Source organism: Strongylocentrotus purpuratus, unplaced genomic scaffold, assembly GCF_000002235.5.
Source record: "Strongylocentrotus purpuratus isolate Spur 01 unplaced genomic scaffold, Spur_5.0 spur5_scaffold_12, whole genome shotgun sequence".
Lineage (NCBI taxonomy): Eukaryota > Metazoa > Echinodermata > Echinoidea > Camarodonta > Strongylocentrotidae > Strongylocentrotus > Strongylocentrotus purpuratus.
In genome coordinates this window covers 28,650,810-28,776,893 of record NW_022145597.1, presented here as the reverse complement: position 1 = coordinate 28,776,893, position 126,084 = coordinate 28,650,810, and the positions used below count along the sequence as shown (strand labels likewise).

General features: G+C 37.7%; 6 protein-coding genes and 1 long non-coding RNA gene across 9 annotated transcripts; 4 read left to right on the top strand and 3 right to left on the bottom strand.

Moving 5' to 3' along the window:
* Positions 1-10,211: 10,211 nt before the first annotated feature.
* Positions 10,212-19,065, top strand: LOC100890253. Its single transcript, XM_003729322.3, has 2 exons — positions 10,212-10,607; positions 17,211-19,065. The coding sequence occupies exons 1-2, from the start codon at positions 10,321-10,323 to the stop codon at positions 17,866-17,868; spliced, it is 945 nt and encodes a 314-aa protein (XP_003729370.2). The 5' UTR covers positions 10,212-10,320; the 3' UTR covers positions 17,869-19,065.
* Positions 19,066-26,791: 7,726 nt separating this feature from the next.
* Positions 26,792-38,710, top strand: LOC582492 (bifunctional D-cysteine desulfhydrase/1-aminocyclopropane-1-carboxylate deaminase, mitochondrial). 2 transcript variants are annotated; one of them, XM_782441.5, is made up of 10 exons: positions 26,792-27,063; positions 29,531-29,811; positions 30,208-30,321; positions 31,272-31,430; positions 32,045-32,172; positions 33,014-33,113; positions 33,808-33,908; positions 34,824-35,002; positions 36,559-36,699; positions 37,625-38,710. In XM_782441.5, the coding sequence occupies exons 2-10, from the start codon at positions 29,710-29,712 to the stop codon at positions 37,753-37,755; spliced, it is 1,155 nt and encodes a 384-aa protein (XP_787534.1). In that variant the 5' UTR covers positions 26,792-27,063; positions 29,531-29,709; the 3' UTR covers positions 37,756-38,710. The 2 variants fall into 2 exon arrangements, with proteins under 2 accessions (XP_787534.1, XP_030838186.1); XM_030982326.1 differs by lacking the exon at positions 26,792-27,063 and adding an exon at positions 27,278-27,301.
* Positions 38,711-41,902: 3,192 nt separating this feature from the next.
* LOC591990 (cholesterol 24-hydroxylase) lies at positions 41,903-56,589 on the top strand. The gene is made up of 13 exons (XM_030982325.1): positions 41,903-42,327; positions 46,329-46,406; positions 47,127-47,208; positions 47,973-48,136; positions 48,812-48,950; positions 49,667-49,780; positions 50,914-51,148; positions 51,403-51,475; positions 51,831-51,915; positions 52,724-52,837; positions 53,521-53,600; positions 55,774-55,846; positions 56,402-56,589. Exons 1-13 carry the CDS (start codon positions 42,170-42,172, stop codon positions 56,540-56,542), a joined length of 1,536 nt encoding a protein of 511 aa, XP_030838185.1. The 5' UTR covers positions 41,903-42,169; the 3' UTR covers positions 56,543-56,589.
* A 3-nt stretch (positions 56,590-56,592) lies between these two features.
* On the top strand, positions 56,593-57,607 carry LOC115922756. The gene is made up of 2 exons (XR_004063598.1): positions 56,593-56,675; positions 56,817-57,607. It is a non-coding gene; the product is annotated as an uncharacterized LOC115922756 (long non-coding RNA).
* A 1,063-nt stretch (positions 57,608-58,670) lies between these two features.
* On the bottom strand, positions 58,671-72,930 carry LOC105436985 (acetylcholinesterase). 2 transcript variants are annotated; one of them, XM_030982323.1, is made up of 5 exons: positions 72,489-72,930; positions 67,127-68,584; positions 66,718-66,905; positions 63,652-63,842; positions 58,671-61,693 (listed from the first exon to the last, which is right to left on the bottom strand). In XM_030982323.1, exons 2-5 carry the CDS (start codon positions 68,477-68,479, stop codon positions 61,539-61,541), a joined length of 1,887 nt encoding a protein of 628 aa, XP_030838183.1. In that variant the 5' UTR covers positions 68,480-68,584; positions 72,489-72,930; the 3' UTR covers positions 58,671-61,538. The 2 variants fall into 2 exon arrangements, with proteins under 2 accessions (XP_030838183.1, XP_030838184.1); XM_030982324.1 differs by lacking the exon at positions 72,489-72,930 and adding an exon at positions 72,351-72,446.
* A 9,404-nt stretch (positions 72,931-82,334) lies between these two features.
* LOC576682 (laccase-4-like) lies at positions 82,335-93,246 on the bottom strand. Its single transcript, XM_011683894.2, has 10 exons — positions 93,189-93,246; positions 91,590-91,822; positions 89,833-90,019; positions 88,052-88,288; positions 87,470-87,786; positions 86,751-86,898; positions 85,695-86,011; positions 84,462-84,603; positions 83,679-83,818; positions 82,335-83,065 (listed from the first exon to the last, which is right to left on the bottom strand). The coding sequence occupies exons 1-10, from the start codon at positions 93,244-93,246 to the stop codon at positions 82,985-82,987; spliced, it is 1,860 nt and encodes a 619-aa protein (XP_011682196.2). The 3' UTR covers positions 82,335-82,984.
* Positions 93,247-96,072: 2,826 nt separating this feature from the next.
* On the bottom strand, positions 96,073-107,391 carry LOC100889493 (galanin receptor type 2). The gene is made up of 3 exons (XM_003727673.3): positions 106,997-107,391; positions 98,887-99,628; positions 96,073-98,295 (listed from the first exon to the last, which is right to left on the bottom strand). Exons 2-3 carry the CDS (start codon positions 99,067-99,069, stop codon positions 97,291-97,293), a joined length of 1,188 nt encoding a protein of 395 aa, XP_003727721.1. The 5' UTR covers positions 99,070-99,628; positions 106,997-107,391; the 3' UTR covers positions 96,073-97,290.
* Between the last annotated feature and the right edge of the window lie 18,693 nt (positions 107,392-126,084).

Here is a 126,084-nt window from a genome sequence, read left to right as displayed (position 1 = left end):
AAAATCAGTTCTAAACATTTTTAAATACCAAAGAAAACTGATTATGTTTTGTGTTTATATATTGTATGTACAAGTAATATTTATGGCAATTTATCTACAAAATACCAATTTCGATAACAATAAAAACAATTTTGTGATTGGTCACAAGTAATCAAATTTCCGAATGTGTTTCTACGATTTAACTGGCCACAAAAATATCTCTGATACGTGGATGCCAGAACTTCCCGATTGCTATTTTTGGGAAGAAGGGCTATGGATCAAGTGACGTGAAATTGTAGTATTAGGAATAGTCTGAAAGATTTGGATATTTCAATTTCCACTTGTTTACAATGTGTATATTTCAGACGAGATAGTTGTAAGATTTTTTAGTCCATAGCTTCCTTCCAAAAAAAAAAACTTACGATGCTAAGTAAAGTATTTTGTAGTAATATCGGCCTTTTTCTCCAGTATCGAATGTGCGCGGCTCATTTGTTACAATCTTCACCCCTTCTTGACCGCCCGTCTCTGCGAGGGAGTTCTTACATAAAGTGTACAGTAGCCCGATTTGGACCTTTGTGAAAAGTTGAAAAGAAAAACAAACAAAGTGAAATCAGAAGAGATTTTGTGTAAACAATAACTTTGCTAACCGTAGTACGATTAACACTCCCTCACGCCCAGACATAATTCTTCCACTCGAAATATATGCCAGTCAGGCGACGGAAAGATGATGGGGATAAAAATAATCAATATAAAACTATTAACTGTCGTTTGTAATTTCAAGAACATGAAGGATTTTTAATAGCCATCTAGGCTTCTAAAGCTCACACCTTGGCTGAATATAGCTTGCCTTGTTTTGTTTTGTTCTTTTTTGTTTTAATTTTATAGAGTTTATATTATCTCAGTGTACTTCTACGAGTCTTCAGAAATCAGATTTTCTAAGTCTATGTATCAATTATCAGCACTTATCTGTTGAGGTGTAAAGTTGAAATAGAAAATAATATGAATGATCTTCCTTTATTTGGTTTTACCTTAAACAAAATATTCGATATTATACCTACCTCATCAAGAGATACATGAGGAAGAACTATACGGCTGTAAATAAAAAGAGAAATAATAGTCGTAGGAATAATTACATAACTAGATGTGTCGTTGAACAGATAGTCGAATTAATCATGGTTCAAAATCATGTACAAAGCACTAACTTTCTTTGCAGGGGCAGCTATCAGGGGGATATTATATAGGGGAAACGCCAAATTATTTCAAGAGGGCGACATCCCGGACATTTAAAAAAAAAGGGAAAAAAGAAGCGTAAAGTAAAAACTTAAAAAAGGATACGGCTTTGTGTGTTGGAAAATGCAAAGTTTCACGATTTACAGATGGACAGTCTGTAAATCTTTAAATTATTGTAGAAGATAAATGAGATACTAGATAGGCTGCATAGGCAAATATCTCAGTGTCCTTTACCAAAGATAGGTTATATAGTTTCACAACAAATGTTTGTGTGTGTGTATGTGTGTGAGCGTGTGTGTGTGTGTGTGTGTGTGAGTCGTAAGTGAGAAAAAAAAATGTGTGAGTGTCTTGTGAGCATTAAAAATGGAGAAATCCATGTAGACTGACTACTGACTGACTGGTTCGTCGTCAGGAGTATAACACGAGTATAAATATCGAAGTGCTTTTATGTTACGCCCTTCTTGGCCTTAAAGGCCCGGTCCCACTGCACTTACGGATGCAAAGAGGATGTAAAACGTAAAAAAATCTTGCCATCCGTTGGAAAACGCTATGCATCCGTTGTGTACTCATTGCATACGTGTTTCATACGCTCTATCCATCGGGCATCCGTCCACTGTGATTTCATCCGCGCAAAAAGTTTTGAGCTGCACAAAACTTTTAGAACGGATGAACTTCCGCCGTGTACGATGTAAATCCGCGACAAATACGAGCAACAAACGTTCTATGTCCGTTATCATCCGTTAAGCGTCCGCTGCATCCTCTCTGTATCCTCTGGGCATCCTCGCAACTCACATCCGCTGCAGTTGAAAACGGAAAGAGGGAGGAAAGATAAGGTACATGGAACGTCTATACATCGTTAGTAGCACGGAAATAGAAAGGATGTAAGCGTATACATCTCGTATATAAAGTATTCAAAGCTGTCATCCACTTCCATCCGCTTTTATCCGCTAGGCTTCCGATGAACATCCGTTTAACATCCCCGCTACATACTACCCACGTCCGTTATTTTCCGTTCTGTTTTCGCAAATTTTCGCAAATTTTGTCCATTTCTGGAGCGGATGAAAACGGATGGAACCACCCTCGAAATTTTGCTCGTCCGCTGTGTCCTTTATGCATACGTTTTGTGTCCGTCGGCCAGTGGGACCGGGCCATAAGGAACAAAAATCACATAAGCCTTCTTGCATCAATATAAGCTTAACAATGCTGAATCGATGTCCTCGTATGGAATTGAAATAAGGAAAGGGATTTCAACTTTTCGTCTTTCCCTCGTGGAATAGTGTAAAAACAACTGTACAGATCACGTCTGCATTAACGGAGACAGCTTGTCCTTGAGTGCGTCTGATTTAGATAATACAATAGTATTTAAAGATGAAGTTAAGTTCTGGTCATGCGATTGCATTGTGAAAGAAACGGTGTGGAGCCGACCAGAAAAGGTTGATCATCTAGCATATAAGAATTTGTGTGTATTGTAAGGTTCTGGAATCATCAAAATGATAAGAAATGTGGCCAAGTCTTGGTAAAGTTACAAACACTTGCACAGAAAGATGTATATGGGACTACACGAACACGTGGCGTAAAAAGCCGGCCCCCGATTTTTACGATGTTACATGCATATTTAGAATATGAAGGCATTTGAAGAGCCATGCTTTTCAGGGAACATGTCTTAACTGATGTTCTTCCACACTTGCATAATAAGAATGAGTAATGCTCACAAATTATTTTCACCTCTTCCCAGAACTCAACCTTAATTCTCTTTAATTACGCGAGTCGAATCTTCGGAAAAGAACGTTGAGTCTTTGGAGGTTACAAAGACCATCAATTAAAAATTATACGTTCACCTTGTTTTCAACACAGTTGATTTCAAATTTGATATGAAGAAGTTATCATGATATCGTTCTAAGACTTGCGTTGGACAATATCATAAATGATAAAACATTTGTGATGGTTAGTGCTATTTGACGTACAGTTTCCATTAAATACAAAGACAAAACTTACAGCTTTATTTGTGTTAATTAGCGTCCAGTTACACAAATCCCCATCATTCTGAAAAGTTAACCTGAAACTATTCATAATACCTGCATATGAAAGGGGTTCTTCGGCAATCAACAAACCATATCATCTGGGAAAAACACAGCTTGTTTCATATGAACACACATAAATAAACACGTACACGCACACACGCACGCGCATACATTAACGCTGTAGATCCTTTTTCATGTTTACTCTACTTTATAATGTTAAAAGAAACATTAGAACAGTATGTTTCATTGCAGTGAACAAAATAATGTGATATCAAAACATTGTTTACAAATCTTGCCCTATCTATCCACTTTTACATTTTATCTGTTACTTTCTTGATATATAACTATGGAAGAATCGCGAGATACAGAGTGGAACGAGATTAATTACCTATATATAACCTGGAAGTCTTTTTACAAATATAAAATACAATAACATAAAAAATTGTAAAATGGGAGGAATACAACAGTTTTACTCCTTCAAATATTTCAATTTAACTGATGATTATAGTAATTTGAGTTTTACCACTATAGATTGAACGAGACCAACATCAACGAAAATGGAAATGTTTTTGCCAACCAATTAAAATCGTTAATTATCCCATAGATACTTGTGGAACAACTGGACCAAAAATGGGACACAAAATGAGACTCAAAAGCCCGTATTCTCCTAATTCCTAACTTCCTTTGTAAAAACCTATTCTTTTTAAAATGAAAATGCCTATACGCAGCGAAGGGTTCAAATCTTTCTAGAATATTGGCCAATGACTACATGAATCAGGGAGGTGGAAAACACCTCCCTGCATGAATGTACCTCCGACTTGCCCACAACCAGTCAAGTTACTTGCTTGGATTGTTAAATGTAATACGTACTATTCTGTATAAAGTGGGCCTGATGCTGCCATCTTGGTCTCCTTTAGTACCTTTCTTTTAAATCAACGATGCTCGAGAACGAGATTATCCTAAACGGTATAAGTCCTGCACTGCTCCAGGTAAAGTTGTGATCTAGTTGTAGTACTTAAACTCTCTAAGTACTTCGTTCTCAAGAAAATCAGTCTATGGCTGAATGCCGTGACCACTCAGACGTGATAAATTTGAGGACGTATCCACAATCTGTCGAACGAGGCCGAACGACTGACCAGTATTTATCATTTTAATGTATACTGCATTGTGTTGCATTTCTTTTTTCTAAAAACTAACCCAAAAAATGTGTTTCAAGACTGTCACTACTTTGCTCAATGCACGACCTTCTATTTTTATTTAAAGGTATCCGTCTCTTAATGCTCATGTGTATTCATAATCCCCTATTTTACAATCTAATACAAAAACATAAATGGAAAGGACGAGGGTAAAAAACTGGCTTAAATAATAGATTTTGTCGGATTGGGGATCCGACTTCAACCGCTACAATAAGAAAGGGGAAGTTATGGCCGCGCCCTATCATTGTAAAGTTTGTGTCATATCTCTCCCGTCAAGGAGTGATTTCCCGAAACGATTTAATAAAACCTTGAAAGAGTCACGTCGCAAACTTTGCCTTCCCCCTGGAGCCTGGCGACGATGTCGCATGGTCTTAGGCTGCATTTTTTTTTATTTTCATAAAGGTTGGTCTTACTCGACGGTTTAAGAACTGAACAATCAAATTGCAAGGAATCCATTAATCGCATCCATCAAATATAAAGAGAAAGAGAGAGAGAGAGAGAAAGAGAAAGAGAGAGAGGAAAGAGTGGAGGGATAGAAGTAAGTGGAATAAGAGGGAGACGGAGAGAGATAGGTAGAGAGAGAGATGGAGAGAAGAGGAGAGGAGAGGAGAGATAGAGAGAGGTGGACAATGGGGAGGAGAGGAGAGAGTGAGAGAGACAGAGAGAGACAGAGCAAGCAAAACACAGAGGAGAAGAGAGGAGACCAGATATGTGCAGAAGGAGAAAGAAAAGGCGATGCAAGGCTTAAAGACAGAAACATAGATAATTATATGCAGTGTGAGTCAAACAAAAGTTTACACCTAGAAAATTGCTAATCATTTTTAAAATCATATATGAACAGTAAATTATTATACAATCCCAGAGTCCCAGATCATTTGTTGTGTGGTATGTGGTCACGCTTGGATGAACAGGAGACATTGTTGCTAAAATGATGCCTATGTCACGTTTTATCAAGACAATGGGGATTTGGGTATTAATGCACGCACGCACACACACACACACACAACCACACACCACTACCACACACACATATACACAATCATTCACACACACGCACCCACTCCCTCCCCCACACACCTTCCCGTTCAGATATGACACGACAATTGACAACTGTGTTATATATTCATTGAGCTTTGTGTTATAACATACAGAATGTAAAGTGTAAATACTTCACATTATCAGTTATCGGTTTTGCCCCTCTCATTTGAACGAGGCTCAGCAAGAAGCACGGAGTGTGGTTGCATGGCGTTGTTGTGGGAGTGGTTCGTTCAGTGGTGGGCCCCATCCCCCTGGGAAAAACAGGTAAAAACCCTTCTTAAAACTTAGCTGTTTCGTTTGTAATGTTTGACATTACATTTAATCTATGTGTTATAATTGAATATGTTACTCTAATTGATTTGTCATAAGTATTTGCTATCTAGCTGTATTAACTCGCGGCCCGCAATGATCTAATTCTCTTAGCTACATGTCTTTAATTTAAGGTTTTTATATTTCGTTCTTAATTTGTAACTATTTAAATATACTTGTACTTGCTTGTTTTTTTCTTTGTAAAGCGCTTAGAGAAACTTCGGTTCATTATGCGCTCAATAAATCTATCTTTATTATTATTAAAAACATGTTAATTTTCCTTTATTTTTTATTTTATTTTAAGAGACGGGGCCCCCTCCCCTGGTGCTCAAGGAAAGGGCGGCGCAAAAAAAGGTCCCCACTGCATTTGTCATCCTCCACACACTTGTAAATTTGAACCTGGCAATTGCTAGGTTAATGAAATTGCAGGTCCCGCAGTAAGAGCAGCATTAATACTCATGTTGCTACCCTGTTTAATTTAGACCCTTTTATTATTATCATTGTTATTATCATTGTTATCAACATTATCATTAGCAGCATTACTATCAATACCAGTGGTGTTAATGAGCAAAAACGTTTGGGGGGGCTGACAAAAAAAAAATCCGGATCACCCCACTCTAACATGCAGGCCCCGCTGAACGTTTCTCAAAGTGGGGTCTAGGGGCAAAGCCCCGGCGGGGGTCAAGGGGTGGAGCCCCTGAAGCTCAAGGGGTATGGGCATCAGCGGCGGATCCAGGATCTTCCCGGGGGGGGGGGCACAAAATGGCATGGGGGTGATTATGTAAAACGATGAAGCGACAGAACGAGGCTTTAGCGGCGAGGGAGCGGAGCGACCAAGCGGGGGTGGGTCTGGGAGGGGGTTGTGGCACCCCCCCTCCCCTGAGGAAGAAGCATTTGCAATTTTAGAACCAAATTAGACGCATTTATAGGCACTTCCTTTCTCCTATCCCCTCTTTTGCCATTTGAGAACCACATTTTGGCGCATTAATGTCCACCGGCAGGAGGCCTTCTGATTGGTTAGAAGGGAGGGGGGGGGGTGTAGAGGCCACCGATTACCGACAAATATATTAATGCCAATGTCCATGTCTACAAATTTAACCCTAAAAACTCGGGGCCAGGAACTAAGTTATTTTTCAGTTTTCCCCCTCCCGCGCGAAGCGCGGAAGCTTTGACACTTCATTCAATTGGAAGACGATCTGTTGTACCATTATCGACTCTTAATTCTTGTTTCGCCCCTCCCGCACAAGGCGCGGAAGCTATGAAATTTCATTAAATTATTAGAGAAAGAAGACGATTCATTGTACCGGTCCCGACTTTTTCCCCACCCCCTCCCGCGCGGAAGCTTTGAGGTTTCAATAAATTATTACTCTTAATCCTTGTCTGAATTCATTTTCCCCCCTCCCGTGTAAGGCGCGGAAGCCTTGACACTTCATTAAATTATTAGAGAAAGAAAATGATCCGTTGTACCGTTCTCGACTCTTAATTATTGTTTCGCCCCTCCCTATTTCGTTTCATTAAATTATTACAGAAAGAAGACGATTCATTGTACCGGTCTCGACTTTTAATCCTTGTCTGAATTCAGTCCCCCTCCGCCTCCCTCGCGAAATGCGGAAGCTTTGACGTTTCATTAAATTTATAGAGAAAGAAGACGATTCATTGTACCGTTGAACCGTTTTCGACTCTTAATCCTTGTCTGAATTCAGCCCCCCCCCCCTTCCCACGAAAGCTTTGACGTTTAAATACATTATCACTATAAATCCTTGTCTGAATTCATATTCACCCATCCTGGGCGGAGCGCAGAAGCTGTTTTCGACTCTTAATCCTTGTCTGAATTCATTCCCCCCCCCCCCTCTCGCGCCGAAGTTTTGACGTTTCATTAAATTATTAATCTTAATCCTTGTCTCAATTCATTTTCGCCCCTTATTACTCCTTGTCTGAATTCAGTTTATACCCTTAATCCTTGTCTGAAATCATTTTTTTTTCGCGTTTCATTAAATTATTAGAGAAAAAAGATGATTCGTTGTATCGTTCTCGACTCTTAGTTCTAGTCTAAATTCAGTTGCCCACTCCCGCGCGAAGCGCGGAAGCTTTGCCGTTTTATTAAATTACGGTTCTCTACTCTTAATCTTGTCTGCATTCAATTTGCCCACTGGACCCATTAACGGTACATGTGCAGTGTTACATGATGTAAGTATGGAACGCTCGTTCGCAAATCTTTGCATGCTCAGCCCGAGTGGTGAGTAGCAGTACGCCAGTGATCATTATTATTATCAAATTCTATTTTGGATATTCTTGGAGTCAGGTAGCCCACATCGGACACATTATGAAGGACGTAGAATAAAAGAGTTTCAAATTAAGCTTCCCCTCACCTTCCACTAGTACAACATTCCATGTCTTGAGTAGACACTATCTATGTCAGTCTCTCGCTGGGGCAGCTATAGTCCAGATTCTGTCCGTTTTTATATATTTTGTTTTCTTCAATTACACGCATCCCACACACAGCACCGTGTCTCTACAATAGTCTCTACTCATCGCGCGACCCCCAATACAACCGTCGGAAAGAACGGGGTACAGAATAAGGCACACACGAAAAAAACATGTTTAGCGTCCTGCCTTTTTGAAAAATAGGAAGGAGGAGGCCCTTTCTTCAAAATGGCCGCTCGGTACATTTTTTCTCTGACAGCCGGGATTTTTTTGATTTTTACAAATTCTGAAATAGATCCATTTTAGCAGTGTTTTTCATGTTTAATTAAAAAAACTAAGAAAACAAAGGAGGCGGCCCCCAAAAGGAAGCGGGTGGGGACGCTAAACGTGTATAAGAAATGTATTAATGTTTTAATGCTACGTTTATCTATCTTGTTTCTTAATTTGCCTTTTAAAGATCTCTTCTCTCTCTCTCTCTCTCTCTCCCTCTCCATGTCTCTCTTTTTATCTCCTCTCTCTCTCTCTCTCTCTCTCTCTTCTATCCCCTTCTCTCTCCCTCTTTTCTCTCTCCTCTCTCCTCTCTCCTCTCTCTCGCTCTCTCTTTCTATACCTCACTCTCTCCCTGTCTCTCTTCTCTCTCTTTCTACCTTCCTCTCTCTTCCTCTCTCTTCCTTCTCTCTCCCTCACTTCCCATCCGTATCTCCCCTCCCCTCTCTTTCCCCCTACCTTCTCTCTTTTTCTTTCTACCCTCCCCTTTCTTGTCCCTCTCTTTCTCTCTCACCACTTCTTCTTCTTCTCTCTCTCTCTCTCTCTCTCTCTTTAGTCATTTATCTTCTTTTCGATTTCCTTGTCATATCTCGCCTTGGTCTAGCCACATCTAGCCAGTCGTTGTATATTGTATTGTAACCTATTTTCAAGTGTGTGAAACATTCTTCTTAAGTGTATATGTGTTGGTTCAATTTTGTTTACACTATTCAATTTCATTGTAAATCAACCATTATGAGTTCCTGAACTTTACGTGTTGATGTTTTTAAACCGAATAAATAAAATAAATAAATAAATAAATAAACATGTACATTTTTTGTAATAGCATTAGAGGCAAGGACTAATACTGTCACCGGTTCAGCGTTGAGGGTGTGTTATTTTCTCAGCTGATTGGGCGCGCGACCGACAGAGAAACGGTCCAGGCTTTAGACTAGTCTGCAAGCACAAACCCTGGTCAGTCGTAAAAGAGAGTCTGCACTATAAGACTACCATAGGCCATGTACTGTAGCTGCTCTTGACACAACCAGTAGGTAGCTGGGCTAGGCTTCTCTCAAGGCACAATGATTTTTTGATGAAGTGTCAAATTAGGGTCTGTGCTTGCAGACTAGCTTTGGACTAGGACAGCTAAAGTACAGAGCCCAAGTGGTGCACTGGACCGTAAAGTCAGAATAGTCTTTTAGTTCAGACACATTGTCACGCACTACGAGTGACAAGGGTCTGTTGTTCCAGCAAGCTACCCCCGCCACGTCCCGGCAGCTTATGATTACCTCCTATCTTGACGGCAATATTTATGGTTGGTATTATTGCCTGATTCTGTCCAAAGATCAAACTTCTCGATTCATCCAGATAACTGTGTTTTACTCATTTAAGTGCCGATTCTTCGTGGAGTGTTAGATTCCACCGGGTCGAAAGGAATCAAATAGTTCACTGTGATATAAGCAGTGTTTCGATTGGTTGAGAAAAATCACCGTACTTTTGAAGTTGAAAAAGTGACCAATGAACGGATTTTCTGTGATAATCTCATCGGTAAATCTTTGAAAAAAATGACCATATCTTATATCATAATCAATGACCATATTGTGAACTTTTTACGGGGAAGTTTGATCTTGAAGTGGTGTAAATTAGGAATCTAAACATGAAATTTAGGTGCACTGCCTCTCAGTGAACGCAAAGAATTATAGAGTTAACACGTAATACACTTTGGCCATATTATACTTGCAGTAACGCGGATCAAAATTCACAAAGTAAAGTTGTTATTTCATAACTTTCGAGCGCTGACTGCATAATTATATATACCATCTATCTAGGTGGAGGTGCCTTCTGCAAATTCGCTAGGGTCTATCAATTTTGGTTTTAAAATGGAGGGGCGTTCGGATGAGCTCGACGTTCAACCTGAAGTTCGCGTGATTGTATGGAGTTTACCGCGCACGATCTCGACCGTTCTTACGAAGTGTGTCAGCTTCGTTGACGGGATCAACGTCCATCTCGAACCGTACGGGTACGCACATGCCTCTTGGCTCGGTTTACAAGGCTTTTCCCACCAAGAGCTACCCGTGACCTATGAGGGCAACGAGGCCCTTTTCGAGCAGGCTGCTCAAATCATGGGAGAATTCACAAAGTCCAAAGTTGATCCCAAACGACTGCCGTAAGTATAATAAAATAGATTACATTTCGATAGCGCGTAATATAACACGTGTCTAAGCGCTTTACACACTGATCGGCTTAATGTACGTCATGTACGAGCATTTACAAGAAACGAATATACAGTGCGTACAAAAAAGTGTATGGAACTTGGGAACTTTGGAAGCTCCTAATTAAAAAGTGATAACCAATTTGATTTTGAAATTTATCTCATCATAAAGAGTCACTTATTTTCCGTCCAATGATACCCTATTCCTAATATTTCTGTCACGGGTGACTGAGCATAAGGTTCTTCAACAAGTTTAGTTAAAATCGCCTTTTACCAAATTGTGGCTGATGGAACAAGTGAGGGTCAGGCGAAATGCATGTGCTTCTTTGGTCTTAAAACATTTAAAAAGTTAATTTATGCCTCGTGCTTCCGTGCTTCATTAACTTGTTAATATTGTGATCAGCCTACTAAATTCTAGTATCATGGTTTCTAAGTTCTCTCTCTCTCTCTCTCTCTCTCTCTCTCTCTCTCTCACTTGTTCGCTACGCCATTTGACACGCGTGATCGAGGAGCATAAGATGTTTTAACGAATAGCATATGAAAATTCAAAAGTTACTTAACCCATGCAATTGCAGGAAAGAACATAATGATAACTATCAAAGAAATTGACTGTATACTTTCATAAAGAAGATTACGTCCCAAATGTATTTTATCCATTTTGTATCTTTCAATGAGAAGGTGACCTTAAACAAGGGATGCGAATGAAGTAAAGATTGTAAACGAGGATAATATTAGCAATGTTGTTTGTAATAAGGATTTCCTTGAACTTTGATTTTATATTAACACCATTTATCTTCAACTGCATAATAGTGAATAGTAATAAGTGAGCAATTATTTATGGAATGAGATAACCCACACATAATGGCTTTTGACCCACATTCCTTGCTTCAGCCCAAACTTGGTACGAGAGGATTTTTACAACACTTCTTTTTAAAGCCTGCTGCTCAGTTATCCGTGGTTCTCAGATTTGACTTTGAATCTTGCAGACGAGAACAGAAACTGGTCGTCACGTTTTGAAATTTGCCGGCAGAATATCCAAAGATTTTTCAAACAAGCACAACTATGTTATGAAAAGGCTACCAAGAATTGTGTTTTTCGACAGAAATTAAATCAATGTTTGGCCGACAATATCGAGAACTGGCTCAAATTTTCGGGCAAAATAAGGTATAAAATGGTTACATTATGAATCGACAGAAAATTATATATTATGTAAGAAATGGTTATATTCTGTTGTAATGCCTTACAGATGGAATTGTTTCATCGGAGCTTTCATGGTCAACCCTTTTCTGTTCTGGAACGATCTTAGGGCATAACAAATTAAGATGATTATTTTGTCTGGCTTGATTAATATAGTTTTGTTTGTTATCATAATAAAAATAATGAAGAAAAAAAACATGTGTAAATATTTCAATGATAGAAGCTCAAGAATATACAGAGCGTCTAAATTATTAATAGCACATAATGTACAGAAGATATGGCTGTAAACCCTTCTTTAAATAAAAGAAAAAGAGAAAACGACTGAGATGACAATTTTTTTACAAGAATGGACGTTGTATGCAGACCTGTATAGTTATAGTAGTGCGAATTTAGATGATTTATCAACTCTGTATTTCACCTGACATTGTGAAGCAGTGCCTTTGTTGAAGAAAATGCCATTTTTATGACACTATCATCTAATCTTTACAAAGGAGATATTCTTTCCTGTTGATCTATTATCTAAAACATGAAGAACTAGATTTGTAATACTTGTTTGGAACAAGTATAGGTGGGCTGGTCCAACTAAAATTTGAGACAAAATGAAGGGCACATTTGAGATAGCTAATTGTATCAGCTACAACATACTCAAAGTTCAGCGTAAACGAAGCTAAAACGACGGAGATATTGCTCGCGAAAGACGGGAATGTAGAATCCAGTTTTGAGAAAAAGTCATGTCCTATAGAGAATACACGCAAAAAGTGAAAATTTGACATGCCTCCCTTAATCGCAAAAATACGCATGATTGATTTGTCGGAATGAAAAATACTGTGCACCGCATTTGTAGTGAATCGTCTTAGCTAGAATATGTTGAAATTTGGAAGAAAATCGATCAATATTTATAGAGATACAATCAATTTTCCATAAATATGCTGATGTCATAATATGCAAATTAAAATTTTGAGTTCGGAGGCCATTATGATGACGTCATTAGTTAATTTAGGGTCAAATGAGACATTAAATCATATCTCCAATTCATACTCTATTTAAATATAAAACAAAAATTGGGGTCACCATGTATCCTAAAGAGCTACAATTGATTTTGTATAGGCATGTTTTTGCCCATATATGCTATGTATTACAAGAGCTCGCGCGCACGGAAATGTATGTTAAACGGTCGATCGTTCCGTTATTAATAGTAATAAAGAGAAAAACATGGTATCAATTTGTTTGTAAAAATACGTGGAATATTATGAAAGAAAAAAAATATTATTGGCGATTCTATGTTGTGTAATAGTTTGACGCACGAAAACGCGCGCGCATGCGCGTGTGCGCGATTTTTTTATAAAATGCTAAGAATAGCCTTAAACGTATGCAAAATTATTTTGAGACGATTTTGAGCATTTTAAAATTTTGCGCGCGCATTGACGCGCGGAAGTACGCGCACTCGCGCGTTATTTGACCTGCAATTGACCGGGCGAATATTTACCTTGATCATGATAAATATGAATGAGAAATAACCTTTGGTTATGAAGATATGATCATGTGTTAATTTTCGTAAAATTTTACAAAATGGCGCCTAGATGAGATCATCAGTGAAGGTCAATGTTGAAAACGTCATTGTGCTTTGTACATATGCCTATACATTATGTGTGCCAAATTTGAAGGCATTTGATTGAGCCATTTTCAAGTAATCGTGCTTACAAAAAAGTGGTTAGAAATAAGAAAAAAATATAATTAAATAAAGGCAATTCTAACGAAATTATAAGGTGGTCTGTACGATATACAGCCCACCTGATAATAAAGGCAATTTTAACAAAATTATATGGTGGTCTGTATTAGATACAGCCCACCTGATAAATAAATAAAGGCAATTCTAACAAAATTATAAGGTGGTCTGTACGATATACAGCCCACCTGATAAATAAATAAAGGTAATTCTAACGAAATTATAAGGTGGTCTGTACGATATACAGCCCACCTGATGAATAAAGAATAATAAAGTCGATTTTAACAAAATTATAAGGTGGTCTGTATAAGATACAGCCCACCTGATAATAAAGGCAAATCTAACGAAATTATAAGGTGGTCTGTACGATATACAGCCCACCTTATAATTACAAAAATAACATTAGTAACACCACCAACCATAAAAATAATTGATGTCATTATTATTGTGATACTGCTTCTAATACTACTCCTACTACATGTACTAGGAAGAAGGAGGGGAAGAGGAAGAATCTTATTGTTTATTTTCTGTATTATCGAGGCATACAAATGCACAGGGAGGTAAGAGAGGGAAAAGTAAGGCGACGAAGAGGGAGAGAGAGGGAGAGAGAACGAGAGGGGGTAGCCTATGGCCCGGGTTTAAATTCAGTTCTCTTTAATTTATTTGACCCAGTACTGATGATCATAATTTTACCTACCATGTGATTGCCGTGTACGCCACACCGAATAGCACTAGCTCACCTTTTGTTATTGTTGTCAAGAACTTATTGGCATGCAGCCAGTAGATTTTCTTCATGTCTTTGATCTTGTATTGAAAAAAAGATCAAACACATCATCATAATCTACAGAGTGCAACCAAAAAATTCTTAACAACAATTGAAATTTCTTTCAAGAAGCCTAACACTAAAAGCTGTTTTTGATTCAAAGAGCATCGTAGAAACGATGAACAAATAAGAATAATAATACATTCACTTCTATTTTCCACGCCAAATAATCCGAACAAAAGAATCAACCGAGGGTAATCAACTGTTAAACGAATTTATCATGAGTCCTTGAAAAATTAATTTATACTGCTTGTCAAATATTATTGAAGAACAGCAAAGGCGAACGCGATTGTCGCTACAATTCAGAAATCATTGCTTGCATTGCTTTTCTCTCAAAATTACCGTGAGATATTAAGCTACATAGAACTATGATCGACAAAAAAGATATTGTCTTGAAAACAGTCAGAGACATTAGAACTTGAATGAATAAAACATTATGCAAATGAATAATACTAGAATGAATAGGACACAAGTTAATTTTTACCATTTAAATCATCCAGTACCAAATACCTGAGCAAAATTCGAACCAGATGCATTTAATGGTAAGCTTAAAGACGATGATTCATGTCAATTGTCAATTGTCATGAGTTTATCGTCTAGACCTATCAACCTTTTCTGATCGATTCCACAACGTTTCTTTCACAATGCAATCGCATGACCATAACTGGTCTTTACCTTTGAGGTCTATCCATATGAAAAGTTTCAACTGTGTAGTATATTGACCATTATGGATCTATGGAAGATAGATTGAGACGATATATGACAATTGACCCCATACAATAAGCAGTTACACCTTTGACCCTAATTGACATAACGAAGAATGCATTTTCACAATTTCATCTTCTTCCATGAAATGCTCTACCCGTCATGTTTACCTAGATTGTGCTGCGCATAAATTTAATCGGATTATTTTGGGCCATTACAAGAAGTGGGTTATTGATGTGGACAAATGCTCATGTACCCTTTAAGCTCATATAATGTATTTTATTACCAGAGGAAAAAAAATGGTCAGTCACTCAATAGTGTCTGACAGTAAAGTATAGAAAGTAAAGGGGTTTCCTTGTTTAATTTGAATACTAGAAAACTGCTAACGTTTATATTTCACAAATAGGACAAACGTGACATATGCATAATTCCTACAATGTTCTACAAAATTTGCGAATTTAACTTTCAATTGAAAATTGTGACATGATCCAACCATCTGATCCAAAAACTAAAATCTCAAATTTTATAGCCCATAGTCTCAGCTATAACATACCAAAATTTAGGAAAACATAGAGCACAAATAAGCTAGATAGTGCTCAAATATTAATGTCATGTAGATCCATGATTTGAACTAAATTGCCACCTTCCACAGACTTAACACGCAAATTAAGAAAATCTGTCAAGTTACCTTTAATCGCAATTTTCACTATGATGATGTCATCAAAATGAAAAATAATGTGCAGTTATCAATCGATATTTGTAGAGATACAATCAATTTTCCATAAATATGCTGACGTCATAATATGCAAATTCGTATTTTGAGTTCCAAGGTCAATATGATGATGACACGATATACTTAATGGCCAAATGAGACATGAAATCACGCGTTTTTTGACGTGAAATTGACCGGACTGATATTGACCTTGATCCTGGTAAATATGAATGAGAAATGTCTTTTCGTTATGAAGATATGATCATATTTTGATTTTCACAAAATGGCGCCTGGATGACGTTATCAATCAAGGTCAAGGTTGAAAACCTTATTGTGCTCTTTCCTTATGCCTATACATATGTGTGCCAAATTTCAAGGCATTTGATTGAGCCATTTTCAAGTTATCGTGCTAACAAAAAAGTGGTTAGAAATAAGAAAAATATTCTAACGAAAACATAAGGTGATCTGTATTATAAACAGCCCACCTGATAATGAAACATGAAGTCTAATAAAATTCTAAATAGACGTAAAGAGGAGGTTAAATTCTGGCAAAGGTGAGAAGAAAAAAGATCAGTTGTGAGGGTTCTATTTCATTCTCTTTATGTTAAAAGCTCTCGTGATGATGCTTGGATATAGGAACCGGAAATCACCCTGCTTGAACTCTAGGTCACAGGCTTCCTCTCTGTTTCCTACACTCCGAAGTCCATTTCACTACTTCGGGTGATAAATACTTAAAACAGAAAGTATTCAAAGGTTCATGATAATGATATTGATAATATCGGGTATTATTATAGTGCTTGAATCCACCACACAAGGTGCTCAAGGCACAACAACAGTGTCCCGCCTCTAACTAGGCTATAACTTCTATAACTTCGGTGCTCACACAATCACAGAATTCCTTCCTGCCAGTACCTGTAAACACCTGGGTGGAGAATGGCAATGTAGGTTGATATCTCACCAAAGGACAAGTCCGTAGAGCCAGGGCTCAAAACCACAACTTTCACATCTCAAGTCCTTTTTTAAACAACTTGACCATGACACCTCTACATTTGTATTACATTTGAAAAGAATGTGGTATCGTGAATAAGTCACCAGACTGTGAAGGTTAAGGGTTCGAGTCCCTACCACTTCATCAAAGCCCTTTAGCAAGATATCGATCTAATTTTGGCACGCTCGTAGGATAAAGAGATATGTGGCAGGAATGAATTCCGGAAAATCCAAGAGCGCCGCAGTAGCAGCCAAGCTGTCAAGACAGTGTCACAGACATAAGCGCCACGCGAAAACGTATTACGATGATGATAATGATGATGAGAGTGATGACGAGTAGTAAGAAGAGGGTGGTGATGATGATAATGATTATTATTTTAATTTTTATTATTCCCTTCATTACTATAGGTTCACGACAGTCCAGTCTGAACTGGAGACTGCAACCGGAAAGTATGTCTTCGTGAAGGACCAATCACATGCCATGATACCACAGTTCAGGCAATTCCTTCCGAAAGGTTTCCGACACGTCTTTCTCATTCGGGAACCTTCGGCAATCTTCTCGTCTTATCGGAAGGCGATGTACAAGCAGGTCACCGGGTTGAAAATGCTGGAGAAGTCTGAAGAGGAGTACGACATTGTCGAAGATGACGTCGTAGGGATGCAGCCTTTGAACCTGTATAAGAATCATCATGACTTGTGGAAGTACGTGCAGGAGAATTTCGATCCGAATCCTCTAGTGATCGACGCTACTGACATCCTGTCGAATCCTTCAGACCACATCAAGTGGCTTCTTCAGGCTATTGGTCTACCTTATTCGGACTCCCTCCTTCAATGGCCATCTTCTGTAGAAGCCCTAAAATCCTGGAAGACACCCGGTGAAGGTATTTTGGAGAGCCACATCCACTTCTACGGCACGGCCATGCAAAGCACGTGTTTCATGCCTCCTCATCCTGTACCCTCGCGAGAACAGCTGACCAGTGACGTCATCAGATGCGCGGATGCTGCCACGCCATATTACCAAGAAATGTACAAAGCTAGGTTAACTAATGATAATAATAATATTTAATTTGTATATAGCGTTTAAATGTCTCAATTATTGACCATTAATGAAAAGGATAATATAACCTTAAACCTTTTATCAAAATAACATTTCCTAAAAAGAGAACTTAAAATTTCTTGGCATTTGATGGAAGTTCCTGATATTTTTTCAAAAAGCCTCTTACCTGAAATTATTTTGGGGCTGTTTATCTTCCATGAATTGCCAGGGAGGCTAACTAAGACGTCTCTTGTCGCACTGAAATAAATCGTAAACCCAAATTTTGCAAGAGAGCATAGAGGGCAAATGTTATACGTAATTCAGAGGTAATTGGTAAAATACACTAGCTAAACAAATTGTTAAAAAAAGGAGAGAATTATCACCTTTTAAGGTTCCTGAATGTCCTGAAAGTTCCTAAAATCAATTGATTACCCCCAAAATTACGCGAAGAATAATAGAATTCCTTAAATGTCGGGTAGTCTCCTTCTGTAGAAACACTGTCTTAACCAGTTGCTCCCGTAATTAAAGTACTTTGATACCGACCTATGCTAATGAGCATTCGGTTTCAACTTTCTCAATGCCATTTAATTTTCTCCAGAGACCAATGTTAACGTTATAGTTATAGCTAACGTGTTACTAGTCTTTTAATCGTAGTAATAGGTGTGACATTTATCTCAAATGGTATTTGATATGTTATCGACTCGAGAAATAATTGGTGCTAGCTTAATCGTCGTACCGATATGCTAACAAGCCTTCACAAAATAATATTGGAATCGCTAGCCAGTCAAAACCTTTAATTGAGGAGATAGATTCGGGAAACCGTTTTTAACGATTTATAATTTTAGTTAAAAGCACTTATAACATCTGTGTGCACATTTATTTGTAATACTTTCATGAATATACCTATGCAATTCCTGTGACCATAACATTTTCATACATATTTAACGTTTCTAATAAAGCACGCGTGTATGAAATCACAGGCTTATATTATTATCCCTGGGCAACTTTTAGTACGGCGGCATAGCACCGAAATTTTGAAGAAATCTGAACGTTTTTCTGAAGGCACCAATCTCGGTACAGTTGTGATACATACGGAACAATATTAAAGATAGAAGTACTTTCTAAAAAACGGCTTTATAGGGTGACCCGAGTTTAAGAGCAATTCTCTTGTTTGTATCGTATAATACAAATGGTATGTTTGAGGGTGCTATATATAGAGCTATAATGAGCTTTTAAACAATTCGTGCAAATAATTTATACATATTGATGGAAGTTATTTTCCCACTTTGTACTGTCCTGTGTATTCAGGCAGTAGCCTCGGCTTAAATGTTTCTTTTTATATATGATTTATGTTGTTATATTCAATAAATAAAATATTTGACAATTACAGAAAAAGCCATATGCCTAATATTATTGAATGTGAAGTTTTGTTTTTCTTTTTAAAAGTGTATTCTATCAGCATACAGATCTTCCAGACGGAGAAATAAAAAATGGGGCCCTAATAACTTGTTGTTGTTGCGAAACTTTTAAAAATGAAAAAGGAGAGCCATAGTAGCTATAGAAGAAGAAGAATTTTAAGAACTGGGATGGAGAAGGAATAATCTGATGAAGAAACGAAAAGATTTTACGAACAACGTTGGTGAGTTAGTTAACCCTGAATTAAAATATATCAAATTTTTAGGAAAATAAAAAATAAAAAAATGTAGTTCGGTTTTCGTTTTTATTTACATCAGAATACGAGGTTTCTGTTCCTATTGTGAGTGAGTTACTAGTTCTTGTAACCACTTTCATAACATAACTTTAATTTGATATTGATCAGTATCAGTTAGTTCACATAATGTTCCAACGTTTGTGATTTTAGACGAGAGTGTACTATTTTTTCAGCTATGCCGCTGTTCTATAGCCCTCCCCACAACACAATGTGATTACGACCAGAGTGGGATATAATTTGCAAATAGTATTTGAAGGGGGTCGACCGTCGATAGAGTCAAATAAAATCTTATCTTATCTTATTTGATATAAAGATTCAAATATGTGCAATATTAACGAGAACGAGATTTTACGAATTATTATGATTTGTACACTTCGGGATGTTGCAATCTCTCTTATTGGAGGAAAAGCCAAACCGGCTCTGAATGGCATGGCCAGGTGACATCACACTGGTGGTACGACGGTCTACGATTTGAAGCTGATTTGGCATTTATGCCGGCGACTAGCTAGCAGTCTCACAATCCAATTCTTAGTATCTATAACATTAGTCAGGACCTAAATCAAGAACGTATGTTTGTGGGAATTTTCCTATCTAATGTAAATGTGTATCATTGTCAAATCTAATCGCAGTCGAATCGTATAGTGTACACTGCAGTACATGCACTAAATCCTATCTTATCTAGCGGGTGTTCCATTGTGACGAAATGAGATATTCTCATCTTCCGAATTGGTTGTAAGAGAATTGATTTTCCTAATATTATGCCTTACACCGCACATAGCGCAGCAGGCAGTAAGGTCCTCAAACGACCGTGATACCAGTGAGCAGTTTCCATGGCAACCTGCATCATCCGTTTAGATCATCTTTCACCGTCATTTACTAGTCTACATGCGCAGATTCTAATTTGACACTGTATCACAACTCTTAAAGTCTTGAGCAGAGCCTACCTCTGTGAGTCAAACAGGGCGTTGTGGCGTGCGCCTGTAATCCGTCCCCCCCCCCCCCCCCCCCTCTCCCCCGCTTATTCAGCGGCTGGCTGAGTCGTTGCGAAATTTTTGGGACCAAATTTCAAAATGTTAACCCCCTCCCCTTGAAAAAATCCTGCGTACGCCACTGCTCTCAGCTATATGTATGTATCAAAGATACTAACTCTAGCTTTGCTTATATGATCACGTAGTACGTGGATAAATAAAGATTAAGAGAGGCAAAACTATGTACATTGAATTCTTATTACTACTTGTTTTTATACAAGCACAAAGGTCTTACATAAACCTTTTAGTAGGCCTTTATCATAGCACAAAGCTCTAGATCAAACGTTTCAATATACATGTACACAGGCGCGTACGCAGGGGGGTGGTTTTGGGGTTAAACCCCCCCCCCCTCGAGTTTTTTTTTGTATGTGTATGTTTTTTGTATGTTATTTTGGAAACCCTCCCCTTTTGATTTTTTTTTTTTTTTTTTTTTTTTAAATAAAAAAAAAAAAAAAAAAAAAAAAATTGCCAATAGGTGACCTTAAAAAGGTGACCTTACCCCCCCCCAACTGGACACAAAATGTCAAATTTTCAAATTTCGAGACCCCCCCCCCCCCCCCCCCCCCCCCCCCCCCCCAAAAAAAAAAAAAAAAAAAAAACGCACAAAATATACATAAATATTGGGACGAAGGTTCGTTGTCTTTTTATTAAAGATTTCAAAATGTTACAATCTGTCTATACAAAACTCTGCGAGAAAGCAAAGGCGAATCAAAAAAAATGTGTGTAATGATCGCATTATCTTAATAAACATCATAATTATTTCTGATTTTAATTGCTTAAAACTCTGCTAAATACAAGAATCTAGTATCCGCATATAGTTTCGTTCTGAAATAAGTTGCTACATCTAAAAATATTTTTAAAGGTACCTCACTCTGGTGCAAAAAATAAAGAAAAATAGAGATTCTATTTCTTTTATAAGTACAAGTAAATCCATTCACTGGAGATGGAACTGGGCACAACGCTTATCGGTCTGCCGCCCTCTATAGTTGTTGCTACAAAAGATAAATACATGTAGATGTGCTCTGTAGGTTCCATGATGCGTGAGTATTCACAATTCATTCAATTGGAGGCTAAGTTGTTTAGGTTTACTGAGAAGTCTGTTGATACATTCTTGTTATAACAGAAGTTTTTGTGGTCCAGTGGAAAAGTCTCCGGAACGTGAACACATCCACAATTGAAAGTAAAAATAATCATATAAAAAAAACAATGACTTATTAATGATAATAATAATAATGATAATAATAATGACATGATCATTATTGCTACTACCAGTACTAGGCCTACTTATCATTATTATTATTATTATTATTATAATTATAAATCTCTTAATTTATATTATCATTCTGTTTACAATGCTAACAATGATAACAATAATGATAACAATAATTTTTACACAGGTCAGTTCAACCCAGAATCAGATCCCAAAGCACTTTACAAACAAAAGATACATGATATAGAGCAGATCAATTACTATCTACAACTATAAGTATATGATTGATTGATTGACTGATTTTTATTCGACAAGCTTCCAACATACAACAATATACAATTATAATAACAGATCAAAAATAAGTCAGCTTGAACAGGATAACCCACGAAAGCTCGAGAGCTTATTTCCAGTGGGGTCCCTTACAGACATGTATAAAATTAATAAGTTAAAAAAGTAATATTTACTGACAGATAAGAAAAATAAAAGAATTACTTATTAAAGATAATAATAATAACAACATTAAGCTGATGATAGAAATGACAATAAGTACAAGAAGAAAAAGAAGAAGGAGAAGAAGAAAATGAGGAGGAGGAAGAAGAGGAAAATAATGATGAATTTGTAGAATTTCTATAACGTACGAAAACATATGAACGATGAAGGTAATATGATTATGTTCTACACAAAAATATATTTAAATGTATACATAACGGTATAGGCCCTCTGCATTGTACTCACATGCACACCATGTTGAAGTATTATATTGAAACCTCATACCAGATTAAAAACTAAACATAGCTTGCAGAATATTGTTTTCATATTTGCTGGTAATATATGATAACATCTGGTTTCCTAATGACAGAAACCCCTCATTGATCAAAATCCCGTGATCTTGTGCATAAATATGTTACTGGTATACCTATTATATATTATTTCATCATAGTACTATGGTGATGAAATTATTATAATACTTCCTGGTATGGCTATACGAGCATATTTTATTGTTCTTGTTTATGTATCTCTTGCCTTTTTTATATGATTTTTTTAAAAGGTATACTTCCTGTTTGGCCAGGTGGAATGTAATTGCAATTATCATGTCTAGCCGTTTATTGAAATTCATTGAAATTGAATCTAGAACTTGGGATTATCATGAATAAGTAAAAACAAAACGGGAATTAAAACAGGTTACAAATTAGTAGTTGAGCATGCAGTATATTATGTGTTCAATATGCAAATACAAAACGAGATTTAAATCCAAAATTTCGGTTTATCATCAATGTATCATACATCAGTAAAAAAAATTAGTAATTACAGCCTTCGATTACTTTTTACTGAATTAAATAATAATCGGAAAGCATACAGAAGTATGCAATATATGACAAATCTCTCCTACTTTTCCAAATAAATTGTTTATTTTGAGCCACGTTATGCCTAAATACAGTACAGTGTGTAATGTATATATAGTATATTCTCATCCTTCATTACTCAGCTAATGACTCACAGATTACATCAATAACAATCTTTATGGAAAAGCCTGCCAGACCGACCAAGCCAGCTTTTATTCGAATTGTATCTTTTTGAACAATCATGAACAATCTTTGTTATTATATTATTTTGAACATCAAAATAATTTCAATTTTTTAAACTCATTCTTGATTTTGAAAATATCAAGTGTAAATATTGTTAACATTGCATAATTTCAATCTCAATCGTCAACGTTCACACCTCAATATATACTGACATTGTATAGAATAAAATATTAATTTGATCCCTAACCTGCATGGGGCTTTGCCTTTTTTCCCCACGCCCGGACCGATTCCCTAGGTTGAAAAAACCAGAGATAAACTAAATAAGGCAAATGCTCTGGAAAAACCTAATGGCAAATCGTCCCAATAAAAATTTGAATCTCTAAACCTCCTACAAAAACAAACACCAAACTATTGTTCTGTATTAAAATTTCCACTTGAAATTTGTGTCGTGTATCTAGACAAAATGTCTGACAAAGCTAGAATGGCTACCACGCCCATTTCCCTCTCTTCTTATGCCTTTCTGAACATTCCTTTCCTTCTCAATACAATAACTTACATATTCAAACCATCCCGCTTCGCGGAATCGTGGCGTCTCGCCACTCCCATTACGTAATCATTAAACGGATCCGCATATACAACATTTTCCTGCTATACGTTGTACCGCAGGAAAATACAAGTATACTCGATAGTTGCATTACGCACCACGCTTCTATACAAATCAATTTGTATTCAGCCCTGATTCAAAGATAGAGTTTGTTACGTAACATTACAAAAGCCGACTGCACTTACAGAGTTGAATAGATGACTTCTCATGGACTCTAGCTGAAGGCCCAATTCCTAAATAATAAGCTTGCCCTAGCTATTCCCCCCATGAATGATGTACCAACTGCATGCTTGGACCAGGGAATAAAAATCATTGATAAAAATATTTTTCAAAAAGTTGTGTCAGCCCATGCACTGATCTTTTCCACAAAAAATGAAAAAGAAGAAGTACATGTATATCAGTGGGTTGATCAGCCTATAATAGTCACTATGAACATGACTGACAAAGAAAGCGGACAAAATATACAGTTCCTCAGGTAGACAAAGGAACATCCCTTCACTGCTATTATGTAAAAATGTGTAGAACAGGTGTCACATGCATATTCACCATTTTACATAATAGCAGTGAAGGGATGTTCCTTTGTCTACCTGAGGAACTGTATATTTTGTCCGCTTTCTTTGTCAGTCATGTTCATAGTGAGTATGTCTTGTTTACCCAGGGTAACCTCATCAGTATTCATCCTGTTCTTCCTGAGGGCCTTGCAATCATATCATTACCCCGGCATTAACCGAGCTATCATGAAAAGATGCTCAAGGAATTTCTTCTTACATAGTAGCCATTTACCTCACCTGGGTGGAGTGTGGCAAATTTAGATTAATGTCTTGCCAAAGGCAAAGGACATTAGTGCCGCGGTGGGACTTGAACCGGGAGCCATGCGATCCACAGTCCGGTGGCGTATCCACTAGACCACAACACCTCTATACAGCCTGACCCCCAAGTCGGGTCTTTTAATTTATGATTCCTTTATTGCAACCAAAACTTGGGTTTGGATTTCGAATACAAATACAAACATATTAGATAAACAAAGCTAGAACTAATGTACACAGTCAAGAAACTATCAACTTGATTAGTCTGATAAATAAATGTGTAACAATGTGCTATACAATCACATTGTTACACGTTATAAAATGAATTAAAGTAAGCTTATGAGTTTAATCATGATTGTATACAACATCAGGATTAATGAGGGGATTTCATCCCATCCTTAGCCCTTGCACCAAAATTTATATTCCATATGGACCTACTATACCATTATCCTAGCTGGTTGTATCATGGTCCCTACCACAAGATACCACGTTGCGCGCAGTTGCCAATCTTTTACACACGAAAAAAAAACAAAAAAAAAACGACGCATCTATGTTGTGCAGCTGTTTATCCAGGGTGCCCTCCCACCTCCCTGGTTTATCTGAACAAGTCTTTAGGCAGGTTGAATTTCGTATCATTCCCATAATAGTCCATTCTTGTAATGTAACCAAATTTAATACATAAGTCTTTGTGAAGTGCCTCAATATAACTTATTTCATTTCACCTGATAGGCTGTAATGTATTAATCGTGAAGAGAACCAGAATGATTTTTGCTTCAAATTGTAATAAAACTGATATTGATCATCATACAGACCCATCATGGACCCTACCAAAAGGGGGAGTAGATTGGACTACACAGATAAGGAGGCAAAGTACACTCGTCATGAAATATCATTTTAGAGAAAGTTAATTAGAAAGCTAACTCAACTACGCGCTGTTTTACTTATGACATAAAGTCGGACGAAATCAGACAGGAACATTGTGACGTATAATTTGTGTCATGACCTGCGCGCTCATCCCAACAAGTAAACACTGAGCACATGTCTTTACGTCGTATTGTGACCTATGACGTAGTGCCGTGCCCCCGACACACCTCCAAACGAACTGCCCACGCACTTTAGAATAGTCTTAGTTAGAAAACTTGTTATCATTAGTGTTATGCATTCATCTAAAATTCATCGTTAAGACGAATATTTATTTTGATCGTATTTCTATTTTTCACTACTATATATTATATTTTAAGTTGCATTATTTTATTTCGTCTTTGTACTAGTTATTCGATATATAACATTATTGAACTTTTAGAAAAGCGAAAGAAATGGAAGACTAAATAATTCTAGCCCCACTACGATCCACTCGTACAGGTGCCCGGATTCCAATCACCAAACCCAGAATTTGCTTGGCGAATCAGTAGAGAGTCTTTGCATATATTTCTCCATGACTTTTATCACAGAATAGGTAATAGCAAGCCGTGGACGTTTAAAAGATCAAATATAATATGGCAGACCCCGGGCAGACCCAATCATCTATATTTATTGAGAATTTAATTGATAAATCTATCGATAACAATATTCGTATGGTATAAATTCATTTAATTGTTAACTATAAAGGGAATTTTGGAAAACGTTAATGTCATCCTTTATTAAATACGTGCACAGAAATATAGGTCACTGATTGTCAATTTCTGCTAGACCAATTGACCCCGAGTCTCATTTTGACATTAATTGAAATTTGAAAAAAGGTAGTTATAATATCTAGGTCTACATTTATGTAGCCATAAAAGAACATGATAACTTATAAGGGCTAATATGGCCTAACTTTTTTTTTAGCAAATGATCTTTTCAGGCTATTTTAGGCATAGGCCTATAGGGTTTTCTTTTCAACCCAAAATACACGTTTTGGGGGTTAGAAGCCATTGAGCTGTCACGCTATATATATGTATGGTCAGTTGGTCACTGACGCCGTTTCTGGCATACGAGAACCGGTTCGTACTGGATCAAAGACCTGTTATACCAGTTTTCGCCAGATAGCGCGCGGTGTGTGAGAGAACGGATGAGAACCCAAACATTGCTTTGTTTACAATCACACCGCGTGTGCTGAGCTATCGTAGTAGAGTGTAAGGTTATGAATGAAAACACTGGACCGGTTTCCAATGGTAGACGCGACCAAACATAAAACGACGAAGTTCCTTACGTGGCCGTGGCTCTTCCTTAATTATCTTAAAACTGAAAAGCACTGAAGAAAATCTGCTGTAAACCCTGCATAACTCTTTAGAAGAATTTCGGTGCAATAAATACAAATGCCGGGATCGATACGACAGAGGGAAATGCTTTATTTGAAAGGTAAGTGCTAAGGAGTCGAGTCTTTACTCGCATTTGATATTTGTTTGGGCGTATAGGGCTAGGCTAAGGGGCAGTCGCGGTCCTAGGCAGCGTGGCAAGCTGAACTGAGCTCGAGGGTTTGCATGGTAGATTCTACTTGGAATGGAATATTGTGACCATATTTGGAGGACTAGACCCTCTAGATCTAGTAGTCATGCAAGTAGTGCACTACTACTACTACTACTAGGACGGGTGCCTGGTAGACCTATGTATATTCTTCTTGTGGTCGTGTGGATTTACATTCGTTAATTTTTAGACCAAGATTTTTAGATTGATCTGATTAAAAAAGTTGTACCAACTCTCTGTCTCTCTGTTGTTGTCCCTCCGCTTTTCGGAGATCAGCGAGTTTATCACATTCGAAGTAATAGGCTGCTGTAAATATCATGTTATAAAATCCTTAGTTGGAGGGTATGGAGTGCAGGCGATGGGCATGAATTTTGTAAAGATAGTGAAGTGTCATCTTTAAAATAGAATCATTGACAGTGGAGGGAAGGGATGGATCATATGGCAAGAGAATAGCGCAAGTCAGATGGGAAGGGTACTAGCAACAACAATAGACCCTAGTATTAAAGCCAAGGGATCGTTTAACAGTGTTAAATCTGAGATGCACTGCCCTACGCGTGTTATCAGTGTCTGTGATATGGTGTATATTGATGCCCTAAAAAATTGTTCTTCAAAATGATCAAGAAGTGCCTCAAAAAAGTATATAAACCTTTGACTTTAGTTTGAGCGACTGGTTTTACAATACTCGTTTACCCCAATGGCAAACGCAAAATTTGATTTCGATTTTCAATCATAAATATCTTGATAATCAGACAGGCGATCGGCTTCCGGGGTTCTTCTTCTTCTTCTTCTTCTTCCTGTATAGTACAGACCGCCGTTGGCGTATTATCGTACCTTGTGCTTGTCAAGTGCCGAGTGTACAGTGCAAGTAAAAAGGTTCCTGGCTGACCTAAGTTAAAGGTTTATAATTATTGCAGCATGAGCTAAATCAAGGATTTTTTTCAAGGATCTAAGACAAAGTTACTGGATCCCTTTAAGTATACAAATACATGGAAGGTCGAAGGCCTATTAGAGTCTAGACCTACCTCTACATCATCATGTGATAATTTGTCACTTTAAAAGCCTGAAAATGTTGTTAACTCAGCTTATGACCAGGAGGATTAGATAAGAAGTTAGAGCAAACTGCATTCTTGCTAAATTGTTGTTCCATTTCTGATTGGACCAATAACAATAATTCTTTTGAGTTTAAAGCATTTAATACAGTTGCTAAAGTAAATGGGATGAAATTCTCTGGGAACCCAAATTGGTAGGAAAATCCTTTAATTTATACAAATCATATGAAAGTCCAACTTGCGTTACCTAGTTTTCTTGCCCTTGTACTTTCTCAAACTTTACATTTCATTACAAACTTGACCTACATACATGTATTTTAAGGGTCTTATACTCTATACCGTAACTTATACTAGCTATATTCCCAGACTCTCAGTCATAACAAGGGAAACTGTATGGCTATTGATTTTCAAAACCCACGCCAACCCATGCCTCGATCAATATACATGTACCATACATACTGTAGCTTCCCAATTGTTATACTCTGCCGCTTTGTGTGTGTGTGTGTGTGTGTGTGTGAGAAAAAGAGGGGTGAAGTTGCTAAACATGTAGTTGTCACTTGTAGTTGTAAAGCAGTGCATTATAGGTATTGGCTAGAACTGGCTGCTTCTGATTCTATGTTTGTCACTTGGGAAAGATTTCCTTTTGCGACAGCCACTCAAATTGGAGAAAAAAAACTGTTAGGTTACTGATAGGGTTACAAGTATAATGTATAAAAAAATAATTACCATGTGCGCGCATGTACAGTAATGTATGTGTAATTTTAGGTGGCTGTCGCAAATCTTTCTGTCATTTGTATGGATGCTCAAAATATCGATGAGGGAAAGGGGGCAATTGTACTACATTACCGTCTCCAGTTTTGATATGATTTAAAGACAGTGTCGAAAGATGTGATGATATCATGATTTTGAGAGTTAATGTTTTCGTTAAATTTCAACGTTGCTTTTATTATTATAAAGAAAAAGAAAGACATTTTTGTGAGATATGATTATAATATGGCATTCAGAAAAATGTTCTTGAAATATTGCATAAAAACATAAATGGCACATAGATTCATGTCCGGTGTAAAGAAATAAAGATGTACATATAACTACATGTACATGAAGGAAGGAAGGGCTTGGATATCATGGGAATAGTGTATTTGAAATTAATAGAAAATACAAGATCTTTGTTTGTGTGTATTTTCCTGGTAGTTAGATACTGGCATATTATTGTACACATATGTTGGTTTGGGATTTGGTATGTAATAGTTACTGTACACAGTTTAATCATTGTCTTTGTTTTCTTCTCTTTCTTTATCTTCCAATAACTGTAGTGGTTATTTGACAGCCCTTCTCAGCGCATCTTAAAGCCCAGCCCGAAACTACCTCCATACAACTCTACCAATTAATTACAACAGCCAACAAAATACTGTTGCATCCTGCATTATAACTTTATAAGCGTCAGAAACATTCTCAACGTAGCTGCACCAATTGACCAAGAACGTCAGTCACAATGGGTCACGTGTTGGAGCCAAATAACGATTACCCCCTCTTGCCATACGATGCTCCCGAGTGGACATCCCGACTCGCCGTCATCCCCAAGTATCGAGTTCAGGTCAGTGAGCACTATATTTTTAGGGTTTTTTTCGTACAAATTCGAGCATGCTACTGTAGACAACAGATTTATCCAGACTCTATGGTGGTAGAAACAAACAGATCACCAAGCACACTTTTTTCAGAAGCAAGCCGAGAAGACACATGATGAAGTGAAGAAATCACAAATGTTTTTGGAATAAAAATTTGCAGTAATGATAAGAAAGGTGATGTTTGTTTGTTCTTATTTCCTACGCAAAGTAGGAGGAAGAGACACTATTCAACATACCATTTTTGTCTCAAGTTGTGTCTTAAACCTTAAGTAGCGAAATCTTTCGACTTGACCTACGATAAAAGCACGAGTCAAAATAACATTCAATTAACTTTTTTTTCTCCTTGTTTTTTTTTTGCTGTATAGTTGGGGTCTCTAGGCACCCCTATCCAGCGCTGGCGTCTCCCAGGCATGCCTGAGGACTTCCAAGTCCACATCAAACGAGACGATATGACAGGCAGCGTACTCTCTGGAAACAAGGTACATACCGGTACATTATGTGGGCCCCGTCTTACAAAGACCTATGATTGATCCAAATCATTCGCAAGTCCTCAAATCAATCCCAAGTTTGCAGTCTCCTATGTACATTGTTTTGATTAATATCAATCGCAAATAAGTTGTGATTGATATCAACTCTTTGTATTAAAGATGGCGCCCAAGATTGTAAATGTGTAGACTGTTAAAAACTTTCTACAATCACATTTATGAATTTGAAAAAAGTTTGGGTCACAAAAGAGAGGAAAAGAAAGGTTGGGAGTAGTTTTCAGGAGCCATAAGCCCATAAGTACTAAATCTGAATTATGTCAATTTTAACTTTCCATTTTTGTATTTTAAATGCCAGTGTTGCTATACTTTTATGGGATATTTACTTTCAATATTCTAACAAATGGAACAAGCAGAAGAAAAGATTTTATTCAAGAAAATGGCAAACTTGCCCTTGAAGAAGAGATCATTTTACTACTGTTCCAAACTCAGAAGGATCTTCAGTCATCCTTCTTGCCACACACTAATAATTACAGGCTTTCAATCCCCACTGCAGTACTTATAGCTACATGCACTTGCGCCCTCTATTCCCGTTGATCCCCCATGATGCCCTTTTTCTTATGTTAATTGAGAGCTGAGTTGATGGGATAACCACCTGCCAGTGACCTTGCAGGGAGGTCTAATCCCTCCATGCCAAACTAGTGCAGAGAGGCTTTAATTCATGTACAGGTACATGTACATATTGTATGTCCATTCTAGGATATAAAAACTGATCATTTCCGTTGCCCTTGAAGAAGAGATAATTTTTCTACTGTTCCAAACTCAGAAGGATCTCCAGTCATCCTTTTTGCCAGATACTTATAATCACAGGCTTTGATTCATGTACATTTTCTAGGATATCAAAAACTAATCATGATTTTCGACCTGACTTGTCTGTCCCAACCAAGGTGAGGAAGCTAGAGTTTTTGATGGCTGACTGCTTGGATCAGGGTTGTGAATCCATCATAACCTGTGGTGGTGTGTTCTCAAACTCCTGCCGGGCCGGAGCCATTGCTGCCCGCCAAATGGGACTGGACAGCCATCTCTTCCTCTGGTCAGAATCCACGGTAAGCCAAGGATAAATTCGTAATTTTATACATTTTTTCCTATTTCATACATTACCCATTTGCCCATTTAACATATTATCAAGTTGCCTAGTCCATCTGTACATTTAAAACCACGCATCAGCAAAATTATTGCCATTGTAATCATTTATAAGGAGTGTATTTTAATGTCATCAATCATCGCCATCAATTCTGTTGCAGACATGGTTTTGTTGCCAATTTTCCCATTCTAAATTAGATACATGTACCTGTATATTGAGCTCTTAAACTTTTATGTTAGCATTATTTTGTTAATTATTTCACCATTTTTCATGTTTTGAATATATTTATCGGAAACTTGCTTGTGGTTGCGATTAATCTAGATCTGGAATACTAAAGTGATCGTCCATTACATTGAAAATGGTAACATTTCATATGTCTTGTATTCTTCACACATGTAACTACATATCCATGCATTTATCTATTATTATAATAACCATGCAGTTTCTCCTCTACTGTTAATCTATTGCTCATAAACTTTCTGCAATATATATACCAGCTACATGTACATGCCATTTACCATCATACTTAGCAATCAATCCATCTGTATACCCCCCTCATTGCTTGTACATGGATAGGATCTGCCGTTCACGGGGAATGCTTTGCTGGACCGCCTGGTGGGCTGTAACTTCTACCTCATGCCGTTAGACTGCCCTCTGGAGACGCAAGTATACCCTCGCATGAAGCTACTTCAAGACCACATCCAGTAAGCAGCGCAAGTCATTCAGATTAAATCATGAATTCACAATCACTAAATGAATATACTGCTAATTCATTATATTCTAAGCTGTATGCATGGCTTCAGACATTTCGGTTTGCTCATACTTTTATTTGAAGCCCCACTGCACTACTTATTGCTACTTGCACCCTTTATATAGCAAAAAATGCCTAATCTGTGTAGTGTGACCATTGGTCCTCCATGATCCTCTTTTTTCTTATGTTAATTGAGAGCTGAGTTGTTGAGATAGCCACCTATCAGTGACCAGGCTGGATGGTCTAATCCCCCTGGCCAAACTAGTACAGATGGGCTTTAAGTCATTCAGATTAAATCATGAATTCACAATCACCAAAAGTCTTAGATGAACATATATGTGCTAATTCATAGCTGTATGCATGGCTTTAGACATATTGGTTTGCTCATACTTTCATCGGTAAGTTTTGTTCTTTCTGCAGTCCACCAACAAGGTTACCCCAAAATGATCCATCATTGTAAACGTCATTTAACCACTTTACTTAAATTTATATCTAATCATGGGTAAAATTTGAAGAAAAGAATTCTTACTTTTTATATTGATATTGCCAACTTCATGGTATTGGTAAATGGTAATTATGCTTATTATGATGTGCCTACAGCGAACGTATAAGTGCAAAAGCATTACAGCTAGTGCCTCTCGGTTTCTTTACATGAGTATGGTTTTAAAAAAAATTCTCTACAAGGCATGCATGTTTAGCGTTGGTTAGTTTGCCAACTTGCATCTTCTAATTTTAGTGCAACACATGTATAATTGATCTACATGTTCTGTTCTTTCCTTTTCATCATTGTTTAGGAAAACGACCAATAAGAAGGCTTACAGACTGCCTTTTGGAGGATCCAATGAGGTTGGAGTATGGGGCTACATCGAGTGCTTCCGTGAACTAATGGGCCAGGTAAGAATCATCTCCCTCTGTTTAATATCGCTTGCCTTGTATTGACACATAAAGCATAAAAACAACAACAAGTAATTATCTTCCTCAAATGCAGTCACATCTTTGTTCTATCGTTTGTGGAACGTTCTTCCCGGTTCCTCAACTAATAGGGATTTGGGGAACATTAACATAGTGACTTTGTACAGAATATCAAATATGGATTGGAGCAAAAGTATTCTCATACAGCTTGTTTCAAAATCAGAGTTTTCTTATGATTTTTCAGTTTAAGTCGCCGTTAAAAAGTTATTTTATATTTCCCAAACATGTCTTAAAAGCAACCCAACATTCTCATTTTGATAATTACCTCCTCTGTGCCCCTTTGCACAAAACTTAATATTGATGGTAACTTTGCCACCAATGGTAACTACCATGGAAACCTTGATTTTGATTGGCTGTTGAGCCCTGTTACGATGGTAGTTGCCATTGATGGCAAAGCTACCATCAATGGTAAGGTTTATGCAACAGGCCCTGGTGTATGGAAATGAAAGAATGAAAATGAAATCAGCATAATTAGGCTTTCAACTGAGTTTCACACACAGACAACTCCCATACAATTGCAATGAATCTCAGTTCATGTGTAGTCTTGTCCAAACAAATACATGAAAGTTCAATCCATTAAAAATCAAATCTTTCTCTCATTCGTATCTAATTACAGGGACTCCTGGACAGATTCACCGACATTGTAATCGCAGCCGGTAGCAGCGGGTCTGTGACCGGCCTTGCCATTGCAAACTACCTCACCGGTAGCAAACTAAAGTAAGTTTATTTTTTCGTCCATCCACGACATTGTATACACACTAGGTAATTCATCTGTTGTGGGTCTGTCAGAAGGGCATTCAAGATAAAGTTGAGTTCTGGTCATGGGATTGCATTGTGAAAGAAAGTTGTGGAATCGATCAGAAATAGTTGATCATGTAAGTATTGGTGTGTACTGCAAGGTTCTGGAGTCATAAAAATCATAATAAATTTGGCCCAGTCTTGGTAAAGTAACAAGCACTGTACACAGAAAGATGTATATGGGACTACACAAATGGTGTCAGGCCTACTTACCTTGATTTCCTTATCTTTCTATGCTAATTACTCAGCCAGTATACATTTTCTACCAAAATTGTTAGGCAAATGACTTTTCTTTGTAATCTTGAACATTCAGTGTATAAAGTTTCGTTTGATTCTTTGAGAATTCTTTTTCTTTTTTTACCAGAACTCAGGATTATCTTTGACTCAGTGTTAATGAGTGTTACTTGACATCATCCTGGCTCTCAATATATGATTTAATCTGTATCATATCGTCTATTTAGAGCCAGAAGGGCATTAACTCTCTGTTACAATATTTGAGTTAACACCCTTCTGGTTCCAAACAGACGATACATGTACACTGTATTTAAGTGAAGTTGAGTTGAGTTTGTTGAGCATAGAGGCCTAAATAGACAATCCAAAAAGTTGTGGAACTTGCATTTTCTTTCGGAATGCAAATGGTCAAAGACTGCAATGCTTTTTTTGTTTATAGTTGTACCAAGATTTTCTTTTCGGATTCAGTATAAATGGAATACACTTTTCCCTCTCATTCTTTTAAAATCAGTCCGCGTTCAAATCAGCAATGTAGGCATATTTGGAACACCGACATACTGATATAATACAATCATGCTTTTCATCTCTTCTATTTTCTTGCAGGATACACGGCTTTGCAGCATGCAAGGACCAAATGTTTTTCTACGACCTCGGCGACAAGACACTCCAATCCCTCGGGCTACAGGACGCTGATGGCGCAGGGGTCAAAGCGGTCGACATCATGCACATTCGTGACGAAGTGGTTGGCATCGGGTATGCCGTCAACACTTCAGAAGAATTAGGTGAGTGCCCATTTTGACTCTTGCTATTATCGTAGGTCAAGTCAAAACATTTCACTACATTGAAGACAATCTCCTTTTCCCGCCCCTCTTTCACTGTAAACTTCTTCCCCCACCTCCTCGACCTCTTCACCCCCTTTCTCTTGTCAGTCTGTCTCTTGTTGTTATCTTTCTACATTAATACTCATATTCTGAAAAGGGTCGTTTTCTTTTGTAAGTGCGTCTCTCTCTCTCTCTAATTCTCTCTCTGACAAAATATATGGTATATTGAATAGTTTCCCTTCCTCCTACTTTGCGTAGGATTGGTAGCTTGGTGATGATTCCTGTTGATATGAAAAGAGTAATATTGGGCTGATGGTGCATCCATAACTTTATCTTTAAAAAGCTCAAGCTACGGTCACAAAGTTCGTACGAATCTCCCTGATTTTCCATTGTCTGAAAATCATTCGTACGGCATTTGTAGCAGTTCGTAATGGCATTTGTGACTGAGGCTTTACTTACAAACCCTGTTATACATATATTTGCGATGAAATCAGTCAATAGCAGTTGATGCCTGACTGTCATATTATAAGTAAAGGACACATAATCAAAGTATGTAGCAATTCCTGCGTTGCATTTTGTAGTGTGATTTGCTCTTTCTCTTATTCATATCCTCTAAAATCTAATTCTTAGTTTTTACATATTACTTGTTTTCGTGATAAGAAGAGAGTCGGTCCTTTGTTAAAGGGATCGTTTAACAATGTTAAATCTGAGATACACGGCCCTACGTGTTATCAGTGTCTGTGATATGATGTAATATTGGAGCCCTAAAAAAATTGCGCTTTAAAATGATCAAGAAGTGCCTCAAAAAAGTAAAAAATCTTTGAGTGACCGGTTTTACCATACTCGTTTTCCCCAATAGACTGTAGTGTTATGAAAACCGTCAGGCGAACGGTTTTCAAAATTTGTAATTCCAATCATAAATATCTTGATAATCAGACAGGCGATCGGCTTGTAAAAGTCATGGGGTTCCTGACTGACCTAAAGGTTTATAATTATCATTGCATCATGAGCTAAATCCATAATTTTATTTCATAATCTGAGACAAAGTTACCGGATCCCTTTAAATGCCAGCAGCTTCTGTATCCTATCATATCATCCAAAACGGCAGTGAGATTTCCCCTGTTTTGTTGATCACTTGTCTTTAAAAAAAAATGAAATGGAAGCTCTTATTACCAATCATGTGAAAGAATATGTTTTGACTAATACGTGATGATCATGATACAAATTTTGCCGGGAAACCGCCTACTAATTGATTGGTAAATTATTATATCTATCCGGACCGGATAGATATCGCGCACGTGTCGTGTAGTCCCATATACATCTTTCTGTGTACAGTGCTTGTAACTTTACCAAGACTGGGCCAAATTTCTTATCATTTTGATGATTCCAGAACCTTGCAGTACACACCAATACCTATATGCTAGTTGATCAATTCCACACTGTTTCTTTCACAATGCAATCGCATCGCCAGAACTGGTCTTTATCTTTAACTGCTTCCACTTGTCTGATTTTGACAGAATGCATCGAGCAGGTGGCGATGAACACCGGGATTCTTGTGGACCCTGTCTACTCCGGCAAGGCCACCTATCATCTACTCAAACTCATGAACGAGAAACCAGGAACGTTCAAGGGAAAGCAGATCCTCTTCATACATACAGGTAAGTTGAACTGCCAGTCGACTAGTTTGTACAGTAGTCTCACCATCACAATGATGAAATTAAACAAGAGGCATTTAACGGGTTCGAAACCAAGTCGATGCGCTAGTGCCCTTTGGTAAGGCATTAATCCTCATTACCAGGTCCCCCGGAGAGGACCTAAAGCCGTCGACCGTCTGGTTGCTTACTTACAAGCATTTATGCTTTCTTAGCAGTCAGGTAAAATAACCACCATCACAAACTTTGAGGAAGGAAGAGGAAAAAATTGTTTTAAAAATATTGTCAAAAAAGCATCAACCATAAGTGAATGGTTTGCCAATTTGTTTTGCATTGCAATTCGTTCTTTCTTTTAGTCACACCCAGTGGTGTATCTTGACTTCAAATGATTCAATGAGGACCAGTTTAGATGTGCACTTGACTTTGAAGCGTACTTGTGAAATGCTACATCTTCGCAAATAATATTTACATTCGCACCGAGACGTGATTTGTAAATGACAGCAATTAATCAAGAAACTCGCAAAATCACAGTGTTGCGTCAGTTGTGACTTGATTATTTACTAGTATGAGACTTTCATGAATATTAACCATTCATGAATTTCATTCTCAACTGTACATCTGCACACAATTTTCTGGTTTTCAATCTTATAATCTTTGTTTTTTCATGTCCTCATTTGCCTTTTAAAGGTTGAAACTGTTGTGCAGTATTGGGTCAATTAGCCTAAATATCCTTTTTAATTACATATACATGTACATGACCGCTAGTAATTAATTACTACCTGACAAACAATGACCTACAAATAACACTTACATGAATGATTTTAAAAGGCCAAAGAAATCTACAATGTCACTTCTATGAATATGAACCTAACTGCTTCTGGACACCCAAGTAATTATTATTTTTCTCTCTCCTCTTATTCCTGATCTACAGGTGGTGTCTTTGACCTGTTCAGCGGTGCCGTTGGTTCTCGGCTCACAAAGAAAGGCCATAAAGAAAACAAAGTCTACGACTGGATGGACCTCTCCGACAAAGTCCCAGACAAGGTCTCAGCTGCATCCTAGTAGCCATTATTTCTTTATCATCTGTACATAAAAGATGTTTTATATTTTTGTAGAGAATGTTTCCCCAAAGACTCTTTGTTTTGTATACTGCAAAGCAAAAACCTTTTATCATCATTATTACCATTTATGTGAAGCTTCTTGATCACTCATTTGGACAATATCAGTGAAGCATAGAGTGCTGTTATTTAAATATGTGTTTTCTGTAATGACAATATCATGGACATCTTTTAATCAGTTTGTACAAATATTTTTTCTGCAGTATTACAATGGATTTCCAAACACGTTTAGTTTTGCATTTCTTGTGATGTGCCCATTTTTGAAGGTTTATGTGTTGAATGCAAAGCAATGACTGTTCATTAATTGATGGATCTTTGTTAGTAATTTATTATTTTTAAATGTTATTACATGTATGAATTTTAGGAACATTTAAATTAACCCAATTTGCTGTGGGCAACTTTGTTGTTGAATCTGTATGTTTTGCTTCAAAATGAAGATATCAATGCTGAAATACATGTACATGAATATTAAGATTTAGTAAACATCCTAAACCAGGGTCTTATCATTATTATGCTGCATATGATAATCGAAATAAAGCATAATTTGTGTAACTTTCACATTCTTATGCTACCCCTAATTAAGAGTTGATATGAAGCCGAGTTCTTCATGAGTTAGTTATTGAATCATGCCAACAATACAAAGTGGGCATGGTGACTTACATACTGAGAAAGAGAGAGTGAGATAGAGAGAGAGTAAGAGACAGAGAGAGAAAGAGAGTGAGAGAGAGAGAGAGAGAGCAGTGTGAAATAAAAGATAATTTATGTGAAAGTACACAAGTATATTTAAGATTCTTTGGCCATGTTAAGCTTTATTCTACTTTACTGATGATATAAATGGTGTAAATAAAAAATGCCTGAAAATATAAGAACTAAAAAAAAATAACAATGTTCTAAACATACATAAGTTTGTCCTTGTCATTATTTTTTGTAATAGATGAGAATCTGTTAAATTTACGAATGGATGAAGTACATTTATATCTAATAGTTTACAAAGAAAGACAAGCGTCTTATTTAGACAAGTTTTTAAAGATAATTATAAATATAGATCTTGAAAGAGAGGGCTTTGGAAGGGAAGAAACCTGAGAGAATGTGCGTTAGAAAAATAATGATGGATAATGATAATCTCGGGAGAAGGGGCTGAGAGAATGAGAAATTAAACGTTCTGAGAGGCGATGTTAAAGTGTGAGATGTTGAATGGTGCGTCGCATAAATAAGTGAAGATAATAGAGGGACTGTGCAAGAGTTTTACAGATTAATAAATATTCTATCCATCTTTTATAGATGAAGCATATGAAAAGTGTTCTAGGTGAAAAAGAGGAGGAAAGGGGAGAGATCATCGTGAACAAGACATTTTGTGTTTATTCGACTTGTACGTGAATAGAGGGCTTATATGCAATCCGGTTTTGTGTACATTTAAGTTGCATGATTGCGAAGTACATGTATATAGAGGGGTCAGTGACACAAAGACGTAACTACATTTTGGCCATCTTGAGAAAAAGTGGTTTATGTGTTACTGAGCACTTGCGCCTTAAAGAGTTAAGTCTATGTTTCACTAGCCATTGACTTGGGTGGAGTTAAGTCTTTGTGTTTCCTGGAAAGCCCACATTTTTCTGAACATTTTAATATCAAATACTCACTTTGGCAAAATATGGAATTACGTCTTTGTTTCACTGAAACCTCGATATATAGTACGTTATAATCAGCACGGTGTATACACTGTAGAGATTCGATAATCGAACAAGATAAATTTTGAATGTACGTGTACAGTATTTTGCAATGATCGCAGGAAATCAGAAGCGCGACAAAATGAATTATGTTGTGTTTGTTTACAACTGTAGAAGGTTACAAAGAGAAAGAAGTCTACAATGTCAATGATGACATATTACGTAATGCGAGCAGGATTTCATAGTGAGTCAATTGCGGTTGTGTTGTATTATAACATCTATCATATTTTGAAAAGGGTCATTTTCTTACACTTAATGGTATCAATCGATCAATAAAGGTTTATATATTCAAACATGTTTCACAGTTTCACAGAGACTAAATAATACATGTTTTACAAAGATTAAAATATACTATAAATACAAATTGCAATTGTGAATACAATTAACACATTGAATTGAATACCTAATACTGTACATTGATAAATTTATAGGTAATGAATGTCAGATAATTATGTTAAAAGACGTCGGAAGACTGGAGCAAGTAAAACTAGCTCTCAAACTTGTCTAGTAAGATCCTTGTGTAAATGCACTCTCTTCCTCCCTCTCGCCCTCTCCCTCTTCCTTCTTCCCCTCTCTCCCTCTCTATCATTTCGTAGACCGCAATACTAACATTCATACTGCCAGCACCCTTTTATGGACTACTACTGCAAACATAGGACTTTGGAATAAAGGCACTGTGCAAAGCAGGTTGTACAGGACAAACAAGCAGCAAAAAGACGAATACAGCGAAAAAATCATGTTAGGATGAGAACAACAGGAGAAGAATGTAGTTTGTACTTTGTTTCGTGATAATGATTAACGAACGCATTGGTAAAATACAGATCTAATGAGCCTACGAAGTTGTTACTATCTTCAGATAAGTATACGCATTACGAGTAATATCGAAAGGAAAATATGAATTTCAAAACGGTTAGAATATCAGCAGGCATTTCGACTTTGTCAAACAGTTTTAAAAACACCAATGACGATAACATCCATAAACCAAAAAGTTATACATTTATAAATGATTTTTCGTTTGAGACTGAAAGTGGATCAAAAGTGGAACATATTCAACAAGTTGTACTCCAATGTCCTTTTCTCTACGAAAATTGGTATAACATTGAAAGCCTTGTAACGGTCGGTCTTCTGATGTTAGTTCAACTTATTGGCCTCCTCTAAGAACGTGAAATATATTCTTTTATCCTATTAATTCGTTCGACATGTTTTACGTTTTGTTTATTGAGTAGCCTTTGGAGAAATGGCCGAAGCCCAAAACTATTTTAATATTGCCACAGGCATAGGCTAATACTGTTTGCACAGTTTAAAAATAATAATATATGATTATATTAGCTTTTATATAGAGCTTAATACAAGCTTTACAAATATACTATTACCCCGGTCATTGGATGCAGTGCATGCTATAAAAGGGTGACAAAACAGAGAGAAAATAAGAATAGATAACGATAGAGAGGGGGAGAGGGAAGAGAGAGATAGAGGGAGAAGGATGAAGAGAGAGAATGGGAAGAGAGAGAGAGAGAGAGAGAGAGAGAGAGAGAGAGAGAAGGAGAGAGAGAGGAAAAAAAAGAGAGTGGAGAGAAGGATGGAGGGAAATTGAGAGAGAGAGAGAGAGAGAGAGAGAGAGAGGGGGGGGGGATACACATCAGAGTCAGAGAGAAATTAAGGGGATAGATCTGAAAGAGGAAGGGACAGTAAACTGGGAAATAGACATAGTTACAGAGATACTGGCCCGAATTCAAAAAGGAGGTTTGTCGACAAACCTATAGGTTTATGTGCGTCATAATGACGCGTTTTGATGCGTTTTATGACGCACATAAACCTAGGTTTGTCGACAAACCTCCTGGTGAATTCGGGCCACAGACACTGAGACAGACATTCAAACAGAAGAGAGAGAGAGAGAGAGAGAGAGAGAGAGAGAGAGAGAGAGAGAGAGAGAGAGAGAGAGAGGAGATGAATAGATTGGGAGTTGTATTGAGACGAACCACGCATACACGATTCTTTACAAACTTGAACAAACATTCAAACAATTCTGTTACGTAACTTTCTTTTCAAATTTCTTCGGCCCACGTATATCTCAGGTGTCGAGCATGCCGCGTTTCAATGCATAAGCAACAGCGCAGGTAAACAGTAACCTTAATCTCTTTCCACACTTTCCGAGTATTTATTAATTGAAAACACGACATTTCCACTAGTATTGGATGTAATTATAGTTTGTAATATCATTTTATGACATGAAATATAAATCATTCTTAGCTGGAATGTTTAGTCAGTGAAAAAATGGAAGTCTGAGAAAATATCGATACGTGTAAAATAGTCGAGCCTGGAGTAAGACTAGTCCATGCATCCTTGAGGTAGGTCTTCACATGTTTTTCGATGATTAACTAAAGACGGGGATGATTAAGGGATATTTTCTCTACATATATTCATGTACTAAAAAGCTAACTGAATCTTTGCGTGGAACCACATTGATGTATCAATAATAATCACATTGGTGGACTTCATATTGTACTTTCATATTGTATGATCCGGCGGATATCATTAGTTGTGCTGTTGTGGACGTAGCTTCTCACTCGGGAGTAAAAGCATTTTAATATTATAATTTTGAGATTTGGGCGTATACAGATCTACATTACACAAATGGAGGCCCTTTCGTCTGGTTTTCATATGACCACGATTCTTTCTCTTTTCTTCACCTTGTGTGTGTTTGCATCGATATCATGTGTCGCCATATTCTTTCTTACCATTGAGCTTGGCAGACGGAAGCTGAAACATATTCCCGGTCCCAGACGAACCAGGTATGTTTTTTGTTTGTAATTATTTATTTCTAATCTTTTGTCAGGGTAGCCCATTCACCAATTAGTAGTGGTCTTCCATGGGGCCCTGAATAAACATGAACATATTTACATCAAAAAGCACATAACGTTTATACAGAACAGTTAAAATAAAATTCCAGGAGTCCCTGGGAGACGAGAAGAGCAGTCTTTATAAACAGGTGGTTATTATGTACTGGTTCATTTAGTACACATTTCAATAAGAAATGATTTTAAGGGGATACAAAAAGTGTCTTTTAGACAGATGGCCTTTCTATACAGGTGGTTGTTAAATCAGGCCAAGTAAAAAAAAAAAAAAAAAAAATCCATAATTTTCTTTTATGAGGATGAGGGTTATAAATAAATAACAAAATGTTCTGTACGGGGCGACGATTTTGATTTGGCCTTAAACGTACGATCGCAAAGAATTCAAAAGTCAACCTGAGGTAGTTTCATATTAAGCTTCTGGGACAATGTCCTATTACGTTTCAATCCGAGCGTGATTTTGTTTTACAGGGAATACACTAGGGTATTGGCATTGCTCTGAAATTAATCTTTTGTCTTTGCGACCGTGTTGTATTGGACAAAATATTACCCACCCCGGACAATGCGATCCGTATATTACCACCCAGACAATTAAGTTCCACCGATAGACAGTGTGATATAAATAGTTATACGCAATCCAAGGATGATCTCTAATAAGCAATAAAATAGGACATGTTAATTGCCTACAATTAGGTCTATAACAATAAAAAATGTTGTATTGTCCTTTAGGTGCCAGCATCTGCAGGTCGGTCGTTTTTTGTCCCCCGTTTTTTTTTCCTTTTTTGTTTTGTTGTTGCTCTTTTAACCTCTTTGGGCTGATATTTTTCAGTTTTAAATGCTTTAAAGGGCAATTCTACTCCAAAAATAACTTACTTTCAAAAGAAGCTGAACAACCAGACAAACCAATCAAAAAATGTTTGAGCAAAATTGGATAACTGATAAGAAAGTTATGAATTTTTAATGACATGAAAAACTTTGAAAATCACAAGACAAATTGGCAACTCACTCATGAGTCTGTGACGTCATTACCTCACTATCCACGAATTGTTTTCTTTATATTGATAACATATATTTCCAATTTTCCCCCTAAAAATCTTATTTCCTCACACCAGCATCCAAGTTATATTTTTGAGTGGATGCACTAATATAGAGTAATTTTTTTTCTCAGTTAAATCATGAAAAAATGTGAATTTTGATAAACTATTTATAAAAATCAACGGTTATGAATATACAATATTCAGAAAATAGTATATATTCTTCAAAGTTCAAAAAATATTTTGAGAATTGTCATGCACGCAATATATTACAAATCATATAACCTGGGCAAAGGTATGGGTAAATCAAGTTTTGGGGGATCCAAAGGGAAATTAATGGGATAAAAATATATAAAGCAACTGATAAATAGTGAGGCAATGACATCACAAACTGATAGCCAAATTGGCACTCTGGGTAATGATTTCCATTATTCCATAGTTTGTCACACTTTAAAACAATAACTTCCTTATTAGTTATCTGATTTTACTCAAATTTTCGTTGCTCTGTTTCTTTTGTTTTTCTGCATCTATCAAAAGCAAATTATTTTCTGCATCTATTAAAAGCAAATTGATTTTGGAATGGACTTAGCCACATATTTTTTTCTTCTAAAAAACGGTTTTAATAAAATAACAAAATAAAAAGCCGACCGTAGATTTTAAGATATTTTGGGTCGGTCGCATAGGCCGATCCATCTCTTTTTTATGCCTTAACTTGATTTTTTGAAAATCTCTGCGACCATGTTGTATTATAATTGATGTCCTGTCCTTAAAGATCAATATACTAGTACCTGTATATATTGTCACACCGTATACATGATAGATATAGTCTCCCTGGATAATTACATCCCGGACAAACATTACCAATCCAAGACAACTACCACTCAAACAAACGCAATCCGTACTACCACCCGGACCATTTCCATCGCTTCACCCGGACAAAATATTACCTACCCCGGACAATGCGATCCGTATATTACCACCCAGACAATTAAGTTCCACCGATAGACAGTGTGATATAAATAGTTATACGCAATCCAAGGATGATCTCTAATAAGCAATAAAATAGGACATGTTAATTGCCTACAATTAGGTCTATAACAATAAAAAATGTTGTATTGCCCTTTAGGTGCCAGCACCTGCAGGTCGGTCGTTTTTTTTCCCCCGTTTTTTTTCCCTTTTTTGTTTTGTTGTTGCTCTTTTAACCTCTTTGGGCTGATATTTTTCAGTTTTAAATGCTTTAAAGGGCAATTCTACTCCAAAAATAACTTACTTTCAAAAGAAGCTGAACAACCAGACAAACCAATCAAAAAATGTTTGAGCAAAATTGGATAACTGATAAGAAAGTTATGAATTTTTAATGACATGAAAAACTTTGAAAATCACAAGACAAATTGGCAACTCACTCATGAGTCTGTGACGTCATTACCTCACTATCCACGAATTGTTTTCTTTATATTGATAACATATATTTCCAATTTTCCCCCTAAAAATCTTATTTCCTCACACCAGCATCCAAGTTATATTTTTGAGTGGATGCACTAATATAGAGTAATTTTTTTTCTCAGTTAAATCATGAAAAAATGTGAATTTTGATAAACTATTTATAAAAATCAACGGTTATGAATATACAATATTCAGAAAATAGTATATATTCTTCAAAGTTCAAAAAATATTTTGAGAATTGTCATGCACGCAATATATTACAAATCATATAACCTGGGCAAAGGTATGGGTAAATCAAGTTTTGGGGGATCCAAAGGGAAATTAATGGGATAAAAATATATAAAGCAACTGATAAATAGTGAGGCAATGACATCACAAACTGATAGCCAAATTGGCACTCTGGGTAATGATTTCCATTATTCCATAGTTTGTCACACTTTAAAACAATAACTTCCTTATTAGTTATCTGATTTTACTCGAATTTTCGTTGCTCTGTTTCTTTTGTTTTTCTGCATCTATCAAAAGCAAATTATTTTCTGCATCTATTAAAAGCAAATTGATTTTGGAATGGACTTAGCCACATATTTTTTTCTTCTAAAAAACGGTTTTAATAAAATAACAAAATAAAAAGCCGACCGTAGATTTTAAGATATTTTGGGTCGGTCGCATAGGCCAATCCATCTCTTTTTTATGCCTTAACTTGATTTTTTGAAAATCTCTGCGACCATGTTGTATTATAATTGATGTCCTGTCCTTAAAGATCAATATACTAGTACCTGTATATATTGTCACACCGTATACATGATAGATATAGTCTCCCTGGATAATTACATCCCGGACAAACATTACCAATCCAAGACAACTACCACTCAAACAAACGCAATCCGTACTACCACCCGGACCATTTCCATCGCTTCCCGAATTTTCTGACAGTGAGATTGATGATCGAGTGTATTCAGAATGTTAATGATCGCATTAGAAACTATACAAAGTAAAATACCGACAAAAAACTCAGCTGTATGGATGGAATAAACTGAATGGCCATTCCGTTTCAGATCAGCCAATACGTTACCGCCCCCTCCCCCATTCGAATTGACCCCAATTAGGTTTACTTTGTTTTGCGTTCTTGCTCGAATGTTACTTCATTTAAAACTAAACTCAAATGTTCAACAATAACTAGTTATGCCAAATAACACGTACATTTCTCTTGCACTTGTTGCCCCCCCCCTTCCTCTCTCTTTCTCTCTCTCTCTCCTCTCTCTCTCTCTCTCTCTCTCTCTCTCTCTCTCTCTCCCCTCTCTCTCTCTCTCTCTCTCTCTCTCTCTCTCTCTCTCCCTCTCTCCCTTTCTTTCTCTGTTTCACTCTTTCTTCTTCCTGTCTTTCTGTAGTTGAGTGTGTAAAGTTTTTATGTAATTTTTGTTGGTATACAAAAACTTAAAAAATAACATTATTTTTATCTTGCAGTGCCATTTATGGATGCCTCCAAGAAGTTCGGGAATTTCTTGAGAAAGGGCAGAACAAGCTAGATCTACTTGTGAAATGGTAAGGGAAACCAGGCACTTGCTTTTCTATGATGTGATGCATATTTTATATATTCTTTATTCGTACAATTGATTAAACATTCAGTTTTATGTAGCTTATATAGTGGTTTTTAGCTTGTAATAGCTTATCAAAAAAAAGAAAAAATATCTTGATATGACCATTTATTGTTAGTGATACAAAAAGAACCTTTTGTCACGTTGGTCACGGAATCATTCAAAAGGCAGATAACGCCGTAAAAACAGCGAGGACCTTTGATTAAAACATACAGGCTTCTATTATTGAAAAAGAATAGAGTGATTCGAAATGATTTTACAAAAAAAGAGACAATTTGTGAATTGTTTCGTGTTATGTTTTAGTTTTATTTGGTTGGGGGGGGGTACTCTCTAAAAAAGAAAATCGAGTGATCACGGACGTCACTCCTCTGGAAAGTGAAAATGTAGTGAAAATAGAGTGAACATTCACTCTTTTCTTCTTAGAGAGCACTCTAAAATCAATCGATTTTCACTCCTAAACAAGTGATCACGCGGACGTCACTCCCAAGAAAGTGAAAATAGAGTGAAAATTCACTCTTTTTTTTAAGAGAGTATGTAGTTAAGTTTATTTTTGCTTAATATCATTACCTCTTTCGCCTCAATATACTCAATCAAACCATATACCTATTAGGTCCATGATTAAACCGTATATTTTGCTATCACTAATTATGTTTGATCATCATTATAGGCAGGAGGAATATGGAACTGTCTTCAAATATTCGATTCTTCATCGATACATCGTTGCTGCATTCGATCCAGATGTTGTGAAGGTGAGTGGCTAATTTAAGATGACCCTATATTATCTTTGTAGTCTTCTTTATCATCAGAACCTTCTTCTTCTCTTTCTTTGTTTTACTCTTCTCCCTCTTTATTCTCCTCTTCTTTTTTTTCTTCTTCTTCTTCTCACTCCTCCTTCTCTTACTTTTTCTTCTTCTCCCTTCTTCTTCTTCCTTCTTCTTCCTTCTTCTTCTTCTTCTTCTTTTTTGTCTTCTTCTTCTTTTTCTTTTTTCCCTTCTTCTTCTTCTTCTTCTTCTGCTTCTTCTCCTTCTTCTTCTTCTCCTTCTTCTTCTTCTTCTTCTCCTTCTTCTTCTTCTTCTTCTTCTTCTTCTCCTTCTCCTTCTTCTTCTTCTTCTTCTTCTTCTTCTTCTCACTCCTCCTTCTCTTACTTCTTCTTCTTCTTCTTCTTCTTCTCCCTTCTTCTTCTTCTTCTTCTCCTTCTTCTTCTTCTTCTTCTTCTTCTTCTTCTTCTTCTTCTTCTTCTTCTTCTTCTTCTTCTTCTTCTTCTTCTTCTTCTTCTTCTTCTTCTTCTTCTTCTTCTTCTTCTCCCTCCTCCTCCTCCTTTTCCCTTTCCCCACTGTGCGGATCAGGTAAGTGCTTCATGTGCTTGGTAGTCTTGTCATGGTTAATGATTTCATCACAGAAACTTAAACTTTCCATGCCAAATAGAATATTACTTCAATCTACATGCCCTATATCAATCATAATCTCATAGCAATTCATCGATATCACTATCCATTGCTTATTCATCCTTTAGGAGATCCTTTCGAAGACCAGTGTCCACCTGAAGCCCTACCGACCCTATGGTATCATGGCCCAGGTCCTGGGTAGTCGTTTCATGGGTAACGGTCTCATCACGGAAGCTAACCATGCCAGATGGAAAGTACATCGTGCTATGCTCAACCCCTCATTCCACAGAAAGTAAATTTCTCTTCCTTTTTTTTTTCTTCTTTCTTTGACATCTTTATTAAATTTTAAGCTAAATCTGTCCAATTTAATCATTTCAATTGCTCTATATATGTAATTAAACAGAAGTGACAGAATCAATATGATTCTATTCACTAAAGACTGGGTATTTGGAGTTTACTTTACCGAGGTCGTGAAGGGGTTGACCCCCACCCCCACCCCCTCCCCACAATACAAATACAAATCTATGATCTAAAAGATATCACTTCCAGGCACTTCCATTTTGTGTTGTTACAAGCTTCTCCTTTTATTTAATTTTGTAATACTTAATATGGACCATTGCAATCCATCCAATTAAACTAGTAAGGAGCCAATGTACTTTTCTGTACGCTTGGGCTCAGGTTATGGAACGTGTTCCTTAAAAATAATGATATTGAATTTAAAATACCAATTTAAAAGTTTATTTCATGAATTTTTATGGTTGCATCTGGTTGGGATATAGGTGAGGGTGGTCTGCGGACTATAATTAATTGGTTAACTTTGCCCAAGGCCTGGCAGCACAGCCGGGTGCACCCAGTGTTCATGTATCTTGTGTGATTTGCTATTAATTAATTATTTTCAATTCTGTATTTTGATATCATGTGTTTTCTGCCAAATAAAATATTGATAATAATATTGTGTTACCCGGAGGTACCTTGTGACGATGGTGGATACATTCAATGCGAGTGCGGACCACCTGGTCAACTATCTGATGGAGAGAGCAGATGGCTTACAGGAGGTGCGCATGTATGATGCCTTCAACAATATCACTCTGGATATTATAGCTAAGGTCAGTTGACCCAGTCATGAAAGACTATCTAAGTGAGAAAAAAAGGATTGTCAAGTCAGACAACCTGTCCCCTAGGACAATTACCCACCGAAAATTGTTCTTGCTCTTATTAAAACCAACTTATCACCAGGTGGACTTCCCCTTTAATGAACAGGGGGTAATTTTCGGGGGGGGGGGGGGGTAATTGTCCTCGAGGGATGGTTGTCCTTAGCTGTCCTGAGGGGGGGGGGGGTAAATTGTCCTAGGGGGTAATTTTTTAGGATGGACGGTAATCGTCCTCGAGCGGCGGATGTCTTTGGGGGTAGTTTTCCGGGGGGGGGGGGGGTATTTGCCCTGATACGCTCTTTACGTATTATTCTACTCATGTTATATTTTTTGAGTACGTGCTTTTTCATCACTGGCAATAGTGTGCTTTGGGCATTTGATCTGAGAGATTTTTTTGCTGTATAAATCTTAATATATTTTATGATTATTATGTCTTTAATTATCGACCTGGAATCTAAAATAATCGACGATCCTGATAATTTGTTTGCCAATGCCAACATAGGCTTGCCAGACATAGCAACAAACAGGCCTGGCAGCAAATGATGTATGTAAAGTGAATTGCATCCATTATGTATAGCGAGTGCATTCGTGACAGGTCTATTGTAAAATCAACATTCTTTTAATGGTTCTTTGTATTTTTATACTTTGTCACAATTCCTTTTTTCCTAAAGGTGACTTTCAACATGGAATTAAATATCATTGATGATCCTGATAACCCGTTTCCTAACTCCATCTTAACGTGCCTGAACGCCATCATGACTTCTATCAACAACCCGTGGATGCAGGTATATTAATCTTTTGACATTTTTTGTATTCGCCCTTGTTCTCTTGTTCTCGAAATTGAAATTGAATTGATTTTACTTTTCTGTAGTAATGAATTTCCTGAAACTAAGAAACAACCCTTGAATGCTGATTAGTCATTGGATGCTAATTTCAAAGCATTACTCTGGTACCACTGATGAAGGTATTTAGGAAACGATAATAACTCTGATTTGAATGACCTGTTTTGCGTTAATTTAGGAGTAGGCATTCCTATGCTAGAAATACTGTATCTTCGTGAGAGCAAGTATCAGAAATTGTATTTGAATTTACAACCTTGTAAGTCAATTGGCAAAAAGAAGAAAAATGCTGCATACATGCAGGAATACATAGTCTGTGAGTAATAAGCTTCCATTGTACTTCATTAATGGACATATCGCTATGAACTAATGGATCATATTTCATTATTGTAAATTGCCAAAACAAAATTTAAAGTAGGTAATTGAGAGACACTAATTTAAAGCAGGTGCTTGAGGGACACTTATTTACCCAAACATGAATGTTTAATCGTTTTTGTTTTCTTCTATGAACATGATGGCAAAGACTTTCTTTATCCTATAGCTATCTTGATCCCTGTAGAACCATGTTCCAATTACGCAATACGTCATTAGGGACTTTTAGATTTGCACGACGAGAACGTGGACTGCAACGTGTGAAATCCTTTTAAGGCAATGTGACGTCCTTTTAAGGTACTGGCAGTGACGTCACATTGCCTTAAAAGGATGTCACACGTCGCAGTCCACGTTCTCGTCGTGCAAATCTAAAAGTCCCTATTGTCATGTTCACACCTTATCATATCAGACCGGTTTACTGATATATTCACATTTTATGCATGCGTTTTAAACAAAAGTTGTGCTTGACGGCCCGAAAGCTTCCAAACACTTGCCAGACATAGCAACAAGTAATATATGCAGGCTGGATTCCAAGTATTGTAGTTCATTAATTAATAACACGTTAGTGGAATCTATAAAACAATATCCATAATTTGAATACGTTAGTAAAACTAGTCTATTGGTGACACACAAGGTTTCTGAAACTGCCTTAGGACGAGTTTTCAAAGTGCTTATCCATTGTTTTGTTTTTCCTTCTTCTTTATAAGTACGGTTTGACGAAGAAAGACAGAAAGGCCAAGGCTGATGTGAAAGCTGCATGTGACTTTCTCCGTGGGTTTGGGCGGGACTGTGTGAATGCTCGCTTGGCAGCCAAGGCGAGAGGTGAGGAACTTCCGAACGACATGTTGACAAACATCCTCCAAGCTTCGCAAGACCTCGAGGGAAATGAGAATTTCGGCATCGATGAGATGCTGGACGAGTTCGTCACATTCTTTATTGCAGGTGATGATGATGATGATGATGATGATGATGATGATGATGATGATTGGGATGGTAATGGTGATGAAGATGATGATTATGATTGTGATGATGATGATGTTGATTATTGCTATATAAGAAGCCAACATTATTATTATTATTATTATTATTATTATTATTATTATTATTATTATCATTATTATTATTATTATGATGGTGGTGATGATTAAGATGATTATGATGATTATTGATAATTTTCCTGTCATTTTAATACTCAGGTCAAGAAACAACGAGCAACCTCATGTCCTTCACATTAGAGATGCTCGGAAAGCATCCACATGTCTTACAAAAGTGAGTATCAATTCATTTTCCGAATGGTCATGGCATGCAGGCTGTTCTAGAAGATTTGTTGTTGTTGGAGGGGTGATTTGAGTATTGTAGACCAGAGTCTAGAGAGAGAGAGAGAGAGAGAGAGAGAAGGAGAGAGAGAGAGAGAGAGAGAAGGAGAGAGAGAGAGAGAGAGAGAGAGAGGGGGGGGGGGACAACATTTTAATAGATGTTTGTTTGTTGTTTCTATTTTGCAAACGCAATGTCAATCATATCCTGAAAGCATTATTATCATTATTGTGTTCATCAAAATTTAATTTTGTTGTTTTAATATTATGAATGAATAAATCCCGGTCTATGGGCCGTTTCACACTTGCAGGGTTCAAGATGAACTTGACGAAAAACTCGGAAGTCAGATGTTTATTAGCTTCCAAGACATGGGCAAACTGGATTATCTAATGCTTGTAAGTAACTCACTTTAAAATTCATATAGGCCTATATGTTTCAATAAAAAGTTATATGGTAGAAGAAGGAAAAAGCTAACAGTGGCAGCATTTGAAGTGTCACCACATGTTAAAACTATTATATAGCCTTAAGGTTTCAAGTAATCTATTCTTCTCTCTATCATTTGTCTCGATTGATCTGAAATTCGCTTGAGAGAGAGAAAGATATCCATAGAATCGCATGACGTTTAAAACATTCGGGTAGCCTATATCGATAAACCCGAACATAATAAATGTTTATTGATCGATAATAAACGATAATAATAATAATAATGAACAAAATCATAATGGTGGCTTCTTATGTAGCGCACATGTCCGTCACGTTGTGACGCTCCTGGAATAAAAATGATGATTATAATAAACACGGTCGCAACTTTTATCGAAAAATCAACTCAAGGGCAATTTTAATACCACATTTTTGTTCCATAGAAATGAAGTTGTGATTACGTAAGGCTTCATTGTCATGTTCGTATATAGGTGACGCACCAGTATGTAGTTGTTATCGTTTTGACAATAATATTAATAATACAAATGATATCGAAAATAATATCGCTAGTGGCATTCGTTTGTCTCACAATTATGGTCAACAAGCCGATCAAAAGATCACGACGTTTCGTGCGCCGCCGCGACACTTCGTCAGGTGACAAGGGATCAAAAAACCATATATTGCAAGACAAACGAATGTCACTAGCGATATTATTTTCGATCCTATATCCGCAATGAGTAATATATTTAGCATTAATACAAAATAATAATGATCAATTTGCAGGTTTTGAAAGAATCACTAAGGATGTATGCCCCGGCTCCTATCGTGACTCGCGTGACAGGCACTGAGGTCAAGGCTAGTACAGGACTCATTATACCCAAAGGCAGCCAACTCAATGTAAGTTCATCAAACTTTAAAATGGCAAAAGATGCAAGAAATGAAAATTGTGATTCATACTGGTTAGTGCGCAGTTCATAGTGAAGTCAATGTACTGCGCATTGCGACCTTCATCCTGACTTTGCGGGTTGCCATATAAGGAGCTCAAATTAGTCAATGGTGATGAATGTCTTCCTTTCATTTACTTTATTTGGTCATATTAAAAGGCAAGGTCTTGCCAAATGGTGTCATGATTCGTAGTCAAATGACTTGTAGGCCTATATGTGGATGCAAGGGGCCGAGGGGGCTGCGGCATATAATTAGGGAAAAAAGCATGACAAACGAGCATCCTCCAATGTGGAAAAACGACCAACTGTTACCCCATGTAAATTGTCAATGTATGTATGTATACACCACTGAGTATTCTTATGAAAACGTGAACCATTCATATAAAGATATTTTATTTTTTAAATAAGAAACTCGAGCTTATCGCTGTCATACTTTCCCAACCCCATCGCTGTGTTTTCTCCACAAAATGCTTGCTCTCATGAAATTAATTGCTAACCATTTCAAAGTGCTTACCATAAAACAAAAAGTGCATAATATGGATTTTTCACTTTACTGTAGCTTATTGTAATTTAAGATTGTCTTTACAAAAATATATATATATATTTCTAAAAATTCTTTTTTTTTTCTTTCTTCAGTTGAGTCCTTTTGTGATGGGTCGCATGTCAGAGTTCTTCGAAGATCCACTTGTCTTCCGTCCTGAACGATTTGTTGAGAGGTAAAACTCGGATTTTTAAAATAAATTTGCAGAATTTACGAAATATTATAACTAAGAACTGACAGAATTACTCTCTTTCATCAATATAAAGTAAATAGGTATTTATGTCGAGATAAATCCAAACATGATCCGTAAATGTTTAGGAAAAAAGGAAGTAGCCATTTATTCCAAAAAGAAATACAAAACCCTAATAATTTAGTATTACATCTGATCCTTGTAGGAAGTTGATTAGTTTGCAGACATAGGCCCGTATTCTGAAGTCGTGTCTAACTCCTGTTTAACTAAACAGTTGTCTAAGTCTTGTCTAAGTCCCGTCTAACTTTAGACACGAAGTCGTGTCTAACTTTTTTGGTATTCTGAAGTCGTGTTTAATAACACGAAGTCCTGTCTAAGTCCTGTTTAACTTTAGACAACTGCGAGGGGTTGTTTAAGTCCTGTTTAAGAGCGCGATTCTGCTGCTTTTCAACGTCGACGGTACACTGTACTTGCTGACCCCGAACTTGCGGGGGAGAACGATGGTACGTGCATTTTCCAAAATTTCAAATACGTTTTGCAGGATTTTTTCTCGTGTAGCCTATTTTTTTTTCTCGATAATATTAACTATTCTTATCTACTGGTGACATCTTGGAAATTCCATAATCTATAATAAACTAACCATTCTGTTGGAGAAGTTTCTTTTGTGGTTCTTCCGAGCACTGAGGCACCGATAAGTAGTGTGTTTGTCAATCTCAGTGTACAGTACGTGTACTACGTACGTCGTACGTACGTACACAAAGTACATGCAGTCTAGTCATTACGTCACGATCACATCACCATGGTACCAGCACGCGCACAGCTAGCTGTGCGCGTTAATTTATTTATCCGGTGCGCGCACGCATGCGCATTGGGTCTTTCGTCAGAATTAACGCCTACTGGGCATGCCCAGAAGTTGTGACTAAGAGTTAAACACGACTTGCGCAGAACTTAAACAGTTGTTTAGTTAAACACCACTTATACCCCATTCACAGTGGCCTCAAACACCGCGACAGCAGCGGGACTGTCCCGCTGCTGTCGCGGTGTTGTCTTCAGTGTGAAGGCTCGGACCCGTTATAAACTATCGCGGGATAACACCGCCTAGCGATAACGCCGACACAAACTATCGCTAGGGACGCCTAGCTACAGCAGCGGGACAGTCCCGCTGCTGTCGCGGTGTTTACTCAGTGTGAAGGCTCTCCGCTATAACACCGCGACAAACACGTGTGATTTGTTTACTTACCTATCACTGACCTCTTTTCTACAGCAATGGGGAACATAAAGTGAAATAGAAATAAAGTAACCAGTGGATTCAAATTGATTTTATTATTATGTAGGTATTATAATTATCCAAATAAAAATATTTCACACTTCAAAAAATTAAAATATTCTGACTGGAAGCAATAAAAATGCTAGTTTTTTAAAAAGTAATATGATCGAGGATACAAAAAGCAACTTGACATGTTTACCGCGCAATTTCAAGCAAGTATTTCCGGTCATATCGGGGTCACTCGCGGGTCATGAGCCATGCATACACGTGTTTGTTACGGAGGTAATAAAAATCACCCGCTGCAGCGTGAATGGGTACATGATATTTATCCCGCTGCTGCAGCGGGATAACTTTTCTACTGTGAATGCATTTATAGCGGTGTTATGGCGGTGTCGCCGCTCCGCTACAACCCCGCTACAAATTTCAAAACCACTGTGAATGGGGTATTAGACAGGACTTAAACAGTTGTTTAGTTAGACGAGACTTAGACACGACTTCAGAATACGAAATTTAGTTAAACAGGACTTAGACACGACCTCGCGTCTAAGTCCTGTCTAAGTCGTGTCTAATTAAACAGTTGTTTAACTTTAGACGTGGCTAAGTTAGACACGACTTCAGAATACGGGCCATAAACCCTAACCAGTCGCTGTGCGTAACAGTGTCTGCAAGATGAGACTACTTTAGGCTATGTACTGAAGGCACTCCGGACACAGACAGAAACTGACAGACATAGGCTCTGCTCAAGGCTATCATTTTTATGTCATCTTATGTTCATAACTTCCCTAATTATTTATATCGTATGGCACACCAACATTACCAAATAATTTAGATTCACCCTTGTTTTAAAACACATATTATTCCTTTTATTTTGATGTCATTTTTTTTTAACAGCAAACATTCTCCATACGCATATTTTCCCTTTGCCTTGGGTCAAAGGTCGTGTATCGGACAGCAGTTTGCCCTGGTAAGTTTGATTATAGTTATTAAAGTAGTAGTATACATTAACAGTTACGTAGCTACGGGGGGAGGGGGCATGGGGCACATGATACCCCCCCCCCCCCGACCCAGTGGAATAGTGAAAAGGGGAAAGGGAGAGGAGAAAAACGGAGAGATAAAGAAATTATGAAGTTGAGCGGGTTCTTTCTATCAAAAGCAATAAATTCGTTGTATTACTTGATAAATGGAGACATGTGCAACTGTTGTAATAATGTTTGTTTTACCGATGTGTCACAACATGTACTTTGTTCAAATGTATTGTTTGGTTCTTGCTCAAAAATGATTGAATAAATTTTTCTTTGGAAAAAAAAAATGATTTCATTGATTTGTATTTCATCCAACTAGAAAAATCGTTGCCCCTCCCCCATGATGTCAGCCCTCCTTCGATATCTGGATCCATGTTTTGCTACTTTAGATAATATAGTGGCCCTTAACTTTTTTTTACTTCGTGATTATTATTTATTAGCTTCCATATATATCATTTACAAACTAAATAATATATTCTTTTATAATTTTGAACCAGATCGAGGCAAGGATAATCATGGCGAAACTCTTGCAGCAGTTCAAGTTCGACTTGGTCCCCGGTCAGAACTGGAATCTCTCCTACGCAGTCACTATCCGACCTGACGATGGCTGCAGGAACTACGTCTCACTCCGACACTAGATGCAGAGGAGGATTCAGGATTTCACCGCGGGGGGGGGGGGGGGGGGGGGGGGGGGGGTCACAAGTCCACAAAACCTTTGACACAATTAAAAGTTCATCATATTTTGATGCGTTCTCTGTGACATAAATAAAGGTTCATCACATTTTGAAAATGTCATTTTGACATCTCAACAGAATTTGGGGGGGGGGGGGGGGGGGGTCACAAGTCCACAAAACCTTTGACACAATTAAAAGTTCATCATATTTTGATGCGTTCTCTGTGACATAAATAAAGGTTCATCACATTTTGATGCGTTGAACTCCAAAATGCCCTGACAATGAATAGTAAATAATTAGGCTATCGTAATTTCAAGGTGCCTCTTTGGAAGTCAGCAATATTATTTTTGCCGAGGGAGGGCGCCATCACGGGAAATATTTATGTGATTCCGTGATTCTGTTGAGATGTCAAACCGTCACGCTTGGAATTGACCATATGTTGTGTTTTTTGTACGCATAACTGTAATAACTTTCTTCCTCGGTCGAATCTTTGTAGTACTGATTTCATTTTCAATTTTTGTTTTTGTAAATCTTAAAATTGAAATTTACCTATCGTATGTAAGTGTTCTTTTTTTCCCTTTTTTTTTTGTACTTTGTATTTTGTATTTTGTATTTATCATTATTCTGCTTGGGTCTAATTTCATCCTATGTATTAACTTTACTTCTCAACTTGCCTTTCTCTCATTCAATTTTCCTTCCTCTTCCTCTCTCTCTCTCTCTCTCTCTCTCTCTATCTCTATCGCCCTCTCGTGTTCTCTATGATCCAGCTGTAGCTGTATATGTATTCTCTCCCTCCTGTTGTTGTACATGCAACAGTATACAATGCAATTTATACTGATGGGGTCGAATTCACAAGATCTTTAACTAGATCGTTAATCTGATCCCCACTCAATTTATGTTACTTGTGATGTCAACTACTGATTTTACTATGTCCATCTTTTTATATTTGTTATACATGTCTGCGTTTATTCGCAATTCTATGTATCTGTTTTTATATTGAGTGAATAAATGATTTGAATTTGAATTTGATATATCAATTGTATAATTAAATTAATCGTTTATGTTTCTTTAATATAAATAAAATATGAGAATAAATTAATTGCATGAAAATAACGAATAGAATTATTTGAATTTCTTTGTCAATATATCATTATAAACCTTTTCCTTGGTTTTAGAATATAGGGGATGTATCTCTCGCGACCCTTGTCAAGATTCTGAACACCCTCAAAATGTATTCTACAAAATCCTTTTACTTAAGCCTACCACCCCCACCCCCCCCCCCCGGAACAAGCACTCACATCCAGTCACACGCCCACACCCACACACACACAACGATAGTCTGAACCTAGTTTGCGATTAGCTTGCATTCCACCGTAGAACTATAGGTGTCCTAATACAGTATGTGTAGACATGTGGAAGTGCTTTCACTCAAGGGTCCAGGTATATGTACACACACAAACAAAAATGAAATCCACTTTTCTGTCGTTATTAATTTTATTAGCACACATTCACTATTAATAATATTCAAATAGATAAATACACGATGATGATATAGTCATATATAATATGTTTGTACATTCAATATTGCATATTACACACTTTGAACACCCATAATATATAAAGTATCTGCATAAAACTCTATAGCATCTCTCCCCGTCTGAAAGAATACAGTCATGCGCAGTGCTGCAACAGAGGAAGTGTTTACACTATACCAACACTGCCTTCCACACTGTGATACCCTGCAGGTGTACAGAGGGAAATTACAATGTTATCACACCGTGTTCTCATCGTTTGCAAACTAGTGTGGATCACTGCGCGGAATGGAAAAGTTGTGAACACTCCCAAGTTTATGTATTCACACTATGTAAATAACTGCACACCAAACCACACTATGACCACAGTGTGTTCATACTTGACAGTTTCGATGCTATGAAAGAGTTCACGTGTGATACCATGTTGTTTTCAAAGTCTCAACACTATGATAGGGTCTTAAATCCACACTGTGGATACACTGTAACGTATCTGTGAGATTTAAGTGTGTCCTAATGTGAAAAAAGTGTGAACGATGTGTCCACAGCTCAATACTATGATAGGGGTCCGAATCCAGTGTGTGGTCACACTGTGACGTATGAAAACTGTGATTCTCGATGCAGCCACAGTAAGTCACATTTGGTGTTTATAGTATGGACACAGTTTGATATTGTAAGCCCTCTGAAAGTGTCTCCAAATTATCAGAATGGATTTGGAACAAAGTTATAGTGTTTAAAAAAAATGGACACACTGTGGTAACACTGTGATTCTCAGAGGCAAAAGTATCATGGTATAGGAACTGTGGACACGGCAAGTCTGCAGTCTGAATGTCTATGACAGTGTTCCAATTCCACACTTTGATCAAACTGTGATCAGTCCACATTGTGATTCTATCATAAGCCACAGTTTGCACAGTGTGTAAATAATGTGAACATATTATTCTGATACCGTCTGCACCTTGAACTGCTGAAATTTGCAGTCCAAATCCTCACTGTGGTTTAAACCCTGATGCAAACACGATGTGATTGTTAATCTGGTGGTGGAATGCCACTTTGTGTCTAACGGTAAGAATAATTATGTGTGAACACGGTGTGCTCACTGAGTGTCCACACTACTGTGGAAACGATGTGAACATGAAGTGCTCACAGTGAGTGTGTTATGGTGTGCAATTGTAAAAATAATGTGAATAAATTAACCACGAACTCCGCATGTATAACCAGCTAGAATCACAGTTGATATTCATTTAAAACGAACACAGCAAGCTCTTCAGATCGTGTTGACCACACCAAAACCACTGTCTGTTTCCACACTATGTTACACTATGTTCTTTCCGGCAGGGCTATACAATAAACAAAACACAACTCTTGATATAATATTCTCAGTTGCAGAAGGATAAATATTTCATAATCAAAATACAAAACTCAAAATTATTACTAGTACAAGTACTAAGAATATTCTGACAAAGGGACGGCATTATAGGAGTACATAGATTAGACGACTGAACTATTATTGTATTTGCATACATCTCAAATAAACAAAGGTTAATTCACTTGCATATTGATTAAACGGCTCAAGAAAAGTCAAAGAAAATCTAATGGCGCTATGAAAGTCGATGAATTGTTGCAATACATGTATAAGTATAAATATAAATATTCATATTTTTAAGTCAAATAACGGAAACACATACATTATGCACACATCATAATTATATCATGGCGTGACGAACACCAACAACTAAAATTGCGAACTCAATCAATATAAACTACATGTAATTCAAAATACTGAACAATTCGAAAATCAATAAACATAATGTTAAGTCAATAAGTACATTCATTTTTTCACAATGCTTTACAAATTATGATAACCTGGAGGGAGTAATATACACGAATGTTAATCAGATTAACTTTATAGTTTCACAATATCATATGAATATATAAATACATCACACTCAGCGTCTTTAAAACGTCTGCCATTTTGTCAGAAATAATGATAATCATATCGAGAATCTGAATTGAATGCAACGGGTTATTTCACACTGTGTTTCTAATCCGTGTAATTTAACATTGTTTTGATTACTGAATATGAAGAAAAGAAAAGTAAAAGTAATTCTAAAATAGATGAATATATGTCGAAATTTGGAGAGAAAAAAAAATCGGTTTCCTGTTATAATTCTTATTCATTATTTATTCAATAAAAACAAAACTGTTAAACAGAAAGATATATGGCTTACCATCATGACCATGTGCAAATCATGTTATGAAATTCAATAAGATTTTCAGATGGCGGCCTGAGGAATCAACTTGTAGCTCTTTTAGGAAACCTACATTTCAGCTGTGTGGTCCAAATTCGCAACATTAATAACAATATGTTATGCATATTACGTCAAACCTTAAAACTAAAGAAAAGCCGACGGCAAACAAATCATAATACAGGGATATTTTATTGGTTGTAAACTTTGAATATTTCTTCAACCCTTCAAATAACTGTCTTTATGTTAAATAAACACTGTTTACTCGTAGCAAAAGAAAAGATCGACTTCTTTCATCATTTCCAGAACTGTGACCAAAATTAGCGTATTGCAAAATAGCAAAATAATAGCGGCAATTTGGTTATTCTGATACATTCTTTTTTTCTGATATATTTTCGAATGGATCAAGTTGATATCGAATCTGATCCACTTTTCCCTATACCTTTTCAACAATATATTCCATGTTAAGTATCCCTGCCACCCCCCCCCCCCCCCTTCCGCTTAATAGCTGCTTGAAATTGGTCATATAATTTCAAATTACACTTTACTATTCACTACTAATTCCGAAAATAGAAAATGTGAAAAACAAACATAATAATAAGAGGAATAGGAGATATATAAAATTGAAAACATACAAAAGAAGCTGATACTCTGAGATTCTATACCACAAGGTACGATGACAACGTTTCTAGTAGACGGCAGTCTATAAACAATGCTCTCTTCATAGGCCCTTCACTCCTTAAGAAAATGTATTATCTGAGACTGTTCCAATTTTCAAGAAGTTTAGGTTTTCTTCTTTTTTTTGTGCGTTTTTGTGTTCGTTTGTTGTTGTTGTTGAATTTTACTTATTATATGTCTACTGACAGTAATAGTAAAAAGATTCTTTGGGCTAAAAACATCCGTAATAAAGATGAATATATTATATTTGTTCATGTTCGTCCAAACATCCTCCTTGCAAGTTTCTGAGTTTTATCAAGGAGCCTCCCCATAATGTATAAATAGGGATGTTTTTTTTATTCACATTTTCCTCGGGGAAGTTTGCATATTCAAAAAACGAGAGGGGATTTTATCTTTTACAAAACGTACTCGTTTACCGGTGAATCAAGAGGTCATATTGGGATCCCGGACCAGCCAGTGATAGAGTGAATACCCCGGGCCCCGGGGGATGGGGTTATACCTTTATTATGGTGTTTCGTTAGCTGTGTAAGCCTCGTTGGGGCATCCAGACTCCTTGTTGTAAAGATAATGATTGAATTCGGCCTTCCAATCGACCATATACTTCGTGCTCCACTGGTAGAAATCCTCCTTCCATTGGCGCTCTGATTCGTCAATGTTTGCTGCAAGAAACAATAATCAAATATACGTTTTCAGGGTTTCCAACTTTCCACCAAACAATTTGTAATTATTTTCTATACATCACATTATGTATATATATATATAACATTTACTAATTAGTGTAATATGAAGTACATGTATTCAGGTATAGATGTTATATATCCTGACAACTTTACGTACACTTTTCGCAAGCTCGGACTAAAGAGATATTAAAAACTGGACAATGTTGAAAACTTAACTCAAAATACTACGTTGGGTTGATCATTAAAATTACAGCAACTGTTATGCTGCCGTCTACGGTAAAGACGGAGGCATGTCAATAGAGTCAAAACAACTAGTCTGTAATTTTGAACCCAATTTGATGTTGCCGGTACAGTTCAGCCGAGCAAGCCAGCAAACAACAACTGATAGTCAACGTAAATAACTCACCAAGTTCAAGAATGATAAGATCAGAATGAAAATATTATGTCATACAAATTAAAATATACCTCCATTGCATTATATTGAGGAGTAATGAATAACGTATTTTCTTTGATAGAACGTACTGAAGTAATATTGGAAATAGAAACAATATTGGAACAATAATTCGAAATATGAGTGCTTCAAAATTATATATAAACCATTCAAATCATTGATTCTCTTTGCATTCAAAATCTTTATCCGAAGACATTAATCAGAATTGTATTTGTCATTTGTCATTATATTTTCATGATGTCATTTATTTGGCATTATATTTTCACGATGGGTATAAGGATGGAAATACTCTATCATGCAGCACGCACACACACATCAGCTGATGTAGAAGGAACGAAAGAACCAAAAACATGCAAATAATATCAGGGAGGGTGCCCTTTTCTCCCTTGTGAGGGGCACTTCTTTGTCGTGGCATCCTCTACCCTGGGACCCTCTCCCCTGATTCTTCTTCTGGGCATGCGAGGTCAGAAAAGGACAGAACATGAGGATCCTTGACAATATACGCCTTGGTGCATGCAAGAAGCATTGTACTGTGCTCATGGTTCCCGGGATCGTGTAAACAAGACGCCCTGGGTCCTTTAAGTGGCCTCTTCGAAAAGTCACTCTGCCTCTCTCCGATCACTCAACGACACAGAGGGATATATGCATGGAGATGAGGAGATAGAGGGGAGAGAGAGAGAAAGAGAGAGAGAGATCGGGGAGCAGGCAGATAGACAGGAAAGAGAGCAAGTGAATACAAAAAGAGAAGAGGGAGGCTTTTAGATGGTTAAAAACAGATGGGGAGAGAAGAGAAAGAGAGTCAAGAGCACAGACAAAGATTTTAAAAAGAAGAGACAGAGATATGGAAGAGAGAAAAAGGGGGTAAAGGGGGAGCGAGAGAGAGACAGAGACGAACAGACAGAGACAGAGACAGAGACGAATACAAACATAGACCGCCAGAGAGAGGAAGAGAGATTTGTGAAGAGCGGGAAAGAAATACAAACACTCAGAAAAACATATCAGGCATAATGAGGAAATATATATATTCAGGAGACAATATGGAATAGATAGTTCAAGGAGGTAGAAGGAGCTCATTTGGAGAGATACGGATAAGATGCGGAAGAGGGAGAGAGAGAGAGAGAGAGAGAGAGAGAGAGAGAGAGAGTGACGAAAAGAACCTCTCCATGAGATGCTATCCATGGCATATAAACAAGTGTCTAGCCTGGGTCTTCCATATAATTACCTATCCTGGAAATCCAAAATGTGGACTACATGTACTAGCATCCATGACTACTACATGTAAAGAACTGTGACTGTGTCTCTTTTAATGCCTCACACTAAAATCTCTCACCCAACTAACCTATATTATAATTTTATTTTTTTTCTTTCTTTTTTTTTCATTAAAAAAAATAATTAAAAAAAAAAAAAAAATTTGTTGTTGCTTTTTCTTCATTTTTTCCCTTCCTTTCATTCACTGTGAATAGAATTTAAATACAATATCACTCACCTGTTTGTGTGTTGAGGAATGGAACATACTCCGACCAGAACGCGCAGTAGTTTGCTCGGTTCCATATATACGTTTCGGCGTTGTCCACTGTCGTATCCTTCAATAAATACACATTTTGATTATCCTGATCGAACAATAACCAGTCATCATCAGCGGGGATGTCGTCACTCTCCTCCGCTCCATTCGGATCACTATGGAAACGAGTCAATCAAATTAGGTTTAGTCGGAACGAGACAATGAATACATTATTTTCCTCATCCATCCCCCGAATAAATTATGTAGCGCATACCGTCAAGGAAAATGATATAATGTGAAAATCATTTTCACCGTCTCTATCCCTTTTTGACACATGATTCAGCTTCAGGACACTGTGTCAATCATTTTCTACATGCAATCCCTACACGATGTATTACGTGGTGTCACGCAGAATAGGATAATTCTGAAAGATATTTTCACTGTCGACAATTATTTTCGCCACAGGCTCTAACGTGTAAATCATTTCCCCATTCATCCTCCTCAACGCAGTTTGTGTATAGCCTCATACAAAAACGATGAGGCGATATGGAAATCATTTTCATCGTCTTTATTCCCTCTGACAGATAATTTAGCTTCAGTCACTGAACATGAAACTATGTAAATCAATTTCCCAACCGATTTTTTTTCTTTCTCGAACGCATTATGATGCTCCATGCATGGAGAAAGAACAAAATAATATGAAAATAATTTAAAAGCATTTTAGCTTAAAGGGAGTTGGTCACATTGTTCAGATGAGGGGAAATGATGCTAAGATAGTGACTTCAATGCTAGATGTACAGATAATCTGAAAGTTCGAGTGCAAAACGGACCATTCTTAACAATAACAATTGGGAAAAACTGATATGATCGATTTCTTAATTCTCCCAACTATATTATTACAATTAAATTACATTTTAGGTGAATGTAAATCGCCACAAAGCAATGAATTGGCTTTATGTACAATTCCAGACATTTAAGTGTTGAAAGGTTTCAAAAAGCCTGTCTTTTGTCTGATTTTCCAAGAAAAACGGTAGGGAAAATTCAAATGTTGTTGGGAGAATTTACTGTCAATCACTGTTAGAGGGTGTTGCACAGTGACGTCAGAAAACATTAATATCTTTGTGGTTTGAGAATTTTTCAGGATTGTTATGCATGTAAGAGGATTAGTACAGTAGAATGAAGATAATAAGTAACATTTCATACAAAAATTAAGCAATTTTTTTAATGAACCTTCAACGCCTGTTACCGAGCCACTTTAAGGCGGCATAACGGTACGGGAGATTGTGCAAATCATCATTATCCATTTTTTTTACCGTGAACGCTTTATTTCTCTTCAGGCTGTAGCATGAAAAGACAATGTGAAATTTATTTCCCGATTCAACCTCCCGACGGCATAGTGTTCAGATCAATACAAAAGCATTATGCAGGAGATGACAATATGAAAATCATTATGACCGTCACCGCAGTATCAATTTCGCTTCATGCATAACCATGCGTAAATTATTTCCTTATCCATTTTCTCGAACGCAGAATGTACGCTTTACGCAGAACATGTAGAAGAAAGTGAACATCATTTTCAATGTCAATGCTCTATTCATCTACAAACATAACGAGTCAATGAGACAATAATTTATGAGACTCATGAAAATCAATTTCACCGGAGACTCATTATTTCGCCTAAGGCTGAGGAATAACAAGACAATGTGAACATTATAGCCCCGCATCCATCTTCGCAGGACATTACACAACCATTTTCACTGTGGATGCATTATTTCGCTTCGGGCATAACGAGTCCGTACCTCCGTATGTCCTTGCCAATCCTCCCGAACGCCTAATATTAATATTAATCAGGACATGACGCGATGAAAATCATTTTGATCATCACCGTGCTATTTCTTTACAGGCATATATATGCGGTCTACCAATCATCCGAACGCAATAGTCTCAGTTGGAAAGGAACAACGTGATCATTACTATCTCCATCTGCGTATACCATATTGAAGCATTATGTTTTAATGTTTAAGGGTAGACCTGGGATCCGTTTCACAAAGCCTTTTTTCAATGACAAGTGTCAAAAATCTGTGATAAATCTGCTGATAACCAATCAGAAGCAAGGATTTCAGTAGCTTATATTACAAGAAATTTCATTCGTCACTGATGACAAGTTTTGTGAAATAGGACCTGGACGATGTAGAAATAATTTTCTCTCAATCTTCCAAACTCTTTAAGCCCCACTGTCCTACTTGTAGCTACTTGCTCCCTCTATATAGAAAACTTCCCCAATCGGTGCCTGTTGGTCCCCCATGATCCTCTTTTTCTTATGTTAGTTGAGAGCTGAGTTAATGAGATAGCCACCTGTCAGTGACCTCGCTGTGTGGTCTAATCCTTTCTGGCCCAGTAGTATTGACGGTCTTTAAGCTTCAAGATTATCATCATTCTAGCCCCCATCTCCTTGGACACCGCCCCTCTTCAATTAGTAACCTCTCGTTTTCAATCATAACATTGCTTTTCAACTGAGTGGCAGTGAGGTGTAAGGATTCAGGCCGGCGAAATTGCCTTGTTGTATTGGGTGCCTCGTTGTGTCAAGGTTCCAATGTATAAAACCACTTACCAATACATGATAATAACATTCTTCGTTATGCTCATCTGAAGTATGGTACAGATTTTTGTGAAAATATTTTGAGATTAAATGAATAAATACAACGAATGTTGAAAAAGAAATTGTTTTTCAACTCAAAGACTTATCAACCACGACCCTAGCTCGATGGTGACATTTTTTTATTTTAATGATGGGGGGGGGGGGGCTGCAATGCAATATAGGAGCCCTCATCTCCTGTACTACCGCCACTGCCTTACGCACAATGCAATGTCTATCTATATTAAGTCAAATCAGTGAAATGAAAGAGACAGGTGCGTATCAATAACTGTTAGGTGTTGTAAGAGTAATTCATCAAGGTATACTGAGGGCGGTTGTGGAGGTTTACGTTTATATGTTGGTGTAAAACTCTAAGCTATACTTCAATCAAATTCATAAGAACGTGCATTGCTTACCCTGTCTTGGCGAAGTTCGCCCATAGTGTCATCATCCTCTGACTCAATCTTCGGTCGCCGTCGGAAAAGCCGAGTTCGGGTCGAAGCGGCTGACCGAAGGCGAAGGTTATCTCGTCCCCATGCATTACACCCATCCATTCGCCCCACATGTTGTTTGCTGCACGCTGGTCGAAATGATATGCGTAGACCTGGGAGAAAAGATAATGGTCGAGATATGTCTTGGATATGACGCAGTCGTTATCAAGATTCACAGAGTCATTTTCTCATCTCTCTCTCTCTCTCTCTGCTTATCTTTCGCTCTCTCTCTCTAGCGACGCTTCTGTTGAAAAAGAAAATCTGTATAATTCCATAACAAAAACAAATAACTTATTCCATAACAAAAAAACAACTAACAACTCTTATTTCTTACCTTGTTACCTGAACTTGCATGATATCTTCCGAAATCATGAACAGGACAGATAATATTGTAGTCGCCAACATAATGCTCTGTGGCATCCCTCAACAAGACAGGATTGTCTGGCTCAAGCCAATCGGTGTACTGGAACGCGATAGCATCTCGTCCAAATTCGTTCATTTCAGGTAAAAGATGAGGAATCAGCTCAAAGAATTGAGTCCTGTTGATCAGGCTCTCTGTGTCCTTGTCGTAATATTCCGGAAGGTCATAGACCATGAAGAATGATCCTTCATTGCTGTTGGTCCCCAAGAGGACATCGGCTTCCTTGAAAGATCCTCTCATCCTAGCTGAAGTCGGTGTCTCCGTCAGGAACTCACCGTCGACCACCGGCACGAATGGGAAAATGTACGTCCCTGACACCACGAACTCGTTAGCGATGAGGAGTTCTGGAGGAACTCTCTGGAGGCAGAGAGTTATGTCATTGATCTCTTCAGCGTCAGGTTGATATCCAAGCGGTGTGTAGCATCCGGTACCTTCCGCAAGAAGCAGTCCTCTGCGTAATGCCTCTTCTGCTGTGATGACACACCAAGGAGCGAACGAAGAGCCACTCTGCAGAATGATACGTGCGAACATGTCTTTGGTCATGGGAGAGAACATGTGCAAGTTGGTGCTAACAGCTCCTGCACTTTCACCAAACAATGTCACTTGTGAAGGATCACCTCCGAAATGCACAATGTTGTCTTGAATCCAAGAGAGGGCCAGAGCCTGATCGAACAGCCCAGCGTTTCCTGGAATATTGTCAGAGCCACCTATAGCCAAGAAACCCAGGTTCGTAACTCGATAATTTATCGTCACTACAATTACATTTTCAGTCGTGCTTAGAACCTCTCCGTTGTACACACCAAGCGAAGCAGAACCCGCGAAGAAACCTCCGCCGAATATCCACACCATGACAGCTAAGGACTCATTCCGACTGTCTGTCGGTACCCAGATGTTCAGATTAAGACAGTCCTCGCTCATATTCACGTTCGGATTCCACATTTCTGCCCCCGGAAATCCAGGGTATGTTGTGTCCACGACTTGATAGCAAGCATAACCATAGTTGGACGCGTCAAAGATGCCATCCCAGCGAGTCTTGTTGACAGACTTCTTAAAACGCCGACTGCCTGTTGGAGGTTCGCCATAAGGTATACCAAGATATTTATTCACTTCTTTCCCAAGAATTGTCTTTCTAGCACCCCGAACTCTTCCAGAGGTTGTCTCTACAACGAGATTAGAATCATCCACAGAAGCGTCGGCTGCCACGATGAAGAAAAGAGAGGTACAGCTACTTGCCACTACCAGCCACGCTAGAACCAGTCGTGACATCTTGAACGGTCTCTGGAAGCGTTGTTCTATGTAGTGTCTAGGTGCAGGAATGATTTCCGCCTTCCTTGGTCAGTTCAGGACTCATAGTAGTAGTGATTATCTCGTCTAGAAGAGAAAACAAACAAAAATGCATGTCTCTTAAATTGAAAGAATTGTGAAATACATAACTATAAACTTAAAATTAAATTATGCTATATTGGTATTTTCTCAAATGAAAAGATTATGTATTTCTTTCTTGCAGTTTTCTGGAGAGTTCACTCTATAGTGTTTCATTATTTCAATTGTTTTTCAACAAATCAATAGAATGTACATGTATTAAACAGTACTACCTCAGCCACAACGACAAACCGACTCCATACCGACTCCGCATCTAATGATTTCCCGCCATTCGGGAAAGTAATTGCTATGGTCGGTCTGTTTTCGGTCTGTTGGTGTACCTTGGGTATAATGATGCACCAACATAATAGCTTTTCACCCATACCTACCATGAATGAATTAGTCGTCATAGCCGTGTCATTTGATTGATAAGAATGTGTGAACCGGATAATAATCCATGGAATTATTGATCAGGTGACAAAAGTGTCGCAATACGGAATTCCTTTTTTATATAAACTCCTGTGAACAGAAAGATGTTAACAGTTGATTGGGCATCTCTATTGATTTAGTGTAGGCAATATAACACAAATGTTAAACAAGGATGGTACATTTTATTTGATTAGTTACCGCCTAAAGAAACGAAAGAGAACAAGGAAAAGGGTGGTTCATGACAGCGGTGAATCCAGGATTCTTTGGCAGGTGAAGGGGGAAGGGGTAAGTCCGAAATATCCAATACACCCCCACTCCTCCCCCAAAAGGTGATATTTCGGCCTCTTTTGCTGCAGAGTAGGGGGCACGTGGAGTATCCCCCCCCCCACACACACACACACACCCAGTAATAGTGTCCCTTTAAGTCCAATCATCATAGCAGCAATGTTAAGAATGAGGTAAAAAAAAATACCATTTGGACGATTCTATATTCTAACCCTTTTAAACACACTTATAGTAGTGAACATTATTGCACCATGTCAAAATGACCCTCCTGCGGCGCAATATTATTGTGAGAAATATGGTATAAAAATTATTGTAGGCATATCTACCAAGTAATTCAAGAAGAAAAAAAGCAAATAAACATAATTTTAGCATACTTCAGGACATAACTTTGCCTAATTCAACCTTTGCAAACCTTTCTTAAAGGCCGTCTGTATTAGTTTGGCCAGGAGGGATTAGACCACACAGCGTGGTCACTGACAGGTGGCTATCTCATCAACTCAGCACTCAATTAACATAAGAAAAAGAGGATCGTAGGGGACCAATGGTCACCGCTCAGGCATTGTTTTCTATATAGAGGGAGCAAGTAGCTACAAGTAGTACAATGGGGCTTTAAAAGCTTCTTTTACAATAATCTCGAGTGACCAGTAGTCTACCTTTAACTTAAACGGTTATAAAGGCGTGATTTTTATGAGGACAATCTTGAGGGGGCACTTATACTGCTCGCAGAAAGGCGTGAATATCCTGATAACAAGCAATTCAGAGTGCTTTACAGTAAACATGGTCTGTTTACAAGGTAAACAACCGGTCGTGAATTTATAGATCAGAACAGAGTATGGCATTTTTGGCACAATGATATTATGCAGTTATAGTACAATAATAAGGGAACTGAGCAGCACATTTAAGTTAGAGTCTTGTAAGGGCAATTTTTAATTTTCAAGTCTCTATTGAAATTTTTCCTCTATTTATTTACAGAAAGGTACAGGGAAGGGTCGCAAAACAGTACAATGAAAAATATAAACTAGTCGTTGACTGAGCAGAATTATATGCAGCAAAAATATCTGGCACAGTTACTAATGCCATTATCAGATTTTCCTATTTACACATGTTTATCTCTGTCTCTGAAATTCGAAAACAAAGTATAATTTTCTTTTAATAAAGGGACTTGGTAACATTGTTCAGATGAGCGATAGTGGTGCTAAGGTAGTGACTTCAATGCTAGAGGTACAATTAAAGATAATCTGAAAATTTGAGTGAAAACATGGTACAAATTGGGAAAAACTGATCTGATCGATTCCTTAATTCTCCCAATTATATTATTACAATTTAATTACATTTTAGGTGAATGGAAATCTTCACAAAGCAATAAAATGGCTCTACATTCCATTCCAGACATACTGTTGACAGATTTTTTATAGCCTGTTTTATGTCTTTTTTCATGGAAAAACGGTTGAGAAAATTCAAAAATGATTTGGAGAATTTACTGTTAATCACTGTTAGAGCATAGACTATGGTTAGAGGGTGTCATACATCGTCTCCTTCAAAGAAAACCATAGATGTCTTCGTGGTTTGAGAATTTTTTTCAGGATTTTTTGCATGTCAGAGGATTAGTACAGTAGAAGGAATATAGTAAGTAACATTTTATACAAAAATTAGGCAATGTTTTCATCAACGTTCAACAATGTTACCAAGTCACTTTAAGAGAACTAACTAGATGAACTAACCATTATGAAGAGAGAGAGACTACATCAGTACTCCAGATTAGGAATAACTGATCAACAGCAAACAATAATTTACACTAGCAAAAGAAAATATGATTGCAGGGTATATTTTACTCAATACAATTCAATTATTTCCACTTTAAAGACAATTTACAAATCAATAACATATACATATGAATATATATATAATACTTTATGTATTTGTGCGGGTAAGAGAGTGTGTGTGAGTGAGTGGCATATATTAGTGGCTTGCCCTCAATCCCGTTATAGCTTCAGTTCTGAAAATGATAAATACACACTTGGTAGTGTGATAAAAACTGGGCTTTGTTACGGTGTAAAATGCCCTTTGGAGCATGGAAATGAGGTCAGAAAATCGATGACCACACAATTGAGAATAAAATTAATTCAATAAGACTCTACGCTTATCACACATAACCCAAATACAGACTGAGCGTGTAATGGAGGAAATACACTGACGTGAAGAGAATATAAAGCTAATAATTTATATTCATTGAAAAATACCGCGATAAAATACTGCCAACTATATGTTTCTAAAGGTCAAAAACATTTCTGTTCACATGTTTTGTGCTGTATTTATTTTCTATTGTATGGTATGAAGATGTTTTAATCAAATCAAGTTCATAGACCTACATACTTTTAATTAAGATTTTGTTCATATGCAAATCGATTGAATTAACATAATTATATTTTGATTTAATGAAGTTTTTTTAATATATGTTGATTGACTATGGAATTGAGGACTCTCTTCTTTTCCAACTATCATAAGAATATGAATTAATGAAATAGATAAAATTATAATAACAATATTCATAAGGATAATAGTAATAGTCATAATAGTAATAATAATTACAATAATAATGATAAGAAAAAATAGATATAATAATAACACTAAAATATTCAAAATAACAATGATAATAAGAATGATGAAATGATAATAACAATAATGTTGAAAATATTAATAACAATAGTTATATGAATGGTAATGATTAAAACAGAAATAATGATTACGTTGATTGATGATTGTTATAAAATTCAACTAAATCTCCGTGCCGGGATTTTATGTCACATTACAGGGTAAATAAAATCGTCACGAAAATACCAAACGCATGCTCTTAACACTGTTAGCACAATATTTTGTAGGAATGATAACAATGGGCAAAGGTGAACAGCCTTTTCCCTGGTTTCATGATAAAGTCAGTATAGAGACGGAAGCCAACTGGTATTACAGATACATGATATAGGCAAACTACCAGCAGGGAGATCTGTCTACTTCCAGTAACTGCTTCTCATACACACAGAAGATTATGATACCGCATACATACCGTATACCAAACTCGGTCCCTACTCAAACATCTTGTCAAGATATACGTCTTCACATCGCACTGTATCTGTAATGCTGAGGCGACATCGCACATCTTCAGACACACACTAGCCCACAAAAACAACGCAAGATAACTTACCTTTTCATCAGGAATGCGTGTATATCCATCATAAGCTTTCCTCACATAGCTTTACCATCATTTCCGCCTACATGGTATATTGCTACACTGTCAACAACCATCTACGCACGGTTTATCAACCCATACCCTCCAAAATTTAATTTAATTCAATTTTGAGTGAGGAATGAGATGTGCGTTGCTGGCAGGCGATCGCGTTCGTCCCTGGCCCGCTTCACCAGGTCAGTTTAGTACGGCGCGATGATCTACCTTGCCTGCGCTCTGGCGGTGCGTATGGCATGGGAAACTGAAGCTAACTCGATTGGCGAGACAAAATACGCAATTCGTGACTTGACGGAGCTCGCGATTTATTTCACTCCTCATGTAATAGATGAGCCATACACTGTTATGAGTAGTCTACCACTCAGACATTACATAGCAGAGTGAGACAAACGCGAGTGTGGTTTGGATGTGTGAGGGAGAGAGCAAGGTGGCGTAAGCAGAAGTTTCTTCGCTAAAACATGAACGGGGGAGGGGGAGAAGGGAGGGAGGGGGGGTCAGTCCAAGCTCTCATTAAGAAAAAAATGGTAGTAAACAAAATTGCACATCACTAAAGTCGAAGGGGCTAAGAAAACCCAAAGGCTATAACAAAAATATTTTAAAATTAAAAAAAAAAATCGACAATCAGTTGCACTTATCAACAACCCCGCCCTCTAGTGACGCCCCTGGTGGAGAAGAAGGGGGGGGGGGGGTAAAGAAAAATAGAGAGAATATTGGGGGGGGGGATTCGCATAAATCCAGTCAATGCTAAATCTGTCACTAAAGAGTAAGTTTTATATTCAGCCATTCTTATAGTTATTCTTTTTATATCTTATCCAGAATAGTATTAATCGACATGACTACACGCCGTGGAATACAACTAGAGTCTTGGAAAGCGCTCACGTCTGGTACATTATGATTACCCTGGCTGAAAGGTAATACAAAGTTTTGGTATGGGGTCATGAATTTGGTTCAAATGAACATATTGGGAGCATATGCGATCCTACAATATTCAGTGATCGTTGTCGCGGTTGAAATCGAGTCTAAAGTTATGAAATTGTAAATAATACACGCTTTAAGTTGTATAGCTTCCTCTCAAGGTCAAAATATTAATTAAGCTATAAAACAATGCTTCTTGACTAAAATCGACCAATTAGCTATTCCCGTTTGGAAATTATATATCACAACTACATATTCTGAGATTTTCATGGTTATAGCTACCATTGTACGGCCGTAGGCGCTATTTGGAATTTATCAAAAATTTACCGGGAGCACCGGTAAATTTTTGTAGTCAATTTTTCTCGAAAGCAGAAGTGTTTTAGGGGAAAAAATTTCTAGTGCTTATAATACATCCACAGGGGCATCCAAATATATCAAAATTGTAAAAAATAAGTATCCACCCAATTTCCCGAATTTCCCAAAACTTTGTATTACCTTTAAGCATTTCAAGGAAGGAACCAATTCCTGCCAGATACCCAGTCACCTTACCTGGGTGGAGTGTGGCTTACTTACTTACTGCCCATTATGCCTCCTGGCACATAGGGCAGCAACAAAAGTCTTCCACTCCTTGCGATCCTGGGCCAGTCTTTGGATTGTATCCCATGTGTGGTTCAGGTCTTTAATCTCCCAGTGTGGAGTGTGGCAATAAATTGTAGATTAATGTCATGCCCAAGGACATTAGTGCTGCGACAGGGACTCGAACCCCGTACCGTGTGGTGCGCAGTCCGGAGACTTATCCACTGGACCACAACATCTCTATATGTCTTGATGTGTCGATGTCAATCTAGAAGTTGTAGTTAATGTTGGTACCAGCATACAATTGTTTTGTTTGAATTAATAACATTCCTCAATCAATCACTGTGCATGCAATTGTTTTATCAAGGCTAACGAAGTTAACAGCATGCATGCCAAGACTTCATGCAGAATTTACATGTCCCTCTATGTAATGCTATGTCTGGCATAACGTAGTACATGCATATATTACTGGACACTGTTAGTTACACTAACAGTTGCGTTGCTCTAGGATGTGGCACCCCCCCCCCCCCACACACACACACACACAGACCCTAAATCACTAGTAAGTTAAGATGGAGGGGGAGGAATAAGCTGTATCGATGAAGACGAATGAGAGTGCATGGTGATGAACAAGTTAGATCCCTTCCTTTGTGTCACTATTATTGTTAGCTCTTTTGCTGACCACCCCCTCCCCCCTACGCACACACCCACACGCGCGTACACGCACACAGCTACACACTCACCTACATGAGCTGTCTATGTGTATATATGCCCGTGGTATGTCTTTCAAAACAAAATGTATGTTTGTCCGTTCTAATTATATCACATGACATTTACACACGATCACAAAGACCTTCAAGAACTTAACTCGGGCAAGTTGTATACCCTATTGTATATCCAACCAGGGTCGGATTCCGTAATACTTCATAATAATATTCGGACATTAGGTGAAGGATGAGGCCATTGACATTGACTGACGTTGATTTTTCGAAAGTATTTTGACCTTGTTTTTTAAAAACAGTGTGTAGGTCCTATGTATTTTGTGGGGGGAAACAAATCTCATTTTCAGCAAACCATGTTAGTAATGTTGCTATGCAATCGAGGTCCCATAGTAATGCAACGTGCAGGACGTTCTTCGGCAAGACAATAATCTACGTTTGCCACTCCTCACCCAGGTGAATTGAATGAGGGGGGGGGGGCTCCTTGAACGATTGAGCACCTTATCGTGGTAGCTGGACTAAAGCCGGGGAATTGATATGCTTACAGGGTCCTCAGGGATCAGTTTATACACTAATATGAGTCAACCCCGGTATATTGGTATCATTATTTCAAGGGTCTCTTTTTAGAGACTAATTCATACAAGTATCTACTCTGATGTGCCTGTACATTATCTTCTCCCATCCTGATCAATCCAGGGACTGCATGCATTATCTAGAGAGCACTTTGCATGGCGTCTTTGAAATTCAAAGGGAAAGCCTATTTCCAATATTCAGGCATGTTTTTACAATAATAGGCCTTGTACTCTAATTTGTGAGTATATAGCTAAGAAAATAAGGAGAAATCCAACATGGGGCTTTTGATGAATTGGTATTGGAATAATTAACATGGCTACTGCTATCTCAGGAAGATAGCAACATATCTGTCTACTGATAGATGACTCGATGTCCTTGTTATATGATAAAGGACTTGAACATATCGGATGCAGCTAATTCATGTACAGACGGACTTAGGCCAAGTTGGTAGCATAATTTGTCAACTGTTGCATAATTATTGTTAACCTTTAATGTGCTACAGATACATGTACAATGAGAAGATTGCATAATGATTTGCGATTCACCATTATGATGTTAAACAATTTTGATTTATATTGGCTTTTCACACCATTCCAAATTATTTTTAGTTTAAATTTCAGGTCACCGTATCCCTCGTTACATCCCCTCTCTCCTTGGAGAAAAAAAAGGGGGGGGATTTCACCTTTTTAAAGAAAGTATCCGACTTGAAAAGTTCGTTTTTAGGAAGAAAAAAACTTTATTCACACTATTTTCTAGAATTGCAGGGGATTGGAAAGCATACAATTACTTATTTTCAGATACGGATTCGTTAAGAACGGCAATACAGTTTGGGTGAAAATAATGTGCCTTATAAAGCTGGGTAAAAAGTAATAATTTCTAAATTTCAAAATTTCACTTCATGCATGACCCAAAATGTTATACAGTACCCCCCCCCCCCCCCCCGCCCCCTCAACTCTTCCGTCTTTGTATAGAAAGACGACCATATACGAAATTAGTAGATCGTTGATTGTTTTTTTACCATTATTATTAATCTCGATGTAATTTAGTATTGTAAAAAGCATTATTTATTGTCTTACCAGGCTCACTGTAAAAAGTATTACGAGTAATATTTATTTATTTTCATCCGTGTGTTATATTTCAGATGAGAAATGCAGTAGTATCTTAATTATTTTGTGTCATTCTTGGTTATTGTTGTCTTTACTCAATTATCTATGTTACACTATAATTTTGAAATTTGTTATCCAATGTATAAAAAATTGAGATTGATCCTATCTATTTGGATTGAAATCAATAAAGTTTGAATTTGAATTTGAATTTGTATATCTTTTTTTCAGTGTGTAATACTAGAATATCAGAATATTTCTATCTTGTCTATCTTTTATTTTGATGGTTCTTCTATGATTATAAACACAACCGTAGTTTCTCAGATATATATTATGTATTTGTACAATGTGTGACCCCCAAAAATGTCCATGTATTCTTGTGAATTTGGATGAATACAAAAAAATGAATTGAATTGAATTGATATTCCCTTTTATCATTCATCACCCCGACCTTCGTCTGAACTCCACTTACATTTTGTCTATCATATCGTTACTCTGTGCTCCACACAGCCTAGGTGCCGTGTATTCCACACACAGGGGCGTTCGGAGGTTGGCTGAGTGTATTAATCCAATCTGTCTGCCAATCAGTCATCATGGCTAGATGGATATATATATTCTGGATCAACATACTTTCCTCCGCAGAGACGCTATCAAAACATCCCCATCTGTATCTCAAAAATATTTTCTCACGGAGGCGTTCGTATCATTAGCTTCTGAAAGTGTTCTGGGTAGGCATATGGCAGCCCAGGTATAACATGATGATACCGCATAGAATATAAGGGAAATACATTCAATTAGAGCGTATTTGCCTTTCTAAAAAATAAGGTATTAATATTTTACAACAAGCCAGTCAAAAGGCGTGCCAGGTAAGGTTGTATGACCTTTATCAAAATCATACAGAGCATAGTTATATATATATAATATATATATATAACTATAACTATAGATACTCACACAAACATTATATATATATATATATTATATTCATGTACCTGTGTGTTTGATATGCTATACAATTATATACATATTATGCATAGGCTATATAGATATATATGTATATATAAATGCATAATGTTTGTGTGAGTATCTATATACATGTAGATATTATAAACACTAATTAAAAAATAAATTCCTAGATTTTCAAATCCGCCGATCACCCTACCCCTCCCCTCATTAAACACCCACACACGGACATGCTTACACCCCTTCTCTTTGTCAATGATTATTTACAGTCATTCACGTCTTACCTAGCATGGTTCTTGTAATTCAGGGCAGCCATACATTGTTTGAGGACAAATATTGTTGGTCTATTTACTTTGCATGTGTGTGGTCATGATCTATCATTCTGCCAAAGCTTTATACACAAGAGTGATCCTTGAAATAGTGTTCTTTAAGAGAGTTGCTAGATACACCGTGTCATGTTTACAGAAGGATGGAAAAGAATATCCTGTAGAGTTGCATAAAATGTCTTCGTTCGAACAAAGTTTTCATTATTTCCCGTCGATTTCCTGTGTGCTTAGACGAATAACTTCCTTTAAAAAAAAGGTAATTTCAGCATCATCCATATTATACATGTACATGTAAGTAATATAATGTCCTTTTGGTCATGAGGTTTCAATTCAGTTGCATACGTATGCTACACTGATAGACCTATGACGAGAATGTGTATATTCTGTCGGTTGGTGTACTCAAGTTCTACTACAGTCTGAGCATATTATTTTTCATCATTATTATTCATTAAGAAATATTTCAATCCAAATGTTCACTTAAATGCATTTCAATTCTTGATACTCGAAATTCTCAATTGCCCATTGCACATGGTGCGTCGATTCGATTGCGTTAAAGTCCAAGTCCACTCCAAAAATAACTCAGACAAACCAATCAAAAAAGTATGACCAAAATCGGATAACTAATAAGAAAGTTATGAATTTTTGAAAAAGTATGTAAAACTACTGGGAAAATAGAAATCACTACACAAATTGCCACGCCAGTCGCTGACGCAGGCCTTCTTCAATAAAATGTACTTCACTGACGTGGCACTGTGTCAGCGACTGGCGCAGTATGGTTAAAGTTGACTTTACAATGTATGTAGAAAGAAACTCACATCTCCCTGATGTATGCAAGCCTAATTAGCGCGATTTCAAAGAGGAGGTGTAATGGCTCAGTGATAAAGCAATAATCTGTAATGGTCTCGTAAAGGAGATCCCTGGTTCGATACTGAATTAATGCACTCGAGCCCTTTGTAATACTTATAGGACATTATTCTTCATTACCAGGTCCCAAAGGGAGTTAATTAAAGCCATCAGTCTCCTGGTCGGTTAATTTTAAGCAAACTAATTTTATGCTTTCTTAGCAATTAAGAAGCGTAGGTAATAACGCAATCTAAATGACGCCTCGTGTGCACCGGGCAGAAGCCATATATCATCATCTAGGCACCATGTCGCTTATCATCAGAGTGCAACGAACATTAATGATAGATGGCAGCAGACAGGTGATTATCAACAGACTTGATAAATAAGAATCATCGGGGCGGGTATCAACGACAGCGGGTACAAAATTTTATCATGGGGGGGGGGGGTGAGGTGGGGTGGGGTGGGGGGCGGGGGGGGGGGGGGCGGGGGGGGGAGGGGGTCACAAAGGTGATATTTTTCTGACGAATCAAAATGTTTCGACTGAGAGATAGAACAGAGAGACAGAGACAGAGACAGAGACAGAGACAGAGAGCAAGGGAACCGGATAGTTCCCGCCGGGGCGTGTAGCATTTCTAGATAAATTTTACAGTAGGCTAATACAGTGGCAGATCCCGAAATCTCTTGCGGCGGGGGAGGGGGAAAAATATATACCTCTTACAAAATAGCTTAGGTTTCTTTTTTTACTAAAATTATCTGATGACAAGAATAAAAGCGTTATTCCCATAGAGCCATTAGAGGTGTTTCATTACTCATAAAATTGCAGTTTGCCGGAGGTGGCTGAGACGAAGGCGCGCAAATCCAGTGCCTCTTCTCTTCATCCGCCCGGTTAATGATTACGTCATAATCGATTACCCCGCTCCTTACATTTTTCATATTTAATCTGTCAACTCAGCTTCAAAACATGACATTGCATGACTTGTGCTGAAATCTAAAAGGTTGTATGCACCCCCCCCCCCCTCCCCCACCAACTCATGTTATCTATACGCCCCTGGTAGGAGTAGAAAATGAGGCATCGCTGATCATTATATTAAACTGACGTCTGTACTCTGTGGGTGTCTTTTCTTTCGCTGAACCTCACACATTTCTGACATGCTTTATGTTCCCATATTATGATGTACCAATATATCATGTCATGGTCTTATATCTGTCACGTATAGGTACGGTGATAAGGCATTTCCACGAATCTGCGACAAAGAATCTTGTTCTCTTTATCAGTTTGCTCCAATTAAGGTAATAAGAGAGACGCGTGTTAGAAAAGGAGAGATTACATATGTATTTTTATGATGGCAGATGGATGAATATAATGGAAAACATTAATTATCAGGGGCTATACTATATCATGCAACATTAGAGCATATCCCCTTGTGGCTATCGTATACGGTCAAATATTGTACGGTATTTGCTTCATAGCATCAAATTTAATGGCATTTATGACATCATCATCATCAATAAGCAGCAACAGAACCATCTACACCATCCTCATAATTATGACTGAAAATCATTGTCAATATCCTAATAATGTGATTATTGTTAACATCATTATCATCGTCATTCCAATTGTCACAATTATCGTCACCACCACCAGCACCACCACCACCACCACAACAACAATCATCATCATCACCATCATCACCGTCATCACCATCACTCCAACAGCCGCAGTTGCAGATTCATAAACAATGACGTCATTTTTTTCTTCTTAAGAGTCCGCTGGGCGCTGACATATCTACTTGTATAGTAAAACACTGTATTATTCCCTTGGCGGTGTTTCCAAAGTGGTTTACAGAGCATACAGACCAGGGAACATAGTTAATTACCTTTTTGCAAACGTTGCAAGCAATGGGATGTATGGTGACGTGTCTTAATTAGAAAATGATGACAATCTAAGCCCAAACTAAAACGGAGAGCTACCCTGATTCGGCTTACGAGTGGCATGATGATGGATACTAAACCCAGCAATCACGTACGTCATCTGCTCACTACGTGTAGCAATCCAGTACAGGGTTGGATCCAAGATTTGTGTAAACACGGATGGGGGGGCTCTAGACAATCACCGACGAGCGAAACAGAAAAACAAAACAAAATAAAAGCAAAACAACAACAAAATAATTTCATAGTTCAAAGTAATGATTTACTCAAAAAATATGTGATGTTCAATCGAGGGAAACATATATAAATAAAATTATACAAATATTAATTTGAAATAAGGACAGACACACACTGGTTCACTCCTGCTCCTTCCCCTCCCCAGACCTTCCACTATATCTATTTGGTCTTTGGGTGATTTCTGATGCGAAATTGAATAGTTAACCGACATGAAATGTTTGTGGATCTGATTTAAAAACACATTCAGCTCATCTGTGTGGGTAACGTATTGTCTTGTGTCCTACCTCCGCCTACCTCTGCTTCCATCTTACCTCTATCACCATCCTACCTCTGCTATCACCATCCTGCTTCTTCCATCACCACCCTCTTCTACCACCCTATATTTTCTTAAACCCCCTTCTTCTACTACCACCCTACCTCTTCTATCACCTTCCTACACAGTCCGTATTTATTGTCCCCTTTTGTGACACTCTTCTTGAAAAAGATATCCTGGCTTTATTTTAGGCTTTCTAAACAACAATTTTGTACGGAAACCTTTTCTTGTGTTTTATGCATTGTAATATTTCGCAGCACGTACAGTGATTTTGGTGGCTAGCACCAATTATCAATCCATAGTGTGAGATGTTTTGTGTTTAAAACAAAAACACAACATTTCGAGTGACAAAGTTTTATTTCAATAATATGATCTAACGTTATCACATTCTATCGGCGCAGTGACAATAAGAAATGACACAACAGTTAGACGAATGGGTCATATTTTTTATCTTTATTGATTAAAGTATATACATGCTTGTCCAGTCGATGACCGTACACGTTGAAATGTTGTCATATAAATGATATAATTCAGTGAATTATGCACACATTACACATAGTACATTTTTAACAGAACGACGGTCGATTTGATAGTCGAAGGTGTTCGAACTATTGCAAAAGTACCGAGGATCATGGGTGGATACTTTATACTAATACCCCCAATGCGTTTTGTGTAACTCGTGTTAGAAATGGTGAGAAACATCGTTTTCATTTTATTAATCTCATAATAATTGTTTTTGTCATATCATTTACAGCGTTACATCCAGACAATAATTAACTGGACTATCCTTTAAAATGCTAGAAAATGCTAATGACCCGTTAACAGTGGGTCACACGTCCGCTCTTAACCAATCATTTTATCAGGTTGATTATAATACATCATCCTTTTAACAAATATCCTACACTACACTCTTATCTCTTGCTATTGCCTTATACCCGAAAAATGATGCAAAATTTAGCTCTGATAATGATAATTTAGCCGGCATGTCTAGCAAGTTTGCGTGGGCAGCCTACCAAAATGACAAACATTATACTTTGTAGATACAGAAATATTATATACTCAAATATCTAGATCCATTGTCATACATACAATCGAAATTTTTGTAAATTTCTGTTTAAATTGTGCTCTGTAACATCGTTATTTATCTCGATATCAAGACCGAAAGCCATTGAGTGGGTAAAAAGGATCAAAAAGGGTCCAATCATGTTCGTTTCACGTTGCTTCTCTATTCTCTTTTCCCCTCTTTTCTCTTCCTTTCTCTATCTCTCTCTCTATCTCTCTTTCTCTCTCTCTCTCACTCTCCATCTCTCTCTCTTTCTCTCTCTCTCTCTCTCTCTCTTTTGCCTTTCGATAGGGCCCCGGTGCCCCCTGGAGCTACACAACTTTGGCTGCATATTATCCTTTCATTATCCTTGTATAGGCTTTACCTCTATGGGTTCTAAAGATTGGTCCTTACAGTAACCATTGTATATTTCTGAATGATACTATCCGAAACTTCACTTGCTACTTGTTTTCTTAATATATTTATCACATCTAATTTGATAGGAAGCTGTCCAGACAAAACCTTTTCTTGTTTTTTTTACAGCTGCGCCCTATTCTGTTTTGTATTAATTCATTTCACATGTATATGCTATCCCACTTTATGTATTATATTTTACATGAAATTGCATGTTTTTACTTTGTAAAAATGTTTTTAAAGATGGAATTCAATAAACTCACTTGACTTGAACTTGATATTTATATTGAAATAACATTGGCCATTTATTCTCTCATTTCATCAATGAAATAGAGTATACACCATGGCATGATTTGTAGAATATAGTATCGAGACATGATTTTCTTTTTGGAGAGAAGCAGCTTCATGACATGCTACTAACGACGACAGTAGGTTGAAGAATGCCAGATACATACAGGGTGACATACAGGCCCCAATGATACTACCCCATACGACTACCCATCTTTAAGGATGTGTGCATACAGGCATGTTCGCCGGTGGTGGCGGCACATCACCTTCGACGTGGAAAACCATACCCATACCGAGCTGAAAAGAAAAACAAACAGGGCTGAGAATTTTATTATAGAATTATATAACAATGACGTTCTTCTTCTGTTGAACAATAGCTTAGCCACTCCAACTAGAATGATGCTAGACTGACAACAAAACAAACAAAACAACACAAAACCGTAATAGTCTCCCGAATAATATAGAATCGGTCATACCTCAGTCAAACCGTCAAACCGACCCAACACAGACTCCAAACCGATCGATTCTTGGCCGTTGTGGGTAATGTAATGTTTTGTTCGGTTCTTCGTCGTTCTGGTGTCGATCTGGTGTCGGTCTCGTAGATGTGACTGAGGTATGAGGGATCACACGGCGTAGCTGAATTTTGGCGGTGCGAGTGAGAACTAGGTAGAAACGAGGACAGTCCTTCAATCCAGGACATATAACTCGAAGTAGCTATTCTCCTTATTCTCAAAAGTTCTATGGCTTATAGAAATACCTGGTTCAACTTCGCCTACCATTTTATCCACCCTGAAGAGAATACCGTTCACCCCTTTAATTAATATGTATGTCAGTACAGGAACTCAACTTATCATTAAAAGGAGAAAGTGGAAGAGCGTGGATTAACACTCTGGATACGGATTGGACCTACCTTGAGATGGCTATTGATATGACAATGCATCAGCCACCAGCCAGGATTATTGGCTCTGAACCTGGCTATCAAATAGCCTGCTCCGGGTACCATAAACGAGTCTTTCCTGGGAGGGTTCTTCAGGTTGCGCTTAATTTTTCCTGTTGAGTGAAGCAATGAAATTTGCAATAAAATTTCGATAGTCGGGTAACCACTACCTTATATATCCTCTTGAAGTAGGTAGCGAGATACCTGAATATCATCATATTCGGGTAGCTTTCCCGAGTATCCATAGTCTATTCGATTAACCATATTCGGGTAGCAAGCTGCCCGAATATGATACTATTTGGCTAAGAGGTGTCCGAATATTTAAACTGACGGCACTAAAGATTAGATATTCGGGAAAGGGCGTCACCATTTTGTGCGAGATGTCCTACGTCATGTAGTATAAACTGCTGACACAGATCGTAACGTTAGATGTTACCCCTGATGGCAATTTGCTCATTTGCATGAGGCATGTTTGAAACTTTCTTTAACACATGGCGCGCAATTATCAACATAATTAATTGCGCAGATTCTTTCAATGAGTGATATAAAAGAGGAGGCGTGATAGCTCAGTCGGTAGAGCAGTGGTCTCGTAATCCGGGTGACCCGGGTACGAAACCAAGGCGATGCGCTAATGCCTTTTGGTAAGGCATTAATCCTCATTACGAGGTCCCTCGGAGAGGACTTAAAGCCGTCGGCTGTCTGGTTGCTTACTTACAAGCATTTATGCTTTCTTAGCAGTCAGGTACAAAGATTTACCTTGGGCATCCAACCGCTTAAAATCCTCGATGGTGAAATAGTTCCACATCTGATCCATGCCAACTATCTCAAGATTGTACCCGTGGATGTGCATCGGATGAGCGCTGACTGCATTTGGATTCACAAACACCAGTTCCACTACCTGTGGTTGTTAACAAGAAGAAAATTGAGTTCTGGGACCTGTTTAAAAAGATTTTTTTTTAATGACAAATGACAAAAATCAGTGACAAATCTGCTGATAACCAATCAGAAGCAAGGATTTCAGTAGTTTATAACAAAAACTGTCATTTGTCACTGATGACAAGTTTTGTGAAACGGGGCCCTGTTAATAATGAATGGAGGCTTGTGAGATTTCTCATTCCTTTCACGTTAGTTTAGAACATTCATAGAAACAAACAAAAAATAATAATCTTTTGAACATTCAAGTTAAAACTATGAGGACATTTGAAGATCAATACTTTTCAGATGATTTTTTTTTCTTCGTTATTCGATGGGTACACTTGTCCCATGTGCCCATTGTGTCCCTGTAGCTTGGAATTGTAATTTGCAAACATAGAAAAATAGGTCAAATCTGTCTTAATTGCGACCCCTCAATAAAGACCACCTTTTTATAGTGGTCAGTTGGTCACCTATAAAGTGTCCCTCAAATATTTATGTAAAAATGTGAAAATGTGAAATGTATGTAAAAATGTGTGTAAAAGAAAAGTTTCACTGAAAATGTCCATGCCAGAGAGAACGACTTTTATGTTTTCGGAACAAATTTCCATACATTACAGGTTCATGAACTTCCATTCAATCCCTGAAATACATTACTTCCCAGATGACCTTAAAGATAAACTTGAGTTCTGGTAAAAAAAAAAAAAATTAAAAATTCTCACAGAATCAAACGAAACTTACACTGAATGTTCAAGATTACAAATAAATGGCATGTGCTAAACAATTTTGGAAGAAAATGTATACTGGCTGAGTAATGAGCATAGAAAGATAAGAAAATCAGGTAGTACTAGCCCCGACACCATTTGTGTAGTCCCATATACATCTTTCTGTGTACAGTGCTTGTTACTTTACCAAGACTGGGTCAAATTTATTATGATTTTGATGACTCCAGAACCCTGCACTGCATACTAATACTTACATGCTACATGTTCAACTTTTTCTGATCCATTCCACACCTTTTCTTTCACAATGCAATCGCATTACCAGACCTCACCTTCATCTTTAATATTTAAATACCTGATTATACTTGATGTCGATGCGATGTATGCATTCACAGGCCTCATGAATGCAGTCTTTGCCCGATGTCCGAAGCGAGTCCTCGTTACACCAGGACGCCCTCTTCACATCACGCCAGTGAGTGAGTAGCGGTACGTCAGGGAATACATAGGATATATTATTGATGACAACAATTGGAGTTGAATGAAAGGCTCCGTTATCTGCTTCGTATGGGTAGAAGACGGGATGGTGAAGACCCTTGGCACCGTTTCGCAAAACAGTATTCAGCTCGAGGTAGTGGGTCACATCAACATGGCTAAGGTCGTCCTGTTTTTCTTCTGAAGATGAATTACATGAGATTATAAATGCTTTTTAACCAAAGGGCTAACCTAATTTAGCCCAAAGTATGGAGTAATTTAGACTTTTAGAGTCTTTAAGTGGGAAAATAACGACCATTAGTTGTCGAATTGACTTTAGTGATTTTCATACCCTTTTACTGAATGGTCGTACGTTTTGTGCTGCGCAAAGATCCAATCAGTTTAATTTTGGCCATTACAAGAAGTGGGTTATTGATATAGACAAATGCTCATGTATCCTTGTCAGTTCATTTTCTGTACGTTATAACCAAAGAGAGAAAAAAAAAGTCGGTCAGTCACTCAACAGTGTCTGACAGTGAAGTCTAAAACGTAAATGGGTGTCCTTGCATAGTTTTAATATTAGCACACTGCTAACGTTTAATTTCACAGATAGGACATACGAGACCTGCAAGGTTCTACAGAATTTGATGTTGGTAGCAAATGGGATATAGTGCCTTTAAGGACATTCAGGGCGAGTATGTACACCAAAGGACGGGTCTATAGGCACAATCTCTAGCAACAGACGCAGCAATTTGAAGCAGGGTTGGGTGACTTTTATAGCGCAAGATTTCAGATTAGTCCGATAGTCGACTTTCGATGGGAAACTTGCGTAATAATGTACACATACAAATGGATGCATACAGAACACAGGTGGGACAACCCAATGTCCTACCAAATATCTCTTTGGTTCTACTACCACTGGTATAATCAGAATAGTTACCAGCATCAGTAAGGTCCGACACATAAGTAGAGCCAGGAGTTATACGGCCATCGTATGGATTTAGAAGACTTCCTTGCGCCCTCGTAGACCTATCAGCATCTGGTTTAGATCCCGTCGGCGTACCAGCATAGCGTAGAATACCAACCTCCTGAAATAGAGATCACAGACGTCATTGATGTTACCAAGGAGATCCCCTTGATTACATAATGGTTTTACATTAGAAGCAGAAGCCACGACGGTCTGGTGGATACGTCACCCGATCACTAGAGACCATAGTCATGGTTCGCGGTTTAGGTTGGCCGCGGCACTAATGTCCTTCGGAAAGAAATTAATTTATGTATTTGTCACACTTCATCCAGGTGAAGTAAAAAGGTACGTGGTAGACGTATTTTCTTTAAAATGCGTTTAGCTCCTTGTGGGGCAGTTTGACCAAAGCGAAACTAAAATAGTAGGGCTTTAATTGCGACCGCCCTACCATGTTTTATCTTGTGTATACAGGATCATCCGATCTCCTCCTGGCAAATATTTTCAGGGATGTTTCGTAAGTTATAGAGCGATAATTTGGAGCCTAAATATTCTGCCTTTAAACCGTTAAGAAAGGTCTTTTATTTCTATGAAATGCAATTGCCCTACACGAGTGGCATTTCGGGAAAGTTACTCATGGAGCATTATCAGCCTCACTAAATATCTAAATATCCCGTTAGAATAGAATGCTCTACCTGGTCTTCGACACAGCTCAGTTCTCCCGCAACCCGAATCCAGTAATTTGTCGGTGGCTGGTCAGCGGCTATGACGAAATCATATCTCTCTCCAGAGAAGACGGCGATTCTGTCGACATCAAAGGGTGCCACTGGTGCGCCATCCATTGCAATCACTTTCAGCTGATGATCATCAATTGAGATTACAAACGCGCACATGTTACCTGCGGCTCCTATGACCCGGAAGCGGTATCGAAGGCCTGACTTGACGTACACGATATGGTGGTCTACCGTTGCAGTCGTGTTGTCTGATGGGCGAGTAACAATTTGGTTTGTTCCTAAAAACGGAGATAAAATAATGATACTGTAACTCGATCGCAAATGCATTGCTTTTTTCGGATTACGCCATGCAGTCTCATGCATCAGTATCATTCTTTAGTTTAGGAAAATATAATCATATTTTGATTCATAAATGTAAAAAGTATATTCCTGTAACTTGTGTTTTGAGCCTTAATGGGAATTTTAGGCGGTTAGAAGCAGCGTTATTTTCCTTATTATGAACCACTGCCAAAATATAAATTTTAAAAACATTTTGAGGAGTACCTCTTCCGTTGATTAGAATGCCATCAGTGGGATTTATCGTAACCCCATGGAACGTTGCAAGGTCTATCGTACTCGTCATGGCCTTTGCCCATTCGTTGATGAGAATCACGTGACTCGGATCGTCTCTATCGTAAAGCTTTCGGTTTGGATCGGCTCCCGGAGATTGCCGAACGATAAACGAACCAAACACACCGTCTGCACGGTGGTTTCCAGCGTGCGAATGCCACCAATGGGTACCTGTGGTGAAAGTACAAAGGCAAATTTAATCACACCGAACAGTGTCTGGTCGAATTTATTATCAACATGATAGCGAGAACTGAATGCTCCAATGTCAACAATAAAGACGGTACTCTATTATTCTTGAAAATGATTAGCTGTAGTTTCACTATCATTAGACCCATAAAAACGATGTTTGCGATGTTTAGTCCAAAGCTAAAGTAACTCGAAGCGGACTTGAAACCGACCGAGCCTTGGCCATTTGGTGTTATGGTGACATTTTTAGGTATTTTGTCATTTCCGTGTTGATCTCGTTGACGTGACTGAGAAATTACACGTAGATAATGATCATGATAAAAGAAGGTTAAAAAAAAGGCTACCAATATGATTTCAGAATGATCAGTCGCAGATCTCTGTGTCGTCAGACCAGTTAAAACGAGACTGCACTACTCGTAGCTACTTGCGCCCTCTATATACCAAACAATGCCTAAGTAGTACCCGTTGACCCCCCACGGTCCCCTTTTTCTTATGTTAAAGGGAAAGTCCACCCCCAAAATAAGTTTGTTTCGATAGAGGCAGAATAATAAGAAAATCAGGTGAGTGAAAGTTTGAGCAAATTCTGAATGAAAATAAGAAAGTTATGAATTATTGAAGTTGTGATCAATCAAATACAAATTGGCAACTCTGTGACTTATTATACGAGCTCTCCTTCATTTGCTTTGTGCATAATATTCCATAAAATCATGTTTTCTTCGTTATTGATGACGGAATATATATTTGTTCCTTGCAGGGGGAGTATAGAAACATATTTGCAATTATTATATTTAGGGTGCATGTATGGTTGAAATTTTTTTCTTGAGGGAAAATGAAAATTTTAGATTTTTTTAGTACTGAGCAAATGGAAGTTGAGCTCGCATGATACGTCATAGAGTTGCCAATTTGTGTTTGATTGATCACAACTTCAAAAATCCTAACTTCCTTATTTTTAATCGGAATTTGCTCAAACTTTCACTGACTTGTTTCTCTCATTTTTCTACTCCTATTAAAACTAACTTAATTTCAGGGTGGACTTCCCCTTTAAGTGAGAGCTGATTCGATGAGATAACCACCTGCCAGTGACCAGGCAGGGAGGTCTAATCCCTTCTGGCCAGACTAGTGCAGATAGGATTTAAATATCTGATTGCCCCCTCTATGCAAGGCCGAAGAATCGGTCAGGTTGGAGACGTTTTGCGGACGGTTTCAAGGTGTCACACGTGACCTAACCCACTCAAAGCCGACAAACTGTTCGGTCTGGGATCGGTCTCGGGTCGGTCTAAGTCTTCTATGTATGACCGAGATATCAGGAGGAACTCGGGGATGCATTTAAAGGATGTCTGTACTAGTTTGGCTAGGAGGGATTAGACCACCCAGGGTGGTCCCTGACAGGTGGCTATCTCATCAACTCTGCTCTTAATTAACATAAGAAAAAGAGGATCATGGGGGACCAATGGTCACCGATTAGGCAATGTTTTCTATATAGAGGGAGCAAGTAACTACAAGTAGTACAGTGGGGCTTTAACACTCACCTGGTAGTTTTGCTGTAAACTCGTAAGTAAAATCATGGCCTGCATTGATGGGGCATTGAGTAATGTGAGGAACTCCATCCATGTGCTGACTGCCTCTCATATGCAAACCATGCCAATGGATCGCCTCACCCTCTTCATTTTGCATTCTATTATGTACATGAACCTTTATGACGTCATTTTCGCACACCTGCAGAGGAAAACAAATCAGATTCTGTCTGCAGCTGTATGAATTACCTCTGATGTCATTATCAAAGTAATGTGGTTTAGTAAATAAGCCAATGAACTGTGGTTCGGATGATGCAGAGTTCGAGTCATACGACGTCACAAAACACCCCTCGGAAGCTTCCTAATCTTGGTGTGCCACTCTCTATCTAAGTGAAGTATTAATAGAGGGGAGATATTAACGGATATTAACAAAGGGGAAAAGGCTAAGATGATTACCTAAGTAGATCGACCAGTGCCAAGAGTGATTTTTCACTAACGCCCACAATAATGTTTTCTCACTATTGCAGAATAAGTATCGCAAAGGGGCACATTATAATACAAATGCTTGAATTTATAACGCCTAAAGCTTGTTGTGATTTCAAATACTGTTCTAGAGGTAATTTTAAGTCTGCATCAAACCATGACTCCAGCGATAAACTCTTTTGAATGCGTGTTAGGCGTGTTAGGCTTTATTAGTCTGTTTCAGAATTGCTTTCTCTATTTTGATTAAAGCGTGACTGCACTACTGGTACTGGTAGCTTCTTGCGCCCTCTATATAACAAACAATGCCCAAGCGGTACCCGTTGGCCCCCCATGATCCCCTTTTTCTTATATTAAGTGAGAGCTAATTTGATGAGACAACCACCTGTCAGTGACCATGCAGGGGGTTTAATTCATCCTGACAAATAGCTCCGTTTAGTCTCATTTGACAACGCCCCCTATCATCAGAGTCAGCAGCCAAAAATGTTAGCCTATGGAATTTTACCCCCAAAATCGTTAAAAATTCTCTTTTTTTTTTGTTTAAACAAAAAGCACATCCACCCCGACGTACGTTATCACTAGCTCTTTCATTGGAACCCTCATGTCCCATTGACTTTTGAAAGTTCACCCACCGTAATTTGATTAAAATAGGTTGCAAGCTCGCCATTGCCTATATAACACATGTGAAACAAGTCGAACTTTGGACTCAGTTTGCCAAGCGATTGTAAGGTTTTAGGTCAAGCACACGCAGGATAAGAAGCATGAATTATAATAGATCAGTTCTGATCGGTTCATTATGTCCATTTCATCCAACCCCTACCGTAATTTTTCCATTGAAGATAGGCAAACATTTTGCCGAGTTAAGCAAAAACATGAATATTCATGATCGCCATGGACTATTCGATTATTTACAGAGGGGTGCAAGTATTTCACTGTATTGTGTAGTTTGGTAGCTTTATTTTTAATAACTGTTTAATTATCAGATATCAATGATAGTTTAAAGATATGGAAAATGTTCTTGTATTTTATATTTAGCAAAGCAATTTCACATACAAATTCACTACCAAGTGTCGTCTAATCCGCCGATTGTCGTCTGCTATATACGTCCAGCGAGCGAAAATGAGACAACCGGAGCAATATGCCAAACTAGTACAGTAAGGCTTTAAAAAGGTTTACACTCGGCGTTTCATAAGCCAGCGAAATACTTCTATCCACTTTATTCTTCACCTTCTTTTTAATGTTTCACCAGGCCTCGGCCTTTCCATTTTTGATTTTTCCATAGCTAGCATTACCTGGATACTTGGTCCGGGTAGCCGACGGTTGACCGAGTAGACGGGTCTCGCATAACCGGCCATGGGTATACAGTGTGGCCGATGGCAGTCGAACTCGTTGAATGGACATTGGTAGCAAGCACGTGACATGGAGTAATATGATTCAACAGTCCAGTCATACTCGCACGTCATAGGTTCACGATCAGCCTTACATTTTCGCACACATGGATGAGCAAGATCGTCTAGCCAGTAGCCTGTGATATGAAAACATAGGACGGTATTTTTGAAAGCTTACTTACTCCATGTACCCGCCCCTCCCCCCCCCCCCCCCATGTAGCCCCCCCCCCCCCTTTCCCGGCTGCTATCGACTCATGCATTCATGCTTATGATAGTTGGTCTCTGCATTTATCTTGATTATTTTACTTACCTCCATACTTTCAAACTTTCAATTATATTTATATATATGCACGTGCCCCCCCCCCCGGCCAAAAAAATATGTTAAAATCAGCCCCAAATCCGTCAAAAATTTACTGACAAACAGGGACGTGCCCTCCCCCCCCCCCCCCCCCCAAAAAAAAAAAAAAAAACGCGAAAAACTGATTACCAGACTGCATGCACCACCTGCAAGAGAATGCTTGATGTGACGGCTTCGAACCTTCTTCAAATACAATAATAATAATAATAATAATAATAATAATCTTTTAAAGTCCACTCCAAATTTTATTTAGTTAAACCGAAAATGTACAAATACTTAGCTTAGCTGTAACTCCATCTGTGATACCTCTTTGCACTTACCGTGCAATGAAAATTGTTGCGTAAATATTACCATCATTATTATTATTTTTCATTTATTTTCATTATCATTATTAATCATTTTGCAAAGAAAGAATCAAGAGACAGTGTAGACAAAACAACAGGAGGGGGGGGGGGAGATTATAGGAAACCTCACCCTAAATAATAAGATATGCTGAGAGATGTTATTTATTCTTGCCTATTGGTGTTCAATATTCCTTACAAAAATGTACGAGAGATATATAAATGAAGACATTCTTGGCATCATGGTGTAACGCCTTTTAGTATGACATGGGCGCAGCCATTTTATTCGTAATGTGACGTGCCATGCAAGCGATAGCTAAGCAATATCTGAGATCCAACTGAATATCAAAGAAAAAAGTTTCAATGTTCTTTATGTTTAGTGTGAAAGAAGGCATACTCTTCAAAACACTACTAGAGAGTGGATACCAAAATGGGGTAAGAAAAGAAGGGAAAGATTTGTCATCACATGGTATGGTGATGCTGCTTCTTCCTTTCTTGTTCTTGTTCTTCTTTCTTTCTTTCTTTCTTTGGTTCTCATTCATGCAGCTGAGCTGGGAGGAGCGAGAACTCTAGCTGACAACCGAACCAGGGGGTAAGACGACTTGTCCTATACCCAAGCTCCACAAGGAACATGCGAAACTTAGTCAATGTAAGTAGGACATGATTGCGGGTAAATGATCAAAATCCCAAGGAACCTGACATCATATTGGGACACATAATGACTAAAAATCCTTGGAACTACCCAGCTCAAACAAATGATAAAGATAAGTAAGAGGGGAGAGCAGTAGGGACGTGTGCACTTACCACTTGATGCCGATCCAATGAGGATGAGGACGAACCCCAATAGATAGACTATCTCCATTATTTTGAGGAACTGCTACACGGCAAACGCAGTGGATACGAAGTATATCACATGCGTTGCTCTACATTTATTCTTCCAAACGTCATACAAAAGAATATTGTTGACTATATGTCCATTACAATACAGTACCTGACGAAAATATGATACAGGTCGTTGCGGACGCAATATAATGCGTGCTATTCTGTGAGGGCAGTGGACGGAAAATACTCTGTTTGCATATGTCAAGGTTATTGTACTGGTAGCATCGGCGTAGATATTCATAATTGAATGACACACGCCCTTAAAACTAAAACAACAACAACAAAATCCGTCCATAAATTATTGATAGGTTCAACGATTTGTTAATTGTTTGTTACAGAAGTTGCTTTATTTCCTATATAACTTTTTGTAGCCTTCCACATATTACTCTCATGGCTCTTCAGTAGTATGGAAACCATCTCAGTATGCAAACGCTGTGTTTTATGCATCTGTTTGTACAGTTTAACTTATAACATGAATATCAAAATGCGTACGTTGATACAACTATTAATTTACGATGCGACAAGAAATCAAAGATTGGCTCTCGATCTGGCGGATCGAATTTGGTGACATCTTTCCACATCCAAATCAGTGACCACAAGGTGGCGCTATACAATTACATCGAGATTATTTCAACTGCGGTTACAGTTATCATGAATGTATGACAAGATCAGATGTTATACCATTTTTTTTTCCATTATCTAAAATTCCATAGCGTATAAAGTCAAGAGGGAACAAATATCGTCCTTAATATCATTCCGTGGGGGTTTTCAATTTGAAAGTCTAGTTTCTTTGATTGTTAATTAACCCCTATCCTGTGTATTTAAAAACAAAAGATTTTAGTTATCAGAATCGGTTTCATATCCCCTTTTGAATGGTTTGAAATGCCATCACATTTATATACACTAAACTCATTATAATTTGAGAAATAATACCTATTCAATTGTGTTCATTCTTTATGGGATGTCGTCTGCTTGGGCATGAATTATGTATCCCTCTGTATTTTCAGTTTCATGTATGAAAAGAAATTATATTGTTCATATTTTTACGGAAGATGAGAGGGAAAAGACCCATATGGAGAAATTGTGGAGAAATGCCTGCAAAATTCATCAGTTATTCAAAATAGAGCACGGCGAGTATCTGCTCTATCCTAAAAGTTGACCGTGTTGAAATAGGCCTGATCTTTCAACTAGTAAAACAACTTGCTTCATAAGTCATTATGCGAAATTACGGGCTCCGGAATTCTAATAAAAAGCTCACTTTGGAAAACCCCAAACCAACTTTAAACGAATGGGGACTTATCTATTCACGTGTTCAATAATATTCAACGCCATACCTGAAGAATTCGTCTTTTGTCAAATACCCGGTAATTTGAACTGGAGGTAGATTGTACTAGTCCGTCACTCTCACCCTCTTCTTTTTCTTCTTCTCTCTCTCTCTCTCCTTCTCTCTCCACTCACTATATCCCACTCTTTTTCTTCTCTATTTCTCTCCCTATCTCTCCCTCTCCCCTTCCCATCTCTTACACTCGTGTTTCCAGATTCCCTTCTCTTTTTCGTTATTGTGATTCTCCTCCTTTTCTCCCATTCTTTCTCTAGCTCTTTCTTTTTTCTTTTCTTATCCTTTCCCATTTTACTCTTCCCCTATGCCTATTGATTTAAAATACACTTTTTATATTATATATCTATGTCTGTTATTTTCATTTGATATGTTAGCTTTTTATTTAAATTTGTTTTATATGTCAGTTTTTCCAAAGTATTTATATTCAATTTGTAGTCTATATGATCTGTTTTATATTTTTACACGGACTTGCTGAAAAGCAGTCTTTTTAGGCTGATGTGAGTTTTACCTTGAAAAATTAAATTAAATTCAAATCAAAATATCCCATTTCAACTTTTGAATATTAATCCTGTTTATAGAATCTACATGAGTATAACCCACACCAATACTAAAACAATGGTCTACATAGCAAGTTAAAAACACTTTCTGTCAGGATATTCAGTTATATTTTTATTGAGATGACCAAAATTAGTACTGGGTGCAATAATATCGACATATTACGTAAAACGCAAGAGTATGGTATTAAACTAAAATGTTTTCAAGATAATTTAAGGATACATTAACATCATAACACATGGAAAAGGGAGGTGTCTCCGTGCATGGAGATACATTACACATAGATATATATAAGAAATGTAAAAAAGAATAGATTTATATTTCGGGTTACTGTCTTACGTAACATCATATCCAGAAGTTTATTATCGTTATAAACAAAAAAAAGTTCTCGGAACGCGAGTTTACACAGAATGAAATAAGTTAGATCCCACATATTTATGTCAGCCATGCAGATTTCGGTAAGGCGTATAAGTTAAAGTGCAAAAGAAAAGCAGCATATATCAAAACAAGATGGTTTTCATAGAAAACATTTATGTTGAATAATTCACAGTATTAAACATATTATGGCGTTACAACACGTCTGGGGGGGGGGGTGTTTTTTACAAAGATTCCAAATCGAACTTAACTCTATGGTGTACTTAAATATTATGAAGAGCCATTTGTAGCCTTATAATGAAATATATTAGAAAGCGAAAATTCAAGTATTTTAGAATTTTCATAAATTCCACATCAAGAACTTTGAAATCTCCCATGATAATGGAAAATATGAATGATTTGAATCAACATTTCACGCCTTTTAAAATAACTTTTACAAAATATCTTCAAGGATGCTAACGGCTTTCCATATTTGTTAAGTCCAACTTAGAGATAAGTTCAAGTTAGGATCTTTGTGAAACACCCCCTGGTTTTGGGGGTTTTTTTCGGCTATAAAAAAACCTTTAGATAGTACCACACTTTTTCAGTTATCATGGTCATAGAAACACACAATGTATTTACATATCTTGAGAAGTGGTGCACTTTCTTCTCTTGCCGGTTGTTTCAGTAATCGGGAGAAGTAAATATATTAAATAGGCCTACTATAGCTTCGCTCTTTATACATTTACACTCAGCAATCAATGAAAGTTAACTATATTTATGATTAAGATTTCCAAATACTCCGTGCTACCACTACCTAGTCCTACATCCTACAATGGCTGAATTCGTGCTATGTTGTTTCTGTTCATAACTTACTTGATGAGCAACGTGGCAAGATATCGACTCAAGCAATCATGTTTATGATAGTCGGCCTCTGCACTTATCCCGATTCTTTGATTTATCTCCATACTTTCAAGTTTTCTTTTATAAATATATACATATGCATTTTGGGGGTGTATTTCAGTTGTAACATTTCATGTTAATCAATTATATACCACTATTGTTATCTAAATATGTCGTAGTTGATTTTCAATAAGTCCAGAAACACCTACCAATTTTGTTTAAATAAATAATATATATGCCCCAGTCAGCACCGATGAGACGGACACCTCACAACAGACCGATCAAACAAGTTCAGATGCAGCCTCAAAAAACGTCGTGCTTCATATGAAATAAAAGTTATCTATTAATGAATTCCTTGCCAGGTACATCGTGGTCTTGTTGAATCGAATAATTATGACAAATCAAAGGCGATAGGCGCCAACATAGTCGTCAAAACACCTTTTATTCATAACACATAACACCCATTAGATTGCGCATGATAACCTAAAACAATTTAATTTACATTTTCAGACGGGCACACTTTTGTGCCTCTCCCTATCATTAAAAACAACATCATAATACTATTCATGATACATACTGGGAATTCAAGCCTCCAGGTCCACCACGCAAGGTGATATCAGCGCTCCAATGTCCTTTCAAAGAGATATCACAAAATAGTTAAGGCTTCTCCAAAGATTACAACAATGAACTGTATCTAGAGGTTTTTCTCCTTGATCAAGATATATCGAGTATAACCTCCATATCAGCCTCGATTCAGCATTTTTCAAAATGTCAATGCAAATAAATATTTCAGATGAGAATAACTAATAGCAGTCCTTAAAGGAATTAAGCACCGTTTAATTAACTAAAAGATAGAAAGAATTCGACGCTCGTTCACAAGACTAATGTATTGACTCTGTGGCGACTCAATGCTTCAGTCGAGTCGAATCTCGCTGACGAAATGGGTTGACATCCAGTGCGACATATGTGAACGATTCCTTTCTGAAAGGTCTTAAGTCTAATGGCATATATGAAAGGGTTTATACAGGAGTTCACAAAGGCAAGCAAGACGGTTGTCTGGTACCATTTCCCAGTGAAATCGAGTGTCATGCCGAGGTTGAAGCCAAGGAAAGTGAAATGATTAGGCGCCCAGCAGATGATGTAGATGAGGAAGATGATAATGACAACCATGGTGGTGTTGCGATTAGCCCGCAGCGTCTCCGGTTCTGGTTCGGGTGGCTGTCTGGTGATGCCTTTCTCCTTGTCCATTAGGTAGTTGGTAGCCTTCACCAGGTAACTGTCACGGTAGCGGAGCTCTCTGAAGATCCTAATCGATGAATACCCCATGATGATGCTCGGCATGATGAACTCCCAGCTGATGAGGCAAATGCCAACAGCTGCCTGCGCCGTTGTTGAGAAGTCATCTTGATAACCGCACTCATGCGTATCATCCATGGCCTTGTACTGGAAGATTGGCGGGAAGTACTGAAGCACAGGTGCTATGAGCCAGGAAAGGAAGATCACCAGGAGAGTATGCCGTCGCTTGACTTTCGTCGCGTAGAAGAATGGGTGCATGATGGCAATGTACCGCTCGATCGCCATCGACATCAGGTTGAACGTCGATATGGCGAACATGGAGAAGAGAAAGACACGCCCCCACCACACCCGGCACATGAACTGAGCCAGCGGGAGAGGGATGTTAGCCACTTGGACGTATTCCAGGTCTTGTGGGTCATCGGTGGTGAAATCTGATGAGTTGGATGTTGATGATGACGAGTTCAGAAGCTCGAAAGATGTGTTCATGATTTCATCTCGGAATAACTGCGTAATGCCAAACATGATGAGCAAGCATGATGTGCACAGGTCAACAACGGCTTGGTGGAGGATGAACAGATTGACCTGCAGATAGATGAGTGAAAAGGAAAGAAAGAAAGAAGGCCAGAAAATATTAACTAAAGAAAAGAATCGAAAATCTTATTCTGAAAAATAGATTAAAATGTTGCTACCGTGCTATTTCCTTTCAATTATTGTGGACCTTTATTTTTTTCAGTAGTGAATTCTGCAAAAGGGGCCACAATGCCGACAAAGTAAAGACAAATTTGTTGGTAGTATTGAAGGGTGGGTTTCATCGTGGGAACAAGTCGTTTCACCAGGATTATGGTGATTAAATTGAATTTCTCAAGCATACAAGGGGAAAACGTGTTATTTATACAACAACCTTTCCTGAAGACACAGGTTCAAACATCGAAATGTCGAAATAGGGCCAACGAATCCTTCCGAAAGATTACGTGGTGTTTTTATACCGAAAACTTCGCTCAAAAGTCAAATCATTTGTTGTTGTTGTTGTTAGATTATGTTTTAAGGCAATTCAGTAAAACTGACTATTTATGCCTTAAATTCTCACTATTGTAACCTTTATAGATTACAACCTATCCTAGTTATTTACATGTAAGAGGAGGAAAATGGTTTATAAAAGGCTTGACCTCTCACCTGACTTCTTCGTGACCTCACGAGGCTGAAGACCGCGCAGACCAACGAATTACCCACAATGCCTACCGAGCCGACAAGCACATACAATACGATGGTAAAGACCTTTTCGTTGCTCTCAGCCTCTTCCTCAACACCTACACTGCTATTGGTCGAATTTAACATGACGTCACTTTCTGACGCCATTATGTCCTCGTGAAAATGTTAACGAGATATCAAAATTAAACAAAGTTTGATGATTGATGTGCACAATAAAGTCGAGTAAATGGATCCCAAGTTTTGGTATTATTTTGTTCACATGAAATGTAGAATCGTAGAAAAGTGTATACAATCAGAGTGCACTTCACCCGCTAGTTTATTTACTTGTTGGTATGATAATTCCAATGTTTCACTTTTTAATGTAACTTCAATACTGCAGTAACCAGGGATGTTCGTTCCACTAGAGATCACTTATTTGACGTAGATGGCGTGCATCATTCTGTCGAACAGTTACATCGTACTCTTGCCGAGAAGCCTGCGCAAGGAAATACCCTCCGTTAAATATCAAAGTCAATTTCTAGTTGATGTCATAGCGGTCGAATTACACTTCATGAAATATTAGAGGTCGTTATAATTTCAAGTACAATTGGCATTGCTTCGGTGAGTTACAGAGTTGTTTAAAGATGTTGTTCTTCGTTGCTCATTTACATCGAGAAAGTTAATTTGGCTGGGCTTGCAAGTAGCGTCTTACTTCTCCACGATAAATCTGCAGGAAAATGAACAAAAAGACAAGCACAAAAATTAGTCATGTAAATAAATAAAAAGTAAAGATGGTACATAACAGCGAATAGCGCAAACTGAATATGTGCTAACTTTTTCAATCTATTTCAGAGATTTGTTGATAAATATATATCCATATTGATGGCAGATAAACATTGGTATATCATCGAAGACATAGTCATTGTGTGGTATGTGAGGGCTGTTCCTACATTCCCTATTAAGACCAGTTTACTCATAACATTAGGGACTTTAAGGGACTTTAAGGGACTTGAATACAATCAGAGTGCATGGAAACTAAATTTAATATTACCTTTGTTACACGAGGAGAAAGTGGACCTCTAGAGCAATGTGACGTCCTTTTGAGGCACTGTCGGCAGTGCCTTAAAAAGGACGTCACATTGCCTTAAAAGGATGTCATACGTAGAGGTCCAGGTTCTCGTCGTGTAAATCTAAAAGTCCCTATTGATAACAGTCTAAAAAACCGCTTTCAAATCATGGAAACTAAATTAAGTTTGATGGTAAGCTCGCTGATTTTCCCACCAAACGACCTCGTATCAATCTGACCCGATTTGCACAGATCACGCCGTTGATTGTCGCCCCATCTGTAATAATCAGATCTAATTGGTAAACGTCAGTGGCGTAATGAGCAAAAACGTTTGGGGGCTGACCAAAAAAATCCGAATCACCCCACTCTAACATGCAGGCCCCGCTGAACGTTTCTCAAAGTGGGGTCTAGGGGCAAAGCCCTGGCGGGGTTCAAGGGGCGAAGCCCACGAAGCTCAAGGGGTATGGGCATCAGTGGCGGATCCAGGAATTTCTTACCGGGGGGGGGGGAGGCACAAAATGGCATGAGGGTGAAATGTAAATCGATGAAGCGACAGAACGAGGCTTTACCGGCGAGGGAGCGGAGCGACCAAGCCGGGGGTGGGTATAGGAGGGGGTTCTGGCACCCTCCCAGAGTAAGAGGCATTTGCAAATTTAGAACCAAATTAGACGCATTTTCAGGCACTTCCTGGAGTAATATGACGTAAAATTGCTTTCTCCTACCCCTTCCAAAAGTAGGGATCTTGTGCAATTTGAGAACCACATTATTTTGGCGCATTAATGTCCACCGGCACTTCATGGAAAAAAGAGGCCTTCTGATTGGTTAGAAATTAGAGAAAAGTGATCTGTCACGTCTTGAGACGCAGTACAAATTATGCTTTGATGCCGCACAATGCACAAAGACGGTGGTCCGGTACTTCACCAGTAGTACTTGCAGAAATTCTCTCGAGTGTATAAATTGTGTTAATATTAAATTATTAGAGAAAGAAGCAGATCCGTTGTACTGTAGTCGACTGTAGCGCGGAACTTCTATGACGTTTCATTTAATTATTAGAGAAAGAAGACGATTCATTGTACCGGTCCCGACTCTTAATCCTTGTCTGAATTCAGTTCCCCCCCCCCCCCCCCTCCCCCCTCCCGCGCTAAGCGCGGAAGCTTTGACGTTTCAATACATTATTACTGTCAATCCTGGTCTGAATTCATTTTCGCCCATCCCGCGCGAAACGCGAAAGCTCTCAAGTTTCATTAAATTATTAGAGAAGAACACGAATCGTGTTATTGTGTCTTTGTCTGAATTCAGTTCCCCCCCCCCCCCTTCCACGCGAAGCGCGGAAGCTTTTTCATTTCATTTGATTATTACTCTAAATCCTTGTCTGAAATCATTTTCGCGTTTCATTAACTATTACAGAAAGATTAAGACGATTCTTTGTACCGTTCTTTACTCTTAATCTTGTCTGAATTCAATACCCCCCACTGTGCCCCTTAACGGTATATGTGCAGTGTTACATGATGTAAGTATGGAACGCTCGTTCGAAAATCTGTGCATGCTCAGCCCAAGTGGTGGGTAGCATGTTATCTCCCGGCAGTGCTTTGCACAGTAGCTTCTGGAAAGGAATTAGTGTTACTGTTATTGGCCACTATAAGCCCCTTAGTGACAATAAAAAAACATATGCTCTTCCTGGCTATTTGGGAATGGGTCAGTTTGCAAGAAATAATGGAGAAACTAGCATTTTGTTGAAAATCATGTGATATCACGAACATTTATACATTACTTGTAAAAATAAGTCATGGTTCAATTTTATTTGAGGGGGGGGGGGGGGGGGGCTGGCGCCCCCCCCCCCCCAAGCCCACCCACCAGTACGCCAGTGGTAAACGTCTGTAAAAGTGTATCTCACAGATACTCAAATATATCTACAGACATTGCAAATCGGGCTTCAATGATAGTCCTCGGCTATAAATCTGGGTTTACCAATTGTCTTTTCATAATTAACGAGTAGCAAGTAGCATATTCAGTCAATGTATCCCCGCCCCCGCCCTCCACCGTTTGAATGTCAACGAAAACTCCATTCAACATGATAAATACTTTGTTATAATTGTATTTTACAGGTTTATATTGGGAAAATGTTACATGTATACGTGCACTCTGTGCATACGTCGTTGAATCAAAGTAGAATCTCTATGTTGCTGCCCCCTAATGGTTTCACACTGCTCCCATCCGCTATCCGACTGTTAAATTGCACAATATATTTTTAGATTCACAGTGGATAGCATGCAGGCTTTGTTTATAATTATTGCTCTAAATTTGATGCACCATCAAGCATTGACACTGCGATATTAAAATAAAAACCCAATATTGCCAGGGCAAAATATGACTGCACTTTCCTTAAGGGGAATAGTTCTAATACAGATGAGGCTGCCCCTGGATAAACATATTGTTGATATTACTACTACCATTTTTAATATTAACTTTATTACTCTATTATTATTATTTTTATTATCATTATGATTATCATTATCATTATTGTCATTATTATTACACTGATGCCCATAAAGTTGGAATAAAATGATTAATGTCTCGATCGATCTTGTCTCTTTTCATGAAATGTTTATGTGGATAATTATGATTGACATATATATTTATATTGCAATTCTGAAAGTATTGATCAATCTAAAGAGTCATAGAAATTGGTCAATAAAGTTATGAAATGATAAACAATATATATCAATGATAAATCATATATTAGTTTCAGTTTCAGTTTCAGTTTATTTTCACAATCATCTCATGAAAAAAGGTTTTAACAATATTCCTCATTCATGAGCAACAGTGAATTATCAAGATCACTAATATTATTATTATTATCATTATCATTATTGTTATCATCATCCTCATCGTATGGTAATGTGAATATGAAAGCATATTTGCAAGATTCGTGAATGCTGCATAGATCAGACATGAATCTTAAAAAATGCTATCCCATGCATGACATGGACATGTTTAGGAAATGGGGTAATTGCGCCCATTGTGGGGTTATAATATAATGTTACGTATCTTAATAGTGTGGGGCTGATTTAAGTTCCTAAACTACGACAACTGGATTCAGAATCGGGTGCCCCCCCCCCCCCCCGCCGCCATTTTAGAAGAATAAAAAAAATGGAGAGAAAAGATAAGTGGAGATAATATTGCTTCACCCACCATCCTCATAGTTTGGACAAACTGGGAAAAGTTGGGATTACAATTCGGTCATTTATATTTCTATTATTTTCATTCAATTCTTTGCGATTTCGTTAACTTTCGTAAACTTTTAGTGGTCACGTGATTCAATTTTTCCATCACACAGAGGCGCCCATGTATCATGTCCTATTAAGCAGACATAGAGAATCATTATCGCCATGTGAGGATTCATTAATATTAAACCAAAATATTGCTATGGAAAAAAACGATATCTAGCCCTAGTGGCTCCTCTAATTGACCATGCCTCGCCTGGCAGATGTGTCTGGGCTCATTCCTATCAAGGCTTCTTAGCACCTATCGATGCTCCAATTCAGGTTACCATGGTAACGGTATTATAAATAATTTCCTCGCAATTTTGACCACCTAATTACTATAATTACTGATAACTGGCAATCAGTAGGTCGATATAGGCCCCCTGTATTTCCATATGGCATGTATGATGAAGGTAAAAAAGGTCCAATATCATCTGTTTTTGCCATTACAACAAGACACGGGGTTACACGTATCATGACAAGTGTGAAAGATGGAAATGAGGAACATAATAGCTGAGATTTCTGAATTGGCAGCACAAAATATCGGGACTAGGTATAACATTGAACGATTGGTTGGTTGGTTGATTTTACCTGACTGCGAAAATCGAGTCCATACGACAATGATTGAAAATGGAAACAAAGGTACTATTTATCTTTTGAAAACGTAGATAATCCTACTGATGGGTATAGGTTTCACAGATGGTGACAGTTTTATTGCTCTCATTAATTACCGTAAACGAGAACCCTACACTCTATGAATAATTTAAAATATGCTTTCCGAAATATGTAAAAACAAAATTCTCTTACAAAAGATTTCAGAGATTCGTTGTGTAATCATGGTAATGACGTTATTTCGAAGGCAGATATTATTGGGTGTGCTAATGATTTTATTATTGTAATCAAGAACCTACAACTCTATGAACAATTTAAATTTACTTTCTGAGATCTTTTGAATTTGAATTTATTTTCTTCTGCAACATACGAATCAAATTACACTTCAGAAATATAACATATACAACATGTAATATGTTCTTTGAATCTGTTAACATTATAATGCTAATAAATGATGACATTAAAGCAAACTTTAACTGATAACACGTACAATACCAAGACAGATATGTTGAAACATCTCTTACATAAGGATTTCAGAGATTCGTTGTGTAATAATGGTAATGAGCTTATTTCGAAGGCAGAGATTTAATGGGTGTGCTCATTTATATCTTATTACCGTAATAAAAAATTATCCCATTATTTCTATGTACGATTGGACTTTGCCTTCTCAGGCGCATTATCATAAACAAGATGATCAATGATCATTATTATGGCACATGCCATGAAAATTCCATGTCATGAACCATGTAACGAATTTCAATGGCTTTAGACAATAAACTCTTTCTACCCCCCCCCCTCTCTCTTCCTCTCTCTCTCTCTCTCTCTCTCTCTCTCTCTCTCTCTCTCCCTCACTTCCACCAAACAATAACGTTACATTCATGCTGCAGGGTTCGCAGTTCGGTTGATTTATGGATGAGTCATCTATTTAGGATCAGAATCCTAAATTTGACTGGCATGCAAATCCTTTGGGCTACAGCCATATTGTGAAAAGTATATTTATTTGCAATTACAATCAGAAAATGGGAATTTTAATGATCAAACTGATAATAATGATTATAATAATAGCTAGTTCTTAGCGCTTTTCAGGACCGAAGGCCCTCTCAAAGCGCTTCACATTTATATATGATGCTTGGACGAGTTAAATAGGAATTTGAATATACTTTTCTATTCTTTCTTTGTATACTGTGTATCACATGCACAACTGCCATAACCAATAGTTCGATATAGGCTGTTCATGCATGCCTTATTTTCGTTAAATATTTTCTTTGTACTTTCGGTATACAGATGGATGGTTTGATCGATTCTATGTCCATGTATGCACGCACCATAGAGAGTTCTGTTTTTATGTCGAAACATAGACTGATAATAATTGTGTGGACTTCCTTGATAATAGTGAATAAAATGATACCCTTTTACTTATTGTGAACGAAAATGACCACTCTGCTTGTATTGTAGCCTGTGTTAATTGACTGGAATTGGTAATTTATGCATTTGATGTATTTTGATGTATATTTTAATCTGTAAATATGTTTACATTTCAACAACACCCTGCAGCGATGGATGGGATAAGTATCATTTACAATTTGTGTCAGTTCTAGTTTAAGCTACACACCGTTTAGTATTAATATAACTATTAACACACATAATGCAGGGTTTATTATAAATCTCTGAAATGCATATACTTATTGTCGGAAGACTCAAAACTATGATGACCATGACCAGACATTACATGATGTATGCTTTAGCAAAATCACTGTTTTCTCAAGGGTAAGAATGTTGTTTGTACGAAATAGCTCAAAAGTACGGAAGCGTTAAAGTGCCATTCTACTTGACGACATGACGAGATATTTCATCTTGTCAAGTCGACTTAATATCCATATCATGTCGACATGTAAAGATATTTAACCTACCATGTCGACTTATCAACTTTTATTAGTCGACATGGCGAAATAAATTATCTTGCCAAGTCGACTTCACAAAAAGTTCATGTCGTCATGGCGACATAAGTTATCTTACCAAGTCGACTTCTAAAACATACATGTCGTCATGGCGATTATCTTACCAAGTCGACTACCCAAAAAGTAATGTCGACATGGCGAAATAAATTATCTTGCCAAGTCGACTTCACAAAAAGTTCATGTGGATATTTTAAGTCGACTTGACACGATGATATATCTCGTCATGTCGTCAAGTAGAGTGGCACTTTAACGCTTCCGTACAAATGGGCATTGTTACTACACCCGCGGATTATGTTAAAGCTCTTATCTAAGAGAGGAAATGATCCCAGCCCCTCCCCCCTTACAAACAATGTTAATGATGGCATTATTTGTTTAACAAGGACACATAAAAATATGTGATCCATTCATGGTTCTTTGGAACTGTCTGGTTTTTGTTTCTGTTTTGTTATGAGCACTGAGGGTATTTAGGAAAAATACAGCGTCACAGTGAAAGAGCTGTGAAAAGAAAGGATGAACAAAACTATAGTGTACAAGGTTTTAAATTCGACTGAGGCCATCGCATTGAATTGAAAATAGCCTGACAACAAGAAATGTTCTTCAAACCTTCTAGTGTATAGGCTACTACAGGTAATACAGCTGATAACTGATAACTGAGCACTCAGTACTAGCAGGATGCAATGAGTCTAATTATATCAAAACGGCAGTAGCAGTACGTAAACTTATCACGAATGTGGATAATAGTTCTATGCTAATAATAGAGTCCTCGGGAGAATATATACTGGTAGGTTATAACATATGAAGTAGAAATAGAACTTGTTCTCGTCACAATAGTAGTGGTATATAGCAGTAGTAGTAGTAGTAGTAGTAGTAGTAGTAGTAGTAGTAGTAGTATAGTAGTAGTAGTAGTATAGTAGTAGTAGTAGTAGTAGTAGTAGTAGTACTATAGTAGCAGTAGTAGTAGTTGTTGTAGAAGTATTATAAGCCGAACAGGTGGTAGTGGTTGTAGTAGTAGTTGTTGTGATGGTGGTGCACTGGTAGCGGTGGTATTGGCAGGACTCCACATTAATATTCTAGACAACCGACCCCACGGCCCCCACTCCCCTTCTTCCTTTAAAACATTGTGTATACAACTATACACTACTGAACATTATATACTTCAAAGATTCTAAGATATTAACAGACACATACAAACATACCTATTTGTCCTTGGCAAGGCAGATCTACGGGTAGCGACTTAATTTTGACTCAGTCCGTTCTATTCACGGCGACTTCCTCTAAGAAAACACAATCCGGGACATAATCACGCAACTATCTCTTTCCATCGGCATCAGACATACATGAATGCATTTCAATAGTTCACAACCCTAGCGTCAATGGAACCACAGGCAAGCAAAACAATATGTCATAATGATAACGAGGACATCTCTAGCGGCTCGGCTACTATTCACATTTGGTCTCGAAATATCTAGCGTTAACTAGACATCAGTGTTTTGTCATTGAATAGGCGACGTACGCGTACGCGCTCTGATTCATGAACTGTGTGTAAACGTTCCAATCTAAATGTCTGAGCGCGAAAGATCACGTAGAGAAAGGGAAGGCAAGAGGGTGAGAGTGGGAGAAAGATAAAAGGAGGTGGAGGGGAGAAGGATATACAGAGAGAGAGAGAGAGACAGAGAGAGAGAGAGGCACAGGCGGGGAGAAGGGGACAGACAGAGGGTGCTCCTGATTACTACAGAAATTAATCAAGTGTCATTTAAATAAAAATCGATATCGACCTTTCTTGATGAATGGTGTCTGATGTCTGATGAATGATGTCGTTCACTATCGCACACACACGTTTCTTTTTGTTGAATTCAGTAAGCCTATTGAACTGTTGCATTGGCTATTATCTGTTTTCTTTGATTTGATGATATCCATTCCATATGAAGATGTTATCGAAATATAGTTGTTCGAATATCTGCCTATTTTTCCTAAACATGTGCACTGAACTGAAATATTGGGTGTCGATCCGTCGAGGGTGGGGGATATTGGAAACGGGTGATGGTTTACCCTTAATAGCCTATGATACACAGTTACATTATATTGGTGCAAATATTATGCTACATAATGACAACAGCCTTTGGGATAATTATTTTTGTTCATGGTAAGACCTAATAGAAATCAATATTTTTACTATATTGAAATCAGTAACCATCTCGTTTATCTATTTTTAATAATATGGAGACAGCCCCCCCCCCCCCCTCTCCCTGATTCAAACTCCATGACTAAAAACTGCACTAGGAAACCGCTCCCTTATATTACAAGAAATGTCAACTGTACCCATAGTAACAGAAGTTTCCGTTTAGAGACGAAGAGTTTGAAGGATTGCCATTTTCTCCTTTTTTATGGCAATAAACCAGGGACACGAAAGAAGATTGAAAAGCCAGTGGCGTAGCCGGATCCCCCCCCCCCCCCGCCCCGCCCGCCCCGAATGGCAACAAAAAATAGAAAGATGGAATAGAGAAAACAAAAAAGGAGAGCAAAGAAAAGTTAGAATTCAGACAACACTCAACACTTTATTAAAACAATAAAAAAATTATACAAGCTAAAGTTTTAATTCTACCTGATAATGGAAAGTAACCCCCTCCCCCCCCCCCCAAAAAAAAATGCATAACAAGGGTCAATTTTTTAAATACTGCATCTTTTATTACACCAGAATACTAATAACAATATTTCTTTACGTTCACTTGACAGTTAAGAAATACAGAAAGCAGGGAAGCGATACATTGTTCTATCAACAAACCTTTGCTCGATATGTACAATTTTTGCAAGCATTTAGTAGGGCCTCAATGATTTCAAAACTCTTCAAAAAAATTCTCTTTACTTTCAAGTTTTTGAGTGGGGTTTTCCGGTATCGAGTGTTGATTGCGGTGTCAGCTAACGAAAGTCTTAGTGCAGTGTTCTTGTATAAGGCTAACGGCGTATCAGGAAACTGATAAACGGGGAGCGGTATATAGACTAGGCGCTTGCTGTAGCCCCCGCCCCCCCCCCCCCCCGAAAAAGGGAAATGTCAAGTTATTCTCCTGTTGCCCGCTGGTTGTTGTTGAGGGATAATTCCAAAAATGATTATCCTGAATTTAAAAGTAAAAAAAATAATTAATTAATCAATTAAATTGTATAAGAATATCTCAAAACAAGCTCCTGTATTTTGAAGCATACTTTGTGCAGTATAATGCTAAAAAGGGGCTGTTTGCGAGTTTCTTTGGGGCGGAAAGGTGGATTCATTCTGAAATAGCCCTATCCTGAATCCATCACGATCGGTTGAATAATTAAATGTCAGTTGTCTGGGCTCTCGGTTTAGATTTAACGAGAATTTGATCAGTTAAGAGCATGCATTGATCAAATGGGATTTCCCTTCGTTAAGTACTCAAAATAAAATGCGGTAATGACGACATGCCCTGTCAACATTTCTTCTCTCTCTCTCTCTCCCTCTCTCTCTCTCTCTCTCTCTCCCTCCATCACATCTCTCTCTCTCTCTCTCTCCCTCTTTCTCTCTCTCTCTCTCTCTCTCCCCCTCTCTCTCTCTCTCTCTCTCACTCTCACTGTCCCCCTTCTTTCTCTAATTTCTCTCCCCAATCGCAGAGTGACAAAAAAGCAAACCATGACAGCATAACAAACCTCTAGTATAGATAATTTAAAATATATCTTCATTACATTTACCTTCTCATGTAAAGATCTAAAAGATTTTAAGACCTCATGGAAAGGTCATCATGAACATCCAATACAAAAAAACATTTGGAAATGGTATGTTAAATGAGCCTATAAAACAAACAGCAGGTATGGAACACGTATACGGTGAGTGATTCATTTAATTAGTGCACATATTACATGAAAATAAGTACTAATCTATCGTGTTTCATTATAGATAATCCTACTGACTAAAACTTAATATTCATGAAGCGTCTTCTGATCTGTGTGCATCCGTTCGTAGATTAGAAAATGTAACCAGACACCACAATTCTGATCTTTATGAGTAACGTGACCGAGAAACCAATTGACAACTGAATTAAATAGGATTGTAGTTAAAAACGGAAATTATTAAACATGCAATCACCACAATATCCCTTTCAGTGACAATTTGATCGACTGCTTTATCAACATATTGGACTTTTTATCCCTTTCTTTATTCTAACATCAAATATCGTCCAAGTTAGATTGGGCCTCCCAACACGACTCTTTCCTTTATGCTAGTTGAGCTCGAGGCGTCATGTATTAACGCAAGGCTGCGTCAGTAAAGGTGTTTGACGCGCTTTGTAAGGATGAAAAGCGTACGCAGTAAATATTCACAATGAACAGAAAGTGCAAACATTGCACAGCATTTCAGGCGAATGCAAACAATCTCCATCTTGGACTTCATTAGCGCATGTATTGACGCAAGCAAAATGACAAATCCTCAGCAACTTTATCTGATATAAACTGTTCTAGATAATGAGCTGTGCAGCAGTGTACATGAATCATGTGCCTTACGAGGTGACCAATGATTCGTGCACAATTCCTAATCTAGACATAATCGTGAAGCCCATAATAACTTACGGTCATGGTTTATAACTGTAATCATAGATAAATGAAAACATTATGAACAAAAGGTAGCTTTTGGGGCCTGACTACGGACAAAGTAATCGTTTTTAGAATTATAACAAAACTGATAGACAAGGCTTAAATATATTCACGAAACTTATTATAGTTATCGTCTGTATTTTTTCAGCCCTCACCCTTACATTAATGTTCAGTCCGTTGTCTAGTTTTATTCCCATCACTTAATTAATTTTAATCTCGTATCGTGTTTACAATTTCATTTTTTTTTGTGTGTTCTGCATCCCAATTATCGTCCGCTTCCCTGCAAGAATCAAATTGATGCACTACTTTCTTACTCCCGAAATAGCTTTGATGTGAAAAACGAGAACTAGATGCTTTCATTTACGCCAAATGGTGTACACGTTTTCTCTTTTCTTGCCCGCTAGCCTCATCGGAAATGAGGATTATCTCGTTTATAATTACATGCATTATTCCACGTAGGCTATTCAGTTAATAGGGTAATGCACGCGCCCCTTTGAAAGTGGGGTGAAAGTATGAGATAAAGTTCTCCCTTTTATCTTTTATTTTCAATGGAAAAAAATCCAGGAGCTCCTCTTCTCAAAGACCTTTATTGCTACTCTTAGCCCAGCCTCTGTTTGTTCAGATTCACAATGTGCATACTCTCTCGTTCTCATTGGTGCAATATCACATCCTGGTGTTTTGTTCTTGATACTTAAACCCCAAGGCACTACTTTATCTTTGCATCGGTAACGAAAAGAGCACAGGAGCTCCTCTTCTCAAAGAACTTTATTGCTACTCTCATTTTTTCTTCTGTTTACCCTTCCACATGGTTCCTTTTTTAATTATCAACATAATCATTTTTACTAAAGATTTAAACATGATGCTCTCATTGATACTCATTGAATCAACATTATTGTTTTGGTTCTTTTACTGCCTTATCTCGCATTTGCACTACTTGTACTTTTTATCGGTAATAAAAAGACGCTTAAAAGACAATTTGTTTATCATACCACATGCATTAATATTGGGAAACTTTTCGTTTTGTATACTCGCCTAAACAACCTAGATGATTATCTTTCATGTCTTCCCCATTCATCACGTACCAGTTCCAATTTCACGATTAGTTTTTTGTTCGGGTAAAATTATGAGCTGAAACTTTGTTTATGTATGATCTCCGATAATCCCTTCTCCTTTTCTTTGAACATCCATCAATTTACTCTCTCTCTCTCTCTCTCTCTCTTTCTTTACCTTTCCTTTCACTTCGTCTTCACGCATACATACATGTACACATGCGCACACACTCTCTCTCTCTCTCTCTCTCTCTCTCACTCTCTCCAACCTTAACCCCCTGTATCTAACTTTGTATGTCTCTCCATTTCCTTCCCAGTCTCTCTATCCCATGCATGTATAGTTATCTTCACATCCTCCCTCTGAATACCTAGCTGTCTCTCTCAATCTTTCTTTATTATCATCATTATTATTATCATCAATTCGGCACTTTCAAGAAATATAACAATTAAACGATATAAACAAGGCGATTACAACATCGGAATGACAGAAATTATACAAATAACAAATTTAGTAGCAATATTCTAGACTCGTTCTATATTTGTTTGCCCCTCGGCCCCCTCCCCATTCGGTTTATACATGAACAATTTGTGATTAGCATGTCACTTTGGGTGCCCTCGCGATTTATCACCGGAAGACAGAGATAGAGAGAGAGAGAGAGAGAGAGAGAGAGAGAGAGAGAGAGAGAGAGAGAGTTTCCAATTTTGTCTTCTTAATTAACCCTCACTTACTCGAAGGCCATTAAAAAGTAAATTATGCCACGCCTGTCTTTCTTGGCTGATATTAAATGATATCTTACATTATTAATCCAAGTGATTAGCGAATTGACCGGAGCTAGGCCTGAGACGATCGCACCTGTCATCAATGATAAATCATCGGGGTAAATGGAAGGTGCACAGACGACAGTCCATGAATGTTTTAGGAAAACTTATTAATGTTTGGTAATGGACATTCTCTTCATTCGAGCAATTGGAAATTCTGCATCATTATTTTTATAAAGAAGAATACTTGGAAGCGCTTGAAACTTTGTTTTTATTATTAAAGCGGTATAGCAGTATGTATTATTTCTATAATTAAGAAGATAACAAATCAAAGCAATTTTCTACCTTTGTAGTGAAAACTGTTTTGCTCCCCATCACATTAGAACTGATTTTCCATATAGATAGTATGATCAAAACTAAAGAACAAACAGGGATTAGGAGAGGAGGATTAGGAGAGAACCCAAACTCATGTGAAGATGTTAGGGAGATGAAATCGAAAAAAGAGGTAATGTAAAGGAGAGAGTGGATAAAATAGAGAGAGAGAAAGAGGAAAGGCATGAGAAGATGGAATTGAGGTGAAAATTCTCGTTTGAAAGACCAAAAGGCATGATTAATCTAACTTTCCATTTACTTTGCAAAGCTATAAGCAGTAAGCTCTGTGACATCAGTCAATATCCATTTCCATCAAAACCATATACCTAATCATCCTTGGAAACATGAAAATGTAAAAGCCCATCAAAATCTCGCAGGATGGCTTCAGAGAAGCGTGAATGAATCAAGCGAGATTTATGAGATCAGACGAGGAGATCGCATGACGGGTTGCCATAGAGACACGGTTTGCGCTCGTTAATTCATCAACTTAGTATAATTAGTGAAAGGGGACAATAATTGATCTACTCGTTAGCAGTTTCGAAGCCGCGATTTAATCGGTACGATCGTTAATGTCTGATATAATATAACTCACGAATCTTATAATCTATCGCTCACGAAACTTTTAGACGTTGTTGGAAACAGTTCCCGGTATTTTATATCCGTTTTTACCATGTTTGCGAAGTAGTGGCTGCCCCCAGATTCTAGAAAAACTTCCGATTGCGTCAAAACAAGGGGGCAGGTGCGATTCGATGTTGTATCCGAATTTCTCAGGGAAATTTCCATATTTGTGTATAAAAAACCCTTTTGTCCAACTTTGAGTCATTTCTTAATTAGTCATAGAGACAAGTTCCGCTCATTGTGATGAATACAGTAACATACATACAAACATTATTGACTCATGTATGTGAGTGCAGTGTCGTGCACATTGAGGAAACATGGGGGACCACAAGGATGAAATGCATTCTTTTCTTTTCTTTTGACATTTGAGTGGAAGTGATGCACGAATTTTCTGTGTCTCCGTGCCTCCTTTAATTGCTCCGTCACAGGTGAATCGTTGGATTTTTGTGAGGATTTCCCCCAGACGAACAAGTCCGAAATCTTAAAGGTAATACAAAGTTTTGGTATGGGGTCATGAATTTGGTTCAAATTAACATATTGGAAGCATATGTGATCCTACAATATTCAGTAACCGTTGTCGCTGTTGAAATCGAGTCTAAAGTGATGAAATTGTAAATAATAAGCTGTTCATGTTGTATAGCTCCCTCTCAAGGTCAAGATATCAATTTAGCTATAAAATAATGTTTCTTGACTAGAATCGACCGATTGGCTATTCCCATTTGGAAATTATATACCACAACTACAAATTCTGAGATTTTCATGGTCGCAGTTACCATTGTTTGGCCGTAGGCGCTATTTGAAATTCATCAAAATTTACCGGGAGCACCGGTAAATTTTTTAATTCAAATTTTCTCGAAAGCAGAAGTGTTTTAGGTGCTAAATTTTCTGGTGCTTATAATACATCCACAGGGGCATCCAAATATATACAAATTGTAAAGAATCACTATCCAGCCAATTTTCAAAATTTACCAAAACTTTGTATTACCTTTAAGAATAACAGCCATAAAATGTGATATGCAAGATTACGGAAGACACGTCAGTTCGTGGCCAATGACGTGCAGGCGCGTACACAGGGGGGGGGGGGTGTTTGGGGGGTTAAACCCCCCCCCCCTTTGGTAATTTTTTGTGTGTAAACCCCCCCCCCCCTTTTGGATTTTATTTTTTTTAATTTTTTTTTTATTAAAAAAAATAAATAAAAAATTCCCATGGTTGACCTAAAAAAGCTGACCTTACCCCCCCCCCCCCAACGGACCAAAATGTCAAATTTTCAAATTTCGAGACCAAAAAAAAAAAAAAAAGTGACCTCTTACCCCCCCCCCCCCCCCCCCCCCGCTTATTCAGCGGCTGGCTGAGTCGTTGCGAAATTTTCGGCCCGATTTATAAATGTTAAACCCCCCCCCCCTTGAAAAAATCCTGCGTACGCGCCTGATGACATGTTGTATTTGCATACGAAGGAAACTGAACCGAGGTTCGACAGGAGATTTATCTTGTTGATACAATTTTGTAATTTGAATCGACTAATACTTTCTGTTCTTGGTAATATTAGATAAAACATAAACATAGAGTTATGACATACGTCCAAAAATAGCAGGCTGGACGCATATCACAAAGCCTTAAAAAAAGCAATGACATTCACCTCAAGAAATCATATCATGTTGCTGCTAAGCGCTTCAAAACACCATAAAAAGACTACTATAATCTTGTAAATGAAATTAGCTTTTCGAATCGACAACCATTCCCCTCCCCATTTGGTAACCATGTCTCGTTACAACATTCTGTTCTGAAAATAGCTCACCGTGTGAGTGTCAAAACGCGGTGACATCTTTGCGGAGGATTCACCGCATGAAATTCTTATCAATTTGTAGTTTTAAAAAAAAAATGTTACGCGCTTCTAAACACGATTATCCAGTGCTCGTCGGTGCTGTGTTTTGTTTTTTGGGGGTGGGGAATGGGTGCCAATTTTCTTTTCTCGGTGATGTCTGTTTATAAATCAGAAAGATTGCGTGCGTTCCTGAAATAATTATCTGTCAAAAACGTTTCTCCGAGAACGCCATGACATCTACATTCACCGTGAGAAATATTTTCACGCTGCAAAATCAATTTCAAAATATTATCCAGCAAGTAGATATGACGTCATAATTCAAATCCCGATTTCTCCGTAGTCAAATATGGACTTATTTTCGCTAACAAATGGCGTTACCCTATACCAACTTATTTGCCTTGCATGGCTTACTTAACATTCCAGATTTCATGCAGTACACCATTAGGGGCTGAAACGGGTAGAGTAAAGTGATTGCAAAACTACACTAAACAGAGGCGTGGACACACGAAGCACGGGGAACGTGCCCCTGCATCATCGAAAGGCGAAAGAATAAATACAAAAGAGAGCGAAAGGGACCGGGGAAGAGAACGTGAGACGAAGATAATAGGTACACTTCCAACAACCTCCCTCGATGATAAAGATGATACCAGTGCCCCCCCCCCCCCCCCCATGGCTGGCCCAACGCTATTACAATAATAATAATTTTTTACTAATGATTTGCTCACGTGATTATACTCAGGCCTACAACAACATTTTGAAATATAGTGAAACCTTCCTTAGTGGTGTAGGCACCATTTATTTCGTCTCCCTTGAGAAAGAAATGTGTTCTGTAGAACCTGCCTAGAAAGGCCACCGGCCTACAGTCAATGCATGCTTGAGTGACCGTAATGGACAAGTTTGACTATAATCACTATGAATATGACTGACAAAGAAAGTGGACAAAATATACAGTTCCCCAGGTAGACAAAGGAACATCCCTTCGCTGCTATTATGTAAAAATGTGTAGAACAGGTGTCACATGCAAATTCATCTGTTCTACACATTTTTACATAGTAGCAATGAAGGGATGTTCCTTTGTCTACATGAGGAACTGTATATTTTGTCCGCTTTCTTTGTCTGTCATGTTCATAGTGAATGTAATTGATGCATTTGTACGCACTTATAGTATGAAAGCCAGAAATGAGTTCAAATAAAATCTGAAAGATGTGAATAACATTCCCGGTTACATAGTTAATGTGACGTGTGTTTTTTTAAGCACTGTTCTTAACTTTGAAACAAATTTCACTTATCGTACGTACTCGGTATATTTGATTATATACACTTATTTCCCGCACGCTTATCCCAGCGTGAAAGAGATATCTGCGCCCTCTCTGTGATCACTCAACCACAAAAATATCTCCATTATTTTATTCGAAGCTCAACCCGCTGTTAGGTCGTTATAACGATATTAAATTAATTAGGAGGTATGCCTGACGATGGAATGTGGACACAGCTGTCATATTCCTCCTTCTTGGATTTATTTCTTTTGAGGTCGTTTCTAGTTTGTCAAATCGTTAATAATTCCGTCCTTCAATCAAAAACCTCTTGTCTTCCCCATACCAATCGTAACCAGTGGCGTACGCAGGATTTTTTCAAGGGGGGGTTTTAAAATCGGGCCCAAAATTTTGTAACGACTCAGCTTTATTATTTTGCTCCCGGGGGGGGGGGGGGGGGGGGGTAAGAGGACACTTTTTTTTTGGGGGGGGGTCTCGAAATTTGAGAATTTGACATTTTGTTCCGTTGGGGGGGGGCAGGGTCACCTTTTTTAGGTCAGCCATTGGCATAATTTTTTTTTATTATTATTTAAAAAAAAAAAAAAACTCAAAAGGGGGGGGTTCACAAAAAACATACACAAAACATACACATAAAAAAAAACTCAAGGGGGGTTTAACCCCCCCCCCCCCCTCTCTCTCTCTCTCTCTCTCTCTCTCTCTCACTCTCGTCCAATATATCTATCTTTCAATCTTCTCAACAGCGCCATTCTCTTCTGCAAGAGTACATTAAATGCATCATTATGTTGCCAACACTGCGACGAGAAACCATCAATTTGACGAATGAATGATCTCCATTAATGCATGGATAATGGCAGAGTGGCGAAAATAGATGCACGACCTTCCATCTGTTTCACTGCTCAGGCCACCAGGCTTAGAGGCGAGAGCATAATGGCGCCCAGCAAAAACTAAAAATATAAAATGATGTTTGATGACCATTGCCTGTGAAAATGTATGACGTGTTTGGGCAGGTGTAGTTCGATGGCAAATATATGGTCAGTATTTGTTGTGTTGGTCATAGTTCTTATAAATATATATTTATATGATAATAATTATGTGAATGATTAAAACAAACATAAATTTCCTTATTTTGAAATGGTATATGTTGATTATGTATGCCTACTGCCATATGGCAACTTAATTGATGGTGCGGGATTTCTTTTTTTTAAGGCAGCAATAAAAACATAATAAGGTGGTGAGTCGTCATGATTATAGACAAAGGTGTCATCAAAAAGAACTGTTTACGCCATTTTCGAACATGCACTGAGCATTTCATAAACAAAATGTCGATAAATTGTAAGCGATAAAATCCTGTTACTAAATTGAGCTTTCGGTTTGCTGACAAGATAACCATGCTATAACCTTAAACATTAAACACGGAGAACATGATCGCAATGACTTTGAATAGTCAAATCTAGGCAATCCCAACTTACTGGGTACCCATTCAACACCTGGGTGGAGAGTCGCAAATGTAGATTAATATCTTGCCAATGGGCATTCGTGCCGCGGTGGGACTCGAACCGCAAACCGTGTGATCCAAAGTCCGTTGTAGTTTCAACTGCTATCGACTCAAGCATTCTTGCTTATGATAGTTGGCCTCTGCATTTATCTTGATTATTTTTACTTACATCCATACTTTCAAGCTTTCAATCATGCATTTTTATTTGTGTGTATTTCCGTTGTCACTCTTTATGTAAATCAATTATATTATTTATTTATTTATTTATTTATTTCGTTTTATTTTAACAGGGTAGCCCCATCAGTAGTTAAAATACTCTTATTCTTGGGGGCCCTGCATACCATAAAATACATATAAAGACATAGACATACATGTACATGAAAACATCATCACATGGTGAGTAGTAAACATACCAGAAAGAATTACAGATTAAATCTCAAATGTAAATTTAAACTCAGCAAGTAAACAAACAAAAATCCACAAACAAAAAAATCAAGTCAAAAAAAAAAAATCAAGTCAAATAAAATCAAGTCATCAAGTAAATCATACATAAACAAATTTTGAAGAAGAAAAAATATTATATTGAGGTGACAGTGTGTCTAAACATAATTTTTTGTAATTTGTAAGATATTTATGAGAAATACAGTGATCTGCAATTGGCAATTTACTAAATATTGAAGTTTGTGATAGTGGCTACTTATTTGCAAGTACTTGGGTTATATTTACATTTTTCTAAAATAACTGGTGCAAAATGACTGCTTAGTTTGTGCATTTCGTAACTCACTAGGGAGGTTGTTCCATGTCATTGCACCCTCAAAGGAAAAGGCCCTTCTACCATTTTCAGTTTTAACTTTGGGGATGACTAATCCATGAGTATCAGCGATTCTAGTGCTATAACGATGTGTTGCTGCAGACTGAGTAAACATATCTTGAAGATATGAGGGGGAAATACCGTTTACAATATCGAACATAAGTTTACATTTCTGGAATTGCCAACGTTTTTTCCATGTTCATCCACTTGAGTTTTGAGAACATTTCTGAACTTGATGTAAGTACATTCATTTGGAGAACAATCCTAGCCATCTGTTTATGCAACTTAATCAGTGTATCCCGAAGACCTTGATTACAATTTGACCATGAGGTGCAGCAATAATCAAAATATGGTAATACCAGTGCATTTGCTAATAACTTGGCACTGTCTATCGTTAGATATTTCCTGACACGTCTCAACAGTGCCAACCTTGAATACTATTATTGTTATTGGAATGTTTTATACTTGATTTATCAATAAATGCAGAAACATCTGCTAAAGAGAATATTTAAAAAAAAACTACACCACGACACATCGATGAGATATATATACTTTATTGAAATTATCCTGAGGTTGGTTTCTCGAAAGTATTTGAGATCGTGTTACTCTTCGACTCTGCTTCTATACTTGTGAGAGCTTTCCAAGACAGCTGGCTGTGTTCTAATCATGCGTTATATTATATCATTTTACAACATATGGGTGAGATTAATGCAGGTCTCATGACTATATGGTTACACCGGTGAATGATCTTTACAAGGTTGAACTGTATAGGCGCTCGCGTTGATTCAGTTTACTGTCTGTCTCGTTTGAATGAAGGGAATAATTAATTTTAATACGAACATAGATTAAGAAGGCATCATTCTGTTCTGCTGTAGCTTGTGAGTTGGTTTCCATTCTTAGACATGTATTCTGTGTATGGGCACATTCACACTAATACATACTTTTCGATTGGTACAGGATGATACTGGCCCATACTTAATCAGGTGAACTGAGTTATAAAGAAATATTGATACTAAGTGTATAATTTGAATTTATCATGTATACATTCACATGAAGACCATTTTTCTAAATGTATTAAAGTAGTAGTAGCAGCAGCAGTAAGCAGTAGTTATATATGTGTAGTAATATAAGAAGTGTTTGAAGAAGTACGGTAATGGTAGTAATTGAAGGTCGTGCAGAAAACTAGGACCTGTCATTCAGATATATCATTGACATATTTTTCTCTCTCGCTGGCGCTATGTGAGGGAACGTGTGCGTGTATGTGCGTACGCCTGTGTGTGTATTTAATTTTTCTTTGTGGATGCGTTTGTGCCCATCCCTCTCCCCCTCTCTCTTCCCCTCTTTTCCTTCCTTTCTCGTCATTTTGTCAAATAAAATATCGCTTTCTTATACACTGGAGAGCAGATTTATACCTATACATAAATTGCACAATCTTCTCGCCTGAACTTCATGTAATGGGAAGGCTGTAGTCCATCAACTGCCTTCATGCCCCGAAAGAATTTTTGATACTGGCAAAATGATGACCTGTCCTGGACCATCAATTTTAATCCAGTCTCCATGACAAAGTCTCACTCTCTCTCTCTCTCTCTCTTTCTCTCTTTCTCTCCCTCTTTCTCTCACCTCTCTCTCTCTCTCTCTCTCTCTATCTCTCTCTCTCTCTCTCTCTCTATCTCTCTATCTCTCACTCGGCCATCCCTTTTTCATTAACCGGCCAGCATCCCGAGTCTAGATCTAATGAAAATGCCGAAGTCCCATTACAGTCTTGCCATGAATCTTTAATTTTGAAAGAAACCATTCCCCATTTGTTAACTCATTCATAACTCATTCCCAGCGTTCAGGTAAACAATTATGCCCCCCCCCGGCACCTACATGTCTAAAGTAGGTTACGAAGTAGACCGTACGAAAATATGTGCCTCATGTTTAAAGACTCATGACTTGTGACATGGTGCTATGTTTTGTATACCACGGTCGAGTTTCATTTCATGGTCTGATAATTCACGCAAATTAGTCACAGTCACGCCTTTAGAATGTTCATGTTATTAAATGTACTTCCATACATATTGGTTCGCATTTTACGGCCATTTTCGCGAAAAATTGTTCTCAAAATTGCCGCTTTAAATGGCATCCAGAAGTCTTGTAAATGTTCGTGGAAGAGAATAGTAGAGATTAACCAAATTCTGATTCGGGGCCTCATGGTTCGCAAAATTATTTTCAACATCTTCTTCTTCATTCATCTTCTCTCTCACTCTCCTATGGGTTTCTACGTCCCAGCAACATCTCGCCAAACGCAAATAGTGAGCACTAGGATGAATAATTGAACATCGGACATCTAGGACATGACAAATTTCGGTATTATTCGGAAAGAGAACAAAACAGTCGTGCCGCTGTCACACATAATCGGCATGAACAGATGATGACAGTAGTAATACGTCACGTCATGATGTTTTTGTCATATTCACGCATGCATTTCATCAATCACAAAACTGGAGCAAGTATTCCGGATATGTGTCTATTTGAACGCACCTTCTTGCTTCAAAAATGAAGAAATACGGGTTTATATTAAATGTATAAATATATATATATATATATAGACCTATATATGTGAATTTATCAAATTTCTACCTGCATCTATCTGTCTGTCTATCTATCAACCCATATCTCAGTTTACTCCCTCCCCCATCCTGTCTCATTCATGTTTTTTCTCGCTTCTTTTTTTTTCTTTATTTCCATTATTATCATGTGTATAATTATATATGCTTAGTTGTTGTTATATATTATTCTCTCTCTCTCTCTCTCTCTTACCCTCTCTCTCTCTCTCTCTCTCTCTTTCTCTCTTTTTTCTCCCTCTCTCTCTCCCTAGATCTCTCCCTCTCTCTCTCTCTTCCTCTTCTCTGCCCTTTTACGCTAACATCATTTTCTCTGTAACTTTTTTCTCTCTCTCTCTCTCTCTCTCTCCCTCTCTCTTTCTATATTATTTCATGAAGCACGGGACAGAAGAACAATGATCAATGGACCTCGAACAGGAAGGAAAGACTGAGGCAGAAGTCTCAAATCCACGAATTTCCGGCAAATTCAGTATTACCTTGCCTTGCACTTCAAAATGTTAAGCTTTTGTTTTGTCATGAAATACAGGATACATGAAATATAGGATACATAAAAGCGGCAACAAAAATAACCAAAAGCAAAGTCCGAAAGCCAAACGAGTTCGACACAAGACGAATGGTCTGCAACATTTGTATACTTGTAACCCGCGACATGTTCGGTTACTCTTTTCACACTTGTAAACAAAAACTAAAAATTAGCCTATGCGTTTCCACATTTTTGAATCTATAGTCTTAAAAGTACGCATAATAATTAACCAAGATGACATTCATTCACAGAAAGTCTTAGATTGAAATTAAAAAACAATATAACCCCGAATTTTATTTCATTTTTCGTTCATACTTTACCACCCCCCCCCCCACCAACGCTCATCAATGCATTCCATAAAATCTCACGTCACATTTAGATTAAAAGTGGAGAGTCTAGACGTGTTTGACACCAGATTGAATTAGTCATAGTTTTCCAGTTTAATAAGAGAAGTTTTCAAGTTCAGCTAGAAGGTCGGGTGTGTTGATTTCTGATTCATTGACATGAACTAGTTCAAGACCGTTTCACTGGAAGAAGGTTTCCGGATGCAGATTTGACCTAACTTGATCCTTATTCTCAGTCCCTATAAGTCGTATGCGTTCTACGGTTTAAATATCTTTGATATATCAGTCCAGTATAAATGGTCCAATATTTACCCAATATGAAAAAGGGAACATTCATGTTTGTTGCTTTAAAACTTTATCAAATGTTGTTTAAATCTCACCCAGCATTGGGTAAGAGGAGACCATTCATGTCTGTTGGGTCACAATTTTACCAAATTTCACTAAATCTTATCATTATTGGATTAAATCTTACCCAATACAATATCGGGTATAATGTTACCCAACTCTTGTCAATATGAAGGTATTTTGTCCCATATTTTACCCATATCATCAAAAGAGCGTATACCTGACGATTCTACATGTATAGGATATGGCAGCCCTGCCATGCCTAGAAGGTAATAAGAAGGAAATTGTCACCTGCGATGGTAGGGTTTGCTAAATTTTCAGTATCATTCATTATTTTGTAACGTAGTGAGCCTCCAGTGGGTTCGATACGTGCGCAATTATTAATGTCGCTATAATTAGTATTGTTAATAGTATATGAGGTCCAATTAGAGAAGCCTGACTGTCACCTCGACAAATAAAACGAAAACATAATCAATGCCATTGACTTTAATTGGCGCCAATTATGCCCACGAAAATCATTTTTTTTGTTTTCAATAAATCATAGCCTAATTCTAAATAGGCAATGTAAATAAAAGAGCGATTGTTTTTGGAATGAGATAACCCACACATCATTGCTATTGACCCATTATCATTGCTCCAGCCCAAACTTGGTACAAAAGGATTCTGACAATACTTTTTGAAAAGCCTGCTGCTCAGTTATCCGTGGCAGCACAATTATGAATATGGTATCATTGGACAGGGTATTAGTTTAATACCCTTTACCATTATATTTGATTTAAGGTCGCATAAGTTATAACTTTATAATTATAAGCTACCAAAATTGAGTACACTTTTTTATACGCACTGTATATGTCCTTCATTGATTTAAAAACAAAGAAAAACCTTGTTGGAATGCCGCAAAATGCTCAATATTTACTTTTTGTAAACAGACCTTTAGAATTCAATCTCTGGACATAATTACATACAGTGACAATACTGAAAAGGGGCCAGAGGTTATTGTTTAATGAGTATATAAGCATGACTGACTATCGTTGCTTTCTGTGTCACTTTTGTACCTCTCGGTTTATGAGTCCACCGTCTATCAATGTCATTGTATTATCTCTCTCTCTCTCTCTCGCTCGCTCTCCCTTCCTCTCTCTCTCTCTCTCTCTCCCTCCCTCTCTCTTTCTCTCACACACACATACACACTCTTTCTCTCTCTCTCTCTCTCTCTCTCTCTCTCCCTCTTTTTCTCTCAGTATATTAATCAAAACGACAACAATTTTAACATGTGGTATCGTATTCTACCACAATACAGTGTATACATAAAGAAATAAGAAAGCTCCTGAATTTATTTTTCACCTTTACCAAAAATTAAACCTTCTCTTTAAAACCTTACTAGTACCACCACACACCACTACCCCGGCCCATATCCTACCTATCCTGTAGGCTCACCTTGCATCCATGCACCTACATCCCACATCCTCTGCAGTTATACAGCCATGTTCCTACAAAATTAGGAAACCTTCACCTACAGCCCAAAGATAACGGAAATATATTCTACCCGTTCTCTTCCGGCTTTGTATTTTAACAACTCAATTATTTCCTTCAACGTTTTACTGGTACATTTAAACAATATATTTTTAAAAAGCAGTGGCATTGATGAAAAGTATTGCCTTGTCAATTATTGTTATTATCATGTACGCTTTGTAAGTAAGCGAAATCTTACTGTGCATTAAAGAGACTTTGGGGTGTTAGAAGATATGAGAATTGAAGAGCTGATGTGCGTGAAAGCTAACCTTGAGTTCCGGTATGGAAATCGCGTATTTTGAGAGAAAATTGCTATGATTTATTGTTGATTGTATGTTTGAGCCAGTGAAATAAAAGCAAACGCACAAAATTTTACTGGGCATCATCCTCGATAAAAACTGCAACTCCTTCCATTTGCACATAATGACCTGTGTTCGATGTTAAGCACAAGGTGTCAGGCCTACATACCATACCCGGATTTCCCTTTCTTTCTATGCTCTTTACTTAGTCACTATACTTTTTCTACCAACATTGTTTGGCACATGTCATTTATTTGTAATCTCGAACATTCAGTGTAAGTTTCGCTGGATTCTAAGAGAGCTTTTATTTTTTTTATTTACCAGAACTAAGTGTATCTTTAACTGGCGGTATGGTCAGATATAAGCCTTATCCTACATACCGACGGACCAAGGTTTGACATTTTGTCAGACACGTCTTTCGGAGAGTGACGTTAAAAGTCGGCCCCAAACTTAAATTATCAAATTGATTGATACAAGTCATGTCTGGGAACCCCTAATTTACAAACATGATAAAAAATGAAATCAAAAATAAAATCAAACATACACGGAATGAAATGGTGTGCACCCTTTGACCCACTCACAGCTGAGTAAATAAATATTTGAACATATAATTATACACGTATAAACAAGGAGAGGCTTAATGCCAAAATGCATGCTTTGTTTGACAACCAAGAGGTTTCGGGAAATATTGTGAAAGAGAAATATATATTTTAGCGGATGCGTCAGAGAGGTATAGATTGTGTATATGTATGAAGGAACAAAAGTGAACAATAATATCACTTATCAACCATACACAGAAATCTAAAATGACGAATAGTGATTCATCACTTCATCAGTACATTCTTTACGGCTTTCTTGGAACTACAAGTCCAAAGGTGCGCCAAATTTGTCAATGTCTAATATATTACCAAGTATTTTAACATCAAGAACATAATTTTCGGTGGCATGTTGGTGCTCTGAACTTCATACAGTCATCAGTCAAAATTATTTATTAATGGCCAAAGCCTTAGCAGGTCTCTCAACTATACATAACCATTCGTCATACTAAAATAATTTATGTAGTCGGTAACTTATAGGGGACAAATTTCCTTGAACTTGCTAACAATCAAGTCATCATGATCATTTACGACAATGCTTTGGTATATGGACGAAATAAGTCGGCATCAATTTTAATTGAATCAAATGAAATCACCTTCAAGTTCAATGATAACATAGCATAGATGTTAGGGCACACTTTTGCGCCGGTATATTATCGCTCACACTTTGCCTTCACAAAGAATCATATAGTCGAATATTTGCTCTCCCATTGTAATGCAGCATGCAGACAAAATATAATGAAAACATTATGCACTTACCAACACATGTGAGTAATCCTACACAAAGCAACTGATGTAAGGTGTGTTACAGGCTTGCAATGCTGATGGCGAAGGGCTTGTCACCTATGATATTATCCAGACGGTCGTATATCATTCTTAATTATGAGGTTAGATCGTTAGCTATCGCTCTTTATCTCCGGGGTAGATAAGATAAATGAGTGTCGATATCATCTAAAGATAATTAAACCGTCGAAGTCACCCGCGCGTCGTAGCGTCCGTGCGTTCTCGTGTTTCTCTATTCAGAGAATGAGTATCCGTTATTTCGGGCACACAGCGGGACGCATTTCAATAGGTTGTTGGGGAACTTGTACTTTTGACGGTTTCATGAGAGGATGCCCCGTAGCCTAATGAACTAGCCCCCAAGTTCAGTGACTCTTGGCAGTTGTGATGACTGATATTACCCATATAATTATATATAAAAAGTGTTGTTTCGAAACGTGTTAAAATTCTTGAAATTCTGGCAAGGTTCTGGGTAAAATAGGAATT

Bases quoted from the DNA above. Each gene is read 5' to 3' on its own strand.
- LOC100890253 (XM_003729322.3), top strand. From the start codon at position 10,321: ATGGAGGGGCGTTCGGATGAGCTCGACGTTCAACCTGAAGTTCGCGTG. The intron at 10,608-17,210 runs GTAAGTATAATA...TCATTACTATAG, and splicing joins GTTGATCCCAAACGACTGCC to GTTCACGACAGTCCAGTCTG.
- LOC582492 (XM_782441.5), top strand. From the start codon at position 29,710: ATGGGTCACGTGTTGGAGCCAAATAACGATTACCCCCTCTTGCCATAC. The intron at 29,812-30,207 runs GTCAGTGAGCAC...TTTGCTGTATAG, and splicing joins TCCCCAAGTATCGAGTTCAG to TTGGGGTCTCTAGGCACCCC. The intron at 33,114-33,807 runs GTAAGAATCATC...ATCTAATTACAG, and splicing joins TCCGTGAACTAATGGGCCAG to GGACTCCTGGACAGATTCAC.
- LOC591990 (XM_030982325.1), top strand. From the start codon at position 42,170: ATGGAGGCCCTTTCGTCTGGTTTTCATATGACCACGATTCTTTCTCTT. The intron at 49,781-50,913 runs GTATATTAATCT...CTTCTTTATAAG, and splicing joins TCAACAACCCGTGGATGCAG to TACGGTTTGACGAAGAAAGA. The intron at 55,847-56,401 runs GTAAGTTTGATT...ATTTTGAACCAG, and splicing joins TCGGACAGCAGTTTGCCCTG to ATCGAGGCAAGGATAATCAT.
- LOC105436985 (XM_030982323.1), bottom strand. From the start codon at position 68,479: ATGTCACGACTGGTTCTAGCGTGGCTGGTAGTGGCAAGTAGCTGTACC. The intron at 66,906-67,126 runs GTAAGAAATAAG...CTTTTCTCCCAG, and splicing joins ATGCAAGTTCAGGTAACAAG to GTCTACGCATATCATTTCGA. The intron at 63,843-66,717 runs GTAAGCAATGCA...TCGTTTCCATAG, and splicing joins GCGAACTTCGCCAAGACAGG to TGATCCGAATGGAGCGGAGG.
- LOC576682 (XM_011683894.2), bottom strand. From the start codon at position 93,246: ATGGAGATAGTCTATCTATTGGGGTTCGTCCTCATCCTCATTGGATCG. The intron at 84,604-85,694 runs GTATTTAAATAT...TAACAACCACAG, and splicing joins TCGACATCAAGTATAATCAG to GTAGTGGAACTGGTGTTTGT. The intron at 83,819-84,461 runs GTAAATCTTTGT...TTCACTCAACAG, and splicing joins TAAGCGGTTGGATGCCCAAG to GAAAAATTAAGCGCAACCTG.
- LOC100889493 (XM_003727673.3), bottom strand. From the start codon at position 99,069: ATGGCGTCAGAAAGTGACGTCATGTTAAATTCGACCAATAGCAGTGTA. The intron at 98,296-98,886 runs GTGAGAGGTCAA...ATCTATCTGCAG, and splicing joins TGAGGTCACGAAGAAGTCAG to GTCAATCTGTTCATCCTCCA.